Source organism: Panthera onca, chromosome A3, assembly GCF_046562875.1.
Source record: "Panthera onca isolate mPanOnc1 chromosome A3, mPanOnc1 haplotype 2, whole genome shotgun sequence".
In the NCBI taxonomy this organism is placed as follows: Eukaryota; Metazoa; Chordata; class Mammalia; order Carnivora; family Felidae; genus Panthera; species Panthera onca.
In genome coordinates this window covers 12583935-12728113 of record NC_138341.1, presented here as the reverse complement: position 1 = coordinate 12728113, position 144179 = coordinate 12583935, and the positions used below count along the sequence as shown (strand labels likewise).

General features: G+C 44.5%; 1 protein-coding gene across 6 annotated transcripts; it reads left to right on the top strand.

The window, feature by feature from the left end:
* Positions 1-31608: 31608 nt before the first annotated feature.
* On the top strand, positions 31609-136575 carry CYRIA (CYFIP related Rac1 interactor A). 6 transcript variants are annotated; one of them, XM_060648975.3, is made up of 14 exons: positions 31609-31726; positions 73423-73464; positions 75122-75269; positions 86115-86211; positions 106748-106827; positions 121818-121939; positions 123177-123282; positions 125121-125257; positions 125940-126017; positions 126199-126315; positions 126406-126485; positions 127932-128058; positions 132434-132504; positions 134780-136575. In XM_060648975.3, the coding sequence occupies exons 5-14, from the start codon at positions 106758-106760 to the stop codon at positions 134841-134843; spliced, it is 972 nt and encodes a 323-aa protein (XP_060504958.1). In that variant the 5' UTR covers positions 31609-31726; positions 73423-73464; positions 75122-75269; positions 86115-86211; positions 106748-106757; the 3' UTR covers positions 134844-136575. The 6 variants fall into 6 exon arrangements, with proteins under 6 accessions (XP_060504958.1, XP_060504949.1, XP_060504982.1 ...); XM_060648966.3 differs by having other exon boundaries at positions 75119-75269; XM_060648999.3 differs by lacking the exon at positions 86115-86211 and having other exon boundaries at positions 75119-75269.
* The last annotated feature ends 7604 nt before the right edge of the window (positions 136576-144179 follow it).

The following is a 144179-nucleotide window of genomic DNA, read 5'->3' as shown; positions in this document are numbered from 1 at the left end:
AAACAAAACATTAAAAAATAAAACAATAAAAATTGAAAACAATGGAGGAAGAGCAAAATGACACAAAAATCAAAGTGAAAAGAACGTTAAATAAACTAATACAATAGTAACAGAAAATAAGTAAACAAAATATCAGGAATGGTTTTCTCTTCAAAAGCCTAATAAAATATGAAAAACTCATCAAGCAAAAATAAAATTGAAGGCTAAAAATAATGTTCCAAAAAATAGAGACATACTTTGGATTCGGTAGAGATTTTTTTTAAGTTTATTTATTTATTTTTGATGGGGGGAAGGGGCAGAGAGAGAGAGAGAGAGAGAGGGAGACAGAGAATCCCAAATAGGCTCCACGCTGTCAGCACAGAGCCCAACACGGGGCTGGATCTCTTGAACCCTGAGATCATGACCTGAGCCAAAATGAAGTCAGATGCTTCACCAACTGAGCCCCCACATGCCCCAATTCTGTGGAGATTTTTAATTAAAGGAGAGTAGGAATAACTATGTGCCAATAAATTTGAACTAAAATAAAATGGAAAACTTTTTAAAAACTGATAGAGTCAGTAAGAATATTTCCAAGGTCACTGTCTATGTTTACATGCACTACTGATTTGGGCCTGCTAGTGTTGTATTTGGGGATTTTACACCTGTGACTTAAAAGTGAGAAAGATGTGTGGTTTCATTATTTGTATGTTAGTTTTCTTCTTGTTCTGATAGAAGAGTAGATTCTTATTTCATTTATTCCTCTTAGTAGTTAATCCCATGAATTTGTCGCACAGTACATTTTAGCAAAGACTATTCTGAAATGTACTTGTCATAAGATAATGACCTTCCATAGTTAACATTTATGAGGACCTTTCTCATAAAAACTTGCATGATTTGTTCTTGCATCATTTTCTCTCACTGGTTGGTTTATTTTAATCACTCTAGATAAGCTGATGTGCAGGTAGGTTGTAGAAACACCGCCAGCTACAGCATGATCTCTTTCCAGTCCCTTCCATGCACGCCTCCCCCAGCCCTGCCCCCACCCAACTAGAAATCTCCCAAGTTAAATCTTCCCTAGCCTAACACCATGCCTGACACATAATAGGAATTTTATGACAGTCTGTGTAACTGAGTAAAATTGAATAATTATTATCATATATTTTATTAATTACATCATACAGTATGTTTCATGTTCTACACATTTTGCCTTTTTCTAAGAGAAGAGCAGGATGATGCTGTTAAATCAAGTTTCAGGTCTGGGGTTACTCACAGACAAGTCTGATTACTAGGTTGTGTGGATATTGAATTCCACTAAGTCCCAGGCATCTTCTCATCCTTTTTAAAAGCTTTTTAGAATAAAAACTTTCCAACGTTTACAGAAGTAGATATAATATTATATTTAACTCGTGTGAACCCATTATCTGGCTGCAACAATAATCAGGTAATAGCCTATCACATTTCATCTGTTCTCCTTCTTATTCTTCTTCTCCGTAACATTCGTTATGTAAGTTTTAATTTACTTTTATTTTACCTAGCTTTACTGAGATATAATTGAGATATATCATTGGGAAAGTTTAATGTGGATCTGATATATATACACATATATATACATATGTACATATGTGATATATATACACATATACATATGTATATATGTATATATATGTGTATATATATCACAAAATGATTACCATGTAAGGTTAATTAACACATTCATAATATAATACAATTCATAACATACTAATCACTACTTTTGTGTATGTGGTGAGAACATTTAAAGTCTACTCTCTCAGCAACTTTCAAGTATATAATATAATATAGTTAACCATAGGCCCTATACTGTATGTTAGACCCTCAGAACTTACTCAGTTTATAACTGGACATTTGTACTCTTTGACCAACATCTCCCCATTATCCCCACCTCCCCCGGCTCTGGCAGCCACAATTCTGTTCTGTTTCTATGAGTTTGACATTTTCAGGTTTAACATATAAGTGAGATCATGCAGTACTTGTCTTTCTTTGTCTGACTTATTTCACTTAGCATAATTCCCTCATGGTCTATCCATATTGCTGCAAAGGGCAAGATTGCTTTTTTTTTTTTTTTTTTTTGGAAGCTGAATAATATTCCATTGTATATCTATACACCACATTTTCTTTATCCATTCATGCATCAGTGGCCACTTAGGTTATTCCCATGTCTTGACTATTGTGAATAATCTGTGATGAACATAGGAATACAGATATCTTTTTGAGATAGTTACTTCATTTCCTTTGGATAAATACCAAGAAGTGGGATTGCTGGATCCTAAAACTTTTATGGAATCACAAAAAACCCCAAATAGCCAAAACAATCCAAAAGCAAAATAATAATAATAATAATAATAATAATAATAGGCGCCTGGGTGACTCAGTTAAGCGTCTGACTTCGGCTCAGGTCATGATCTCACGGTCTGTGGGTTCGAGCCCTGCGTCAGGCTCTGTGCTGACAGCTCAGAGCCTGGAGCTTGCTTCAGATTCTGTGTCTCCCTCTCTCTCTGCCCCTCCCACGTTTGCACTCTGTCTCTGTCTCTCAATTATAAATAAATATTAAAACATTTTTTAAAAATAATAATAAGATGGATGCATCACACTTCCTAATTTCAAACTATATTACAAAGCTATAGTAATCAAAGCTGTATGGTACTGGAATAAAAACAGACACATAGACCAATGGAATAGAACTAAAAGCCTGGAAATAAATTCATGCATATCCAGTCAACTAATATTTGACAATGGAGACAAGAATACTCAATGCAGGAAAGATATTGTCCTCAATAGATGGTATTGGCAGGAGTTGATATTGAAAGAATGAATCTAGACCCCCTATCTCATTCCTCACAAAAACAAATTCATAATGGATTAAAGAATTAAATGTAAGAATTGAAACCATAAAACCCCCAGAATAAAACATAGGGAAAAAATGTCTTGACATTAGTCTTGGCAAGAATATGACGTCAGAAGCTCAAACCCACAGAACGGTTATTATTAAAAAGATTAAGAGACAAGTGTTGGTGCAGATGTGGAGAAAAAAGGAACCTTTGTGCACCATTGGTAAGAAGTAAACTGGCACAGCCACTATGGAAAATGGTAAGGAGGTTCCTCAAAAAAAGTTTTTTTTAATAATATTTTCTAATTAAAAAATGTCAGGCATCTTCAAAAGTGAGTTTGTCAAGTCCATGCAAAGTCTAGACCAAAGTGTCTACACAGTGAGTGTTTCCTTAGGAACATTTTTGCTTTCTGCAACAACAGGAAAACTCCATGTGAAAGTGACAGTAGCAGGTGGCCATCAGGAGTCCCCAAATAACCTTCCGGAAGGAAAGACCCAGTGTGAGCATTTTCTGCGCTTGATCCAGCACTGACCGGTCACAGAAACGTGAGCCCTGGTCCCTTGCTGAAATGATCACACTTGCCTCCGCTTATAGAAAAGGGAGATCCCTCAATGTGGGCCAAGTATACGCACTGAGAGACTGAATGATACTCTGGGAAGCAGTGGCTTCAGAAATTACAATCAAAACAATGTCTGAAGCAGACACTATTGGGGCTCCACCCAGATCCCCGCAGGTCCTTGTAGTGTTTAAGGTACCCGTTTCTCCCTCTTTGCTTTGTAAGGCCTCCCCTGAGACTCTTCCTTGGGCTTCTAGAGATGCTTTGCCTGAAAGCACAGGGAGCCAGAAGACCTGGGGATTTACATTCTTCCTCATCTCCCCACCACCCCTAGTCCCCGAAGCGTAGAGTATGAGACTCCGTGAGACTCAAGGGGAGACCCACTCTGAGGCATGATTTACACTCCAGAGCTCCCCTTGGAATCAGGTTGACCTGGAGCTTTGCTTGTAATTTCATCCTTCCTTGGCTTCTTCCTCCTTCCCCTTTTCTGTTCTACTTCCGTCACTCCCTTACTGGTTTAGCCTGGCAGCACGTTTTACATAAATCATTTGCACATGAATTTCCTCTCACAGTCTGCTTCTGGGAAACCGTCTAAGAAAGTATCTAACCCCCAAAGAAACTTACAACTGTACAAAAAAGGATATGAATACAACGGTGTTAACTCAATATTCAGTCATCCAGGAGTAACAGTGAAAGCCCCTGTGCGTGTGTTGTAGAAATGTAATGCTGAACCGTTCCCTCAAGGAACTTTTAGACCAGTAAAGAACACAAGACAGGAATACAAATAATTATACCATAAAGCACCGAGGACGTCCAGGGTCTTGATGGCCCATATATTTAATTCCTTCCGCATCTCCACTCCCCTTTCCAACTTTCCGCTGAAGTACATCAGCCAGGGAACAAGAGAACAACTACACAACAATACTGGAAAACAGTGAAGCTTCACACGATGTGCCTGACACAGACGAGAGTGGACAGAGCAGCCATTTAGCACCTAAAGGGTGACGCCCTCCCAGGCAGTAAGCAAATGAAGCCAATCCTACTGCCATCCCTCCTAGCTTCCGGCCAATATCATAACGTCTCCTGGACAATTGTCCAGGATGGAGAGCAAGGATGAAAGAAGAATAAAGTCACGTGTCAGAACTCATCAGAGTAAGAGTCCTCTCACATTGCTTTAAACACACATGTACAGGCAGCCAGGGACACGGGATGACTTTAGATTGACAGGATGGGCGTGAAGAAGAATCTGTTCGTAGAAGGAATTGCAAGATTCCCTCTACAGCCTCTGTGGGGGCCCATCTCAGTTATAAGTTCGGCCTCCAACCTGGGAGATGGTTAGATGGACCGGTACCACTGGGTATATGAACATTTTCAGGAGTCTACCAAAGCGAGCTCTGTGCTCAGCACTCAGAGCAAAGGGGACACAGGGAGATAGAATCTCGGGAGAAAAAGTAGAATGCACTTAAAAACTGAACAGAACAAACAAAAGCCTCCAGCGCTCTGAAGCCTCCACCTACCATCTTGCTTGGATTACAGCTGCTAATATGTACATTCTGGTCCATTCTTGACATTGATAGAGACACAGGTGTATTTTTTAATGTAAAGTAATCATGAGAAGACATGAATTAGGATTAATAACTTCCAAAGCAATACAGTTTACCAGAGGGAAAATAATAAGAAAGCAACACTAACAGAAAGCGTCAAATAACAGCAGGAATGAGGTCAGTGCATCCATTGTCTATAATAAATGGAAATGAGTTACGAAAATAAAAGATGTCGAAAGTTTAAAATAAAACAACCAACTAAAATATACCGGGAAAAAAATGCAAACACAGAATCCAACTTGCAGTGGCCACATTATAATAACGAAGTGGAATTCAAGAAAAAAAAAAAAAAAAAAAACAATACTGGGGCGCCTGGGTGGCTCAGTCGGCTAAGCCTCCGACTTCGGCTCAGGTCACGATCTCACTGTCCGTGGGTTCGAGCCCCGCGTCGGGCTCTGTGCTGACGGCTCAGAGCCTGGAGCCTGTTTCAGATTCTGTGTCTCCCTCTCTCTGACCCTCCCCTGTTCATGCTCTGTCTCTCTCTGTCTCAAAAATAAATAAACGTTAAAAAAAAAAATTAAATAAAGAAAAAAAACAATAAATGGCACATTATAGATTACTGAAACGGCTACTTCACAATGGACATAGAATACTTGGACATGAACACAAATGGACATGAATGCTTGGAAAGCTTTTTTTTTTTTTTAAATTTTTTAATTTTTAAAAATTTTTTTTAATGTTTTTTATTTATTTTTGAGACAGAGAGAGACAGAGCATGAACGGGGGAGGGGCAGAGAGAGAGGGAGACACAGAATCTGAAACAGGCTCCAGGCTCTGGGCCATCAGCCCAGAGCCCGAAGCGGGGCTCGAACTCACGGACCGCGAGATCGTGACCTGAGCTGAAGTCGGACGCTTAACGGACTGAGCCACCCAGGCACCCCTTGGAAAGCTTTTTAACAAAGCTTCCTCAGGATTTGCTATAACAAGTAGACAATAAACAATAACATGATAGGCTAAAGTATACTGTTTTTCCGAACGTACACAGAATATTGGTCATGTAAAACTCAAAAAAGAAAAAATTCCCAAAATAAAGATTTACAGGCCATATTCACTAACCACATTTCAACAACAGAGGAAATTTCTAGTAAAACAAAACAAAACAAAACAAAAACAAGATTTAAAAAAACTAAAACCACTCTTTTAAATAGCTTTTGTTTCAAAAAAAACCCCTCAAATTTGATGTCATACATTATTAATAAATTAATAACTAATTCCAACAAAAACACAGCATAGCAAGACCTATCCATTTATATATCTAAAGGAAATTCATATGTTTAAAGTTTTTTTTATTACTAAATACAAAAGACAGAGAAGCTCAGGCTCAAAAAGTTAAGTGAAAGTAAATAAAATAAACCAAGAATAATTTCCTAAAAGCATAAAAACTATAATTTATTGTGAATTAGAAAACAAAAAAAAATTAAATTTAATTTAAAAAATGGAATTGAGGGAAGAAACCAATAAAATGGTAATTCTCTAGTAAATTTTATCATGGAAAGGAAGAGATAAAGTAGAATTAAAAAGCAACAAAATGTAGGGGTGCCTAGGTGGCTCAGTCAGTTAAGCATCCAACTTCAGCTCAGCTCATGATTTCCTGGTTCACGAGTGCAAGGCCCTCGTTGGGCTCTGTGCTGACAATTCAGAGCCTGGAGCCTGTTTCAGAAGCTGTGTCTCTCTCTCTCTGTCCTTCCCCTGCCTGTGCTATGTCTCTCTATCTCTCTCAAAAATAAATAAACATTAAGAAAAAAAATTTTTTTTAACAAAAAAAAATGTGAACCTTTAGAGGAAAATTTAAAATTGTAAGAAAATTCTGTGTATAACAGAATGCTAATGAATTTGAAAACCCTTTATGAAAATACATATTCCCAAAACTAGCTCGTGAACAAAACCAAAATCTGAAGGATTAATAGCTTTGAAAGATACTTAAAACTCAGTCACTTAAAGCCAGCCCCTTAAAATGGCAGTAATGCAAAATATTTTTAAAAGTAGACATTGAAAGATTCAATAATTCTCATGTTTTTATGCTTTGAGAGCACAGAAAGAAATGGAGTGTTTCCCAATTATTTTCATAGCTGAATTCTAATACCAAAACATTACATCGACACTTAAAAAGAAAACCACAGACCTAATAACATCTGAAAAGAAAATGTATATATGTAAATACATTACGTCTTAGCGAATCACACTGTATATATCAAACGATATAAAAATAAGCCTGCTCTGTAAGGTTATTCAGGGCATGGTGGATGTCATTTAGCAATTTCAGCAAATGGAAAGAAAAGGATTCCTTTTCTATTTGTCAAAGTAATTCATCTTTAGGAAATCTATTAAAGCAGTTTAGAATATTAACAAGATGTAAAAGGAAAAACTCTGATAATATCTGTAGAGAGCAAGCTGACATTTGAGAAAACTAATATTTTTTCCGATTAAAACGAAATAAAATTTCAAATTGGAGTCAGGATACTTCTAAATGCCATCTACTTGGGAAGCACAGGTAAGAGGTCTTCAGGCAGGGGGGCCCCCAGCATGCACACTATTGCCTCCAAGAGAGTGCACAGTGATTATCTCCCAGACCCAGGGAATGAAAAGCCCCTTTGCAGAGGCACCAAGCCAGTGTCTGCAGGGGCAGGGCGCGGAGTGCAGGGGACAGGTAAGGTAAGGTGGAGAAATAAAAAATAACCAGAGTGGAAAGCTTGGGAGGGAGGAGATTTCACTCGAAACGTAAAGTTTGGACTTTTCACGTAGTATCTTGGACCTCAAATTCTACTTTCTGGATTGAGATTGTTTGGAATTTAAGTAACCATAGAACTATCTGCTGTCTGAGAATGAGGAGGAAAATCGTCTGTCTGCTGGAGTTTTCATCGAAAGACAGAGAAAAACTGCCTCCTCTGAACATATTTTAAAGGGATTTACGTTTCAATTAAATCATCAGTTCCTAGTTAGCCAATTGTATCGGTTACAATGGGTTACAATTACTTTCAATTGATTATAATTGGTTACAATTATTTTCAATTCCACATAAATATTTGAATCCCTTAAGTTTTGTTTTAGAAATCTTGTGGTCATCCAGATAGGGTTGTATTGAATCTATAAACTGACGTGTGGTGAAGTGATATTTTTATAATATTAGGTCGTTTCTATTCAGGTGTTCTTTTCACACCCTTCAATGGTTTCCTAATTCGCTTCCCAAAGGCTGTGCCTATTTTTGTTAGCCTTTCTCTGGGTATTTTTAATTCATTTTGTAGCCATAGGAAGTACAAGTTTTCCTCGCAATTTCCAAGAAGTAGTTATTATATATTGGAATCTATTCAGATTTCAGGTTCATCTTCCATCTAGCCGCCTAACAAAATTTGTTATTCTCATGTGTTCATTTTATCATTGAATAATTAAATGGTCTGCAAATACTGGTTTTGTTTCCTAGTATTTGTGCCTCTTACTCTTTGATTTCCTTGAGGGAATTGTGTAACTATAGATTCACTTTATGGGAGTGAGGATGTTTCCATTTATTGTTCACTCACTGAGGAGTGTGTGTGTGTGTGTGTGTTATCAAGAATGTCTCTGAGGGACACCTGGGTGGCTCAGTCAGTTAAGTGTCTGACTTCAGCTCAGGTCATGATCTCAGGGTTTGTGAGTTCGAGCCCTGCGTCCAGCTGTGTGCTGACAGCTCAGAGCCTGGAGCTTGCTTCAGATTCTGTGTCACCCTCTCTCTCTGCCCCTCCTCTGCTCGTCCTCTGTCTCTGTCTCTGTCTCTCAAAAATAAATAAACGTTAAAAAAAATGAAAACAAAAAAAGAATGTCTCTGATATCTATTAAGATGATTCCATGGCTCTTGTCGTTCTATCTGCTAAATAGTGAATTTTATTGTTTTTCTGATGGAGAACCATTATTACATGACAAGCGTTGGGAGAAACCTTGGATGTAATAATGCAAGAGTCTTTGAATTCCACTGCAAACCTGAATATTGTAAGTGCTTCTAGAACAGCTAATACAATACAGGAATTATCTCACTCATAAAAGCTACCTGGAGAAAATCTTTTAGAAGGCTGGATCTTGGCTACTTTCCCCCTGCACTCCCTCTGCCCCCCTTCTCTCATGTTAATAGATAGGTATATTAACCTCTATTGATTCAATTTTGCTAAATTGTATGTCACCAGAAAAATCACCCATGATTTTTAGTTCTTCAATTTTCATTAAGAAAAAGAATGCATTATTTTTATTATTTTTTATCATTTTCATTTACTATCTCTACATTTGTTCCTTTCTATTTTTTTTACTATTTTTTTCTGTTTTAGATTAATTTCTCAGAGATTTTTCTACTTTATTGATGTTTTCAAGGAATTATCACTTCATTTAACTGTTCAAGACTTTTGGCACTTTTTAAAATTTCCGTAATTTTGCTTTTCTCTTTGTCAAAAATCCTATCTTATTTTAATGCATGTTGATGTTTTTCCTACTTTTTTAAATTGTATGCTTACTTCTTTTATTCTCAATCTTTTTTTTCCCATATATGCAAGTAAGACTATGTATTTTCCTATAAAGACCTACTAAACTGACATGCTACACCTTTTAAAATGTAACTTATTTCTAAGTAGATATATTCTCTCTTAATTCAAAGCTTATTTAAAATCTTATTATAGCCTTTCTGTTGAAATATAATATACATACAGAAATGTGCAGAAAAACAGGTATCAGGCTAATGTGTAAAATTTTGTTTTTAATTTGAAATCAGTAGCTTTTTACATCCTTGTGATGTATTTTCTAATTATATTACGATATTGCCAGAGAATAAGCTCTATATGAACGTTTTGTCTTTTTTATATTTTATTAAGATTTTCTTTGAGATGCAACACAGTCAACTTTTTGTTTTATTTACACTTCTGAAAAAATATGTGTTCTTTGTCTTTATTGGTACAAAGTTTCATAGAAACTATATGCAAATACATATGATACAAATACATGTGAGCTATCATACACGTCCCATCACATCATGTTCCAGATTTCATTTAATCACCCACAGTCATTCCCATATTTGCTCAGGTCAGAGCACAGCTCACAGAAGAATTTATTTGGAGGCCACCTTCAGAAAATGAACAGAGCTGCCTGAAGCGTGAGGTACTTGGTCCAAGGCTGTGGCTGCCTCAGGTCCCATCAGGCCACTCCATGGCCACGTGGATCAGTATCTCAGCACTTGTGTGACCCATCTGCTGCCCAACACTGTGGGGAAGAGTCGAGGAGCTCAGCTTTCAATCTTTTTTCATTGTTTACTTAATCTGCTGATTTCAGAAAAATGCATATTAACATGTCACCCATGAATGTGGATTTGTCTGTTTTCCTTAGAACGTGTCAGGTTTTCTTTGCATATTTTGAAACAAGATTCTTAGAGGCCTCAAAAACCCCACGGGTCGTAGCTTAAGGCTCTAAATTGTATCAAATATTTTATCTCTCTGTTGTGTTGCTTGGAAGTCCTCACTTTCAGTTCTTTCTTGCCTAAACCGAATATTGCTGCTTGAGCATTTGTTCGACACCCGTGGGCCTGGCGTAGATAAGATAGTTGCTTTCATTGGTGCCTTTTCTGTTTCCTTTTGGTTTAGGTGTGCTACTCCACTTGTGGACAGTTCAGAGCTGGCACCCTACCTGAGGCTCTCTTTCATTCGGATTCATCGTGGTTATGTCTGTTAGACATAGTTTTGCACTGTATTTTCTATTTAGCCCACTTTCTTTCTTTTTTTTTTTTTTAAACGTTTATTTATTTTTGAGACAGAGAGAGACAGAGCATGAACAGAGGAGGGGCAGAGAGAGAGAGGGAGACACAGAATCTGAAACAGGCTCCGGGCTCTGAGCGGTCAGCACAGAGCCCGACGCGGGGCTCGAACTCACGGACCACGAGATCATGACCCGAGCCGAAGTCGGCCGCTTAACTGACTGAGCCACCCAGGCGCCCCGCCCCAGTTTAGCCCACTTTCTTGGTGTTTCTTTTGATTTCCTTGTTAGTTTCAAAATAATTTTATCTCCTAACTTTGAAAAAGCATGTTCCTTTTTTTTAGCTTCCAACATTGCCAAAGACAAGTTAAGCGATAATCTAATCTTCAAGCCTCCAACAGTCCCCTGGTTACTGTTGTATCTCTGAAAGTTTGAGAGGATTTCTCTTCTCCTTTCTTCTGAGCCTTTACCAGAAGGGGGAGGAATGTCCATCATTTGTTTGTTTGTTTGTTTGTTTGTTTGTTTGTTTTAATTCATCCCAAGCAGCACTTTCTGAGTTTTTAGATTTGAAGATTCTATCCTTTCTTTAGCTTCCGGAATGTAAGTTGTGAACTGTCTTTTCTGAAAAGAGAGATGTTCTTGCTATCAATTGCCCGAAGAGGGGGAAGTTTCTCAGGTAGGACAAGGTGCGAGTCTGCAGACCAGAAGAGTGCCTGGGGTCTCTGCTCTCCCACCGCCAGAGGCCTCATTAACCTCTCCTCACATACCCAGGCTCTGTCCCAGGCACTGGAGTATGGAGGCGTGATTCCCAAATGATGGGGCAGTTTTTATCCAAAGAGAGATTGAATCATATCTCAAGAGATGATTCGAATTTTAAGACCAGAATAAGCCTTACACCAGGTTGAAATTTGGGTCTGGATAGTATTTGTTCCGTTCCGTACGTGTTTGGCATGTGCGTGTGCTTTGTTTTATTCTGGCTCACCAATATGTAGGCATCTGGGGGCAAGTCCACTTAACTGCATGCGAATTAAAAAAAATAATAATTGCCATTTTCTCCGAAAGTCCAAGTTGTTATGAGAGTTCACTTGTGACCTCTTCCAGCAGCATCAGCCTTTTGATAAATTGTGTGGAGAAGGAAGGTGTGTAGGGAGAAGAGAAAATGAGTAAACTCATAGGAAATCACTTATTGTGACATTTCACTGACTTTATGATCTGTGCCAGCGCACCTTCAAATATATTTTCTCATTTCTTCCTTTCGTCTACCCAACCCCTTTCCAAGGATAATTTCTTCCAAAATTAGAGTCTCTCAGAAGACGTACGATAGCTTCATAACGAGAAAATTGCTCTTTTATTTGAAGCAGGGGCCTCCTCCTTCCATCTGTCCCCAGTGCCTCTCCCAAGCCGGCTTGCCTCCCTTCTGTTCTGAGTTCTTAGACTCTGAGTATCAAATGCTGAGCCTCAGTGGGCACAAAGAATGGGAACTGCAAGTGGAGAGGAGGAGAATCTGAAACACCAACCTGGCAAAGACGTGGGGTCAAATAAGAACCAGCGAGCGGAAACAAAAAGAAGGGACCCTCTACAAGTGGCACAGAAATGGCCTTTGTGTAGACCAGATGCTGCTGGGAGCTGAGGGAGGAGCCTGGTCAGGCTCTTGTCGAGAATTCCAGAACATCCTATCAGTGGCCTCCGACTTCATTTGCTTTTTAGCTTTCTTATCTGGGGGTGTCAGGCTCCAGGCTAGCATGGGCCAGGGTCTCAGCGACAGTGCCTACGAAGAGGAGGAGACACCCGGTAATAAAGCAAGTTTTACTGTGAGACTAGCTCGAGGGGAGCCTGGATGGCTCAGTCAGTTAAGCATCCGACTCTTTACTTCGGCTCAGGTCATGATCTCGAGGCTCGTGAGTTCGAGCCTCACATCGGGCTCTGTGCTGAGAGTGCGGAGCCTGCTTGGGATTCTCTCTCTCCGTCGCTCTCTGACCCTCCCCTGTTTTCTCTCTCTCTCTCCCTCTCTCTCAAAATAAATAAATAAACTAAAAAAACAAAGGCATTATCTGGAGAAACCTCCAGCGAGTGTCGGCTGCTGTGTGTCTGGCACTGTCCTAGGAGAGTCAGCTGCAAGGACCTATCATCAGAGGTCACCCAGGCCTATGGGACAGAGTGCATTTATGTGTACAGATCATAATAAATTGCCAGTGGAATGGGTGCCACTGTTAGCACAGAAAATTCCTGCCCTCCTGATGAGTTCCCACAAACCCTCTTGTGAATTATTATTAAAATAAGCCTTTCTGGGCTAATGCTGTGCTCCATCCACCCTCTTCTGCTTCCAGCCCTGTCTCTTTCCTCTGTGCTCCCCCGCCCCCCCCCAAACTGTGTTCCCCACCTCTACTGGCTCTGTGGCATTTTGTCCAGATGATTACAAGGCAATTCTTGAGATTCTTGAGAATATGAACGCGTTGGCTTTAACACTGCTACCTTGAGAACCATCAAAATTTAAGTTGTCTTCCTTAGCAAGTAATGGCGGAACATTTTCACCTCACCCTCCAGCTTCGTCTGTTCCTGATGGGCACCCACCCATCCCCGGGCCTCCGGGGAAAGTCTCAGGGTCCGCATCAGGATTGGCATGCGCGTTTTCAGGCCTCCACAAGTTCACTGCTCAGTCTGGGCCTGTCCGGTGATGGCCGTGGTTCTGGCTCTGGGCAAAAGCAGGCCGTCTCTGCCTGGAGGGCTGAGCTCTGTGCGCCTGGACGGGGCGGGCTGCCTCTGTGCCTGCGTGGTGATGCCCTGAGCAGCTCTGACAGCCTCTGCAAGGATGCATGGAATTGAATCATAAACTGGAGCTTCCATCCCACTGCCCAGCAGTGAACTTGGCAGACACAGATGCATTCGTTCATCTTCCTGGGCTCGTGTTCGCCCACAGAGTCTTTCCTTCCATTCCGGGAACAGCCCTGTCATCTTCTCCCTTTCCCTCTCTGTGTGAGTTCTCGGCCAGCTGGCTCTGTCTTTCCGTCATAGCCTCCGGAGAATCTGCCCTCCTCCACCCCTCGACCTTGCGAGCTGGGGCCGCTGCAGCCCTCTCTCGGACGCCTTTGGCCTCGTGGATCTGCAGCCTGCTGCCAACAGTGTGTTTCCAGACCTGCATTCAAGGTGACCCAACCCCTCTCCCTGACCCAGGGTCAAAGTTATCCCCTCCAGCAGCCTCGCGCATAGCCAATGACAAGGGAGTCCCTGTCACACTATATTCCTCTCTGATTTGTGCAACTCCAACAGAAAGTTCTTCCTCAAAGTCACAGCGAAGGAAAAAGGGTCTTAGAAGGTCCCTGGAGCACACATCTGTTGTAGCGCATGTGCAAAAAGGGGCCAGAAAGCTACACGACCCGCCCTGTCCCAGGGGAAGTCCGTGCGACTCTGGGCTAGGACAGCCACACTGCCTTCCTCCCTCTGAGTGGCCTCTTAGGTGTGGCTGAGCTCTGCCTCCCTGTAATGTCACCTTTACCCATACCGCTGTCCTCAGGTGTCACAGGGGACCCAGTTTCCTTCTCTCCCAGGCACCAGCCGATCTTGCACCACCGTTCTTTATGGAAATTATTTTCATGGGTTCCTGGCGCCTTCTCTTCCCCGGGCTCAGTGCTCAGTGTTGGGTCTGTAGGTTGGTAACAGTTCCACCCAGGCTTTTACTTAGGCCTTCACCCAACCTGGATTTCTTTTTTTTTTTAATGGTACATATACAGTCCTTCTTCCTAAATATGCATTTCCCGGTACCTCCCTCTGAAATCCATACCTGATAATCTACCTTTTCTGACTCGGGCTTCATTCTACAGCAGTTCAGGAACACTGGCCAGAAATTCTTCCATTATTGCCATAGTCGTGGCCATGGCACTTGGGGCTTTTTGCTTTTCTTGAATACATCGAGCTTCTTGGAGGCAGAGACTCGTGTTTTATTGACCATATGTCAAGAAACCGAGTGTGACTTTTTCATCAATAACCATTGTCTGACTTTCTAATTTTGTCCACCTTCACGTGAGGAAAGCGGGGCCCAAGGACGTTGTTGGGTGATTCCCAGCTTCCCTCAGCCAAATGCTATCAAAGCCCAGACTAACATCCAGGCCTCCCCTCTTCCATTCCAGTGCATTTTCCCAACACATCCCCTTGGCCTATAGAGAGTTTCAATACGCCAGTTCTTTATGTAATAGCCTTACCTATTCAGGTATTTGTACCCCTCTGTGTAAGATAGTCACCCCTTTAATAATGTCTGCAAGTGCCTACACCATCTCCCGTTGAACCTTGGTATATTTCCAGCCTTTATAAAGAACAAAGCACAGAAGGTCACTTAAGAAATACTTTTTCGATGACAATAGTGATTTTTACCAAAAGCCTTCGTTTAGGCTAAGCGTGCAATTCTAGGTCACAGGGCTAGAGTTCTTACCTTCCCACCTTCACTATAAGCACCTTCGAAGAGGTTCTGCAGTTGGAACACTACCACTGGACTGCAGCTGAAGCTCTCACCACTCATTTCTCTGCAACCACACTCGAATTGTCAATTCCCGAAATAGAAAATGAACTGAATAGATATTAACAAAGCAATCTCTCCACTTCTTTGAAAATTGCAAACTGGCTGAATTTTTCTCTTATGGTTGATAATAACCATGAAGAAACCAATCATAATTCTTTCTCCTCAGCCTCTGAAATCCATCATTTGGAAAAGCTTTCCTTATTGGGAAATGAAATGAGGAGAAAAATCACATTAGAGACTAATGAACTCACGTAGCATTATTTTCATTACATCGTAACCTCAGGGTGTGGATAATTTTCTGTAACTAAAATTTTTAAATGTGGACTAAGGGACACATTGCCTTAACAGCCTGAAGTCATCAAACAACAGTGGTAAGTTTTTTTTTTTTCAAGTTTATGAATTTTGAGACAGACAAAATGGTCTTTTTTACATCTTTGGGTATCTTTAAACGCAATTACATGGTCTAGCTAAAGTCACTTAGCCTAGGGATTGACCCAGACTGAGAAAAAGGGGACATCCGTTCTAAAGGCATGAATGTCTGTGACAACAACCGCAGCTGTAGCTCAGGTGCCGGTGTCCTGTTTTCCTGTAGGGATGGACAGAGGACTTCACGTGGGACCTAAGTACACACTAGAGGTGGAGGTGTCTCCCGGGGATCCAGCTGGGCACCACTCAGAGCAGACATTAGCTCTGCAGGTCCTGGAGAGTCAGGCACAGTCTTCAGGGACTTCAGAAGCCAAAGGAAGGTGTGGTGGAAGGGGTTAGCTGTGTAATGGGCAGGGCTGCCTCTTTGCCAAAGAGGTGGTTTGATTTGAGGTCAAGAATAAGCCAGCTTCAGCCCGGTGTTTCCTTTGTACCTACCGAGTGTGTGCCAGCCCACAGGGGAGTCTTTCTTCCTTTCAGAATATATGTGTCCCCTGTACTCTGAAAAGTAAGAGCTGACTTGTCTTACTCAACACAGGATAGAATTGCTGGCTTAAAAACAGAAAAACAAATCAGCTAACAATCATGAATTCATAGCCTAACTTGAGACCAAGAAGAGAAAACCCCAAATTGAAAAAAAAAAAAAATGAGAGGGAATCTCAAAAATGGGAAGTGAGAGTTAAAACTGAAAAGCGTTACAGGAGAATTGGAACCTGTTATAAGCCTTAACAGCTGGGACTAAGGATTATGCCCACACAGAAAAAGAAATTTAGCCAGCAGCCTCATGTGGGTGGGCAGCTGGAACTGAGTGGTCTGAATTTATTCTGCAGCCCCTAGCATCACGATTGGTAGGAAAATCACTGCCCACCTAATGCAAGAAAGCTATAATGGAGTTTCCTATTCACCTAGACCCATGGACAAAAATAGACACACCTGCAGGTAATCAGGACACGATGAGAGATCCAAATTTAAGCCACCTGAATAGTTCAGGACCCCAAATAAATGAACATAAACATGAGTCCAGTATGGTTAAATCCATAAAGCCCCAGCAGATGCAAATAAGAAACGGTCACCTAAAGCACGTTACATGTGTTTTTCATGGAAAATATCTTCACTGCCAACGAGATCATAGCCAAAATTATAAAGCCTATGAGAAAATGAATGACCAGGAAGACGAAGCAAGAGGAAAAACAAATAATCCTAGGGATAATAGAATCATATTTAAGAGACTGTAAAATAAGTATTTTTAAATGTTTGCAGAAATAGAAGACTAAAATAGAAATCACAACGTAAGAAATGGATAATATAAGAATAATAAATCCTCGAAACATAAGTCAACTAAAAACAAACTGAAACCTATGACACTCCAAACATGGAGACTATGCCATCTTTTCAAGAACACAAGAACCATTTCTAAAAACTAAATATGTATTAGGACACAAGTGACTGAAATGTAAGTAAAACTAAACAAGAACTTTTTTTTTTTTTAAATTCAGATGTGGAGACTTTCATTTCAACATGCCAAGAACTTGGAAAGAACGGGTGGCTCAGTCAGTTGAGTGTCCAACTCTTGATTTTGGCTCAGATCATGATCCTAGGGTTGTGGAATCAGGCCCCCTGTCAGGCTCTGCATTGAGCATGGAGCCTGCTTGAGATTCTCTCTCTCCCTCTGCCCCTCTTGCCCACTCATGCATACTATCTCTCTCTCTTTCTAAAACAAAAATAAATAAATAAGAAGAAATGAAAAAAATATATATATAAAGAACTTGGAAATTTTCGCTCCCATGCTCACAACAAGAAAAAGCTGAAAAACTGAACTGAAATTCAACAAACTTTTGTATATCAGAGAACTGAGCTCACAGAAGCAGAAGCTGCAACCGTGGGTAGATCCTGGTAAGAACACTTAAAGTTGAATTGACTAATACCTGGAAATGAAGTGAGGGCTAGTTTGAGAGATTAAAAATTTCTGGGTCCTAGCCTTAAGAGGGCCCCTTGACTTACAGGAGTAAGACTTAATCATAGGACTGTACAATTCTCCTTTCCCAACATCTTAGTACAACATCAACCAAGCTCTTCTTTAACAAGAGGTGATTAAAACCAGAAGAAATGTAAACCTTAACCCCATTTAAAAAGGGAACCACAAAGATAACAGGAGAGACAAAACAAGGACACTAGAGGACATTTCAGCCTCTGGCACCAAAACTACAGGAAACAATAACACAGCTTAACTGCTAGCCAGATAAATACAAAACCTCACACCTCAGTTTCTTTTACCTGATAGATATATCCTGTAGGCTTTCAATAACAAATTACAAAGATGTTAAAAGGCAAAATATGAAGAAGAAGAAGAAGAAGAAGAAGAAGAAGAAGAAGAAGAAGAAGAAGAAGAAAGTGGAGGAGGAAGGGGAGGAAGAGGAGAAGGGGAAGGAGGAGGAGATGGGAAGAGAAGGAGGTGGGAGGAAGAGGAGGAGAAGGAGAAGAAGAATAGGGGCCCCTGGCTGGCTCAGTTGGTTAAGCATCCAACTTTGGCTCAGGTCATGATCTTACAGTCCGTGAGTTTGAGCCCCACATCTGGCTCCATGATAAGGGCTCTGTGCTGACATCTTGGAGACTGGAGCCTGCTTCAGATTCTGTGTCTCCCCCTCTCTCTCTACCCATCCCCCACTCACGCTGTCTCTCTCTGTTTCAAAAATAAATAAACATTTAAAAAAATTAAGAAGAACAACAACAACAAAGAGGAGGAGGGGAGAAGGAAGGAAAGGCAAGGAAGGAGGAAGGGAAAAGAAGGAGGAAAAATAATTCTAAAATCACTGTATGAAGAGACAAGGCAAAACATCAAAGCCAAACTCACATATGGTATAGATTTTGGAATTATCAGACCTGGAATTGAAAGTAACTATTATTAATATGCTAAAGGTTATAATGTAAAAAGTGGACAGCATGTAAGAACACCTTGGAAACCCTGAGAAAGAATCAAAAGGAAATGCTAGAAATCAAAAACATTGCAACAGAAACAAAGAATGTCTTCCATGGTTCACCAGTAGATTGTACAGGTCTGAGGAAAGAATCAGTGAGCTTGAAGATATGTTGATAGAAACTTCCTAAACTGAAAATTTTTAAACCTAAAAAATATACTCCTAACAACTGTAAAAGAAGGCCAAATAGAAGTTATATATAGTGCTTAATAACAAAAAAAGCTTTGCACAGTATAACATTTAGGTTACTCATGTATCACAATTTCTGGGAGATAGCTAAAGTAGCAATTAGATGATAATTTGTGGTGTTAAATACATTTACTCACAAATGAAAAGGTATAGAATAAAAGTGAGTTCAGTCTTCTATTTAAGAAATTAAAAAAAGCAAAAACATAATACACCTCAAAAAGTCAAAAATAAGAGGTCATAAAGATGAGAGTTAAAATGGAATATAGGAATTATAAAGTATGATATGATTAACTCAATTCTTAATATCTGAGATAAAATAAACAAAAAAAATACAGAAATTCATTCATAATAATCACTAAAAACCAAAAGTTTACATACTAACAGTCTAACAAAATATACAAACCCCTAGCATGATTTTTTAAATGAGAGAAAATGAATAATGTCAATTATATTAAAAATAAAAGGTTCCTATGCTGAGTTCTATAATTACTAAAACAGTAAAAATATTAAAAATGCATAACAGTGTGTTGCAAAACTTTATGTTAGTAAATTTGAAATTTAGATATAGACATTTTCTTGAGAAATATGTATTACCAAATTGACTCAAGGAAAATAGAAATCCTGAACAAAACAATCTCATTCAGAAAACCGAATAGGGAATTAAAATGTGCACCTTCTTCAGGGAACATCACATTTTAAAATTTTCACAAATGAGTTATGGTTTCAAAAAACAGATAATCATTGTTTATTTTAAACACACACATACACACACACCCAACTATTTCTGAGAACAAGGAGAGCTACCTGAATGATTTTCTAAGGCTATTGTAAATTTGATACCCAAACAAACAAGGGAAGTAAAAAATAAATAAACACTTTACCAGTTTCATTTGTGAACACAAATGCAAAAATCCAAATAAAATACAATTGTTTCAACTCAGAAGTTTATAGTAGAATTTCTCATAAAATTTCAAAAATAGTTTCACAACAGAAGATCCACCAATAACATTTTATCACATTAAATACATTAAAAAGAAAACCTATATGAGCTGTAGAAAAATAATTAGATAGAATTTAGCATCATCTATGATAAAGACCCTTGTCAAATTATAACTAGAAGAAAATATTCCGAATTTTATAAAAACAGCTACCAATAACTTATTGAATTATTATAATTAATTTTAAAATTCTGAAAGTATTCTCAATAAACTCAGAAATGAGACAAGGTTGACCTATTTATGCAGCATTATTTAACCTTGCACTAAATTCTTAGCCCATGCAATAAGATAAGAAAAATAAATTAATAAATAAAGATTTGAAAGACCTAGTCATAGCTACCCTTGTCTGTAACTGATAGAATATCCCTATCAAGGGTTGACAGCTTTTATCTGTAAAGGACCAGATAATAAATACTTTGGACATTTTGGGCCATATGGTCTCTGTTGAAACTACTCAACTCAGCCATTGAAGCATAAAAACAGCTATAGAGAATACATAAACAAATGAATGTGATTGTATGTCAATAATACTTTGTCTACAAAAACTTGGGGTGGACCAGATTTAATCCATATGCTATAGTTTCCAACCCTTATCCAAGTTAACAAAAATAAGACAAATACTTAAAATTAATTAAAAAATTAATCAAGGTATATATTCTAAAGTCCATATCAAAGAGAAAATACAAAGGCAGCCAAAAAATTTCTTTAAGAATCAGGGGAAAAGTAGACACATTATCTACCAGCTACCAAGATGCACCATAAGAATAGATTAATCACAACAGTGTATTATGTATTGAGAATATAATTTTTAACTCTTACAAGTAAATAATAAAATAATAGACAAACATTATAAATGGCACAACAGAATTGCAAAGGATATGAACAGATATTTTACAGAAGAGAAAATCTGAAAAGTCAATAAATATATGAAAAAATGCTCAATCTCATTACTAAACAAGACAATGTCAAAGAAACCAATAAAATTACATTTCACAAATAAAAAAGATAGAAACTGACAATAGAAATGTTGGGAAATATACACAGAGAGGTAAGCACACATATATAGATATACTATGAGTATTAAAATAGTAAAACCATTTTGAAGAGGAATTTGTCAGTATCTGATAAAACTAAACATGTACATAATCTACATAATTATATACTTATCATGATGGATAGTCCTAAAAATCCATACTGTTAAATAAAGAAAGGTGAGAACCAGAGGCAGCTGGGTGGCTCAGTTGGCTGAGTGTCTGGCTCTTGATTTTGGCTCAGGTCATGATCTCATGGTCATGGGGTCGAGGCTCTGTGATGAGCAGGGAACTTGCTTGGGATTCTCTCCCTCCCTCTCCTTCTGCCCCTTCCCTGCCTGCACTCTCAATCTCTCTCTCTAAAAAAAAAAAAAAAAAAAAAAAAAAAAAAAAAGGTGAGAACCAGAATACCATATGATGGCCTTTATGAAGACTTTAAGGCCATACACTATAATAGCATATATTAAGTGTACATAATTTATTTAGGAAACTTTTAGAAAATATAAATGGAAATATTCCCAATGACTTCATAATAGTGGTTGTCTCTGGGTAAAGATTGGGATTGGGGCTGGAAGATGTGTCAGTTGGGTTAGATAAGGTTATGCTGTCGTTACAAACAACTCCAAAATCTCAGTCTCAGTGGCTTAAACGATAGGATGTACTTATGTCTTACGCTAAATGCTCATCATGCATTTGTGGTAGAGGTGGGGTAGCTTCTAAATGTGATCCTTTCTCCAAGCCCTAGGATGATAAACATTGCATTTTGCAACAGGAGGGATAAAAGTTTTTGTTGTCTCACATTGGCAGTTGGCTGTCCCAACCCAGAAGGGACTTACTTACACCTGCCCACAAACCATTGGCCAGAACTAGTGACAAGATCCTGCAAAGAAGACAGGAAAGTGTAGTCTCCCGAGCAACCAGAAGGAGAGCAGAACCAGAATTGATTTAGCATTAGAAGTTTCTATCACCTACGGGAACATTTAATCATTAATCATGAACCTCCCATTGTTAATCATTAATGTCCTATTATGAAACATTCATATCCTATTATTTAATAGAAAAAAAATGAAGCACAAATTACAAGATGTTAGTCTAGGTGATGGGAACATGGTTATTTGTTACGTTATCCTTTGTATGCATATTCCCCAGCAAAGATAGGAAAGATAGGAAAAAGATAGGAAAAAAGATAGGAAATGAATGCATGCTGAAATTAAACTTGAGCTACTGAAGATTCCCACTCACTTTCAACTAATGTTAGCTTCTGAGGGTATCAGAAAGTCCCTCTGTAATAAACACTGTCTAAATCTATTCTCTCTTCAGTCATATCTGTTTAACCAAAGAATTCATAATGTTCCAGGTAAATCAACATTGCAGTTCATCTGTCGTTATTTCTAACTTTTCCTTTTTCTCCCCCTACACCAGTCCTTCTCAGCCTGTCACAACTTTTCCTGGAAACACTTTTCACAACTAGGTCGAATTCCTGTCCCAAAATTCCTTAAAATGCTTCTCATATTCTGATTTCTAATATATTTTCCTGTCTATTTCCCACCTGGGCAGTGAATTCACGAGAGCATCCTTCCTTATGTCCCTAGCACCTATCAGAGTGTCCGGCATACAGTAAATACTAAGTAAATTCTTAAATATGCTAAAATCTGAAATGTGTCCCAAACTTCAGTGATGTCTGGTAGGAGAAAAGTAAGGGCCAAGGAAAACCTGATCACCTGCAGGAAATTAGCATCACACTACCATGCCTGCCATTTTGGCAATAAACAAAAGCAAAATAGGCTGCTGTGTTTCTGCTGCTACATGAAATAATGATTTTCTTTTTGTTTGGCTTTTCACATCTGTCATTTTATTTGATACTCCCAACACTTCTCTAGGGAAGGTAGGGCAGGTATTTATTATCCACGGTGAACAAATAAAAGCATTGAAACAAGGTAAGTTTACTGACCTGCCGTAAATCATAGAACAAATCAAGCAGATTTGTTCCTAGAACCCAGGATTAAGGACAAGTTCTACCCCCCACCCCCCAAGATCACGATGCCTGTTTAGAATGGCTGTTTCCAGTTCTTGTCTCCAGAACTGGCCTGGGACTTTCACTACCTAGGCTCATCCCTCTCAGGGACAAGACGCAATACTGTCCAGTAAAATAGTTTGGGGATTTATAAGAAATTGTGGGGGTAACTTGAGAATTTATGTGCAGAAGATTAGTATCCTAAATATGCAACAAGCTGAAATCTTTAGGGCTCAAATCAGAAGGGGGTGGTGGTGAAGATTTGTTCAGCATCAGGGAGAGAAAAAAACACTAGCCTGGAACCACCACACCATGTTTTCAATCCCAGCTCTTCCATTTACTTACCATATGACCTTGGGAAATCACCTTCTCGTTCTGGACCTCAGTTTTTCTATCTGTCAAATGAACAAATTGAATTAGATTATTTCTAAAGCCCCTTCTGCTCTGAGATTCTTTTAAGACCTTGAAATGCCTAAATGTGTGTAATAAAAGATAATGTTCTTTTTATTTCTAAAAAAAGCCCCATATTAAATAGATTCATGAAAGCCTTGGGTATACAGGAAATGTGGAAATCAGAAAACCAATTGCATTTATGGACAACAACATAAAAATCATCTTTTTTCTGAAATCTCCCATTTCCTCCCCATTAACAGATGGGAAGCAGTTTGATGGAGTTTATTGGATGAAGGAGCTGCCATCTGAGCAATCACGCCACATGAGTGATGCTAATGAGATGGGTGAAATATTCAAGAGCCCAAGACTGTCCCCAAGAAACCACTGCAGCCCTTCCAAGGCTGTGCTGGGCATGCTCATGGATTATTCTTCAGCTCCAAGAATAGACTCTGTAAATAGTATTTCTTATAATGATGATGATTATTATTTATAGCTTGCCCCAGCCTCCCAGGCAAATGTCCCAGCAAGAACAAAAAGACGCTTAGTATAATTAAAACAAAGAAAATGTAGAGGTGTTGGCATATGAGGAGAGGAAGCGTTTCAACATCAGAAGCCGAGAACTATTTGTTGGATTTGGTTAATAATCACTAATGTGGATTTTATTTTAAGATCACACAGCTAGAAAAGCACATTGTAGAATTTTTGTTTTATTTTTCAAAAAAAAAGCACTTTAAAAAAGCATTCTTCTGTTAAAAAGATCCAATGTTGCTCTTTCAAGCTTGGTTATACTTTACTTTTCCAGAGCTAACTTGAAAGGACAGGTTTTCTAATCTCTGGATCTTGAGGGATTCAGTTGAACTCAGATCAACCAGATGGATATTTATCAAGTGGACATTAGATGTCAAGCACTGAGAACACAGATGTTATACATATATATTTATATGTATATATGTATAAAATATGTATATATGTATGCCAGTGGGGTATATTTATATTTTTACATGTTTATATGCATATATGTATATGCATGCATACATATGAGATATATACATATATGTATGTACATGTACATATGCATACATTTTCTAAATTTCAGGAGCCAAAGAAGTGATGCACAGAAATAAAATACCATGAGATAAGGTGCGTGTAAGTCAGTTGGCTGGGCAGGCTGAAGGTCAAGATTCAGAAAAGATTTTATTAAAAGGTATTGTTCTCTCACCTGCAAGGATAACTTGGAGATTGTCTATTTGACAACAGACATGGGGCATTCCAAGGAGAGGAAATAACAGGCATGGAGAGAAGAGTGATCTAATATTCTGAGTTAAAGAGTGGAAAGAAATGCATCATGAAGAACAAGCTAAAGGGAGACTATAAACAGCCATGTGAGTTCTGCCAAGATGTATGACCGTGTCCTGGGGCTGCCACCATCACGTACGTCTCCCAGAGAGGATGCTGGAGCTTCAGATGGACAGTGGACGGGGGGGACTGAATATGAAGGCACAGGACCAAGCAGAAAGTTGTCCAAGTAACTCAAGCCAGAGCTGATAAGGGGTTGAGCTGAGCAGTGGCTCAAGGGAGAATAAAAAAAAAATTATGAGTTCTAAACATATCAAGTGTCACTACTTTAAGGCACTTTTCAAGTGATTAAGGAGTCAAAACACAAATACAATGGAGTGAAAATCATTACCACGGCTATTTATGGGAATGTCACATGTAGTACTCACGTGCATATAAACATGAAACATTCGTACATTATTAGCAGGGCTATCAAAGCAGTTCAGTGCTGTAAACTATTCTGTTTGCTGAGAATTTTAACATCATCTTAGTACCCGGTTCTGTTTTCAGCTCCCCAAATTGGACACAATTTCTGAGACCGAGAGAGAGAATCCAGGCTTACGTCCAAATTAACCTGTCTGCTTGCTCGTTGATAAGCTTCCTGAAAAGCCAAGAAACTATTTGTAAGGAAAAGGAAGACGATCTGGTTGTCCAAGGAATTCAATGCTCGGTTCTAAATTTCGAACCATGACACCCGTGTTTTATTTTCTTAGTTTGTGGCTAGGACTCAACTGACAACTTGAATGAGTTACATCAAGCCTTAGTTTCCCTGGTTATAAAATGGGTATAGTCAGAAGTGAACCCCACTTACCTGTTTGCGATGCTGCATAAATGACTAGGCAATGCCTATAAAATGCTCTCAGCCTTCACTCAAAGGTCCCCATGTATGTGTCATTACTTTGTTGATGGTGATTTTGGAGTTGGTGTGAGCTTTGTGGGTGGTGAGGCAGAGTCCCCTAGAGGGTCTGACTCACTTTTGTCAAAGCTGCCAAAAATTGATGCAATCAGCAATTTCTGGATTTACCTGGCTAGCCGAATATTGAGATCAACTGACTACAAAAAACTGTGAGACGGGTTGGACTCAGAAGAGACTAGACGTCTGACATTGAAACCTTGCAAATTAGAGAAAGAAGGAGAGAGAAGAGAGAGAGAATGGAAGCAGAAATACCTTAGTGGTAGAACTAATAAAAATCACTTTTTAAATTTGGTAGCTGAGTGAGGCGCCTGGGTGGCTCAGTCAGGTACGCGGCCGATGTCAGCTCAGGTCATGATCTTGTGGTCTGTGAGCTCGAGCCCGGCGTCAGGCTCTGTGCTGGCAGCTCAGAGCCTGGAGCCTGCTTCCAGTTGCGTGTCTCCCTCTCTCTCTGCCCTCCCCTGCTTGCTCTCTGTCTGTCTGTCTGTCTCTCTCAAAAAAAATAAAATAAAATAAACATTAAAAAAATTTAAATTTGGTAGCTAAGTTACATCAAGCACTGTGTTGGGTACTAATTAATTATCTGCATATTTGTTACCTCGTTCACATTTCTGTCTGGTGCACAGTGGCATCGATAAATGTCAGCTGCATAAACAACCTTGTGTGGTTATATAAGTCCTATCCCCCTGCTTCATATGTATGTGATTACCAAGGAAGCAAGAAGTTGAGAAACCCGCCCAGAGTCACGCTGCTCTAAGCGGGGGAGGGGAGCCCAGACTGAAATCTTTTCTTTTTTTATTTATTTATTTATTTATTTTTTTTTTTTTTGCCCAGACTGAAATCTTGACCTCTCTGCAAAACTCCTGCATGGTTCCCATGACTTTCCTGCTTCCAGTCATCTACTTTCCTTTCTTCTCACCACTCCATATTTTACTGCCAGTGTTCCCTTTCAGTTCCTGGGCTTTGTAATCTTTCTCCGTTGTTGGCCATCATGTGACTCTGGTTTTCCAGATCCTAGGAATTCATTGCTCCTTCTTCTCTTTGGGGAGGGGAATATGAGTGGATGTTGCCGTTTATCATGTTTTTACCCACCTTGGAAGATTTTTCACATGAGAAGGATCTTCCATATATAAGGCTCCTTGCTCTCAAAGGTAGGGCTCTTCTTGAATAGCCACAAGGAACCAAACATGGGAGAAAGCCCAGAGACATTTTGCCGCTTTATTAATGTAAATTTATAAATTGTTGGAAAAAGTGCTAAAGAAATGCAAGACAGGATTGAATGGCTCACTCATCAGATGTCATTAATGGAGTGCCAGGTTTGTATCTTCAAGGTGCTGGAAAGGTACACAGGGAGATAAAAGTCAGATACTGGCTGCAAGGAGTTCACAGTCTAGGCAGGAGGCACATAGAGTCTATGCTCATTATTTGCAGATTTTGTGTTTGTGAATTTGCCCACTCACTGAAGTGGATTTGTAACCTCAAAATCAATACTCTTGGTGCTTTTCCAATGTGTCATTTTCCAATGTGCACCAAGCACTGAGAAACCCAAGTCGCCAACACACGTTTCTAGCTGAGGTTGACTGAGGCGAAATTCTGTCTTCTAGTTTCAGCTGTAAACAAGTGCCCTTTCCATGGTCTACTTGGTGCCATGTTTTCATGTTTGTGTGCTTTATGTTGGAGATTTCACTGTTTCAGATGGCCCCCAAGCCTCGTGCTGAAGTGCTGTCTGTGCTGCAAAGTGTGCAAAGGCTGTGGTGTGTCTTACGAGAAAACACATGTTAGACAAGCTCCGTTCAAGCGTGCGTTACAGTGTTATTGGCTGTGAGTTCAATGGTAATGAATGAAACCACATAAGGTACACATTAAATAAGGTGTTTTAAACAGAAACACATGTAAGACACAGCCTGGTGAATGCTACGGTAAAGGTGTGAATGCCACACTGTGGGCACACGCAGGAAGGAACAATGGACTCCACCCAGGAGAGCCGCAGGAAGCATTATAGAGGGGTTGCTTATGAGCTGGGATTAAAAACAAAAAACAAACAAACAAACAAAACAACTAAGTAAAAAACGCAATGAATGGACCAGGATGGAAGGTCGTTCAAGGCAGATCGGAACCACGTGCAAAGGAAGGGAGATCTGAAAGAGCCTGACACGCTCAGTGATTTAAAAAGTGATTAAAGTCAGATATTTTAAGTCACAAGCTCCAATTCATCCACATGCAGAATTTTCAGCCTTTACCAAGTTTCTCTACATAGTTTGGACTGTGATTTTTTTGCAACAAGGAAGTGTGTGGTATGTCAGCTGTGAAAATTGGCTCAATATTCATAATCAGATCTATTATGCTCCCTCTGAAGCCTGGGCCATGTTTCCGTAGAAACCCCTAGTTACATAAAGGAACCCCGGTCTGTAATTGGCAAGAACATCCACCACCTTTGGAAGCCATTATAGTAACGCCAGAGGGAAAGCAAGTGCCGTGTAATTCCTGCTGGAGAAAAGTAAACGAGGAGGGCAAAGAGAAAGAGTCCTTTCCCGAAGAGAAAGAGTCTTCCCGCAAGCAGAGAGCACTGTAGCGCTTCAGAACACGGGATCATTCAGCCTCTGCTTCCCATCCTCATCTATGAATCAACCCAGTAACCAGCTCATCTGCAGTGAACATTTACTGTATGCCCAGCATTATTCAAGGGACAAGGAAGCAACATACACACACACGTGCGCGTGCACACACACACACACACACAATTGTTCTTTCCTTCACTGCTACAAAGCAGTTTACATTAGCCTTTACATCAACCTTCTGAGGTAGGTTTTATTACTTCCATTTTATAGAAGAGAAAACCAAAACTCCAAAGGCTTCAGTAACTTAAGTTCATACAGCCAGTGAGTGGCAGGATCGGGACTTATGCTCACCTTTGATTTCAAATCAAGTGGAGGTTTTATCCGTGTCTCGGAAAACGTCCTTGTCCTCAAGACACTTGTGTATGTGATGAATCAGAAGTGGCTCAGGTTGTTAGTTTCAGAGGAATTCAGAATAAAGAAGCATGGACACAACAGTGCCACCACCGCCCTCCAGACATCATGAGCATCAGAACATGCAGTCTTTGGTAACCGGCGATGGAGAGGAAGTCACCCGAGGTATACAGAGAAGCAAAGGTTTGGAAGCAGAAGTCTTTTGGGTGAATGAGGGGAGAAAGCAAGACAGAATTTGTCCAGGGATTAGAGGGAATGTTCTACCAGCCCTAGAATGGATGGATCTCGGTGGATGGTGAGGAGCTCTAAGTGGGATCAGCCCTTGTGACTTTGCCTCCAGAGAGGATGTCCATCTTCCATGACCCTGCCATTCATTCAGTAAATATGAGCAGGCACTGAGTTTGTGCCAAGCATTGTTCTCAGCAGTGAGGATTTTTTAGAGAATGTGTTTTCAAATGTGAGAGAGCAGAACCTGGTCCGTGGGGGTCAGCCTCACAGGCCCCCAGTGAGGATGGAAGATCTCAGTGACCATTCTCACTGCGGCCTCTTCTTTCTCTGCCCCAGTCCCCAAGCAACTTCACCTGTCCTCAGCCTCTTTATTTGACACTCCAGTCAAGGCCACCCAGTTCCCTGGAGCTCCCAGGGTCAAAGGCAGCCTTCTTAGGCTCATGTTCTGGTTCTTCACTCTCAGCCCACTTTGTGCTGTTCCTCAGGTACTGCAGCCACACTGAACCCCTTCCCACCAGGGCGTCCCTTTGGTTCCTCTCCTTGGAGAGTCCTTGACCCCATTTCCTGTCTACTGAAGACTAACTCATCCCTCAGGGTTCAGCTCAAAAGAATCTGCTTCTGGAGTGTCTGGGTGGTTCAGCTGGTTAAATTTCTGACTTCGGCTCAGGTCATGATCTCACGGTTTGTCAGTTCGAGCCCCTCATCAGGCTCTGTGCTGACAGCTCAGAGCCTGGAGCCTGCTTCAGATTCTGTGTCTCCCTCTGTCTCTGCCCCTCCCCTGCTCATGCTCATGCTCTCTCTCTCTCTCTCTCTCTGAAATAAACATTAAAAAAAAAAAAAAAAAAAAAAAAAAAAGAATCTGCTTCCAATTTCCCCCAATCTCATTGAATTCCTTCTTGTCTTGGGCCCATACAGCAAATACCTCTATTCTAGTCTGCTTTCTATTCTGCCTTGTCATAAACCAGGCTGAGCACTCTTTAGGGCCGGGGACGTGCACCTTTATGCCATCATTTAGCACAGTACCTAGCCCTTTGTCAAAGCTTGAGAAATCTCTTTTAAGAAATAAATACACGAAGAGGATGCCCCTGAAACTAGAACAGTTCGGTTTAAAGTTAATTTAATTAAGACATTATGGTTCATTTTAGCAAACTTATATTGTGAATGAAAACCGTCTGAAATTTAATCTTAACCTAGCTGCCCCTTCAATGACAGTTTAATTTCACTATAATCTTTATTATAGTAACTTCTAAACCTGTTATTAGTATTACTAATGAAGTTGAAAGACCATTTCATCTGATTATTGTGTCTTAGGAAACATTTAATTATTAAATTCCACACTGATAATTAGAAACCCTATTATTTCATAATGGGCTAGGCAATACCATACAGGTATCCCTCAATTACTGAAACAGAAGCTGTCTTTTAAGTGTGTGGAAGTGAAATCTCATACATCAAATAGTCTCTTCTCACCAACCTAAGCTATATTATTAGGGACAGACAGGTGTAAAGTAAGGAGTATCCCCATGCCCTGAAATGGTAGCATTTTATGGGGTGAATGGCATCTGTGGGTGGGTCGTCCTTGTCCTTCCCAGGTCCAAGATGGAGAGAATAAGCCAGAAGTTTCGGTGTGTGTATGTATGGGGGTGGAGTAAGAAGGCTCTTCGAATAGAGCTACCCAAAGAGGAAATGGGTTATCTTTGCAGGGATTGACAACAGGGGTTGGGCCAGGCATGCAGGCATGGGGGGGGGGGGGGGGCGGGGTTGGCCACCAAAAGAAGGGGAACATGTTCATTCTAAGGACACTTCCAAGTGGGATACTATTTTATTCTAACTAGATTGTGCTCTCCTGGGCCTTGTCTGAATTCTTACCAAAATTCAGAGTGGGTGGCATGCTAGGCAGCTCAAGGAAGCTTCCTGGAGTCTGAAAGAGGCTGGGACGGCATCACGTTCCTTGTGGAGACACTGGAACTCAGAAAAAAGACAGGTTGACCAAAGTCTCCGGAAGCTCCCCACGCTCTGGGATCTGGGCTCCTTGTGCTCCCAGACTGCCCCCCCAGCACCCCTCCCCCCTCCCTGGGGAAACCGACATGGCTGCAAGCACATGGCTAGGCCCATTGAAGGGGGTTAATAAATGTTTCATGATGCTCTGGCTGACTGACTGGGAAAGGAAGCAGGAGAAGCCTGCCCTCCCACCCCCAAGAGGAGCTCTGACTCACAACCTGTTTGGCACTGTGCACCTCTCTGGTTTCCTGAACCTCTCTCTCTAATGCATAAAGCCTCCGTGGCAGATGTTTTAAAACAATGATCATGACAATGACACTGTAATCCCTTACATTCCCTTTGCATCATAGAAATTTTCAGAGTGTTTTTGCAGGCTTACTCTTTAGGGTAGTTACGTTATTTGGACTGAGAATCTGCAAGACTTTTTTGGTGGTCCCATCAGATAACCGCAGCCCCCAGGGCTGGGAATCTGTTCATAGTATGAGCAAGGAGGGACAGGGAGGAAGGCTGGTTCAGAACCCAAAGTAATTTGAGAGTGTGGGTAGAGGTTAGGGTGGTCTGGTGGGGGGGCGTGGGCACTAAATTGAGGGTGGGCGTGCCCATCTATCTAGGGATTGATTGCAGGGCCTTTTTTTTTTTTTTTTTTTTTTTTTTTTTGGTTTTCTTGGAAGGAATAATGGGTATGGAGGAATTCAGTGTGTAGAAGCAATAAGGGCTGGTCCGGGCTTCCTCCTGGGGGGCAAAGCCAAACGGCCAAGGCCGAAAGAAGGGCAGGGGCTGCCTTGTGTGGAGAGGGCCGGCACCGGCCCCAGGACGTGGAAGGGGTGGCCGCGCTAGCGTGGGGCGAGGCGGGTGCCGGCAGGGGTGGGGAGCCCCGGGGGCCGGGGCGGGGCGGGGCGGCCGCGGCGGGCCGGGCTGGGGGCGGGCCGGGGCGGGGCTCCGGGGCCGTCTCGCAGGCTGCGGCGGCCGCGGGAGAGGCGTCCACAGCGGCGGCGGCTGGGGCAGCGGCGGACGCGCGGCCAAGCAGGGCGGCGGCGAGCCCGGGTGAGCGCGGCGGGGACGCGGCGGGGACGCGGCGGGGAGCACGGGTGGGGGTCGGCGGGGAAGGGGGTTCGGGAGGCGCCGGGAGAACCCTGCCATCCTTCCCCGGCCCCCGATGCCCCTGCAGCCTTCAGGGGAGGGAGGGAGGGAGGGAGAGCCGAGAACCCAGTCCTTCAGCCCTTCTCCTGCGATCGCCGTCCAGATGTCCGTCTGTGCGCCCGTTGCCCTGCTCTCCGGGACTGCCTCCTGCTTGTGTTCTAGATCACCCCCCTCACCCCTCAACCGCTCAATCCCCGGCCCCCAGCCAGGTATCATCAGCTCCAGAGCCATTCTTCCAGGAGACCCCATCCTTCTGCTTCCCTCTTCCCACCACCAGAGGCCCGGGCTCCCCATCTTTCTCTACAGCCTGAGAGGCAAGGATGACCGCTTCCCCAGTGCCTGCATACCTGGACTTTTCTGCTGCCACCTGGCCCAGATGTTCTTAGCCAGCCAGCACACTGCTGTGCCTAGGACCCAGGCCTCCTCTCTAGATCACTTCCTTCTCCTCAGAATCCCAGGCTGGCAAGAGGGACTTTACAGATCCTGAGCTTTGAGAACAATTTGACCCACTTCCCAAAAGGCTGGTCCCAGGCCAGCCATGCTGTTCGGTGGAGACACCTGTCTTGCTTGCCAGCTGAAGGACCAAGAAGCCTCTGTCAAAATGTGCCAGTGGGTTCCTAGGTCCTTCTCCAAGCTGTTCTGACTTGCTGGCCAGTGTCCCCAGAGACCAGAACCAAGACCTTTGTCATTTAAGACCTCTAGAGGTATTTGCTGACCCCACCCCCAGATCCTCCAAATTCCCCCAGCTGCTGACAGGCCACTGTTCTGGGCTTGGCCTCTTCACCCATGTGCTGGCTTCCCTGCTTGCTCCCCAAGGACTTGGGGCAGAGTAATGGGGCAAGTGTTTGGGGCCTTAGTAGCCCCCACAGCTCTGTGGGCCTCCTGCCTTACTCTGTTGGAAACTTTTCCTCCGGTCTTTCCCCATCACCATCCCTCTGGATAGGGCCTGTGCCATCTGCATATCATTGAGTCCCCAGGGCACAGCAAGCTGGGCTGGGACTGTGAAGGGCTGGGACCCCGTACTGCACGAGGGCCAGCAGGAGGAGGGTGGCAGCCAGCCAGGTCAGGCCGGGCATCTGGGCCTGGGGGCTCAGGCTTTAGGGTGGGTCCTTGGCTTTCCCTTGAGCTCCGAATGGGGTCCCAGGCTGGCTTTGCTGTGAAGAGAGGAGGCAGAACAGGGGCTGTTTTCCCTGCGTGCTTCTGACTGTCTTGTGTTGCTATGGTGACAGTTTTGCCTCTCTTCCTCCTTCTGACTCTTCTGGGAGCTGGTTTTTATTGGTCTGTTGTCCTGTCTTTTATGGCTCTAATTTCTCCTTTCTACTTGGTCTGAAATAAACAGTCATAAACATGGGCACTGGGCCCAGGCTGGGGGCTGGCAGAACTTCACCTCCTTCTGGCCCTGGGCTCCTGTGAGGGGAGAGAGGTGAGGACCCACCCGTCCACACCCCCTCCCGTCTGCATCTCTGGGAAGCGGGCAGCACACAGGGGGTGGCAGACTGCCTCGGTGCTAATACTGGGCTCCGTGTATGGTAAGGGGCTCACTGCTGCTGTTCACGACAGCCCCGTGCCGTAGGGGCTGTCCCCACTTTGCAGATGATGAAACTAAGCTCCAGTGAGCTACTGCCCTCAGGTCACACTGGTTTTAGCACTCAGGGATGGAGCTGGCATCGTGAAGCCCATCTCCCTGCCTTCCCACCCTGTGGGCTTCCTGGTCCTGCTCCCCAACCCCCAACTCCCCGGGGCAGCAGAGCAACCCAACCTCCACGTTTTAGAGGTGCTGCGGACTCCCACAGAGGCCGGCTGCCAGGGAGCTCCCTGTCAGGTCCTTTGGTGCACCCTTGACCCCAACTGTTGGAGACCCAAGTTGAGAGGGGAGAGAAGCCACTTGTGACTTCCTGTTTTTGACTCAGACCAAGAAACATTCGGTTTGCTTTTGCTCTCAGAGCCTAGTTGCAACTGGGTAAGTCAGGGGCACGGATAGCCAAGTAAACCCACGCTCCCCACCCCAGCCAGCCCTGGGTGAGGAGTTCAGAGTTCTCCAGGGCCATAGGGTCACCGACTGCCAGCTGTCAGTGACACTCTCCAGAGAAGCTGCCCTGTCTCTTCCTCTCTTCCCTTTTATTTTCCCTTCCTTTCTCACCCCCTCCCCTTCCTCCCTTCACTTTGCCTATGCTCCAGGCTTATTAATAATACTCTGAAGAAGCAAATGGTAACATGAGAAGACTAGGGAATCAGCAGCCTCGTTGTCGAAGTTGGCCCTGGGGGCGTCCGTCACTCCTATGGGCCTCAGTTTCAAGTCTTTAAAATGGGGTTTACGCGTCTATCCATGTTAGCTTGCTCTTGAAGGATGGCGTGGAGTAGCCTATAGGGGGTGCTTTGAACAGTCGATAGCCTGAAGCACCTGAATGTCCTCATCCCGTTGGGAAATCCCAGTGTTGGAGACCCCGAACTACTGCCCAGAGATTAGAACTGATCTAGAAAGAATTAAGCCGTGAAATGTCAGGGTTAGAGGCATTCCTTAAAGCCATCTTGTCTGCCCTTGATGTTGCATTCACTTAGTTCACCTACTTGACATTCATTGAGCATCTACTCGGCACCAAATATAATTGTGGGAACTGGGGATTTCAAAAAACATGCACATTATTCCTTTTTTCAAAGAATGTAGTCAGACATGGAAAGAGATCCTTAGGATACAGTCAGAGAGGTGGTGTGACAAAGTCACTGTGATGCAGGGCCCAGAGATGACAATTTGACTAGGTCACCGTTAAGGCTGAATCGGGCATCGTGTGCTTGGCTCCTATTTCATCCTGGTTAAAATCCTTTCTCAGAGGCTGCATGAATTCCCTCACAGGGCAGCGTGGTGATTGGAAAGAAGTGGATTTGGGAGTCAGCTATGAATCCAGACTCTGTAGCTGTAGGATCCTGGACTAGATAACCACACCGAGCCTCAGTTCTTATATCCGTAAAATGGCAATAACGCTACTTGCCTTCTGAGATGTAAACGATCTTAATGTCTTTATGGGGTCTGGCGTGGTGCCCACCTCGTAGTGCACTTGCCAGTATTTAGTCTGATTGATTAGGAAAGAGTTCTCCGGTACTAGGCCTCTGGGTCCTCTTAGCAGAGGTGGGGAGCTCTTTGGACTAATTCTGGCCTTTGGAGATCCACTCATTATCTGGGAAGGTTGCAAATTGCCCATGCTCGGGACCCTCAACTGCTGGTTAATCTTTGAGTTATCTCTCACCAGAGAAATGATCCTTTACCACACGGGGACTCTATGCAAACCCCCAACACTTGTTTTCTCAAGGGGGAACCTATTTGAAATGGCAAAGAACACTCTGAGTTTCAAGGATAAGCTACTATCTGTGAGAGTACTTTGATTTGATAAAGTCCCACGTGTTGATTTTTTCTTTGTTGCCTTTGATTTTGGTGTCAAATCCAAAAATTCATTGCCACGACCAGTGTCAGAGAGCTTATGGCCTGTATTTTCTAGGAGTTTTATGGATTCAGGTTTTACTTTCAAGGTTTTAATCCATTTTGCGCTTATATGTGTGTATGGTGTAAGAAAGGGGTCCAGTTTTCCCAGCACCTTTTATTGAAGAGACCATTTTTCCCTCTTGTGTTTCTTGGCTCCTTTGTCAAAGGATACTTGCAAATGAATGCTTCATGCTTTTTATTCTGGGCATGTGTAGCTTCCTTTTTTTTTTTTTTTTTTTTTTTTAAAGTTACCACATATACATTTTCTCAAATCCTCCCCAGAATTCTGTGACAGTATTATCGGCCCCTTTTCACAGTTAAGGAAACCGGGAGGGGCAAGGTAACAACACAGAGCCCATCAGCCGGAATTTAAAACTGGGTCCTGCTTGCTCGCTGTTTGTGCGTTGGTATACAGTCTTGTCATTTCGTTGGCTGGTGTGTCAGTGACCTAAAGTAATTGTGTTTGGAGAACAAGGGCAGATTTTAACGGGGAGGACCTGGTCGGTAACTTAGACTCATAGTAAGTATTTAGAGACTTTATTAGAGTTTTGCTCTCAGCGTAGCATTAATGGAGCTCTCTGCAGCTGGTCGAGGCTTCATTCTGAGAGGTGATGAATGGAGGAGGAATCTGACATGTCCAAGTTAAGAGGAAGTGTTCGATGATGCTGAAAGGAGTGTCCTCTGCACACGAACGGGTTACCGGTTTGTCACTGAAATAAATGGGACTGATTGTATAACTGTCATTAGAACCCACCTCTAGGAATAGGAAAGTATTGAGAAGCAGTTGTGGAATTACTCACCGCTAGCCTTTCTCAGGAATTCAGAAGCCCGATTTCCCTGGCCTGAGAACCCGTTGTCCCAGAGAATCAGGTGTGAAAATGGTGCCGTGTTCCCCAGCAATGTGTTTACCTGGTCCAGCTTAGCGCTGCGGACAGATGTGCTCCTATTGGCAATTATCTCAGGGCCAGAGTCTGGTGTCTGCTTATTTAATGACTTCACTTTCCAATAAAAATTCTGTATGGTGTAGATAATTAGATCTCTAAAATGAAACCAGGGAAATGGTGTGCCCCCAAAGAATTTAATTGCAGTTTTATGATGGATCAAGTGTAAAGATGAGATCACTCATTCACTTATTTAACAGATACGTACAGGGCAGGCCCTTGCCCTCTGCTGCCAGAGATGGCACGTAGTGATCAGTGTGGCATCATCCCTGCCCGCAGCTGGCTCTCACTCCGTGGGGAAGCAGAGCAGGAGACACATTGCTAAACGCAGCTTGGCATTCGTGTGCCGGAGAAAGAGGGAAATATAATTGTTTTGACTCTTGCTGCAAGGCAGTCCATTTCCATCCACATGGTATTGTTTGCGGAGCATCTGAAATACACCTGACATGTTGCAGGTTGAGAGGCTTGGGATAGGGAAGCACGGTGGCGTAGACAGCTGATGACCCGGGCGTGGCTCTCAGCTCTGCTCCTCCCTGCCCGGGTCGGTTTCTCTCTTGGTGACACGGGAAGGTTGGATTTGATGACTTAAGAGGACCCTTCCACATCTAGCTTAATGATCATAATAAGCCCCTGGGCTCCTTTTCCTGAGTGATGGGGAAGGAAGCAAGGCTGGCAGCCTTAGTCAGCAAGGCTGCCGAGGCAGAGCTGGTGTGTTTTCAAATAATCCTCTCAAGGAGCAAAGAAACCTTGCTCTCCCTCACAGAAAGGGAACCACGTTCTGATTGAGCATCAGGGAAATAAGTCAAAGCCAGTGATGACAGGGAGAGACAAAAGGGTTGCAGATACTCAGCAGAGGTGGGGAGCAGAGTCACCAGCTTCCTCCCACATTCCAGGGTCTCTGCTGACATGGGTATGGAGGGCTTGGCTTCACAGATGCCTTGGTTCCTGCAATTGTCTTAAGTTAACGTTTTTCAAAAAATAATTTGGTTCGATGATTCCCAGGCCTTAGAATAAATGAAAATGCACAATCATTTTAGGATGGTGAGGAACAGAGGGAAACACACAACTTCGTCAACGCTCCATCAAGTTCTGTCCTTCCCGCTGACCAAACATAGGCCCTTCCAGGGGCAACCATGGGGCTGGGTCCCAGTAGCCTAGAATAGGGTGGCAGCATGTTGTGGCCAGGGGGCGAACTAATAGGGAGTCAGAGAAGACCCGGGGTCTTCCACCCACACTGCCCATTCCCTAGCAGCCTAAATTCTCATCTTCTGAGTCTTGTGGTCCCTTCGGTAACACGTGGGCCGTGGCAGCTTCTGAACCATGTAGATATTGTCAGCAGGAATCATGAGCACTTATTGTCACTTTTAGTCATCTTTTGATGAGCTTTGGAAACAGATAGCCCCATTCTGGGTGGAGAAATTGAAATGGAGAGGTGCTAAGGAACTTGCAGAATGCCATTTCATTCAGGAAGGTTGCGGGCTGGCGCCTAAAGCCACATCTGTGTGCCTGCAAAGCCTGGGCTCTCTCCACCACCCGTAGGACAAATGAGAACCGTGCATGTGTGAGGAGTGTGGAATTAAAAAGATGTGTCTTGGGGAAAATCCTCATCTCAAAGAGCTAGATGGGCCTCCCTCCACACCTTGACATTGGCAAAAAAAAAAAAAAAAAAAAGAGGAAAGAAAATATAGCTGTGTTTTCAGTGCTTCCCTGTGACCGGCATCTCGGCATTGGACTGACGTCCTTGGAGGGTGTCCTTTGCTTAGCCCACTTCATCAGAGAATGCCATCCAGCAGTAATGAGCTGAGCCTCTGGTGTGTGCAGTATATGGCCTTGCTGAGCTGTGGAGCCCACCCAATTGAGGCAGGTTGTGTATAACTTATTTTTCAGACTTCTCCCTGAGACAGCTGGAGGTCATGGGAGCACAAGAAAACCGTGGACTGAGCTTGCAGAATGACAGATTCACATGTCGTCAAAACAAGAATGACACCTTTGGTCTACTTCCTCTATTTTACAAACACTGAGGTCAAGAGAAAGACATAGATAGATAGATAGATAGATAGATAGATAGGGAACCCATATCAGAGACTTTTCCAAGGCTGGGACCAGAATTCAGCCTTGTGAAAGCTACAAGCAGACTGTAACTCTCTGAGATGTCTAGGGGTGAAATATACACATGGAAGTTCTGTGCGAATATCCCTGGGGCTACAGGGCGAGTGTGCACCTGGAAACAAACAAACCTGGGTTGAAATCCTGGCTCTTCCTCTAGGCAGATTCCTTAGACTTGCTAAATTTTGTAACTTATGAACTGAAGTTAATGATATTTGTGTCTCAGGAATATTGGAAAGAAGAAATTAATTAGCCATGTGTCAGCCTCCTTTTTTTGCCTGGTCTTTGAAGAAAATTTGAAAAATTTTTTGCTCCTTCTTTTAGGCTCCTCTTTATTTGTTGTGTGGGGTAGAAAGTGACACGGGGCTTCCCTTTTCTCTGACGGACATATTCCTGAATTGCCCCTCGACAAAGCCCCCAGATCCACTCCTCTGAGCTTATATTTCTAGCTGTGAGTCTTCATATTATACTTGAATCGAACCTGGCTGTATTGTTTGCTGGAGCATTACAAGTGTTGAACTTAATCTATAATCTGTCTCCCCACCCTTAGTCTTTTTCTTATCTTGTAAGTGTGCATATGTGTGTTTTCTTTCTGAAGTGTTGAGGTTTCAAATCTGGGCCCTTGGGTACCTTCAGATGTAATGAATAAGGTTGCAAGATTGACATTCCCTTATTTGCAAGTCCCAAATCCAAAATGCTCTGAAAAGTTAAAGTGTTGTTTTTCATAACTCATTTGAAGTCAAAAGCTGGCCTGATCGTACGTGAGACTCTTCATGGGTTTCATTTATACCACTCTCGGTGAATAAGTTTTTCATTAGAAGGATGAGTGTCCGGGAGCCTGCCAGGGTATACATAACATAGTACATGCACTGTATTATTGTTCTAAAATCTGAAAGGTTCTGAATTTAGAAGTACATCTAAGGAAAGAATATCAAAGAAGGGTTTGTGGACCTCTTATTCATAAACCCAAAAGAACACGTAGCTTCCCTGGAGAGAGAGAGAGAGAGAGAACGAGCGAAGGAGGGGGAGGGACAGAGGACAGAGGATGAGAGAGAATCCCAAGCAGGCTCTTCACTGTCCCTGCAGAGCCCAATGTGGGGCTCGATCTCGTGAACCGTGAGATCATGACCCGAGCCAAAATCAAGTCAGACACTTAACTGACTGAGCCACCCAGGCGCCCCTCAAGTGTCCTGCCTTTGATACTAGATGGTTTGGTGACACGGCTCATCTGGTGCTCGTCAAAAGCCTTAATGCGTATTTTGTATGTGGCATGTATTATATACTGTATTCCTACAATACAGTAAGCTAGAGAAAGGAAAATGTTAAGAAAAATCATAAGGAAGAGAAAATAGATTTACGCTACTGTCCTGCATTTATTGAAAAAATCTGTGGGTCAGTGGACCATGTTTTTCAAGGGTCAACTGTAATAGGAAATAAATGACCATTCTTGGCACAAACACAAAACAACAGCAGCAGCAATAACAACAAAAATTTTGAAGAATAGGTTCCAGAGTTTCAATGGGACGAAGTAAGGTTTTAAAAAAATTCCATAGGACTAAAAATAAGCTGGGAATTTTTGGTCTAGTGTGGCTTCTAGGCAAGTTTCATCATTGGCCGTTGGAGGAAGGTAGAAGGGAGTTTTTAAATCTTACTCATCATTTCAGCCATATGAGAGGGAACCGGGGCCTGGCCAGGGAGCATGGGGAAGTGAAAGCGGTAACCAGAGCGTGAGAAGGTCTCGCTTCTTATCTTGGGTCTGCTTTTGACTTGTTGAGTCAGCTTGGGCATGTTGCTTCCCTTCTCTGGGCACCAGGAACTCTATTTCTAAGTAAATTAAGTCTTTCTTCCCCCGCTGTGAATGGCTAGGGTGGAGGTGGGGGCCCCCATCAGAGTGAAAAGCGCTGAGCGGCTTGCTGGCTGTGTTCTTGAAGCTTCAGTCCTCCGTAGGGCCTCCGTGCAGGCCGGGGGGAGGCAAGAGGCTTCCCTGCCCCGTGCGTCGGTTTGCTCCAGCTGTTCCTTTACTTCTCACAACTCTGATCCTCCGGTTCGGGGTGGGGGCTGGTTTGTGTGGGATCCACCTGCACTGATGCCCAGCGAGGGCTCACTCAATGCTTGAGCATGCGCGGCAGGTGACCGATGCCCTGCTGGAGGTGGCCATCCCAGCAGCTGCTCTCGTGACTGGGGTTGTAGTGAAGGTCATGGCTAGGCATTCTTGAAGCGGTGTTGGGAAGGAGAGTGAAAATTCCCTGTTGTAGAGCATGGAACCAGGGGAGGTCTACCCAAGGAACTGAAATAGTGTGCACCTTTGTGGGCTAAATATGGATTATAGAACATGGAGGTACAGGGCTTTGGGGACCAACCTTATTCTCTCTCTCCTTCTCTATTTCTTTGCCCTTTAAGTTTACAGTTGATGTATCATACCTCTGGCTTTTGCCAGGTTGAAAGTTTCGCATGTCCTCCTGGATCTCACGACGTATAAGAAATCGGTCGCTCTGCTCCTATCTGAGCACCCACCCTGATCATCCAGGAGATTCTCACTTGGCAGTATTTCATGATAGGAACCAGGGGCCTGACTGTGGACAGGGGGTTTCCACAACGGAGAAGTGACCTTGAGTTTTAGGATCCTGAGGCCCTTCAGTTTGCAGACTGTGGGAGCCACTGGGGAGTGGTGAACATGGTCAACACCGGGGCACCCTGGTCCTGAAGTTCCCCAGGGTACTTCCTGGGGTTGGCTGGTCCTTGTAAATTTGAGAGGCCTGGACTCCTGTGTGTGTGTGTGTGTGTGTGTGTGTGTGTGTGTGTGTGCAAGATGGGGAGTCCCTTCAACTTCAGGGAGGTGTTACCAAGGCCAGAGCCTTGCCAGGTGCTCTCTGAGCAAGGCTCCCCCTCAACTTGAACCCTGGTTTTTGTGTAGCTCACTAAGGAACTGACCGCTGAGGGGCTCCCATGGGGCTAGGGGGCCTTTTGTGTTTCAAGGACCGGGGACCACCACTGAGATAGGCAATTCTGACATTCCCTGGCAAGAAGCAACCAGATCACATTTTTTTAGGGAGAAATGTCTAACTCTTTTGCTTTGGAAACACAGGACCCTGTCAAATCTTACTCTGGACATATTTGAAAACACTCAAATCATTTGAGCATACTACTTTAAAAACAAAAATAAATGGAAGAAGAGCCTAATATAGGTTTGAAAAAAAATAAAGGACTAGGAAAATATTCAGTTTTATTTACTAACTGGTTGGGGGACGTAGGAAAAGGTTATGAAAGAGAAAGAGAAGAGAAGGAGAAAGAGAAACCCCGAAGAGACACTGTGGCAGCTGCCTCTGCCCAGGAAACATGGTTTTCTGGTCCCCTCGTTAAAGGAAAACAGCGTCGGGAGCCTGGAGGTGAGGGCAGAGAAAGAGCTAGGAGCTAGGAAGGGAGCTAGGAATCCTTGCTCAGTTTTGCTTCCTACGCTTCCAAGGAGCAGGGAGACCTAGTGGGATGTGGAGGGAGCACTGCCTGGGGAGTCTCTGGAGAACTGAGTTTCCCCCTGGATTCCAGTCCCTCTTTAAAGAGTGGGTTTCACTGGATGAAGTGTAAAGCGAATCCTGGGTCTGGGTCGATGAGGGAAGCCTGGCTCTGGATTCCCGGGCTCAAGGCTGCCTCTGGGAGAGGGAGAGGGTTGTGTAAGCGTGTGCCCGATGAATGGAGTGCTATGTGCACATCTCTTATTTTTTCCTCCTTTGAAACACTGTGTCAAGACTCCACCCCCTGCTTCCCTTTTACACTGTCACTGGGTAACCTGCTAGTGAGGTTGTGGCTTGTATAAATTTATCTGTTCAGCCTCAACCTCAGGAAATACTTTGAGTAGCTCATATAAACAAAAATAGCTATGGTATGTTTGATATTTCATGGTATATGCAACATGAATTATTTTTTCTGCCTAGTGATTTACAGGTTACCCAGGACCGACATGGCCCCTCATTGTTCAAAGTACACTCAAATTTTCATTTATATTAGTAGAAATTAATTATGCTTTTCAACATGCATTTTGCACCTATTAATTCTATTTTGTTCATCTGTTTATATACATTTTTCACCTTATAGACAACCTTGCAAGGTAGATATATTTATTTCTCTCTCTCTCTCTCTTTTTAAGTTTATGTGTTTATTTGGGGAGGGGGGCAGAGAGAGAGAGAGAGAGAGGGAGAGAGAGAATCCTAGGCAAAGCAGGCTCTGTGCTGTTTCCATGGGGCTTGAACTCATAAACTTCAGAGATCGTGACCTGAGCCAAAATCAAGAGTCAGACACTTAACCAACTGAGCCGCGGAGGTGCCCCTATTTCTGTTTTGAAAATAAAGACAATCAAGTCAAGAGAGGGTTTTTTTCCCTTTAACGTTTATTCATTTTTGAGAGACAGAGAGACAGAGCACAAGTGGGAGGGGGCAGAGAGAGAGGGAGACACAGGATCTGAAGCAGGCTCCAGACTCTCAGCCCAGAGCCTGAAGCGGGGCTCAAACCCATAAACCATAAACCGTGAGGTCATGACCTGAGCTGAAGCTGGACTCTTAACCAACTGAGCCACCCAGTCGCCCCAGCAAAAGAGTTTTAAAAACTCGCTTTAAGACACAGGATTGAAAATGGGGCACCAGGATTTTGGCTCAAATCTGCCTGGCTCTCAAAGTCCTACACTTTCCCACACCACATAGTTCACACTGCTTCCAGGCCACAATCTTATTTTTTTAAGAAAATACAATTTTTTCCCCTGCCATGACTCTGCTTAAGCCCCAGAAAATACACTCAGTTGGAGTTCTTTGCCTTTTTCCAGAAAGGAGTCCCATGGATCTCCCTACTTTCATGTAAACTGCATGCAAATACTGTATTTCCATACAGAAAAATTTTACTGTGCACTTTCAAAGTGGCAGACACTGTTCTAGAAACTTTTACATGTCGCTTAGTAGGAGAAGATGTGGGCTTCATTTTATGGCGAAACGAAGGCTCAGAGAGATGCAATTATTTGCATAAAGGCAAGTAGCATATGAAAAGTGATTTGCCTTTTCAATTAACAATTTAGAATATAGTTCTATAGCGTGCTGGGGGCTTTGCTTTTGGCCTAGGACCAAAGTACCCCTTGTTGAAAACAGGATCAAGTTCAGCCGACCCACCTAGCTCTCACCCTCATTGTGCCTGGCTTCTTCAGTCTCTGTCTGCTGTGGTTAGAACTTGATTTGGTGGTTGTGGAGAAAGGCATGGTTCCTCTTGTCTCTTCCCATGTTGCATTAGCCTGTGCCATCCGTAGCTCATTTTAGTTAGTCTGAACTGTTTTGGTTTCATTGCTCATCAGAGACTTGCCAATATAATGCATTAGCTTCATGTTACAGAGGAGAAAGTGGTAATATGATTTACCCAAGATCACGCATGGGCTAGGCGTTCTCTTTTCTAAATGCTTTGTATTAACCCAAAAGGTCCTTTAAGATTTAGTACCCTTTTCTGGATACATCCCCCAACTCCCCACCAAGTCCATCCATCCATCCATCCATCTATCCATCCATCCATCATCCATCCATCTATCCATTATCCATCCATCCATTATCCATCCATCCATCCCTCCATCATCCATCCATCCATCATCCATCCACCCATCCATCTATCCATCCATCTATCCATCATCCATCCATCCATCATCCACCCATCCATCTATCCATCATCCGTCCATCATCCATCCATCCATCCATCCATCCATCCATCCATCCACTTATTCAATGAACATTTATTGGGAACTCACAGGGAGTTGGTGACCTCTCCTCTGTGTCAATTTCGGGAGATGCACAGTGAAGCAGTCAAAATTTGCCCCATGAAGCTTTATTCTATTGGGGAAAGGTGGGCCATAAGCATGTCAACAAGTAAAATGATTATGTTAGATGTCATATATTCCATGAAGAGAAATGGAGTAGAGATGGTATACAGAGTGAGGAGAGAGTGGGGGAATTCAGGGGAAGAGCTGCTACTTGGACTCGGGGGGGTCAGCGAAGTCCTCACGAAGGGTGAGATGAGGGAGGGTCTGTAGGAAGTGAGAGAATGAACCACGTAGCTTTCCAGAGAAAGCATGCTCCGGGAAGAGAGTGAGCAGGGTAGTCGTGCCCAGCCCGTTGAAGGAGCCACAAGAAGACCGGGGTCTGTAGCAGAGTGACAGGTGGGCAGTGGCCGGCAGAGAGGTTGGGGAGACAGCCTGGAGCTGGCCTGTGATTTCAGTGCTCGCCTGGTGTTCCCTCTGACCGCGAGCCTTCACGGTATTTTTATGAACACCTTGTCCCCTGACCCGTCCCCACACTGGCCTGTGCACCCTGGAGGGAAGGCCGCTTATCCACAGTTTTCACGTCCCGAGCCCTCAGCACAGGCCTAGGGGAGAGGAAGAGGGCAGTGTTTATAACACTGCTCCTTTTCTTCTTTTTTTAAGGCCAAGTGTTCTAATTAAAGATTATTTGTGATCCTTTTGATTAAAAAAAAAAAAGGTTATTTTGAAGGAATGCCGCTTCTAAACTCCAATTAGGCAGTTCCTTTTTGGACAGCCATCAAACGGATGGGCTTGCTAGGGAGACAGTAAGGTGCCAGGAAAAAGCTGGAAGTGAAAGTTGCAGAGAGGAGGGGGGGTTCACTGGAGTCAGGAGGAAGAGGGCCTCACCAGAAATCCCCAGGGATTAGCAGGATGGCCCAGTTCCCTGCTAGGGACTGATGTTTACAAAAAGTGACCACCGGCTAGAACAGGAGCCTTAAGAAACCCTCAAAGCGTGTCAGTAGACCTGCCAGGACTTTCCACTCACCACTTCGCTCTCTTAGAGGATTGCTGGGGCGGGGACCGGGCAAGCCTCAACTCTGGAGACCTTTCTGGAGAGAAAAGAGCATTTTCCCCGGTAGGGAGTTTCCCCTCACAGAGTGGAACACCGGTCTCTGAGAGGCTTGGGCTGCTTCTGAGGTGGGGAAAGAACGTGTGAAGTGCCTATGGGCTAAGGGAAGAGGGCCAGGCAGAAGCACGGGGCCTCCAGTGACTGCCAGCATGAGGGGCTGCCCATGGCTGTCTGCTCCTGCCTTCAGAAACTGCTCCCGGTTGCAACCCTGCATCTTCAGGGCAAAGGAGACTTACAGCAACTTGGCCCAATCATAGCACTTGGTAAAAGTGGCCCAGTAGGGTCAGAGTAAGGGGGTCTGGGGCAGTGGGATTGAAACCGGACGTCCTAAACTCCGTGGGTAGCCATTGGGGGATGTCAACAAGGCAGTGATGAAATTGGATTTTCAACCAGATGTACGTGTGTGCCAACGTGTGTATGCCATTGACATAGCTGTGAGCTGCAGAGCGTTCATTCATGAGAGTTGGGAAGGACAGTAATTCCTTCATAGCCGGCCTGTCAGGTGGCGGGTTTGCTTAAAAACAAGAAAAGTTGGAGGAAGAATAGTTTGTCTTGCAATTGTTCGACAATGTTTTTTTGTTTGGTTTGGTTTTGGTTTTGGTTTGTTTTTGTTTTGTTTTGTTTTTGTTTTTTTGAGAAAGGACTGTGGACAAACACTGTGCTGGGTGCTTGTGTAGACAGATCAGCCTGGCCCTCATAGAGCCTGCATTCTACGGGGACTTCTAGAAGAGCTTTATTCAGGGCGTTTGAGATGAGCTCACTTGAATGTCCTGGCTTCAGATGCATGCTGCAAATGTTTAAAAGTGGGGAATGGGGCCCCTGGGTGGCCCAGCTGGTTGAGCGTTTGAATTTGGCTCAGGTCACAATCTTACAGTTCGTGGGTTCGAGCCCCACATTGGGCTTGCCTCTGTCAGCGTGGAGCCCACTTCATTCGGATCCTCTGTCCCCCTCTCTCTCTTCTGCTCCCCTGCTTGTTCACTCTCTCTCTCTCTCTCTCAAAAATAAACATTTTTTAAAAACTTAAAAAAAATAAAAGTAGGGGAATAAAAATTCACAGTACGTGACATTGAAAGAATGGGGAGTCAGTTCTGTACACACCAATGACCTGTTTAAAACAAGTCACAACCTTGCCAGGCTCTCGCCGGTGGAGTTGACCTTCTGTCCTGGTAATGCTCCCTCTTGGGGTTATTATGAACATAACACACTTTGAAAAGAAGTTAAAAAGCTCTCTACAAATTTCAAAGTGTTACTGACATGCCTGGTAAGCGACCTCCATTAGCAAGGTGGTACCCGGTGAGAGGTTTGGATGAAATCTAAAGTTCGCTCACAACTCAATCGTTAGAAGCTTTGCTTCTCCTGGTATGTCTCCGGCTGCCCGTGTGGGCTTTCTCCCAGCGTCCGGAATGGCTTTTCCTGACATTATATCAGTGTCTGGTTTCTGCAACTCAACGCAAAACTTTTTTTTAAAAACAGGCACACGTAGATGTGCACCTAAATGCTATGGGGCTGATTGTATTTTTGGTGCATATTACACTAAAGAAAAAAAAGGCCAGAATGTCGCTCAGGATATGAAAAGCCTTGGGTGCTGTATGAAAATAGCATCTGTGGGCAGAGAGCGGGGAGGGACGTGTCAGAAGTCAGCCTCGCTTGGGTCAAGGGTAGGAAACCAACAGTGTGAATGAAAAGCGACATGCAGGGTGCCAACCCTCTCAGACCCCCAAATATAGCTGTTGGAAACTGAGCTTTCTGGTGAAGAGATTAGCTGTTAAAGAATACTTTCCATATATGTCAGTACGCCGGGATGGCGCGTGTAAAGCCGGCCCGAAATGTGTCTAAATCAATAATTAGGGTGACTCACTCACTCCCGTTGAAAGGAGCTTTTTTAAAAAGTGAAAATAAGAGGGAAAGGAGAGAATAAAGCAAAGACAAAGAACAATAGGTTTGGGTTTAAAACAATAGGAACAAGAAAATTGAATTAGTCACTCCGAACAGATCCTGTGAGCCTCTGTCCTGAGTTACTACCTCCCTGACCAGGTGTTAAGGTCAGGGTGTCTTTCTGGCCCGATTTCCTGGTGAAATGACACACTGTTCCCAGTGCTGGCTTCAGGCATGTGATGGGCATCCTGGGGCTACGTGACATGTAGCTGCTGCGAGGCCACTCTGGAAGCTCACGAAGCCTTGCCGTGGCCGGAGAAGAATAGCTATTGTCCCTGAAAAGTTTCAGTGGTGCCCCTCAGCCATGGAGCAGAAGAGCTGAGGCTAGCCCCCACTCAGTTCAAGCAGATGAGAGCTCCGCCCTCGGGTTCCATATTTCTCGCACTGCCTGTCTCTTGCTCTTTAGCTAGATCATCCCCGATGCCAGGAAATGGCCCGGAGACCAGGGAAACCTGCGTGGTTTGTTGGTCTTTTAATCAACGTGTAGTTTGTGAAAGAGATTTTTACCCTAATGGTGTGTCAGCCTTGTTTTTAATCACACTGGGCTAGAATAATGCCTCTGGTTTTGTGTCCATTATTTTCCTCTCTCTGCTCTTCGATTCTCCCCCATCACTTAACCACGCTTAGGTCTTGGGGCCCTCATCCACAAAATGGACATAATTCCTTTTGCTGTCCTTAACCTAATACTGGTGAATGTGACATGATTTTATATACCATAATGTGGTGTATCAGCCAGGTTTGTGGCGGTAAGAAACAGTCCTAAAATTTCAGTGGTTGGTAGCAACAAGCGTCTCTCTTGTGCCACACGTCAGGGGCTACAGGCTGGTTCCGTGGCATCGCTCGACATTTCTCTGTCTGCCACCCGGACTGACAGGGCAGGCACTTCTGGGGATGCGTCATGGTCATCACGGGGAAGACAGTGAGCAAAAAGTGGCAGAAACTTGACATGCTTCTTGAAGCTTCTGCTTTATTCCGCTTACATTCCCTTTGCTAAACAGGGCGAGTGGCCAAGTCCTCTGTCAACTGTGCCTCCCTCCCGTGGGAGGGGACTAGTACACGCAAGTCACACGGCAACCAGAAAGGCAATATAATCTTTTTACAGTTGAGAAAATCATGCCGCCTAACCCATGCCTCGTAAACCTATTAAACAACATGGGAATGTCAGATTCTTAGGAAAATAGGATTGAGCCTCTATTTCCTGTTGATATTTTAGTGAACTGAAATACCGCGACCTAGCCAACATTCAGTTGCACCAGGAGATAGCAGCTCCAGGGTGGAAGAAATTTTGTATCGTTTACCCCCATGTGCTCGGGGTAAAGCCTCACACCTTGCCCGGAAAATAATAGGTAACCAGTACAGACCGGGTGTTCTGGATAACTGCGTGAGGTCACAGCTGCTCTAATTCTCTGGGAACTCAAAAGCCAAATATAATTAAAGTTTCCACAGTCTGTTTAAGATGAGAAGATCTGGCAAAGCACGGATTGTAACTGTGCACTAGATAAACAGGTTTATCAGTGTATTTCTTAAATGCAAGCATAATCACATCTCTGAAGCCTTTTACTCCTTTAGGTTGGAACTCATGCCATTACATCGGAGAACTCTCGGGCACACATAGCTCAGGGTCCCCAGCATTGTTGACCTACTGTCCTTGTCAGGGACAGTAATAATAGTGCTGTTGACCACTGTGGTGTCTTTGGGGCTTTCCAAAGCACATGTGATTATTCCTGTCTTTTGTTGTTGTCCTTACCCTATCTTGCCGGTAGTCTCCTAAATATAGAGAAGAAAACGAAGACCCCGAGATGTGAGGGCAGGGCAAGAGGCTGTGCAGAGGGCACGGACCACTTGCTTTATTCACCAGCTGTGTGAGCTTGGGCTGGTTACTCAACCTCTCTGTGTCTTATTGTTCACATCTGCAAAGTAAGGATAATAATAGCATCTTCCTCCTGGGGTGCTGGGCGGAGCTAGTGGGGTGATATATGTGAAGGGTTTGGAGCCATGCTTGTCAATAGTGAGTGCAGGACATTCATGATCCATTTTGATGAGTAGCTCTGTCCAGTCTCGGCCCCAAAGGGAGAGCCAAAGCAGAAACGAGGTCTTGGATTGAGGCTGGGATGTGGGACCCCATGGACGGAGGGACTGAGATGGGCGGTGAGGAAGGGAGGGTCCTGCCTCAGATGTGGCCACGCTCCTGTCTTGAACAATCTCATGACACGGTGCAGAGACTGGAAAACTCTTCAGGTCTGGGGCCTTCACCACTGTTGTACCTGAGCCTGGGCGGTCAGGGAGACCCTCTAGGCTTCCTGTTTGGGCAGGACTTCTGGTCAGTTCGGGCTGTGGGCCTCAAATCGCTGTGAGGGTGACTCGGGCCGAGAGCTTTCCGAAACAATGTTCATTTGAGGCACAAGGAACTTCCACAGGGACACTGTTCATCTTTGTCTCGGGTCTGGGTCAAGCAGTGCCTGCTTGTCGGTGGAAGGCGTGGGGCCCAGCTGGAGAAACGCTCAGAGCCCGTTTCAGGTGAGGGGGCTCCATATAAATGCAGGCAGGTGCTCCTTATCCCATTGCCCCACACAGTAGGAGCCACATCCCACACACGGGAGATTGCAAACCGTCATCATCTTTCCCCCTAAGACCTTGAGTAGACAATGTTCTTGAAATTTATTTATTTTTGATAGAGAGCGAGAGAGAGAGCACAAGTGGGGGAGGGAAGGAGACACAGAATCCGAAGCGGGCTCCAGGCTCCGAGCTGTCAGCACAGAGCCCGACACGGGGCTCGAACTCACAAACCGCGAGATCATGACCCGAGCCGAAGTCAGCCGCTTAACCGACTGAGCCACCCAGGCGCCCCTTGAGTAGACAATGTTCTAAGAGGCCAGCGTGAACTGTATTACGAAACTTGAAAAAAATGCAGTGTCATCCTGCTTTTTATTCTGTAATTGAGATCCACCTGTCTCTAACATGTTGAATTTAAACGATTTCATCCTGAGGGTCCAGAAATTTCGGAATCCGTTTCAATATGTAACCCTTTGGTCACCAGGATTCACAGGTATTAGCCAGAGAAAACAGCTCGTTTAGAAGGCTGTGTTTTAGGAGTAACGGGAAAATAGAGGCCTTAGTTACAATGCGATCATTTTTCCCTTCCGTGAGCATGAGTGGGGTAGGACATTCTACGTGCAGCTCCGATGTGTGTCGTTCAAGGGTCACGGCCCTGATTTTCAGGTTGGTTCCCCCCTACGCTGTCTCCCTTAGTCTTCACGGCAGCTGTGGAAATTATACCTTATTATTTATGCCCGTTTTATGGAAGAGGGAACTGAAGTCCAGGGGCTCGTGTGAGCAGTTGGGCTCCGGTTACAATAGCTGATGAATGGAGGGGCCACGACTTCTGGCCAGATCCCGGAAGCCGATCTGATCTGGAGTGTGTGCCCTCGGCCCCGCGGGGGGGTAGCCGTCGACTGCGTGAGGATCACCTCAAGCTTTCTGCGGGCACTTCGGCCCTAGCTGCTTGGGCCAAAGTGAGCGAGGATTTGTGTTTATAAAAACCTTTACGGTGTGGCTTAAAGCATGTATGTGAGGGTGGTTTTGGCGATTAGGAGAGGCGGTCACCTGTGCAGAGGGCCTTCTCTGCAACGCTGCGGTGGTGGGGGAGGGAGAAGAACTCAGGGTGGTCGAGCCTGGTGGGTGAGCTCTTCCCATGAGCACCCTGTCCTCAGCCTCTCCCCGAGACTGGATGTTTTCCCTTTGTACTTCTGCTCGCGTGCATTGGCAACGGGACCGTGCTGACCGAGCCAGGTTCGTTCATTCATTTATTCCCTAATTCCGTCGGAAATATTTACCGAGCACCTATTAACTCCCTGCCGCTGAAGACAATGAAACCCCAGGTTTTGTCTATTACGCACGCACACACCCACACCCCGACACACGCGCACTCTGGTAGGCTGTGGTGAGCGCTACGGGAAGAAATGGAGCTGGGTGGTCGGTGGGGGGGGGGGGGGGCAGAGTGAATGAGGTTGGCTTCTATATGCGTGATTCGGAGAAGGCGGTCTGATGAGCAGGCTCCCGAAAGGAGGGGGAGATGAGCCTTGTCAGCGTTTGCAGGGAGAGGTGGACTGGACCAGGCAGAAGGAAAAGACAGCGAGAGGATATTTTACCGATTCAGAGACAGGAGGAGAAGGCGGGCAGGATGTGGGGGGACTAAATGAAGCAGGAGTGGTCGAGGGGGGAGGTGGAAGTCGCGCAGGACCTGTAGGGCCTTGTGGAATGGGTTTGTAACAGGGAGAACGGAAACCAACATTTACTGAGCACCCGTTGTGCACTCAGCTCTGAGCCGGGTCTAATTTTATTACAAAGATTATTGTAATAACTCTGCAAGAGAAGCTGAGAAAGCTGAGGTGCTGGTCTGCAGTCAGGTCGCTCATAAGTCCTTTGGATTTCAAAATTTATTTAAAAAATAAATTAAAAAAAAAATTTTTTTAATGTGTTCTTCGTTTTGGAGAGACAGCATGAGCAGGAGGAGGGCAGAGAGAGAGGGGGACAGAGGACCCGAAGCGGGCTCTGAGCTGCCAGCAGCGAGCCGGATGCAGGGCTCAGACTCACAAACCAGGAGATCGTGAGCTGAGCCGAAGTCTGACGCTCAACCCACTGAGCCACCCAGGCGCCCCCGGCTCGCTTCAAAGTTAGACATCTCTTAATTAAAATTGACCCTTAAACAAAGTGGGAGTTAGAAGCCCCCACCCCCTGAGGAGTTTGTGTCCCTGTATAACTTTAGACTCCCCCAAAACTTAACTACAAATAGCTTACCATTGACTGGAAGCCCTACCAATAACACAAGCAGTCAACGCCTATTTTGTATGTTATGCTTTATATATCATATTCTTCCAACAGGGTGAGCTAGAAAAAAAAAGATGCTATTGAGAAAATACACGTACAGTACGGTGCTGTAACAAAATCCACATATACGTGGGTTTGCCCAGTTCAGACCCATGTTGTCCCATTGACTGTATTTAAGTGTTTCTGCTTCATATCAACCCTGATGATACAGGAAGGCTCAATTTCTCCTCTCTAACTTGCATGAACTGAGTTAATGGCTGTAATGCATCTTTTGGAAGGGAGATTATATCAGATGTGGTTTCATAGCTTGAGCAAATTAACACCTCCCCTGTCACCTGGTATGGATTAGTGTGTTTCCAGAGAAACAGGACCAACAGAAGGTACACATGCATACCCAAGGAGTCCAAGGTCTGCACTGGGCAAGCTGGAAACCCCGCAGAGCTGATGGTGTGGTTCTAGTCCAAGTACAAAGACCTGAGAACCAGGAGAGATGATGGAGCTTCTGGAAAGCAGGAGACCAATGTGCTAGCTCAAAGACCGTTGGAGAGTACAAGTTCTATCTTACCCTGCCCTGTGTTCTATTCAGGCCTTTAAGGGGTTGGATGAGGCCCACCCACATTTGCTTTGCTCAGCTGACCGATTCACATGTTCGTCTCATGCAGAGACGTCCTCAAAGATACACTCAGAATAATGTTTAACCAGGTATTTGGGCACCCCATGTCCCGCCAAGTTGACACATGGTACCAGCCATCACAGAGGCCATTTTGATAAATATAAATACAAATAAAGAAACTTGAAAGCTGCAGTGAGGAGGCTTCAGTAGTGGATGTGCCTTCTTTGGTCTTGCAGGGAGGCCTGGCCTCACTTGCCGGGGCCAGGCCCCCCTTGCACGGATCAGTTTCTCTCGATTCCTAAGACTGCTTTTAGCCACTTCCGGGGTCCTGCATTTTTGGGAAAATTTTCAAGCTCCGCTTGCTAGGTTGATCAGACAGTCAAGATTCTGTGAGATCATCTGGAATAAGGATTTTCTAAAATGGTCCATGTCATGGTCACACGGAAAATCGTACCATTTGTACAGCACACAGAGGAAATGGATGAAGCTGCTTGTGGCCACAGGAGAGTGGCCTGGGGTGGGGGGCGCTGGCCACCTGGAGCTCACCAGCTGTCTCCCACGGCTGTGGGCATACATTAGCCCATCTTTGCCACATGGTTGAGAAAAGTCTGATTTAGACCAAGCCGTCTATTTTACAGATGGGGATACTGATGCCCAGAGAGGGGAAAAGCCAGAGTTAGCTGGTTACTCCTTGAGACCTCCCTACACACTGCTGCTTGCACTGCATGGCCTCAAACTTCTGAACTGTTCCTAATCATTTGTCACAAATTGTCAGAGACAAAGGACTTGTGTATGTGTGTGCACATGTGTACACACACATGACCTCTTCCCGACTAGGTTATAAACGACCTAGGGACAAGGTCTTTGTCATGTTCTCTTTCTTCTCCTATCCCCTCCAAACTAGCAAGTGGAATGGCTTGGACTTTTCTGTGTCTTAAAGTATCAATGAATAATCATCCATAACCTTTAAAATAAACCGTGGCATGTGGCTGCATCAAGTGTCTGTTCTTCCAGGAAGCGTTCTCTGATGTCCCTGGCTGTAAACAACATCTGCTTTGTTTGACCTTCCAGAGCAGTCTTTCTGTGACATCTTAGAGCTCTAACTAGTCTCTACCTTATATTGGAGTCAGAGGTGAATGGATTCCATCTTCCTTTCCAATCATACAGACACTTGGAGAGGAGAGGATTCATGTAACAGCGTGGCATTCGATTCAGAGTCAGTGTATTTTGAGGAGGGCCTATTACCTATCAGACACTGCACAAAGTCTCATCACAGGTGCTCATTTCGACTTCGGCAGGCCTGTGGGGTGGACGCGGCAATTTTTTATGCTTCATTGTATGAGACAAGGAAACTGACGCTTAAAGAGCAGAGGTGCCCATTCAAGACGGTTTTAGTTGAGGTCAAAACCTCTGACCCAAGTCCCATACCCTTTGCACCGGCCCAGGATACATCCTTCAGACCTTAGCTTTTTGTCAAATAAATATACAAGCCAAGAAGAAGTGAGCTAATGAACTTAGAGGCTGATAGATGCTGAACATAAGTCGTGTGATTTTTGCTACTGGTCATAAAGGTGCCCTGGTACTGGCGACAAACGAAAAGAATGTTTGTTCTCATGGGTATGTTCTCCTTATTTCCCCGTGTCCCCGGGGAACGTCTGCAAGTTCTATTGAAATGTGACTTTTGGATGCAAGAATGCCTTGCCCCCCTGATTTCTACCACAGTGAAAACTGGAATTTATACCATTTCATTTTGATGTTAATTGATTTCCTTGATAAGTCCTGCATTTATGAGAGAAATCCAATCGGCTGCTGGTCTCTGGGAGGCCTGGTGGCTGCAGCTTGCATGTGTGTGTGTGCACGTGTGTGTGCAGGTGGCAGGGCAGTGAATGTCCTGCTTTGGGTTTCTGCTCTACTTTCTTATTTTCCATAGAACTAATCGCCCCCTTCCATGGTAAAGACCCCCCACAAGTAGAACAGAGCATGTGCAGCAATGTGGGATCCATCTTATGTGTGATTATCTAAGTGTGGCCTCCAAGGAACTTGCTTCTCCAGCCCGATTCATTCCTGACTCTAATCAGACCCCAAAGCCCCTAATCATGCTTCTGAGTTTGGAAATGGCAAGTCTCTTCACAAACGTCTGCTTGGGGAAGAAAACATGCTTATAGGAAGCTTTTCACAGAGAGCAGTGGTTAAGCCACAGCACCCGCTTGACAGATGCCTCTCGAATAGCGTGATAAGCTACATCTCACTGGGGGATGTGGCAGGCAGCTCCCATAGAAGAAATGGTCATCCGAGGTCAAATCAGTGAGATCAACCTTCAAAGGGTCTTGCAAATCCTCACCACAGCCTGTGAAGATGTCCTTTCTCTAGATGTTTGCATCACTGAGACCTCTGTGACTCACCCCGTCCACTATAGCGGCTGGTCCTAGCGCAGGGCCTTTCTGGTTCCCATCACCGCTCTGCGGAGCAGGTGCACAGGCAGCCAGGTCCAGTGTTCCACTTTGCCCTGTGCCCGCTCACTACCCTGGGTCAGATCACAGCAGCAGAGCAGAGAGCGCTGAGGTGCTGGCACACAGACTCAGCAAGAGGGACCTATGACAGTGCCCTTCACCACTTCCTGTCCTGCAGGCAGGTGAACTTGACTTTTAGGCATCACGTCCGTCAAATGTCTACTGGGAGCTGGCCACGGTGTTAGGCGCTGAGGGCAAGTGAGGGCTAATGCATTTTCTGCCTTGAGGACAAGTCTGGTGGAGAGTTGTTTCTCAGAATATATTCTTTTTAAAAAATTTTTTTCAACTTTTTTTTTATTTATTTATTTTTGGGACAGAGAGAGACAGAGCATGAACGGGGGAGGGGCAGAGAGAGAGGGAGACACAGAATCGGAAACAGGCTCCAGGCTCCGAGCCATCAGCCCAGAGCCTGACGCGGGGCTCGAACTCACGGACCGCGAGATCGTGACCTGGCTGAAGTCGGACGCTTAACCGACTGCGCCACCCAGGCGCCCCTCTCAGAATATATTCTTATATTGTGGAACTGGTCCGGGCAGGAGACAGTCAGAAGGCATTTATTCATGTCTTCGTTAATCGAACAAGTACGTTGAAAACACTATTCCTGGTGGGCACTGAGGGAATGACAGGGAGCAAGACTGACATGGGCCTGGTCCTGAAAACATATTTATAGGACATCGAATTGTGGGCAAATACAGAAGAGCCAAGAACACTATCTTTGTCATATCTTGGGGGGGGGGGGGGATATATAAAAAATGTATAATCTAAATAAAATTGCAGAGGGATGTTTATGCACAATTATTTACCAACTTCGGTGTGTTTCATTTCAGTTTGACTATATATATATATATATATATATATATATATATATATATATATTTATTTGTTTATTTTGAGAGAGAGAGAGAGAGAGAGAGAGAGAGAGAGAGAGCAGAATGAGAGGAAAAGAGGGAGAATCCCAAGCAGGCCCTGCACCATTAACACAGAGCCTAATACGGGTTCAAACTTACAAACTGTGAGATCATGACCTGAGCTGAAATCAACATCAGACGCTTAACCAACTGAGCCCCCCAGGTGCCCCAACTGTATATATATTTTACAAAAAAGCATAATTATCCATTGAAGTCCCTTGAGCCTTTCCTTGGCTGGCCTGGACTATTCACGTCTGCTCCTTCTGTGGTTTTGTATCATTCAGGCAGGCTTTAGGGACACTGCTATGTCTTAAAACATTGAAGAAAGTTGTATCTGTCGGCCCTTGCTGCTTGCATTTCCCCTGCCTACAGATGACTTTCTCTGTGGCTAAATGCTGTTTATTTTTTAAGCTACAGTTCAGAGACCATCGGCTAAAGTCATTCATTCAAGCATTGGACAAACATTTGTTGAATGGCTACTTTGTGCCAGGCATAGTTCTAAACTCTGAGGATATGCTACATCTGTGAGGGAAAAGGTAGCTAAGTGGGGCGCCTGGGTGGCTCAATAGGTTGGGCGTCCGACTTTAGCTCAGGTCGTGATCTCACGGTCTGTGAGTTGGAGCCCCATGTTGAGCTCTGTGCTGACAGCTCAGAACCGGGAGCCTGCTTTGGATTCTGTGTCTCCCTCTCTCTGCCCCTCCCCTGCTCATGCCTCTGTCCCTGTCTCTGTCTGTCTCTCTCAAAAGTAAATAAACATTAAAATATTTTTAAGAAAAGGTAGATAATAAAGTAATAATCATAATAAATCAGGGAAAGGTAATCAAGTGATATTTATTACCTTCTAGTACATTAGAAGGTCAAAAAAGTGATGGAAAAAAGGAGCAGAGTAAAGGGAATACATTTTGATCTATGCCAGATAGATTTTAAAGGTAAAGCCAGAAGGATTTTCGGAAGGATTGCATGTGGGGCATGAAATAAGAGAGGAGGCTAGAATGACTCAATATTTTGTCCTCAGAGACTGGACTGATGGAATTGTCATTAGCTGAAATGAGAAAGACTGGGAGAGGGGGCGGCATTAGGGGAGGAGACAGGGAGTTCAGTTTGGGGCCTCGAGAAGTTTGAGGTTGGTGTCCAAGTGTAGATATTGAGTAGGCTGTGGTTATTGCAAGTAAGGGAGAGGTCAAGCTGGAAATACGGATTTGAGGTTTATCAAAATACAGCTGACATTTAAAGCCATGATGCTGGGGAAGGTCACCGAAGGTGTGAATCCTGATAGAGAACAGAGAGACTGAAGACCTGAGTCCCAAAGAATGCCAACATAAAGAGTTTTTGAAGAAAGACAAGGACTGAGCCAAAAAGACTAAGAAGGAGCGGCATTAGCAAGGAGGGGCAATAAGAGACTGCGATCTAGGGGTCACTAGGGGTCAAGGAAACAAGACTTTCTGGAAGGGACGATGACTCGGCGGTGTCACAGTTAGTTGATGATGGGCTAGTAAATGTGAAGGCTGAGAACTGACCATTGGATTTAGCATCCTGGAGGTCATGGGCCTGGTCCACTGTGACCCCGCCCACCCAGTGTGCCTCCTCTGCATGCCGTGTGCTCCTTTAGTGATGCTGTACGTGGCCCCCATGTGATCTGTTCAAAGCCGTGCTCCCACGAAGTAGCTTACGACGGCAATCTTGGAGCCATCCTCACTAATTTACTTAGGTGATATTGGTGAACACCAATCATGCATCAGGACGCATCTAGATAGAACAGATGTGTTAAAGTCACCTGGGCCCTCCTCTGCCCTCAGATATCTTACAGTCTAGGGAGAAAAACAAGGTGTCTGGGCCCTGTTACAGCAAAAGGGAGTGATTGAGGTATGATAAAATTATGGAAGTTGAGAGGACAGAGAAATTTTCCCTGGGGGGGTCAAGGTTGAGTCCACGGCTGAAGTGGCCTTTGAATGTGGTCTTGAAGGATGAGCGGGATTTGGAAATAAGGTAAAGTGAAGAGGAAAGCTCTGTCGGACACAGGGAACTAGAGGAGAAGGGTGGCAGGGAGGCAGAGGGAGTGGGGGCACGGAGCTGCAGGGCAGGGTGTGGGAAGGAGAGAGAGAAGTGGGAGATGAGGGCTAGCATTCTGGCCAGGACCTGGTGAAGAGAGTCTTAGAAATTAGAGGCTGGGCTGTGTCTCTTTGTCAGTGGGGAAATCATTAAAGGCTTTTGAGCCATGGAATGACGCAATAGCCGTGCTGCTTCAGGAAGAGTCATCTGGCTGCGTGTGCAAAACTGTCCAGGAGAAAGATAAGAAGGACCTAAATTAGGGCACTGGCGGTGGGAGGTGGGGGTAGGGGTGCTGTGAGCCTTAGCAGAGGAAGAACCCGCAGGACATAGCACTGAAGAGTGCGGGGTGCACGGCATGCAGCTGCGGCTCTAGGCCTTCCCTAAAAACCACGTGGGCCTTTGGGGGAGCGTGGGTGGCTCCGTCGGTTAAGCCTCCGACTCTTGACTTCGGCTCAGGTCATGATCTCACGGTTTGTGAGTTCAAGTCCCACGGAGACAACGCATAGCCTGCTTGCGATTCTCCCTTCCCCTCTCTCTGCCCCTCCCCTGCTCTCTAGGTCTCTCTCAAAATAAATAAATAAACTTAGAAAGAAAATACACGTGAGCCTTCTGAAGGGCAGTGGCCTAGGCAGTCCCTGGTCGCTTGTACTTGTCACCTCCACCCCCATCCTCGTCTGAACCGTGAGTGCTTGAGCTTCACCTCATTAATGGCATGGAGCTTGGAACTCTGTGATTAACGCTGGTTCTGCGTTTAAGAAACAAAGGAACTCTGCATTCCAGGACTCTGGAATGGGAGGAGAAGAATGGATTGGGAGGAGGTGATTTTGGAGCTGAGACATGAGTGCTGGCAAGCGCCCATCCAGGCCACCTCCGGCCTTCCGTCTCTGATCTTCTGCTGCGTCTGGTCTGATCAGTGGCACACGGCGTTTCCCACATTGTCGGGCAAAGCAGTTCTCAGAGCCCAGAGAGGGCAATACACGGTGTCACCCCAACCTGCAGTGTCATAGGAAATGCCAAGTGACCCAGATGGGGCCCAGGCAGCCTGCCTGCTCATTTTCCCTACTACCGGAGGACAGAAAGTCTCCCGCTGTTCTGCGATTCTCCCAGCATCAGCTCGAGTGGGCTCAGACGGGGCAGGTAATGGCACCCGGGGGGATCATCGCTGATTTCGGGGAGGTTGGAACCCCAGGCTGTGGGGGAAGGGGCTGGCCCGCAGCCAGCCCCAGCATCCCGATTCATGTGGCAGCGTAGGGGGAAGAGCCTTTGTGGCAAGCCTGGCTTCCTCCTGAATCTGCCCATAAAAGGATAAAAGTGCTGCTATCTGGTCGGCATTGGGTAGGATTGCTGATGATAAATTTTTTAAAAGTGTGGATTTTTCCCCCTTTCTGCAAGCGGTGGGGAGAGAGAGAAAGAGAGAGGGAGAGGGAGAGAGAGAGAGAGAAAGCGAGCTTTCACACAGTTTCCAGCCTGTATGTGCTAACAGATGGATTCAGACTCATCTTTTATCTAGTGTTACAGAAGATAAAACTGAAACTGGATGATATGCTGCTTCTTCAATTTACAAGAGGAAAAAAAAAATTAAAGCTTTAAAGGGAAGCCCTTATGGTAGAAAAGAATGGTCCAAAATATTGTCTGGCTTTACTCAAAAGGCAAAGTATAGCAGAACCATTTAAAAGTGATTTTCTTCCTCCCCCTCCCTGACTTCTCCAAAATATATGATCTCTGTGTCAGAAGTAGGCCAAGCTTTAAGGCTATCATGAATTATATATCAAGAGACATCATTACCCAGGAGTCTTGAACAAATGCCCCATGGTTTAAATTTTACAGACATTTTTTTTTCCCCCTCGGTGGCAGCAATTTCTGTCTCTGCCTTCTTCCTGAGAAGGAAAAGGAAAGTATTTTACGAAATGCATGAAGAGACGTTATGCTAATAAAGGTAATTGTGCAATGATTGGAAACTGCTCTGTTTTCCCTTGGAAGGAAGCTTTTGTCCCCCCAACACCGATCCTGCACTCCAGGTGCTTAAGCGGGCAGCTTGCTCTGGCTTTGTCCTGCCTGATTTCGGCAGGAGTCAGACACCCACAGAGCCAGGGCTGAATGAGCGAGGACGTGAACTGGGCATTTCTGCATCCGCCCTTTATGACAAAGACCTTGCCGACGTCTGCCTATCTGATATGCTTTACCCATCTGTGTATCTTCTAATATTCAAGGAGGGCTTTATGGACATAACTCTATCTGAAATTGGAGACATTAACTGGGTAAATAGGAAAGGCGGGTGCTTGGTGTTTGCTCTCTAGCCTCCTTACAGCCCTTAAAGGGAGGAGAACGTTAGCTCGGAATATAGTCACCGAGAACACAACGCACCCCCAGGCACAGTACTGGCTGAGGTGTCCAGATAAGAACTCCTGTGGCTGCAGAAATGGTCTTCTCTGCCCTGGAGCCCATAATCTCCCTCCCAATCCATTCTTCTGGGTGGACATTTTACCGTGCTGAGCTCTCCTGTAGTGAGAGAAGCCAGGTACAATTCTTTACACAGACTTCTCATCGTTTTTTAATCTTTAATAATCCTTTTATTAACTATCTCCCTTTGTCCTTATTATGCTTTGGGATGTGGTGGGCATACCATGTTTTTAGCATCTTGGAAGGTGAAATAATCGAAAGCTAGAGTGGAGATGTAATTGAGTAGAGTCTGTGTCACTGGAGCCATGAAATATACATGCATCTCAACACACATGTGTATGATATAAAATACAAACCCGGTGGTTATTACTCTGCCACTGCCGAATAATAGAAAGTGAACTCTATGATCGGCTCCCATTTGGAGGGTAGATTCCTTTATGAGGCTTCGCGGGCCCACTGTCCTCCAGCTCAGCCCCTGCCTCAAGTTTCCATCCGGGCTTCCTTCCCGCTGCGCTACCTCGTGTTCTTACATCCCAGCCATACATAACCACATGGCGTTCCTTACTTCACAAGCTCCATCATCTCTGTCCATATGTATTGCCTCATCGTGAACGTGTGCCCAAGCACCCTCCCCGTTGTCCTTCTCATGCTCCTCATTTCTGTGACTAAGACCTGCATGGATCCAGGCTCCGTTCAGGCCCTTCTATGAAGCCTTAATTTATCCCCCAGATTCCCACCGTGTGGGTTAGGCACCCATTACTGGCACTCCCATATCAGCCCACGCTCCCCGTTGTGGCAGTTGCCATACTGTATTTTTAAATTTTTTTTAATGTTTATTTATATTTAAGCGAGGGAGAGAGAGAGAGCGCGCCAATGGGGGCAGAGAGAGAGGGAGACAGAGAATCCCAAGCAGACTTCGAACTGTCAGCACAAAGCCCGATGCGAGGCTCAAATTCACAAACCATGAGAGATCATGACCTGAGCCAAAATGGAGAGTCGGACGCTTAACCGACTGAGCCCAGGTGCCCCTGCCACACTATATTCTTAATTGTTCTTTCATGTATTTATCTTTTCTGGTAGCTCGGGAGCTCCTGGCAAACGTGAGTGAGGCACCACACTTTTGTTCTCAGAAGCTTCACCCCCAGAGTGGAAGAGATACGGGAAGGCCCCAGTAGGCTGCAGGGCGGGCCTTGGTGGGATCCTTCCTCCCTATTACGGTCCCTCTGGATGAATCCTAAACAGGGAGTCAGCCTCCCAGGCAGGGTTTGGTGACTGTCCTGTGTACCATTCAGGTGCGTGGCTGCTTTCAGACCCCAAGATGAGGTCACCACTGCTGCCCTCATTTATTACCTCCACTGACCCAGGCCTTTGGTGCTATGCCCAGCTAACACACTTTACAAGGTTGGTCTCCAGCATTTCTGGTGTCTGACTCAGCACTGAGTCAATAAAGTCACTAGGGTAGGAGCAGGCCGTTAGGATACAAGGAACACAGGGTTCAGGCAGACCTGCATGAGAATCCCATTTCTGCCACTAACGGGTAATCCGCATGACCTCAGGAAGTTGACCTAAATGCTCTGAGCCTTTGTGTCTGTCTCAGTAAAATGAGGGAGAGATGTTGTTTGAGGCTATCTTTTAATAACAAAGATTGTTTTGTAAAGTACTTGGTACCTAAAGGATATTCATAAAATTGAGCATCAGTAGTATGAAAAAAGTCCGGCTTCCAATCCAATAAATCAGATTATTAAAAATATAGCAAAATGGAGGGTGCCTGGGTGGCTCAGAGCTTGAGCATCTGACTCTGGTTTCAGCTCAGGTCATAATCCCAGGGTTGTGGGATCGAGTCCTGCATCGGGCTCTGTGCTAAGCATGGATCCTCCTTAAGATTCTCTCTCTGCCTCTCTCTCTCTCTCTCTCTCTCGTCTCTATCTCTCTCCCCCTCTTCCCCACTTGCACAAATGCTCTCTCTCTCAAAAAAAAAGATACATATATCAAAATGATTTTACCATTACGGAAGAAGTAAGTCGTCATATTTTTGCTTTAGATATTACGACTTTAAATTAAAAAAAAAGGAGATAATTTGTTCAAGGCACAAACATCAGAATAAAAAAAATCACTAGCTCTTTGGCCTTTGGCGCCTTTCCTTATTTCTCTTAGCCTGGGTTCCCTTATCTCCATTATGGGCATAATGAGACCCATGTTGCCAGGGTGTGGATGTGAGAAATGAATGAGAGGCGAGGAGTGGAAAAGGCCATGCTCCGCCAAGGGCAGAGTTGGTTCTCAGTAAGTGGTTTTGAAATTTCTTTCCCTGAAGCTGCTCTACTCCCATCCTATGAATTCTGCCTGGATTGTAACCAGCTTGTTCCTGAGCTCCAAGTAGCCTTGGAGTCTAGCATAGAGACCTGAACAAAAGCGTTTTCTGGGCGCTCGAAAAGCTGCATTTGACTGAGAGTCAGTAAGAAACTCAACAGCAGGCCTGGGGCAGGCCGCCACCTCCCCTGGGCCACCAGCTCCTCGTGCAGGGGGTGCAGGGGGAGGGCAGACAGTTGCCCAGGTGGCTTCCAGCTCTGGCATTCTGGGAGTCTAATTTATGGTTGAGTGAGTTGTCATTCACAGACCAGGAAGGGCCAAATTACCCTCATTATTCTGCTCGCAGCTCTGGTGCCTGAGAAGCCACTGGGTCCTGCCACATCTAGAATTATCTCTGGACCCTTGGGCTTTTAATTAAAGGGCTTTGTGAGTCAGATGGTTTATGGTCAGATTCGGATCTTCAGGGAGACACGGAGGGAGGTCCTCTGTCCTGTCATCTACTCCTTGAGAAATCCGCCATCTCTCCCAGTGCAGGGACAGCAAGTTGGGAGTGTCGAGGGGGACTTCCAAGAGAGGCTGTGGCTAATCCTTACCCCACAGCCCCGCTGACTCCAGGCCCCAGAGGCCTTTGCACCGTTGACACCGCACGTCATCGCTTTTTTCCCTGTGAGTGTCTGAGCTGTGCCCGCCTGCTCTGATTCGCTTTTGGCTCCCCACGGTTGCCGCGACGCCTGGATTATTTCTTACCCAACACGGTTTCCGCTTCGGGCGGCTTGTGCTAAATGCATTTTCAGTCCCATGTGGTACAAGGGATAAAAGGATTGTCTTAAAAAAGTGGTTTCTGAATGTGTGGAAAGCAAGGCTGCCTGCTGCGTGTTTTTAACAATTGCTTCCCCCACAGGAGGGTTGAAAACCTCACCTTTCAAGATGTTTCAACTCCTATTAGAAAGTGACTTAAATAAAGTTGCTCTTCTGACCACTGCTGCTCTGATCGCCAGACTGGTGATGATTTGTCTAACCTGAGTCTCCAGGGCTGGCACTCGACACCATTTCCCTCCCAGAGGAGATGAAATTGTGCTGGTCACTTTCTTCCTTCTGGTGTCCACCTTGGGAGGGGTGTGTTTCTGAGAGGACTGGAGGGTGGGCTTTCTCGAGAGAGCACCCCGTGGTTTCAGACCCATTTCTTCCTCCTACAAGCCATTAATGGGCATGTACTTTGTGTCCAGCAGTGTGTCCTCTTCCTGTCTTCTCTCCCTGTCGCCTACATCTCAATGCTCTGCACCCATCCGCCGTCTAGGGTTCCTGTGAACTGACCCAAGTCCCCTTAATTTTTCTCCTGGATGCTGTTGTGTTTATGGAACTTGAATGGGCCACTGTGTTGGCATATCTTTAGTTTGGGTTTTTCATCCTGGGCGCCCCTGACAGTTTGGGCAAAGGAAGTCTTTGGTGTGGGAGGCTCTCAGGTTCTCTGGAGCATCCCTGGCCTCTACCCTGGATGCCAGTGGCAGCCCACACACTCCAGCTGTGACAGCCACAAATGTCTACCGACATCGCCAAATACGTCCTCAGACTTTTGCATTTACCGAAACACCCTCATGTCTGTTGTCTTAGTTGATATAGTTACGCATAAGGATTTTTGTTCCCCCTTTATGACTAAAGGAATTGAGGGTCAGAAACGGAAGAAACTTGCCTATCCAACAGTAGGTCAGGGAAAGAGCCGAAGTTAACAATTTAAATCTCCCGTCTTCCCAACCCAGTGTCTTTCTTATGGATCCATTTAATGGTGTGCCCGCAAGTGTTTAGTAACTGATTCTCTGGGAAAAACAAAAACAGAACAAACCTGATTAGGAGAGGTTGCCAATTTCATGGCACAAGTACTCCCACCGTGGCTGGTTCCTTCTCAAAAGACGTCATGGAACGTGAAGTTGGGAAGAGACACGTGTCTACAGGGCTATTGGAGATACCATTCTGGAGGGTAAGGAGTAGGATCTTGGCTAGTGTTTTAATCCAGGTGTGAACTTTGACATCCGTAAGGCTCAGTTTCCACACCTGTGAAAGGAGAGCCAGCTTATGTCTGAGCTTCAGGCGTGTACTCACCCACTCGGTTACTTGAAGGATTGGCTGGTCGTCATAATTAGTATAAGCTCCTCAGGCCTAAGGACTCAGCTGGTCTTGGCTTTTTCATCTTGGCCATGGTTCAGTGCCAAATGCTTTTCTCTGGTCCAGCCTTAGACCTGAACTTGAGCTGGGACTGTGGGAAGAACCCTTAGCTGGTTATCAGAAGACCTGGGTTCTTGTCCCAACTGTGGTACCGCCCCGTTACATAACCCTGGGAAGTACTTCATGGTGACAGGAATGTGGGTATCCCCATGGGAGGGGTGGGAGCATGATGTGGCATTTGGATTTTATCCTGAAGGCGGTGGAAAGTGCTTGAAGAGAAGACACATCATCAAATGTGTGCTTTAGAACGTTCTTTCTGCAGAGCACAGGGTCAGAGTCCAGGCAGGATGAAACCAGTTAGGGAGTGGTTCAGCAGCCCGGTCAAAAAGTGATGAGGCGTCCCATGCGCACTAGCTGAGTGGCACAGACAGAAAATGCTGTGAGAGTTCGGAGATGGGAGAGGTCAGAAGAGTGTCCGAGAAGACTTCACGGAGGAGGCGAGGCCACTGCTGACTTGGAAGGATGGAGGCATATGGAGGTGTAAGTCTAGGCTGCAGAACTGGGCAAAAACCCGCAACACTGCAGTAAATCACGTTGGGCTTAAACTGAGAATTTATGTAAAGGGTGGTTATGTAAATGGCCCTTTGATGGAGCGACTTCGACCCTAAGATTAAGAAAGTGGCTTCTGTTAGAAGGTGGTGGTCCTCACAGGGAACGCACATTTTCATGCAGTCAGTTTCTGCGCAGCTCTTATCCCGGGCCTTTTCCTGTCTGCAGCTGCCACTTGCTTTTTTCCCTTGGTGAGGTGTAGGGTGCCTGGGGCCCTGAATAGCCGGTGCACGCACTCACCCCCTGCAGCCCCCTGCTGTTGAGGAAGCACAGTGCCTCTGACTCTTGAGGATGAATACAGCACTGAATGCTGATGTGTGGCTTCTGACTTGCCTCACAGCAGGGGGCCCAGGAAGGGAGCAGCTGTGCTATTGTCTGAGCGTGTCCCCAGTATTTGTCTGCCTAGGCCAGGGTGACCGTTGTCCCTCGCGATAAGCCGTCTCGCAGCTGCCGCAGGTACGATCTCAATCATTCCTCCCCCTGTTGGCTCTGACTCTCTCCCCTTACTGAGAATGAAGGAAATGCCCCATTTTCTCACATGCCAGTTTCGTGAACGTGTGTCTGTCCCTGTCCACAAGGCGAAGGATGGCCAGTCTCACAGCGTCCCAGTTAAATGCGCTCTGGGTTTCCCCGTGACGTGTTAGAAAAATGGATTTGGCTGGGAAATGATACGAGCTAGATAGCATCACCTCTGAGGCTCACGTGAGTTAACAGGCTCAGAAGGGAAAACGACTCACCCAGCGTTGCACCATCGGGAGCTGGTAGGGCGAGGACAGAAAGCAGACACCCTCTGGACTTCAGCGTACCCCTGTTGGATTTAGAGTCCCGTTTGTACGGCATTTCAGCAGAGGTCGGCCTTGTAAGAAAGTTGCGTTCTCAAACGGCAGTATATGTCCTAGGTTAGGTTTTTTCCGGAAATGCTCCCTTGATGGGCTGTTGTAGACATCAGGAGTCCCAAGTCCCAAGCACCTCTTCATTATACAGAAGGCAGCGAGTGGCTTGCCCGATGTCTTAGAGATTCAGGGTCAAAGCAGAGACCGCAGCCCAGAACACCAGCTTCTCCACCCACAGTGCTTTGCCTCCCTCCGGCCTCACGGCAATGGTGCTCTCGCTAGAAAACACCCAGCATAAGCCACCTGAAAAGTGCCTTTTGTTGTTGTAGGCCAGGGGCTGGTGGGGAGTTCACAGCTGGCGTTGGACGTGTGACATTCTTGTGTCTTGGGGAGGACGAGTGCCGCGGATGTTTGCACAGTATGCTGGAGCCCGCCGCGGTCGTCAGGAATTTGGACGGCCAATGACTCCAGCCAGATTGGCTTTCGGATCGTGCTCAGTGCAGTCTGGCCATGGCACCATTTCTTAGTTTCCTACTCCTGGGCAGCCCGGGCGTTGAACTTCCATAGCAATCGTTTACTCTCCTAGTCCAGGTCCGCTTTGCCCCCTCATTCAGGAGCGGGCGTATTTGCTAAAGCTGACGTAGGGGCCGAGTACCGCATTGGTCACATTTAACGTTGGGAGCCCTAACAACCCTGAGATGGACAGACAGGGGGGCCAAGATGCAAAGAAGTTACGGCTCACAGCTGTTGGACTCAAGACCCCAGGCTCTTTCCGTAGCCCCATCTCCCTGCTGACACAATATCTGATGTGCTGATTCACTGCTGGCATCACGGGAAGCGCCAATGTAGGTAAAGCCCATTACAGCCTGATGCCAGCCTCATTTCCTACTGTCTCTGCTACCTCCTTCCTTCTTCCCCAGCCACTCTGAGCCATCCATGGCCTTCAAGGAAGCCACAATTTACAGATTCGACCATCAGCCCTTGGCATTTGTGCAGGACGCTGGGCTGGTTGCAGTAGGTGTGACTACCCTGTAAAGATAAGGAAGACGTGCCCCCCCTCTTTAGGGGCTCCCCATCCCGTGGCAGAAAGAAAACGTGAACACAAGTAGCTTTCATACTTCAGAAGAGAAAGCTCATTTGATCTTCAAAGTGGCCCAGAGAGGCTGCTGGTGTATGTTGCTGAAAGATCTGCGTTTAATAGAATTTCTACCTCAAGATCAGACCAAGTTAAGGTCACACGGCCCAGCCAAGGCCAGGTTGGGAGCAGACCCGGTTTTCCTTGCGGCCCTATATAGCGTTCCTGCCGCATCAAGGCATCGTCCCGCCTTGCATCACCAGTGTTGGTTAAGGACAGCCTCTGTAGTCTGGACTGTTTGTGTCTGTCTTACTGCTGCCTGCCTGATGGAGACAAGTCAGCTGTCAGCTGCTGACGCCTCAAACCTGTTAAGTTGTGCCCCTTTTCTTCTGGAAAGGTGACATTCCTATGGGTGCAGCCTGGAAAGGGAGGAGAAACGATGAAGATGCCCCTGTTGTCTAGGACACTCAGGGGTGTCAGGGAGAGGGGCCTGGTCACATTCAGTTTTTTTTTTTAAGTTTATTTATTGTGAGGGGGACGGAGGGGCAGAGAGAGGGAGAGAGAGAATCCCAAGCAGGCTGTACACTGTGTGCGCAGAGCCCGACGTGGGGCTCGATCCCGTGAACCCTGAGATCATGATCTGAGCTGAGATCAAGAGTCAGATGCTTAAACGACTGAGCCACCCAGGCACCGCTGGTCGTATTCAGTTTCAAAAGTGTGTCCTGCCCCCACCCCCACCCCCACCCCAGAGGAGGACCTCTGGTTGGCGTGACCAACCCTGTGAAATACCTTCTCGGAGAGCAGCAATCCATGGTGGCAGTTGTGTTCAGAGAGTGAGATTTGAACTTCTGGAAAGACTGGGCAGAGTTTTCCGATGGGTTCCGGCCAGAGAAGGTGGTCTCCTTCTGCCATCCTCGTGGGGGAGTGACCTTTTCGCTGTCACAGACGGGGAAGCCACGACCCTGGGAAATGGAACAGGTGTGAGCTCGGGAGTAGAGACCTGGGCTCTTGTCCGGGTTCTGTTACCGCCTGCCACTGGCAATGGCCCTCGCTCACAGCGTCAGATCTGGCAGCTGTGGACGTTAGAGATTGAACTTGGGTTCAGAGGTGTGCTCCACCCCCCGCCCACCATCAACCTTGGCTGCTCGCTCGGCCTCTCTCGGAGCTGCTCTCCCAGTCCTTATGTGCATGATGAGGTTAAGGGAGGGCACAGCCATGTGCAGTAAGATTGATACGAGGGCCACGTGATGTGCAGCACAGCACCCGGCACATAGTCAGTGCACAGTGCAAAAGAGTGACTTGAGTTTATCCCACCGCCATCACCCACTGGTTGACCTCTGATTGTCGGTCTAGGGTTGCCAGAGCCCTGGCACCCTGGGCAGTCACCATCTGGCCTCTGGGCTGCTCTCGGGTTGGGTTCCCAGCATAAGAAGCTACATGCCAAGACGGAAGAAACCAGAATCAGTTGGGAGAGCTGCGTCTAGTCATGGCTTTTCTGCCTACCAGCAGCAGGGTGGCATTGGATAAGTCCATCCCGTTCTCTAGAACTCAGGGACCCCCTGAATCACATGAATAATCATATTAGGAGTAGTAATGATAATACCAATAGCAGTAGTGGGTTTATTGGTGGCCCCCCAAAAAGTCCATGCCCTCACCCCTACCACCTATAAATATGACCTAATTTAGAAAGAAGGGTATTGGGGCGCCTGGGTGGCTCAGTTGGTTAGGCGACATACTTCAGCTCAGGTTATGATCTGGCGGTGTGCCAGTTCAAGCCCCATGCTCTGTGCTGACAGCTCAGAGCCTGGAGCCTGCTTTCGATTCTGTGTCTCCCTCTCTCTCTGCCCCTCCCCACTCATGCTCTGTCTCTCTCTGTCTCTGTCTCTGTCTCTGTCTCTCTCTCAAAAATAAAGAACCATTAAATTTTTTTTTTTTTTTATAACAGAAAGAAGGGTCTCACCTATTTATCAAATCTCATCACTCTCAGAAGCTCCTACCAAAGCAGATGGCAGGCGTTGCCCTTTGTGTTCCAGCGGGATGAGGCCAGTGCCTCCCCGAGCCTCTTCGGGCGTCGCTAAGCCTCTTCAGGCCAGCAAGCTTCTCTAGAGCTGTCAGAAGTCGCTGGCCTACTGGTGCTGTGATGTTCCTTGATTAAATGAATGCCACAACATCTCTTCAGAGAACCAACTGAGGCTCATTGCCCTTCATTAACATTTCACTTTACCTGTGTTGATGTATGAGTCTGATTCAAGACTGATTTCCTGGTTTCAAAACAATGGCAGATTCTTTTTCCTCTTGGCCTGGTTCTTAAGCAGGCAGATTCTTGGGGGAAGGAATAAAATAGAAGCAGGCTATGAGTGCTGCGTCCTTCTCCCCTCCACCAGACCGGACTCCCCGCCCTCCAGATCCCAGCTCTGCCCTCTCCAGGCCGGGTCCGTGCTTGCTGACCCTGAGGAAGCGGGTCTTGGGGCTGTCGGTGCATTTGATTTCTCCTGTGGGGCTGGACAGCTGCTCACATGCCAGTCGCCTGTCTGGCTGCCGTAGACTGCCGCAAAGAGCCACTGAGCCCTCACATTTGGGGGACTGGCTGGTTATCCGAATAGCTTCACGTTCAGGTTCTGGGTGTGAGGGCACAAGGAACCCAGCAGTCCTTTTAAAAGATACTGCTGAAACTAGTCCCTCCTTGCTTCTTGAATCATAGCACGACGGCTTCCTAATCAAGTTACGTCAGCCTGTTTTATATGTAAGGTCTACGAGCCCAATAGACTTAGAAGGCCTTCTGCTGAGCAAAGGAGAGTGAATGGTCGCAGAGGGGCATTTGCATGGCTTGGAAAGCAGGGGGTCATCCAGGAGAGTCCAACACAACTAAGCATAAGAATAACCAGCCCCATGGGGCTGTGGATTATATTAGGGTTGGCCATATGTCTTGTGTGCCTGGGACAATTCCACTTTATGCCTGTCGTCCCCTGGGCGTTATTAATATGCCCCCTTTCGCTCTTAGAAGTATCCAGGTTTGGCTGATAAATTGCATGGTCACCCTAATCGTGTGTCACTTTGTATGTGCACTTAGTAAGTTGCAGAGTAGATAATGTGTTTAGGTAAAAGCCTATACCTGTGTGCTTCAACCTCTCAGAAGTTGGTTGTAGGGGTAGCATTGTTCTACAGCTGTGGCTAAGTCACATCACCGTCTCATAGCATGTGCTGCTGAGAGGTGAGATCGTGGGCCAAAATGTCAAGTAGATAGGAGCTTAGATCCTTCTTCGTAGCTTACTAGTTTTTTGACCTTGAGGAAATTACTTAGCTTATCTCGACTGTAAATTGGGAATAATCATACAGACCTCAGCAGTTGGTGCTGTTATGAAATCACCCATGTCAAGCATCTCGCTTATTTCTTGACACGTGATAAGCTGCCAACAAATGGCATTGCCGCTATTATTTTTATTATGATGATGATGATTTTATGATTTTATGACTAGTATTATTTTGGCCTTAGTCTTTCCATCTGTGACATGGTGAAGGATGATCCCTGTCCTGCCCTGCTCCCCAGGTCGTTGTGAGGCTGAAAGCAGGTAGTATCCTCAACACCTAGGGTTGCTGGGAGCATGTGCACCGTTTAAGGTGAGGACTTTTCGGCAGAGTCTCGCTTGCCCACCTGCCCAATGGATCCGTCCCTCTGGGTGACATGGAAAATAGGTTCCCAAGACATCATCCCTCTACCCGCCCTGAGGACTCTCCTGTCGCTGGCCCTCCTCGGCCCAGCCTACTTCCTCCTCCCATGAGCAGTACTGTGTAAACACCAAGGCCAGAATGTCATTTACTGGTGCCGGCTGACTCGGGGGCTGCCACCCGAGTGTGGGAAGGGTCCAGATTTCTGGCTGGGCCGGCGAGGCACCTCTCAATGTTCCCTGGCTGGGGAGTTTCCTCCCTTCCTCTGCCTTTTGAATGTAAGTGTCATCTGTTCCCGGTGTCCTTGCTTTATTCCCTGTCTCTTTCCACTAATTTGCCTTCCTGTAAGCCTCCCTTTTCTTTCCTTGTTTTTTTTTTTTCTTTTTTGTTTTTTTTTCCTTTTTCTTTTGACGTGACTGCCCTATTAGGGAAGTTCACGGTAGTGGTTGAAAGCGGAAATTCCATCCGGATTGCCTGAATGGAAATCTTGGCTCTACCTACCGCTCAAAAGCTGAGTCCCTTGGACGACCACGTCAGTGTCCTTATCTATGAAAAAGGGGCAAGAATAATGCCTACCTAGTGTGGTTGCTGGGAGGTTTCAGGAGTTAAGAGGTACCCTGCTTAACAACGCCTGATGTACGTACAGTAGGTACTTGCAGAAGGGGAACTATTTTCATTATCTAAAAACCTGCCCGTTCATATTTCTTCATGTTGGCTGGTGCTCTTGGTAGGAAGGAGGCTGCAGCAAGGTCTGTTGACTCCGAGTCTAGGCTGGGACTCTGATGGACCATGCTCGCACCGGGGGCTTTCGAGTGAGTCCTTACCTGCTCAGACTGGATGGTGGGAACAGGTCCTCCATGCTTGGTCTTCTCCCTATCCATCTGCCTTCTCTTTGGTTTGTCCCTGCCCTGTCCTTCTACTTCCAGAGACATTCTAAAGTGGAAGACATGCAGCTGTTCTAAGCTCTGAGTCCCTCCACTGAATGGGGCAGGGGCACATGATACAGTGACAATGTGACAGGTCACTGGACTGGAGGGCAAGAGATGCCTGTTGTAGTCCTGCTTCTGCTGTATGACCCTGGATAAGCCATTTCATGTCTCTGGATTGCAGCTTCTCCCTTTTCAAAATGGCGGTCATTATCCCCTCTGCTCTATACCTCTCTGAAAATGACCAAACATGAGATTTTGAGAAGTGTTCTCCTGGCTGCCACGTGCTATAGAAGCGAGGACTCCCGCTGGTCTCGGATGGAGCAGAGGGTTTGTGGCAACAGCTGTGGCCACAGTCCACGCTGCTGACAAGAGGAGCAAATCAGTGTTGGCATTTGCTGTGTGAGGCTGTGCTCGTGGGGACCTGAGATGGGAGTTGTCAGTGTCCTTCCCTGCTTGACCTCTGTTCTCTCTGATGGACATCTGGCCCATGGGTGACTCAGTCAGGAAACTACCAGCCATCGCTTCGAAAAGCTTGGACTCCTCTCAAGGATATGCTTACTTTGTGTTGTCCTGTGTTTGTTTGGATGGTGGGGGGAATCATTTACAGAATCAAGGGCAGATCCTGGGGGAATAATTTACAGAATCAAGGGCAGATCCTCAGAGTGAGCCCCTCCTCCCTGGTAGGGCCTCTGTGACCAAATCAATAAGATGGAAGGAGTTGGGGCATGCTGAGGGCTGGATTAGGATCACAAGTTACCCAAATGCTGGTCCATGGACAGAGCCAGGTTGGTGACATCAAAACTCTCCAGAAGCTTTGGCCACTACGCCAGGCCAGAATTGTACTTTTTGTTAGCTTCTCCAGAGCACAATGAGTTTGGGAACTGCTAGAGTGGGTGGGACTGGACTTGCCTGTCAGGAAGCTCCGCATTCCCTGACCCCTCCTTGTCCCCATCAAAAGACTGGAAAGAGTTAATAGTATTAGCTTTGATGTATGATTAGGTTATGATTAGGGTTATTTGTGTTCTTGTGCAACTTAACCAGGTGACTGTATCCTTAAAGATGCACGTTGGGAGTTGGGGTACTCTTGTGAGCGTCTGTAAATGAGTAGAGGGGTCAACATGGGTGGGAGAACATTCCGGAAGTACCTGAGAGCCATAGTCTGGGAGAGGCTCAGCATTCTACTGGCCTGACCCTCTTAGTTTTCTGGTGGAAGAAAGTGGGATTCTTGCTGGGCCCCAGTGGGAGAATGAAGTCTCTATCATATACACTGAAAACGTATTATAATTCCGAGGGTGTTTGACAAAGAAAGTGGTGGGGAGGGAGGCTCCTCCAATACTGAATCACTTCAACACCTTCCCTCTTGTTTCCAGGTCCTTTTGTGGCACATCTGGCCTCTCAGCCACAGCCAAGAGGTGAGAGACACGGTCTTACCCCGGGATCCTTCTTCAGAAATTCACATTCTTCATCGTCTACACCCAAGCACATAGAAAACAGCCCCTGTGTCAGGGCACCCTTTTCCTCTGGCTGTGCTCTGTGGTGGGAATTGACGAACACAACCCCAAATCCAGAGGAAACAAACCTCCTTCCTCCTCTACCTCCGTGACCTGCTTTCCCAAAATGCAGGGCCATCCCCACATGATGTCAGTTCAGAAATCACTTTCTCATCAGGCCAAGGACTTTTCAAAGTTGCTGTGTTTTCCCTATCGTTTCCTTCCTTCCTCCTCCCCCCCCCTTCACTTCCTGTTTTTTTCTTCCTCTTTCTCCACCCCCCTAGCCCTGCTCTCCAGCCTTGTCCCTTGTTGTCTGAGAACAGGAACAAAGCGCCAAGCGTAGATAATCATGATTTCCTGATGGGCCCTCTCAGTGCCAGGGCCCAGGCGCAGCTTCTCTGGGACACAGGAGCCTCTGCTGGGAGCACAGCAGGAAGCAGGGCCTTGGAGCCTCCCGGCTGAAAGAGAATCTAACAAGAATAATCTTTCATGTCCTTACAACAATTTATAGTTTCCAAAGAACTTTCTCCCACATTCAAGCTAAAACACTGGAAAAATAAGTAAGACAAGTCCTAGTGTTTTGGCCTAATAACTGAGGTCTACAGTAGATGGGCAAAACATAGATGTGGGAGTTAGACATGCATTTATTTCTGGTTCTGTGCCTTTTTCCCATTATGACTCTACGGATCATTGTAGTTCTCTGAAACTCGGTTCTCTCACCTCTTGAGAAAATGGACTTCAGGGTACCTTGTGGGGAATTTTTGAGGACAAATCAGGAAAATGTACTGTAAGATTCACTTGGTATGCCTGGTAGATATTATTTACTTAATAAACGTGAGATCGCTTGTTGGGTTTTGGTTTTCTGCAAACAGGAGGGGCGGTTCAAATCCAAAGTAGCCAGAAAAGCCACATAATAAATGACACCCATGGGAGGAGGGACTGTATCTGTTACTGTGTTTTCCTGAAACATGGAGAGAGAGAGAAAGACAGAGAGACAGAGAGACCTACTGACTGGGCACAAATCACTGAAAAACAAAGCCCACCCACTACTGTGCTCCTGACGCTTCTATTCCATAACAATATTTTTCTAATGGGAAACAGAACAATCCCAACCACATGCCTGAGGTAGACTGTTTCACTAATTTAGCTCCCAGGGGCAAAACTACAAAAACAGCGATCTGGAAAAAGTCCACCTCCCTTTTTGAATACCTGTTTAAAAAATAAAATAAAATAACATAAAATAAAATAAAAAAAACAAACCCTTCCCATTCAGGGTCAATTGAGAAGTCAGCCGGACCATGAAGCTGCTCTTTAAAAAAATTCTGAGAGAGTCAGAGACATGTTCTAATCTGAATTCTCCAAGTTGCTGAATCCTTGAATGACACTGTTTTCTCTGAGCCTCCGTTTCCCCAGCTACAAAATGAAAACATTAGAGAAGGCTATATTGCATTGATTTCTTCCAGCCCTGGTAATCTGTGATTCTGATATTCTCTCTGTTCTCCTTAAAAGATGTCTTATTTCTAGAGGAGAACAGGAAATGGCCTCTCAAAATAACATGACTTGCATTCCCTCTTAGCAGATTGTCACTCACGTAAGGACAGAGAAGCCACGGGACTCCAGCGGGCACGGCCCTGACTTGGGAGCCAGACTTGCCGCGGCCATCTTGTTCAGTGGGTTTGTCCCATCAGCCTGGATCGGTGAGCCTGAATCACAAGACACAGTGCTGGGTAAGAAACAAGTGACTTTGGCCATGGCAGACAGCACAACGGTAACTTTCCTGTTTAGTGGAAAGGATGCGCGCTGTGTGTGCTTATAGAATACTGGAAAGTATTAAGGTGGTCATTTCACCAGATTTGTCATCTTTGATTAGAAGTCATGCCTCCTGACACCATATACACATAAAAGGAAAAAAAAAACACCCCAAGGTTATAGTTTTGACACGGTTAAAGGGAGGGTGCCTGGGAGTCTCAGTCAGTGGAGTGTCCGACTCTGGATTTCGGCTCGGGTCATGACCTCACAGTCTGTGGGATCGAGTCCTGCGTCAGGCTCTGTGCTAACAGTGCGGATCCTGCTTGGGATTCCCTTGCTGCTTCCCTCTTTGCTTCTCCCCTGCTTGTGTGCTCTCTCCCTGTCTCTCAAAAGAAATAAATAAACATACATGCATACATACATAAAGTGGTTAAAGGTCCCTGGGTTCTACCAGTACATTCTGAGTGGGAGCTGTAGCTGTCCTGAGCTGTGAGTGTTTAGGCATGAGGTAGAGTAGCTTAGAACTGCATACAGGAGAGAGCAGGTTAGAACTGTACCTCCAGGTGACTTGTCCTTGCAGAATTCGTTTCCTCTGAAGCACAGTCTGGGTTCCTTCCTTGCCCATTCTTGCCGTGCAGACTCAGGTGAGCAGGAAAGTCCTTAAGTAGCAAACCCAGGATGGAATTCGGGTCTCGTGCCCGAGGTCTGGTTTGCCTCGCACTGGCTGTAACATTTTTTGAGACATTTTTAGTTTGCGAAGTTCTCATCCAGGAGCATTGCCACGCACCAGCTGCAGGTTGCCAGGCACATGGGTTCTTTGTTGTTACTGCTTTCCTCCTCTGTCACCTCCTCCTGATCCATTATGGATCTGCAAGGACTGGGCCACATCTGCCTGAACTTCTTCGTTGAACTCGGACGTGACATGAACCGACACCCCTCCCAGATGACAAAGGTTCTACTGAGGGCTCAGCAGCCTGGGTTCTGGTATTCTAACACATCTCCATAAGCTGGCCCAGGACGCCCACCAGGACAAGACCAGGAGTCACGAAGGAGATGCCAATACACTGAGAAGGCCATGCACCTGTTCATCTTTCTCCACTTGCTGGTGTTACCTTCTGCTGCCCTCTGTCTAAAAGCTCTTCTTCTTCATCTAGATGTCTTGAGTTCCCTTAAAACTAAAAGCAGAAACATTTCATACAGCTGAGTGTAGCACAGAAAGCAAGACCAGGTGATCTCTAAGGTGTTTTCCGGTTTCATCCTAGACTTGTTGCTTATACCAAATTCTCATTCTTTGAGGGAATAGGATTGTCTTGTGCTCCCTTCCTTTTTCTTCCTCTTATGGTTTCTTCCCCTAGAGTGGCCGCCAGGCTACAGCATAATTTAGAGGAAGGAGGAGAGCTTTTAGAATTAGACCCGATTTCAAATCTCAGTTCTGCTTCTTTAGTTGAGTGATTTTGCTGAGATCATTTCAAATTCCTGAGGTTCTGTTTCCCCATCGGTAAGATGGGGACAATATGCCCTATGTTGTCCACTTGTGGTCAAGATCAAAGGATATAGTTGAAATGCATTAACATAGTTTCTTCCTCAACAGATGTTAGCTCCTTTTCCTCCCCAGTCTTATCTAGAGCTACTTAAGTGTAGCTTTGATCCCCCATTGGGTTCTTTCGTAACCTTGTGCCTTGTGTGTCCGTTAGCTCCGAAGAAGGTGCCATCTTGGTGTTAGGCCTACAGCACCAATTGTGGGATCATCAACAAATAAACATTTGTACATTGTATCAGGCAGTGTTCAGTGTTATGGAAAAAAGTAAAACAGGAAAACCTAAATAAATAAAGCAAGCCAGAGAGATGGGATGTGGGGAGAGCAGGACTGCTGTTCTATACAGGGTCCAGGGGAAGCCTCCCTGGCTAGGTTTTACTGGAGTAGGATGTAGACGGAGGGAGTGAGCTAGAAGGAGCAGAGGCCCTGAGGCGGGAATGTGCTTAAGGAACTGCAAGCAGCCAGTAGGATTGGAGCAGAAGGAGCAGGGGACAGTGGAAGGGGGTGAGGGCAGAGAGAAGCAGTCAGATCATGTAGGGCCTCATAAGCCACTGTAAGGACGTGGGCTTTTATGTTCTGGCTGGCCTTTCCAGAGATTCTCCTACTTTTCCTCCCTCTTCCCTAGAACATCTCTAAAGGCCCCATCTCCGAAGCCTCCCTGAGTAGAGAAAGGGACGGATGCTCTTGCCCAGTAGAGTACGAGCCATCCGTTCAAAAACCTGTATTGGTAACAAGACTCTGGAGATGAATGAGACGCAGACCTGTTCTAGTGCCCATGGTCCAATGCTAGTTCAAGCTGCTTGAGAAAGTTGCATTGGTAAATGAGGTCGAAATGAGTCGTTGTTCTGATTTGGTCATTGTGGAGCCAGTTTGCTAGAGTGGCCATTTTCCACGGGCACCTCGCACAGGCCGCTCCTACCGGTTCTCTTGAAATGCATTCACATAGTGTATTACCAAGTCTTGCCTTCAGGGTAGAGACAGGATGAATTCACTCAGCAAACATCTGAGTGCCTATTCTGTGTCAGTGCTAGTGTAGACACTGGGTACAGATGACGACTAGGTTTACACCCTGCTCTCGAGGGGTTTATGGTTTTAGTGGGACACTTGCTAGTGACCCACCAACACAACTGATCTGTGGCTGTGAGGGAGCCCAAGGGGACGCTCCTGATGCAGACAGAGGGGCAGGACGGGGCAGCTCCTTGGGCATGTCGTCTCCACTCAGTCCTAGAAGTGAGGAGCAGTGAATGGCAAGGAGGGTGGGGAACATCAGGGAGGGGTGTTGGGAGTTTCCAGGCAGAGGAAGGACATAAGCAGGGGATGCCCGGTGCCTGTCACCATGCCTGACAGTCACTGGAGTGTGAGGTGAGGCAAGTCTGAGAGGCCCCTTCAGAGGGGGGAGATGGAAGGCTAACCAGGAGCCTTGAATGCCCAGCCAAGGGTGTTGAGTGCACTTGAGGACAGCCTAGAGCGGGAAGAGTTTTTTAAGCCCAGAGTGATGGCCTGAGGAGATTGGAGTTAGATGAAACTAAGGGTCTAATTTTATTGACCCTGAATTTGTTCTGATTGATCAAAAAATGCTTCATTTTTAAAGTGCTTATTTTATACCTACTCCTGGTAACATTATAAGATCATAGCTTCCTCAGATGTGAAATAGGTTCATGCAGATGGACTTCTGGAATGAATGAGATGGTCTTCTGGAGCTGATGAATTCATGGCCCTTTCTGCCGCCCGGTGCCCTAGTGAATGTTGAACATTGATGGTTTCGTGTGGGGTCTTGGCACTCAAATTACTGGAAAGCGGTGAGAACATGAGCCTTGTTTCTGACTGGAGGGAGTAGCTGGCGAAAGCCCAAGCTTTTCTAGTAGAAATGATGGAATTTAGGTCTTGATACCTTTTTTTTCTAGTCAGAAAACAAACGGGTAATATCTATCTCTTAATCCTCTCCTAGTTGAATAGGACAGTAAGAATGTTCTCTTTAGAAAGTACACATTCACTGGCCAGACAATACCTGAGTCCTAACCATGTGGCTCTGTACACTGTATGAGGACTGGAAACCATCAAGACAAATTAAGCCTGCTCATCCGTCCAAGGAGATCATGTTTGTGACGATGACAAAGGAGCCACAGACGCAGATAGTGGGTAGGAGGCCCTTGTGTGCACAAAGTACAGAAAGGGAGCATGTCCTCTGCCCTGGGAAGTCAGGAAACGTTTCCAAGAGGGGCCAAATGAGCTGGGTATTGAAGGGTGAGTAGGAGTTAGGAGCTGGGCGAGAGACACCCCTAGTACAGAATGGCACTCTATAAATAAGGGCCAGTGTTCAAACATCTGTGGTGGCGGTGGAGAGGAAGTAGCCGGAGTGATCATCGTGCACAGAAAATGCCTCAACTCTGCATTTTAGAATCCATTAGTAGCCTCCTCCTTAGCCTCCCACCTTGTTCCCAACAGTGACTAAAAATAATCAGATTGACTAATTTGAGTCGATCTCTTCTCTGACCCCATGGAGGTGTTAGTGAGTGGAATCGGATGAGAGGGACCAAGAAAAGAAGTGGAAAGAGGAGGAGGGAGCCATCGCCATCACCCAGAAACACTGACGGAACAGTATAGCTTGCACCAGGGCTCTCTGGTAGCAAAACTCAACTTTACAGACAGCCGGGTCTGCTTCTTCCCAGTGGAAACTGCAAGGGGTGTTTAGAACTGTGCTCCTCTCCCTTCCTCTTAGAAAAAAGTTATGTGGGGCGCTTGGGAGGCTCAGTCGGTTAAGCGTCCGGCTTCAGCCCAGGTCATGATCTCACAGCTTGTGGGTTCGAGCCCCACGTTGGGCTCTGTGCTGACAGCTCAGAGCCTGGCGCCTGCTTCGGATTCTGTGTCTCCCTCTCTCTCTGCCCCTCCCCAGCTCGTGCTCGCACTCTGCCTCTGTCAAAAATAAATGAACTTAAAAAAAATGAAAAGAAAAAAGTTATATGTATATGTTTGTGTGTCTGTATATACCCAGATACGTGTATGTGTGTGTATATACATACATACGCGCACAGACACGCACACATATGTAGTATGTAGAATCTATTCTAGCCTAACGCACCCTGGTGCCGACGCCCTCCAGCCACTCGTGGCGGCTGAAAGACGAACGGATGGGTTAGAATTGGCCTCGCTGACCTGCACCACTTCCTTGGGCGTGTTGGGTGTGTTGAGGTCTGTGCTCCCGGCACCAGAGGTCCACAAGCACACCAGGATGCCCGTTACAGAAGAGGAAACTGCAGCTCAGAGACATGAAGCAGCTTGCCCAAGGCCCCCCGCTCCTAGGTGGTCAGGACTCACACTCACTTGTGACTGTCTCCCCTTCCGCTCTGCATGCCATGCTATCCTTCTGATAAACCAATGAGGAGCAGTTAAGGATCATCCCTGAATGTGGCCCTCACCTAGAGCTCTGAAATGCAGCACTGGACAGAGCAGTGACATCCTGTCTTGGAGTCTTCTCCGGATCTTCCGATGCCAGCAGACTCTCCACAGCTTGCCCCAAGGGTGTCTGTTTACATGCTTCCAGGGACGGGGAGCTCACTACTTGATAACAACAGTTGGTTCTGCTTGTGGGCACTTGGGGATCCTTCCCTCCTTGAAGAGCTGTCTCTGAACTTAACCTTGTCCCATTCTGGTAGGCTTACTTCCAATTGCTGTTGTTGTTGTCTTTAAGGAATCTCTGCACCCAATGTGGGGCTCAAACTCCTGACCCTGAGATGAAGAGCAGCGGGTTCCACTGACTGAGCCAGCCAGGCTCACCCTCATTTCTAGTAGGCTTAAACATCTCAATAGCAAGCAGCTTGAGGGATGAGTGCTTTGCTCTGATTGGAGTCTCCGGTAGATATAGCCCCATGATGTACCCTCCTCTCCATTTCTCCTCTTGGAGAACCAGGAGAATCAGTCAGGGCTTCCTTGACTCTTCTCTTGGGGGGTCTGTTTGTCCTTCCTGACGGGCTAGGCAGAGGAGACGACATGGCACCTGGGTTTCTTCTCTTCTCCCTCTCAGGAAAAACCTCACCGTGAGCTTCTTCTCACCCTCTTTGCTCCAGAAGCCTGGCTGTACCAGGGCGAGTAAGCATTTCTCTTGGATGCCTTTAACTGACATAAGGTGAAGTTTGGAAAGAAGGAGCAGAGATGAGAAAGAAAAGGAAGGAAGGACAGGACGGCTGTGGTGTCGGGATTAACTTGGGTTCTGGCCCGAGCTGTGGCACGGACTTACCATTTGACCTTGGACACCCCCTTCCCCTCTCTATCGTCACTATGTGGGAGTCGGGCCTGACTGTCCAGGGCTTTCCCTTTCCGAACATGACCCCAGAGAGAGTCATGGCTGCTGAACCCGCATGTTGTCCAGCAGGACCCTGATGTGGGGTTCGCTTTTGCACCACCAGAACCAGGAAGCACCTCTGGAAGGTGAGAAACTGGACCCCCCCCCCCCCCCTTTTCATGGCAGGAAGGGCCTCCATCAGCTCTGGAGCACAGAACGGCTGATCTGGTTCTCAGAGTAAAAGGGCTCAGCCTGCACCCTGCCCCCATCCTGATGCTGTGAGCCCTGGTGCCCTTGCTCTGCCCCTTTCTTCCAGTTTTCCAGCTTCTTGAAGCTCTGTCTGTGCTTCTTCTCTGTGCTGGAAGATAGGAGAATCAGCTTAGGGTGCTTGGCTTAGCCCTGATGGCGAGCCCACCTTTCTCTGGCACTTGGAAGCTGCCAGCCTAGTGGTCGCAGGATGAGGGGACTTCATCTGACCTGCACAGCAGAGTTAGGCCCAGGCTGCAAATGGGCAGACGCGTTCTGCGGAGAGAATCGTTGCTGAGGAAATCGGGCTCCGAACGTGTCTCCTCCAAAGACCTCACTTCCCAACAGGCCACCTTGCTCTCCTGACCGTGCTGCCGGCCCAGGAAGAAGGGGAACATGGCCATCTGACAGAATTATTCAGTTGCCATTACATGGGACAAAAGGGGCCTGGCAACGTGATGACATTTGCAAAAGCGTGTGTCCCTACTTTCAGGGAATGACACGTGACAGTGTGCATCAGAGGGGACTTTAGGTGGGGTTGGTTCAGTGGTGGTCATCATGAAACACTGTGTCACATGATGGTTAGGAGGACAGACTGGACCCAGACCGCCTGGGTCACAGTCCTCCTCTCCCGCTCGCTAGCTGGTGGGTTCAGACAGCACATCCCTCCTCCAACAGTTCCCTCATCTGTAAAGTGAGAGTCGATCGCACCTTCTTCATAAGTAAGGCTGCTTTGCTCATTAAATGAGCCAGCATGTGCACCTGCTCCCGGTGGTGCTGGGCACATAGTAAGGACTCAATTAGCGTTAGCTCTTCTTATTTTGATCTAAAGCCTCGGTTGAATATTTTACTTGAAAGTAAGTTTTTGGGGGGCACCCGGGTGGCTCAAGTCGGTTAAGCGTCCGACCCTTGGTTTTGGCTCAGGTCATGATTTCATGGTTTGTGAGTTCGAGCCCCGTGTCGGGCCCTGCCGTAACAGTGCAGAGCCTGCTTGGGATTCTCTTTGTCTCCCTCTCTCTCCGCTCCTCTCCCCCACCTCAAATAAATTTAAAAACCATATTGCAAAAAGTACGTTTTCGGGATGCTCTCTGGGTTCGAGCATTTTAAAGCTATGTAGTAAGCATCTTCGGTGTGCAGAACTGGTCCTAGAAGATGGGGTTTCCAAGCCGAAGTCAGCAATGGTGATAAACAGACCAACATCAGATGTGTGACACCTCCTGTGCCATTAGAACAACTGAAGCATTTTAGGAGACCAGAGGCAGCAGGGCAGCTCACTGACCCGGGAGGCTTCTCAGAGGCAGAGGTGGCTCAGAGTAGGGGTGGTGCCCAGGAGGGTTGGAGACAGGAGACTGGGAGCAGATGACGGGTTGTGAGAAGGAGGCAGAGATCTGCAAGGGTGGTGGAGGGGTGGGGGTGCCGTTCTGAACGGGAGGTGGGAGAATGGCTAAGGAGAGAGAGATTGCTTGACAGTGGTCATGGGGGTTGGCGTGGGCGAGCCTGTGGGCACCGGGTGGAGATCCGTCCACCTTGTCCAGCTCCCCGTCAGGGGAGGGACAGGGCCCCCCATGTGCTGGTGGAGGCCCCGCCCTGCAGGCAAGACGGGAGCAGACCTCTCTGCCCCCGACGCTGAGAGAGCACAGGCCCCTCTGTGTGCGCGAAGAGCCCTGGCCGGGCCTCCTCTCCTTGAAGGGCCCCACAAAGCCTCGCTTGTTCTCCCCTGACATCAGACCTCGCCCTCAGGACTTCTCTGTTCTTCTGGGGCAAGATCTCACACAGTGATAATAGCGTGAAAGGGAAGGGAGGGAGCAAGTGAAGACTGGCTCCGGCGTTGCCATGCCAACCTGCTCCCCAGCGGGGGCAGGAAGATGGCGCCCCCGGCACGTGCGCCTGTGTCCCTTCCCGGTCACGCCCGGGACCGTGTTGAGTTGCTGAGTGCCTGGTCCGGGCCCAGGAGGAGCTGCTGGTGTCAGTCCTAAGAGAGGCTGGCTGCTTGGTCAGTAATACACAAACTAGTAGAGGGTCAAATTAAGTATTGCTACACACAATGGGTTGATTGTTTTCTGGGTTTCTTTTTTTCCCCTTAAGGAAGCAAGTGTTGCATTTAAACACCTGGGTTTTCTATTTTAACAAAGATGTGTATATAGTTTTGCCTTCCACGTTTCATAAAAGCTTACTGATCAGAGGGATCTGTGTGATCATCTGGTCTAGCTTCTGGCTGATCCTTTTTTCAGGTGAGTAAACTGAGGCTGGCTGAGTGGGGAGTAGGAGGCAATTTGAACAGGGAGAAGCGTAAAGGCTTTGTAGCCATCTAGTCCTGGGCTCCAGGAGCGGGATACCGTGTGTAAAGCACTTAGCGCAAGACCTGGGTCCACCGTGGGGCTCCGTAAATGCTATCCCTGATTATTTTCTGAACTTTCATGCGTGCCAAGTGGGGTCAATAAATGAAACACTCATAAAACAAAATGCATGTTGAATCAGTACAGGGGAGCCTCCTGATCTCCTTCGTCCTAAAATAACTGCTTCCTTTGGAGATGCAGAATAAAAAGGGGACTTCAAATCCTTAGTCTAGCGCAGCGCTTCTCAAATGTATGGCCAAGGCCACAGGCTCGGCCGCCGTGAAGGTGAGTTGCTGTCTCCACAGTCTCTCCGGTGTTGTTTCCCACACGCCGCTGGGCCCAGGTGACTTGAGGTTGTTTCATATAGCGGGCTTTCCTGCTGGTGCGAACAGCAGAGTAGCCTCAGACCTCGTGTTTGAGTAAAAATTTGCAATCTTCAAGTGGGATTAAGACGCAGCCTAAACAGTACTTGATCCGTCTGTGAGGCTGCGAGCTCCGCAGCAGATGGAGAGCAGTGCTTTCAAATTTAGTCATTGGTGGCCACGGACACCAGCCTGGGAACCCCAGCTGCAGGGTAAAGTTTAAATCGGGATAGCGTATGGTTGAGTCATCAAGAGCTGGGCTGGGCTTTAAAATAAACTTGGAGATAAACTCAATGACTTTGTTTGTTTGCTTTAATTGCGGTCTTGGTGCATCCATCCAAACAGGGAAGCCCCACGGTGACTTTGCTGCCTTCTCTGTGTATTGTGAGTTTCCTGCAGGAGCATGTCTGAAAGCAGCGTCACATGTCCGGAAGCCCATCTGTGTAGAAACAGCCTATCTGTCTATAAGCACAGGGGTGGGGGTACGACCACGAATGGAGGAGTTCCTCCTATCTTAATGTACACTTCCAGAGTGTTTTCCAGTTGTGCCAAAGTGAGCCAGAGAAACTCATTTTGATAAGCTTGGGATAGAAAGTCAGCCTTTTTTTTTCTTTCTTTTTTTTTTTTTTCCTATTTTTTTTCTTTCACTTTACACTCCCAACTGGAGTCAAGGTGATTCAGCCGCAAGCCGTGTTTCCCTTGGTGGAAAACGTGACATAAGAAATTAGCGAAAGCAGCTGGGGAGGATGACTACTTAGCCAAATGGTTGAATCTATTAATCTTTTCTCCCCACCCCAGTTGCCTTGGCCCATTGCTGGCTGACTCTTGAAGACCAGTCAGTGCCTTTGAAATGACCTTGAACGGGAATTAAGGGAGTTACTGAGTTAAGTAAGCATTGGGTACTACAGCTGTGAATTTGAACATTCTACTACTAAGAGGAATAGCGTTTAGAAAATATCCAGGTCATTGAAATCAATCCCTCTGCTTTGTCCTTTTTACAAACTTCTGCTTTTGTGCTAAGGCCCTACCCTGACCTGGTCTGGCATTTTTAATGTGAGACGATAATGCCCCTTAGTGGAGAAGACACATAACTGCAAGCTTTTGCATTTGCCCAAAGAAAAGCTGTTTTAGCGAACGACCTCTCTTTCGTAATTCTTAAAACTCAACAGGGTACCTATTTTTTGAGGGTCATCGGGAGAATCACGTGAGATCATTCGTGGGCAGCACTTAAAATAGCATTGAGCACAGGACTGACAGTGGCTGTGACCGTGGTTGTCTGACAAGGAGAATGTGGGTAAGCAGGGAATGAGTGAAGTCATCTTCAAGTCCCCAGGATTTTAGGTCAAGGTCCTCCGTGTCAGCGGTGATATGTCAGCATGTCGTCACCTGGGACAGGACGCTCTCACAGCTGGCCCACCAGCCTGGAGGCAGCGAAGCCCACTTCTGCAAGAGCACCCAGGTTTCAGCACAGGGAATTTCGATTCAAAGAGACATCTGCAAATGCGAATCCACAGCCCGGAGACATGTCATTTTGTCATGCCTGTCCCTGACCTTGAGCTTCTCCCAGCTCAGCCTCCAAATCTGATTGGCAGGGCCAAAGGCAGGGACAGTCACAGGCTTCCCTTTGTGCGAATGAGTCGCTGACCGTCTCCTCCAAGCGGGTGAAGCAGACTCTTCTCAAAGCCCCTTGCTGCCTGTCTTCAGCTCATTTGTGCATCGCTGAGGGTGTAGATTGCTTTCAGATGGCTCGAGTTTCCTTCCTTTTAATTTTCAACTATAACATGAGATCCCTGTCTGCTTCTTCATATGCCAGAAACCAGTTATAGCTTCATTAAACTCGGTGGAAAGGGGAAAAACATTTCCTTCCTTCCTTCCTTCCTTCCTTCCTTCCTTCCTTCCTTTCTTCCTCCCTGTCACATTTTTTCCGCTCTTCTGCCTGCCCATTCTTCCTTCCCTCTTTCTCTAAGCAAATGGCTGGGACTCAGACACGAGATCCTTGGATACAGATTTTGGTATTCACGCCGTCACTTCTGCACTCATTTTTTTTTTTCCCCTTTTATTAGCAAACCCGTATTCCCTGAGTGGCCTGCTGTGGATTCAAGCATAAAGTCCTAGCTCCTGTCCTGGAGGTGCTCACCTTCTAGGAAGAGAGGCAGACAGGTAAGCAGGAGTGACTGGAACATGGAAGGGTGGCACGTGAGGACTCCTGGGGCTCTGGTAAGAGGTGGACAGCAGGGGACACCGCTCCCACCCCAGGACTGGGACAGGCATCCAGGCAAGCCCCAGGCCAGCCGAGGATATCAGTCTACCTGGCAGAGAACTACGTTTAACGCAGGTGTAAAAGCGCATAGGAATACCAGTCCCGCCCCTTCATCGTAACCGGAAGACTGGGATCTGCCGAAGGATCTCCAAGTGAGCCTGTGACAGCTGTCACTCCCAAGGCCCCTCGTCTCCACCCACCCACCAAGAGTGCGTGATCTGGCCTTACCTTCCATTCAGCTCCCGAGCCTCACCGGTTGCCGGATGTTCAGTAACAAGTTTCTCCCTCCCGAGTCCACAGCCTCCTTCTGCCTGAAACCTTTCCAGCTTATTCCAGCCCAGATGAGTTACCTCTTCTCTTGCGCCCCCTTTCCAGAACGCTTTCGCTTTACCCCAATCGCAGTCCTCACTAGAACCTTCCATCCTTTACAGTGGGCTTTGAACATGGCTTCTTGCCCTCACTGGGTTGTGCTCTTATCTCAGACCACTGCAGGGATCGAGTCTTACTGAGCACTAGTCCCTAAAAAGAGCAGATGTTCATGTATTTATTCCTTAAACCATTCACCAACTTTCTATACTCTGTTAAGGACTGTGCTGGGTATTGAGGATGGAGCGATAATTAAGACCTGCCCTCAAGGAGCTCAACAGACATGTATAAGTATTTTAGTTTTGGAAGAAATACATACAGGATTTACAGGATATGTGTATGTAGATAGATAGATATTCTATCGAGTTGTCTATATACAGAAAATCTCGAGGCAGCTGGGTGGCTCAGTCAGTTAGACATCCAACTTCAGCTCAGGTCATGATCTCACAGTTTGTGAGTTCAAGCCCCATGTCAGGCTCTGTGCTGACAGCTCAGAGCCTGGAGCCTGCTTTGGATTCTGTGTCTCCTTCTCTCTCTGCCCCTCCCATGCTCATGCTCTGTCTCTTTCTGTCTCTTAATAATAAATAAATGTTTTAGAAAACTAAAAAAAAAAACCTATCTGTATCTATATCCATATCCATATCTATATCTATATCCATATCCATATCTATATATCTATTTCTATATCTATATCTATATCTATATCTATATCTATATCTATATCTATATCTATATCTATATCTATATCATCTGTGTCTATATCTACTAGGGTCATTGGAAGGAAGAGGTCATTTAATTTGGGAGCAAGTGTCAGGGTGGGGTGAGGACGAGGTATTTGATTTCATTGCCAGTGGGGGATCAGCTAAATTATATTGACTATAAATTGGTAGAGAGCCCAGCAGAGCCAGTGGAAATTTGCCCACTGAACAAAATCTTCGGGTATGGTGGTACTTTCTAGAAGTTTTGAAAAATGCTTATTACTTATTCCAACAAAATGCTGCCATTTCCTGGGCAACGTAACGAGACTCCCAAAGCCTTGGGATCTGTATTAACATCATTGTTTTGTCATCTCATGGGGTTTGTTTTTTCCAATTTGAAATTTGAAAGCCAAAGAGTAGACCTTTGGTGTTTGCAAATTATCGCCAACCTAATGCCTTAATGTTACAGTTGTACTATTATTATAATTGCAATGAGACCTGATTGAGGCTTCTAGGGCTGGGACCTGGCAGGTCCTCAATTGCTTCTTGAATTCCCAAGGAAAAAGGGTCTGCATTAGAGAATGTCATAGTAGTCCTTTGAATACACATGGAGGATTAAACTAGGCTATCCAAGCACTGCCCAGTAGAGGTACTTGGGGGAAACTTTGTTGAATGTATGAAAATTATTTATAGTTTGCATGCCTTTGCGTTTCACAACATTTACTGCCTCAAACATACACAAGGGCTTGAGAACAGTTTCCCTGTAGTAGTATAGGCATTCTACCAGATACCAGAATTACTGTTTTTTCACAGACTAACTCTGTAGCACTCCCTGATGGCAGCAGTGGGCCAATTTTGATATAGCGGGGGACATTGGAAAGTGCTGGGGTTCTGTCGTCACTCTCCTTGCCGTGTAACTTGCAATCCACACGGCTTCAAGAAACAAGATCCGGGCGGCATGTGGAAGGTGCTGTCAGTGTGAAATGGTGTTGCTGGGAGGAAAGGTGCATCCCCCTTCTAATTAGCTTAGCTCATGATTGGGCATTAGGTTGCCTGGGTACATATTTGGAAATTGTTGCCTATCCTCTCTGTATAACCCTAGGAGGTTGGAACATGGAGCAGTTCCAGATCCCTGAGCCAGGCCTGGTGGGCAACAGATGATAAGGATGAGGCTCAGAGCAGGAGAATGACCTTCCCCAAGGTCCTGTAGCACATAAGTGGCTAAAATGAGAGTAGGGCACAGAGCCCATGACTCTTTGTTCACTTGGTGGCATTACAGAGGCATTACAGTCAATGGTATCGCCTGTGTACTTCAAGCCTTGAGTTACACAATAGCCGTTTGATCCATCCAAGGTGCCAGGCTGCATTTCTGCCCAGGAATGTCCCTGCTCCCACTTTCTGGTTGCAAAGTTCGTATATAATCAGTCCTCAGTGATTCTTCTGACCTTCTCTCCTTCCCCTCCCCTCCAAGATGCACTTTCTATTTTATGGTTTCATACTGTCCCTCCTTAGGACCATGCTCACTGACCATGCATTTCCCCATCCCCTGCAATGACTAATTCTCCCTCATTCTTATCCAAAAGACACTGTCTGACCCAAATACCAGATGACCTGAGAGCCTCTCCTCCCATGGGATATGGAAGAAAAATCTTAGGTTTTGTTGACAGAGAAGCTCCATGGGGTCATGGGAGTTTTGTTTACAATGAATGACTTAATTCATTCCACATGTATGTATGTGTGGCATTCCCATTGTGTGTGAGGCAGTAGTCTAGGAGTTGAGGATACACAAGTCAATGGTAATAGAGATTTGAAAGAAGAATAAAGGCAGTGACTGGGCACGGGGTGGGGTGAGGTGGGGTGGGGTGAGGTGAGGTGAGGAGAAATACTATTTTGGGCCAGTTGGTTAGGTTGAGCTCCACTGAAAAGTAAACCTTGAACAGAGGCCCAAAGGCAAACCATGTAGATCTATGGGGGTGGGGGGGAAGCATTCTGGGCAGAAGGACTAGGAAGTGCAAAGGTCCTGTGACAGAAAGATATGTCATACATTCAAAAAAGAAAAGGTAAGGAGGCAGAGGTAGCTGAATCACCTGGTAGTGAAGGAGAAGTTGCAGGGGATGAACCACTTTGGGGTACCATCACATAGGATGCCTTGTTGACCGTGATAAGGATCTAGTACCCTACTATAAGTAAAACAGGGCCCCACTGAAACAATTTAAGTAGAGGAGTGACATAATGCAACTTTTTAAACATCAGCAAAGCTGCCAGAAAGGCAGTTGACTGGGTGGTTGGGAATGGATGAGAGCAGCACTGGGAAATCTGTGTAAAGGGTGAGTATGATACTCTGGGCAGGAGTTGATGGCTGGTGGCTTGGTCTAGGGTGCTGGTGAGGGACGGTGTGAGAAGCAATTGAATTGACATAATCTTAAAAGTACTGCTGGTGGGATTTGTTAGCTTGGTTATGGGGTAGGAGAGAAAGAGAAAAGTCAAGGATAACACCAGCTTTTGGGGACTGAGCTGCTGGAAACATGGGATTGTCATTGGCTGAGATGCGGAACACTGGAGCAGGGCAGTTCTTGAGGGGAGAAAGCGACACTTTAATTTGGGGTGAGTTAAGTTTCAGCTATTTATGAGAAGTCACGTAGTCAATTGGATACATGAGTCAGGGGTTCAGACGAGGGGGTTGGGCAACAGTTGTGAATTTGGAAGTCATTGGCATACATCTCTAAGATAATATTTAAAGCCTTCACAGATATCAATAGTTGTGTCGGAAAGAGGAGCTCTTGGTCATGGCCGGGACAACAGAACTGAGACAATAAAAATAACAAGGGTAATAGTGATGATGGCAACTACCACTTACTTATGCATCTGACTGCTTACCTATGTTGTCTCATTATTTCTAAAAGCCACCCTTGGAGAGGTTGAAGTAATCTCTGTTTTACTCGTATTGAAAGTCAGACTCGGGGAGGTTAAGTAAATGTTGTTAAATACATTGATTAAGTCCGTGTGGCTGTTGCTATGCTGGACATCAGGAAGCAGATCACGGCTCAGTTTAAGAAGTTCAAGGGCGTGGTCCTTCTGTCGTCTTTGAAGAACGCATTTCGGCCGAGAATTTCTGCCAGTTCGCCCCCCGCCTTCAAGTTACGTGTGTCCTGAAGATGGGGCACTTCAGGTGCCGGATGAAATAAAGCCTGAGGGGACACACGGTGCCACCCACACCAACACGACACACAATGTAAAGTAAGGGGGGACAATTTGAAAAAGCGTTAGAGATGAGACATGAGAAGACAGGGTCACACTTCCCCTCTAAACGCCGGCTACAGTTTAAGCAAAGACATTACCAGCAGGTGCTTGTTGATTTCCTTTCCTGGTTTCGCTGTCAGAAGACAGCGCCCATCCTCCTGGAGGCAGGTGTTCGTGCCACACTGGCCGTCCACAGGCACTCTGCCCTGCTGTCATCTCCATTAGGTCTCGTCACAGGCAAATGAGCGCTGTGGACCCCATCTGGGAGAGTAAGGTCTGAGGGGTGACGTGACTTGTCCAAGGTCTGCGGCTAGTACGGGATACTGTTGAGATGTGAACTAGGCTCTCCAGATCCCCAAGCTCATGCCTGTTGCACCGCACTGCTCCAGAAAGGACAGCAGAGAAGAGGCTGGGATCCTGACAGCACCTCGGGTGCCGGATCATCCCAGGATCCCCGGCATGCAGTCCTGGGGATGGCCAGCAGAGGGGACCACGCACCCGGGTTTCTGCAGCCGGCTGCCTGAAGCCATGTTGAATGAGCAAATGTCTGCAGCAGACTATGAGATCTAAATGTCTCCTTGGCAGGAAATCCTCGAGGAGCACTGCGGGGTTGTGCAAACAGCCTTACAATGTCCGCTTGTGTGTGTGCGCTCGGCTTCGCCTGTGTCGCCCACAATGCTCTGTTTTTTTTGGATAATGGGGCTCTGTGGACCCATACGCCTTGTCATGCAAAGGGAGGGACCTGTGTTTGTCATAAATGGGCTCTTGTATGATTAATAGCCATGAGAATGAGCTTGCAGCAGCCGTTCAGCACCCGGCTTCACCTCTTCACGGAGACGGTGGTCTGAGTAGGCTTTCTTCCCTTGCCCCAAAGCAGCAGTGCAGTATTTATTGCTGAAAGGGAAATGACTTGTTTGCACTGTGGCTGCAGTTTTTGCCACGCGTGACAGGAGGTGCAGAAGCTAGTATTTGTTGTCAGGGGCTGATTGCATGCCAGATACTACACTAGCTACGTAATCTGCATATCTTATTTACTCAATAGCAACATTGTAAAGAAGTATTATGATTTGCATTTTACAGATGAGGAAAACTCAGATTCAGAAGAGTAGAACGACTTGCCCAAGGTGTCCAGAGCTCATGCTATTCCCATTAATTGACTCCCTTTCTTCTTCAGTGTGGTCTGTTGGTCCACACACTTGAAGATGCCTTTCCTCATCCCGTTGGGCTGCTCATACACTGGAATTGGTGATTTTAAAACAGATGAGGAGTTGCCATTCCTGGGCTTTGGTGTGTTTCTAGTACCTCCTGGAATTATATGCAAAAAAAAAAAAAAAATGTGAGTCTGTGGATGTGTGCATTTTTCTGAAAAGGCTGATTTTCATCAGATTCTCAAAGTCATCTGTGACCATAAAACAACAGAGTCAAGCACCCCAAAATACTTCTATTTTGGGAAATGCTTATTTTCTCTGACCTCTTCCTGTTACCAATGACTATTTTCTCTGTTCAGTTTATTCACAACTGATATCTTACTGTTGCTATGCGGTGACTACTCATCTAACGCTTCCGATCCATTTTGGCAGACATAGATGAAGAGACATAGATGAAGTGTGCTGGACCCATGTTTGGTGCTCAGTGGGGAGGAGTCGGGGGGGATAAAGTGAAATGGGTGACATTCTGAAAACGAAGAAGACAGCCCTTGAAAAGAATTCACAGCAAAGGTGGTTCATTCAGCTTGGAAATCCAGATAGGAGGTTTCTGGGAGAAAATGCTATTTGATTTGGGTACTGAAAGACAGACAGAACATCTGGAGGCAGAGGAGAGGGGAAGGGCATTCCAGGCAAAGGGAATAACATAAGCAAAACAACAACCACAACAACAACCCAGAAGGAAGAAGGAGGCCAGAGCTGTTGGTACTGTCCAGATTCTGGTGTGACCAAAGTACAGAGTGTTCAAAGTTGCTGAAACTTGAAAGCTTTGGGTCAGATTTTATGGCCCTGAATACCATGTAAAAAAATTGTCCTCCTCTTAATTTGACAGCCAGCTTGGAAACGTTTATGCTAAACCGTGCCTTCCTTCTACCCAGCTAACCCCTGGGAAGAGCCAGGTCTCCAAGTGCTCAGCAAACCCACCCCACCGCCCCTTCCCTGTCCAGCCTGTGTTGATGGTCCTCATCACGTGCTTGGGGTTCAAGCCAGGGATTTTATTTGAGAACGTTAGTTTGATCTGCCATGAAGAATACGTTGAAAGCCAGCCGGTTGCTCACTTCAGAAACTGGAAACAAAAGCAGAACCACTCCCGCCTCCGACATTTCAAGGGAGCTTTGCAGCCCCTGCGATGTCCTCAATGCTTGAGATGAAATGGAGCGTGCCAACCTCCCTGGGCTTCAAATTCTTCAGGTTTTTAGTATGTGAAATGTTTTTTGTTGGTCTTTTTGGTACTTACATAATTTTTGACATCCCACATTCCCCCCCCCCACAGATAAATTTGACCTGGGACGTAAAACCCCTAATGTTTTGACCTGTCAATTCCAAACGTCACCTTTGGTACACAGGTGGACCCCAGTTTAGGAAAACTCAGCATCTGAAAATCTAGACCTACGAATCAAGTCAACCCACGGCCCTGGGGTGGGTGGGATTCTTCAGGGGCCTTCACTTCCCAGAAGAATTCCTTTCAATAACACCTCCCTGTGCCTCAACACACTAGGTCATATTTCACCTACCACGCGACAGTGAACTATGGAGGCAAAGAAACTTCAAGCACAAATGTGGGATACAGCTGCCCATGGAATGAAAACCAGGCAGAGACAAGGAAAAGCTTTTTTTTTTTTTTTTTTTAGTGTTATATTGTAAGATAACAGAAATGGAAGAGATTTAATTCAGCAGCATTGATTCTGCACGTGGCATTTCCTATAACATGCTGAGAGACTGGTACATGATCTCAGGTGCTTGGAGTATCTGGGGGTTGCATTCGAGGGGGTGAGAGAGGTGGAGATAGTGACTATCGGCCATACCGAAGCCAAGAGAAGGCATGGAGAGGGGTGGATCTTGGGGAGATGGGAGAGTTAAGTGGATAGAGTTTGGTGACAGAATGGATCTGTGGAGTATAGTAGATGGGGATGTCTCAGATGACACTCAGGTTTCTGGCTCATGTAATTAGTTGAATGATGATGCCTTTTATTGAACAAAGGAAGGGGGAGGATATTTGGGAAAGATATTAACCCCTCCCTCCAAATCGCTATGCTTTCAGGAAATCCATTTAGATTTACGGGCGTGGAGTTGAGGAGGGAGGTCCAGTTGGGGGCCGGAGGTTGAGAAGTCTTCAGCATATGGGCAAAAGTTGGGAGTCGGGAGGGTCCCACCTGAGAGGAGGGAGAAAGGTATGAAGAAAGACAACTGGAGGCCAACACTTAAAGGTTACATGGAGGAACTGGAAACTTGAGAAGGAATATTCAGGGAGAAGAGAGAGGAACAGAGATCTTCCAGGATCATCTCTGCAGCTCCTCCCTCTGACGAAGGGGCTGCCGGGCGCCTGTTGACCCACTTACTTAAGAAGGAATTCTGGGAAAATGGAGATTTGTAATCCAAGAGAACTGCCAGTGTTTAATCTAAAACACTGGTGGTCAGAACAGCCCAGATTTGGGGTAACTTCTTGGTGTTTTGGTGTTTCCTTTTGGTTTCTAGGCTGAACTGAGGCCAATCCAGAGAAGGGGAATAAATAACTTGCCCAGGGAAAGGCATTTCCAAGACTAGAGCTCAGTCCCTAAGCTGCTGGCTCTGCAGGGAGTCACTTTCCCTTTGAAATTAGGCAGAACTGGCCTGGGTGAGACTGTCAGCCCTCCTTGGAGCTAAGGGACAGGCTGACCAACCAGTTTGCTCATAACCGTGTTCTTGATTTCACAAGTGAAAGGGAACAAATTCACTAATGATTTCCCAGTGGTGGGCCGGTCCAGCGCAAAACCCCAGTTTGATTGTTTCCATATTCGCTACCATTTGAAACTGGGGGGCATGCTGACTGGCATCCCTAAAAAAGAATTGGATTTTGCCCTCATTTCTTGGAGGCTTTTTGCTGCTATAATATTGATGTTTACGGGGAAATTAGCTATGATGAGGTAATAGTCTATTTTAGAAAACTGAACTCAGATATCGAAAGGGCTATTTTAAACCTGCACTTAATCGTTTGGTTCCATAATGGTCTCTTGGCTTTTTTTTTTTTTTTTTTTTTTTTTGAGAATTCCCACGGATTGCCTTACAACTGGACTCTAGTAGTTTGAATTCCCTGGGGAACGCCAAGCCCTTTTGAGGGACACCATGGTATTAATGATCGATGAGAATATTCAAGGCATTTTCCCATTTGAGTGCCATTACTTGTAGTGTTAAAACGTTTTGAAAACACATTTTAGCCATTAACTCATTTTTATTGTCAGATGAAAGTGCTTTAATAGACTCACTCTACTTCAGTTTTCCTCCTTCGGCTCGGAATGAAATCATCTGTTGGATTCTTGGCAACCCATTCGGCAACACAACAGAGAACCTTATGACTTCATTACAGAAGCGGCAGATGGGGGAGCGCCTTGCAGCCCAGCCCAGCGATCTAAAATCGCTAACCTGGCTTAGCACATTTCAGCTCCCGGAATTTATAAGCTGAGCCAACATCATTCCATCGGGGCATTTTTCCCTCCAGCAAAACAGGTGCTTATTTCGTTTAGGCAGCGTACCTTGATTTTAGTTGAGAAGTTATTTTTTTAAGCCCCCTCTTTTGTATCTGATACATTACAGGCTGATGGTTAACCGGTTTTGCTTATAATTCAAAGCCGTCAAGTTGTGGAAAAGCAGTACGTGTGGGAGAGGGCTCTGTGGCTACCAGAGAAAGGGTGTGTGAGCTGTATGAATAGCAGACTCTCAGAGCTGCACTCTCCTCCTGGGACATCTCCCTGGATGCCGCTGGTGGTTCGCGGAAGGCAAGCCAAAGGGGTTGTTTGTTTTGCAGGGCGGTGTGGGGAGTCCGCAGGCCTCTGGTGTCACTGGCAGCGGCTGCCTTCCTGATTGTTGTCATGATTTCTGCAGCTCTGAACCTTGTCGATCAGGCTGGAAGTTACATCGTCTTAATAGCCCTCCTAAAGACGGACAGTCCCCGGAAACATTCCCAAAGCCAGAACTGGCCTGCTTTTCGCAGTTCTGCTTAGAGAAATCTCAGGGCACTACTGCAGTTAGGAAGTTAGACTTCTGGGAAAACTGGGAAGACTTATGGTAAGGCTGGTAGCAGGATCCAGCCGGAGGCACTGGCCTGAGGCCAGAGAGCAGGTTCCCCTTGGAGCTCTGCTTCCTCGCCTGAGCAAATAACTGATCAGGTTAGCAGCTCCTAGATTTTTGAATTTCGTCAACCAGTAAAATTTCGAAATAAACCTTGGGGACTTAGGGTGCGGCGATCACCTTGCTTTTGTAAAATGAATGAAAACGCTGCTGCGTGATAATGTTTGAATAGCTTTAGCTTTCTGCGTGGCCCAAGACGTAGACTTTAGTTTTTCTTATTTTGCCCTTGGCTCGTCGATGCCTTGGAACCACTGGGCAGAGCAGTTTTAAGGATTTCTTATGTTTTCAGGGCCACCCGCGGGCCAGGCCCTGTGCTAAGTGCTGGGGACACAGTAAGGTGTAAACACGGCCCTGCCCCAGAAGACCTTGCATCAAGAGAGATAAGGGAACGGGCGCGAGTCACAGTCCAGGCTGGAAGACACAGTGATATGGTCATCACAGCATGTTAGGTGAGCAGAGAGAGGCAGAGCTCACTCAAGTAGGTGGGTTTTCCTTTCCCTGAGGTCAGGCCAAAGGGTAGGGAGAAGTCAGGGGACTCCTGAAGGCTCTGGTTTCCAAACTCGTACTTGAAAGGGAATTCCAGGGAGGCCCTTGCCGAGGACCGGTGCTTAGCAGACGGAATTGGATGCCAGACCCCGCTCTGCTCCTTGTGGTCTTGAGCAAGTCTCTAAGTCTTTAAGATTCTTCCTTTATCTCTAAAAATTGAGACAATAACAATTCCTCCCTCATGTGTGGCTGTAAAATTTAAGATATGGTGATACATGAGAAGCTGTCATCACTATGGCCTGCAAAGCATTAAGAAATGCTGGTTGCCATTGTAATTGTAAACAGAAGGAGGAACATGTGCAAGGGCCCTGAGGCACTAAAGAGCGGGGCTCCTTTAGAGAAGGGCAGGGTGTGAGTGGAGTCAAGGGTCCCGGGATGGGGAGGAAGATAGGGGCCAGGGGCCAGGTGTCTCTGTGCCCGGGGCATGTTATCTGGGTGCGCTATTCCCTGTAGGCACTGCGGGGCAGTGGAAGCATATTAAGCAAGGAAGTAACATAATCAGATTTGTGTTTAGGAAGAGGGCTCTGCCAGTCGTATGGAGATGAATGGAAGGGTAACGAGACTGGCGTCAGGAAGATCGGTTTGGGAGCTGTTTCTGGATGCAGGTAGGCTCTGCTGAGGGTCTGAAGTAAGATGACCAAGGTAGAGACAGAAAGAAGTGCACAGTTTTATGAAGCATCTGGTGGTGTCTTTGTTAGGTAGCTGATTAGCATGTTCTGGTGAGACCTGGTCAGCCTGGAACAGAAACCCTCCAGTGGCAACAATACACTGAGCTGTACTTTTTATGTCTTAAAGAATGGATTTAGGGGTGACTGGATGACTCAGTCAGTTAGGCTTCCGACTTCAGCTCAGGTCATGATCCTGCAGTTTGTGAGTTCGAGCCCCGAATCAGGCTCTGTGCTGACAGCTTGGATCCTGGAGCCTGCTTCGGATTCTGTGTCTCCCTCTCTCTCTCTCTCTCTCTCTGCCCCTCAGTGGCTCACGCTCTCTGTCTCCATCTCTCTCTCTCTCTCTCTCAAAAACAAACATTAAAAAAATTAAAAAAAAAAAAAAGAAGAAGAATGGATTTGATGTCCCATTTACTCTTCGTTTGGGTAGACAGAGCGTGAGACTGAGAGGCAGGACATCTCCATTCTGGACCCTTCTTTGGCCCAAATGTATTGTGTGTCCTTGAGCAAGTGCTTTTTTGTTAAATAAGAGCTTTAAAAAGATGATCCCGGTTCTAATGTAGAATGTATTGTGAAGACATTTGGGATTATGGATCAGGAAGCCCAGAATCCAACTGGAAGACATTGGGAAAGATACTTTCTATACCTGACCCGTGAGTTCTGATCTGTAAAACGGGTCCAATAATACCTTTTCTACATTTAACACATGCTCATGGTGAGGAAGAATGTGGCCAGACGCATCTTTGACAAAGATGTGATGTTATATAAATATGTCACTGTTGTGTTCATGACTGGTCTGTGGATTACATGCTATGTTGCAGAAAAATATTAAGATGACTAGAACTTCTTATTCCCCCAAATACTGATTTATAAAGAATCAAAGTCTTTGATTTATTAATATCTTTGTAATATCTTTGATTTATTAATATCCCTGTCTTACCAGGGATGCTAAGTATTGTAGATTCTTGAAGGTATTGGCTCACTTAAAATGCTAACAGAACCTGTCCCTTCTGATAGAGGTATTGGGTATTTATCATCTTAGACCCTAAGGAAAAACGTTAGAAAATAAAACTCTGTAGGACTACTGTTTGATCTATTTTTTTTTTTCTCATCTTCTATTCTTTATTGATCAAGGTGGTCTTGGCTTAGGAATTCTCTTTTCAGATAGTCCTAGCTACTCAAGAAATCTTCCAAGTGCCTATTCATGAAGATTGGTATTGAAGTTCTGCTGTATGCAGGGAACAGTCAGCATTCACACTAATGCTTGCACCCTGTGCTCGAGTCCTTTGTTATGTCTTATAATAAACAAATTAATTTCCTCACAAACTACGACCACGTTTTTTAAAAGCAAGCTCAGATTGGTTTTATTTGGTTTTACACTCCGGGAATACAGCTAATACTATTATTCAATATTTTTTCTTCCAAATGAAAACAGAGTTCCAAATTAAAAAAAAAAAAAAATACACGTGTGTGTGTGTGTGTGTGTGTGTGTGTGTGTGTGTGTGTTAGCAGAGAACTGTTTTTCCAGACGGTCATTGTTTTCCACTGAGCAGGCTTAGAGCTAAGTCCCGTGGAAGTGGTTTTGTGCTCAGAGCCAAGAAAGTAGTCGTAGAAAACACCATGTGCACATCCCAAATTGTCACCCTTGGGAGATGAGAGCCTCCCTTGGCAGGAACGTGAGGGCCGTCTCTACAGGCACTGTTAACACACCTAGAGTGACTGGAGAAACACCCTCCTCCTTCGAGACTATTTGGGGAAAAAGTATGAAAGCACCCACTTCAAAATTATACACCAGTAACAGAACCTTGAGGAATCAGACTTCGGTACTGGGAAGACTTGCTGAGTCACCATCCAGCTTGTGACTTTTGTTCTCCTCTCCTCTCTAAACCCCCTTCCCCTCACCCTGCCCCACACACCCCCAGCTGGAGAGCTTCTCTGGGCCAGTCCAGATCCGAAGGATTGCCCTTGGGGCAGCTCACTTCTTTTGTGCCAGCTTCTCAGGGAGACTCCACCCCCTGAGGTGTTCAGTTCCCTCCCTGTCTACACCAGTGAGTGGTGCTAGTGTGGAACAGGCCACTTTGGAATGGAAGGGAACAGGAGCAGTAGACCCTCTTCCAAAAAAAGAAAGTGCATGTGTACAATAACAGCCCATCCTGCGTGCACTTTCCACAGATCGTGGCCTCCCAGGGTCCCCAGACGGAGACCTCCTGGGGGTCTGAAGTTCCAGGTCTTCTGCTATGGGGAAAAGAGCATAGACTTCAGGGTCCCAGACTCTCTCTCTGATTCTCCTGTAGTCCTCAGGAAGATGCTTTAACCGCCCGAGCCTCTTTTTCTTCCAATAAACGTACAGATAATGACAGCCAGCCGAAGGGTTGCTGGGAGGTTTGAGTGAACTAAAGTGTGCGAAAGCTCAAACATAGTGCCAGGCACACAGTGGGCACTCAACGAAACGTGGATTTCTTGGGGTGTCTAGGTGGCTCAGTCCGTTAAGCGTCCGACTTCAGCTCCGGCCGGTCATGATCTTGCGGTTTGTGAGTTGGAGCCCCAAGTCAGGCTCTGTGCTGACAGCTCAGAGCCTGGAGCCTCTTCAGATTCTGTGACTTCCTCTTCCTCTGCTCCCTCCCTTCCTCGCAGTCTGTCACGCGTGCTGTCTCTCTCTCTCTTTCAAAAATAAATATTAAAAAAAATTGTTTTTAAACTGTGGATGCTCTTGTCCCTCTTAGGTATAATAATGTAATAAAAAGCTATAGTGTCTCTGATTGGTTCTTAAGATGTACCAAGTACATACTGTGACTTTCACATTCAGTTAACATTTCTGAGCACCTACCACTTATCAGAAATTTGTTATATGCTTCCTGGGTAGATCACATTCTTTTTTTAAAAATTTTTTTTTTTTTTTAACGTTTTTTTTTTTTTTTTTTTTATTTTTTGAGACAGAGACAGAGCATGAATGGGGGAGGGTCAGAGAGAGGGAGACACAGAATCTGAAACAGGCTCCAGGCTCTGAGCTGTCAGCACAGAGCCCGACGCGGGGCTTGAACCCACTGACCATGAGATCATGACCTGAGCCGAAGTCGGCCGCTCAACCGACTGAGCCACCCAGGCGCCCCTTCCTGGGTAGATCACATTCTTAAGTCGGTTACGGTCTCCCTGCCCAATAGAATGGGCATCCCCTGAGTACTGAGGCCATGCCTTCCATTATTGCATACCTCACCCCCATGTGTCCTGTGTATTGAGGGCGTTTAACAAGTCATTGACCGTTTCCCTCAGGTCATTATTAAAGGTGGCTTTTTTTATTTTAAAAAACAAAGGGGGAAAAAGAAACTTCCCCCGGAACTGCTGTCAGAGTCCCTTGTCTTGGAATAGGAGTTCGCCTTTTCCTTCTTTTTCGATAGGTCACTATCATAGAATCAGTGTTGAGGAAGGCTAACACTGGAGGGAACCAAGCCTCCTGGGACTGAGTGGGCAGTAATCCTAACGTCCTCTCCTTTAAATTGCTGGCAAATCTGCGTGTCACCCCTTTGTCCTTTGGCATTCCATTTCTTGTCCGTGGAGGTGTTTCGTAAGCCACTTTGGTGTGTCGTTAGATGTTCATGTTTTCCTTAAACTTCCTGCTATATTTATGAAATGGGACACAGTCATAGACATAACCATTTGGCTAACATTTGCAATTTTCAAGGATTTTTCTAGCATTTACTAAAAGAGTGTCCTACTTATTCCTATTTTCAAAAGCATTTATGTATGCTTGGAATTCTTGTGATGGAAATAGGTAATGATCTATAGAGTTATCGGAAGACTCCAGCCTCAAATTATTACAGACTTACATAAATATTGGTTTTCTGAGAATTTTGGGGTTTTTAATAAGTATTTATATATTTTTTAATCAGTTTCTATATTTAATCTGAATACTCCTAAATTTTCTACTTCTAGAAAATATATCTTCCTCCTATGTATATTTTGAAGATGAAATAAGAAGAATCTATCTAAAATACAAAGTTCGGCATGTAGAAAGGTATCTTAAAGTGCTAGCTTTTAATGCCTTTCCATCTCGGTCTGGTGATAGTGAAAGCTTTTTGCATGAAGAAACATGGATTGGGGCACCTGGGTGGCTCAGTCGGTTAAGTCTCTGACTCTGGATTTCAGCTCAGGTCATGATCTCACAGTTTGTGAGTTTGAGCCTCACAGAGACAGCAGCCTGGAGCCTGCTTGGGATTCTCTCTCTCCCTGTCTCTCTGTCCCTCTCTCACTCAGGCTCTCTTTCTCTCTCAAAAGAAATAAATAAACTTAAGAAAGAAAGAAAGAAACAATTAATCTTCCAAGACCAAACATGAAGGATGAAGAAAAATGCACCTTATTTGAGTCAGAGGACATTGCATTTCTTTGATTCTCTGCATATCTTAAGCCATAACATGAGTTGTAATGCTGAATAATGGTAACTAATATTTGCATGGCATTTTACAGTTATATGCAATGTTTTCACACCCATTTTATTTAGTCCTTGCAAGAACGTTGCACAGAAGATATTATTATAGGACTGTCGTGCAGATGAGGACCCCAGGTCTCACAGCCAAAATGACTTGCTCCGGAAAAATGGGAGAATTGGATGGTTATTTATGTTTGTGCAGCTTTTTCAACTTTTTCTGTGTCATCTCCTTCATCTACTCCTTACACTATATATCTTTTGAGAGCATCCGTTGGCCATGTTGTTCTTTTGACTTACTCTGCTTCAGATTCTCAATACTATGTCTTACTCTTTGTCAGTAAATCTCAGCTTGCAATGCCATGGGAAAATAGGTCCAGCCAATAGCTAAGGCCAACATGCCAAGGACCCAGTGAAGCAGATACCCACACATCTTTGCTTTGGTAGGGAAGGGACAGTCCTAGAAAATCCAGCCGTGGAAGAAGACTCATGTCTCTAAGAGCAAAAGGCCATCCAGAGTGGAAACTGATGGAAAGAGAACCACCTTCCGATGGTATTCTCCAAAAGCAGGAGACATCCCAAGTAAAAGAGTCAGAGAACGTATTTGCAGGACCCACCCCTTCATAAGTACTTATCCAACTGGTATGTCCTTTTCCTTTCTCTTCATCTGATAGCCAAGACCTTGGACTCTTCCCTTGCTGCCCCCCTGCCAGACTCTCCTTGCAGAAATGAATTCAGATCTCACAACACTCAGGTGCACACTGTGGCTATAGCAAGTCCCAGGAGGACTTTACTTTAAGATGATCTTTGAAGATGTTAAAGGAATTGTGTGTGTGTGTGTGTGTGTGTGTGTGTGTGTGTGTGTGTGTGTTTAAAGTAAGTCTAAACCTCACAATACAGACACATTCTATTTTCAGTAATAAAAACGCTCTAGACCTTGTTGCTTCATCTCTTTTATGCCTGGAATCCCTCGTACCATCCTCCTTTGTGACTTCAGTTTCTATTATTTTAGTACTTTAGCATCTGTGTTTTTTGATATACTTCTCTCCTTCAAACTAGGTTCTCCTCCCCCTCTTATATTACTGGGGAGACCTTTCCTATCCCTTGAACTTACATAAACAGCATAGAAACCACCAAGAATCATCATCAGAATCATCATCCTTGTTTTAAGGGACTCGGGTTATGGCTCTCCTACAAGACTCAGAGCACCTGCTGGGTTTCTCTCTTCTCTCTGGCATATGTCCCCACGCTGTAGGGGAGAATGACAAGTAGCTGGCATCCCTTGGACAGACCCAGCAGCAGGACACATTAGAACTGTAGCCATGGAGTTAACCAAATACAACGTGGAAACCAGAGTTCGCGCTTTCTCATCAGCCCCGTACTGCCCACCAAGCTTCCCTGCCTGCCACCCATTTGGCCGCAAAACCTCTTCTGTACCCACGGGAGCCCTGAGACTTGGCTTCTCCCCAGACATGACTTCCTCTGTCTACTCTTAGCCATAGGAAACTTCTCTTTGTCTCAACTGTCTCTTAGCTATGATCAAGTTTTCCTTTTTTCTTTTTAATAATAAAAAAAAAAAAAAAACAGTAGAACAAGAAGCTCTACTTCTTTAGCCTAACCCATTTGTTTTTATTTTCCGGACACCAAATCTTGAAAGAGAACATTTTTCTCCTTTGCTTTGGCCGGCCCGCAGAAGCTCAGGTCCAAATTGAACACTTGTCTCCGGTAAACATGAAGATTTTATGGCCCAGATGAACTATAATTCACATACTACTTTCTCTTTATCTTCCTGTTCCACTTTTCTTTCTTTCTTCTCCCCACTTGTGCTATGTAAGTATTTGCAGTTTCTAATAGTGTGTAATAACTTATCTTATGTTCTTTTATGGAGCAAGATGAAATATTAAAAATAATCATCGTATTAATGAATTAAACCATCTCATTAGTAACGCGCTGCATAGCAATGGATTTTGTGTGCATGGAGGAGCTCTTTGCAAAGAGCAGTCACTGCCATGAAGGTCATGACTGGGGCTGTGGTGCAAGCCCCATGGGTGAGGATCCCTTCCAAGTGGAACCTGGGGTCTCTTCTCAGTGACTGTCTGTGTGATGTTAACTCACTTTGTAGACCTTAAGCCAGCATACACTTCTGTGGGTTCTTGTTGACCTTGAAGAGGAATAGAAATCCTCAAATCGTTCTGTACTTATTCAAAGAGTGTGTATTGAAATGCAGCTTTCATAAGACTGCGCTTGACCCCTAATACTACATAATGTTCCACAGTCATTGTTGTAGACATTTCCTGTTTGGGGTATGAAACATCTAGCATATTGGGAGTTCCTTAATTGACCCCAGTTGATGTTAGAATCATGTTCCAAAATGTTTGACTATATGAGCCAACCAGCTTAAATAACATCTTTTATTCTTTTGAACATCTAGAATTCTGTAGCCAAGTGATATTTGATTGTATCTCCACGTGTATTCCTTTCAGGCTGTTGCTAATTTCCAAGGATTGACATATTTCCCACCCAGGTAGTCTGACAGTAGAATCATACACAAGACAGAGTTTTAGGAGGCAGCTAAATCCATTCAGGTCTCTTGCGACACATTAATAGCACAAAACCAGGAAAATCAAGAATATTTAACTTCCATTAGGGCATTTTATGTGGAAGCTGGGATTGCTATTAAACTGTAGAATCATCTTACTACCAGAAGTGTCTCCAGGTCTGAAGTGGAACTGTTCATTAAGCTGGAAACAGATTCTTTCCAAGAGACCCCAGGAGGGTTTGTGAATGTTGCTCAGCAGTAGGGATGGACCATACCAGTTCTGAGCTTCTGAATTTGGCAGGATCTACCTCATACAGGGCTTTTGCTCAAAGGTATCTTAAAAAGAAATGTGCATGGGAGGAAGAGAAAAATGACAGGAAGAATAAGGAAGATTCTTTTTGGAAGAGCAAAGCATGGTGTTTGCTTCCCAGTGTGTGCATACACGTGTATGTATGTGTGTGCACCCACGTGTATGTGCATGCCCAGATATTCAGATACCACGAGATGGGAAAAGTCTAAGAAGTATCTTGTCCAACCTTCTGCCCAACACATAATTCATTTTTGCAATATTTTTGCAGGCTGGTAGAACACATTTCTACTTAAACACCACCAGTTACAGGAACTTCACTATTTCACAAGGCACAGCCCTCAATACTCAGACAACTCTAATGTTTTGTTTTTCATGACTCTGAATGAAGATCTTCTTCAATTATTTCTTCAGTGACCCAGCTCTCTTCCCTAGAGCTGCATGCAACCTATTAATCCACCTTCCATAGGATAATCCTAAATAAGTATTTGAAGGCTGTTATAATCATCATAATGATTATGGTGGTATCATCATCATCATTATTAACACTGGTAGTACATAACGTTTCTTGAGCACTTCCTGTACATGATGTGCTAAGCATTTTATATTTCTATCTCATTAATCCTCAAGACTCAATGAAATAGATAACATTTCACTTATTTTATTTTATTTTGAGAGAGAGACAGACAGAGAGAGAGAGAGAGAGAGAGAGAATGAGTGGGGGAGGGACAGAGAGAGAGGGAGAGAGAGAATCCCAAGCAGGCTCCATACTCAATGGTAAGCCCTATGTGGGGTCTCATGACTCTGAGATCATGACCTGAGTCGAGATCAAGAGTTGGAGGCTTAACCAACTGAGCCACCTAAGTGCCCTGAAATCGATAAATTTCAAAAACTCATTTTACGGATGAGAAAACCGAGGTTTGGAGAAGTAAGGCAGCTCGCCCTGGGTAACAGAACTAGGATGGAAATCAGGCTTCCCCAGTCTCTTTTCTGGCTCCACATTAGTGACCTATACTGTGGATGATGTGTGCAGGTGTTTTCTCATGGGAGGATTATGGGGACTAGACTACCACCTTCTGCATCCAAGGGAACTTCTGGCTGCATACTGTCTCACACAAAGCATTCTCCTCTCATCACATCTTTCTTACAGTGGTGTATTTTTAGGAATTCCTGTGTCAGCATAAACACTGTTGGAAGCCCTGTGCAGAGAAAACTGCAGCCTTGCGGTTTTCTTTTACTGGTCCAATGATTTTTCAAGTTGATCCTTTACAAACTGAGGTGTCTGAGTCGTGAGTTAGAGAAATGCCTTCCAAAGAGCACAGCATCCAGCATCAAACTGTGGCTCCATGAGTAGGTGCCGAATGATTGAATGGACCAGTGGCCTCCTGAAGAAAATAGTTTAATGTCTAGAGCTGAGAGAAGTAGAAATTTTGTGTTCTACCTCAATAATAACTATTTCCCTATTCTTTCTTTTTTTAAGTTGGGATTGCAAATATGTATCAAATTTGTATTTCTCTGCTGGTTTGATTCACCCATGCAATTATGCTATAATTTCATTGAAAATAACTTTTTGGATTAATATGAATACCTTTTCATGTTTACACTTCATGAAGTACCCAATCTTGTTACCACTGAAATGTCAAATTATGAGAGCTTCTGACTTTCCAGCTAGTTGCACCTCTGGGAAATCTGGCCTCCTCCACAGGCCATGAGGGGTCTCCGGAGCTGTAAATCTGTGTTTTCTAAACTCCTTTCTCCAGAAATTTTAAGAAACTGACCTTTCTGGAAAGACATTTTAATAATGCTCTTGTTGTGCTTGTCCATTAACATGGTATATTCTCACATCAGTGGAAAGGAAACAAAGCAATGCTGAAGTATTAACTGTAAAGATTCAAGGACTTGGTGAAGGGCAAAGGGAAACCCATAAATACACCTAAGCCCTCCCTCCTATAACTAAAGTACCTGATTCTTAGAATAGAGTGTTCTTTGGTTAATTGTCATTATTATGAATGAGACCCAAGATACAAGTGTATTCTTCAGAGACAGCTTGTGACGTTCTTCTCACTGTCATACTTTATATGTTTTACACTGGATATCCCTAACTTCTGGAAAGCCAGGACCTCACAGATGTTTATCCTACCCTGATTCAGGAAGGAGTTGCTAAGTTACTAGTCATCTGGTGTGGAGATATTTTATATCAGATGCAGCTATTGGAAGTCCAGAGTGATGTACACAAATTAGTAAAATATGTCCAACCCTTTAAAAAGTCTATTTTTTTTCTTAAAAAAAAAAGTCTATTTTTCATCCTTTTAATGGTATTTGGTTTTGTATTGCCTCTCCTAGGTTTGCTGGGATGGGAAACCTGCTCAAAGTCCTTACCAGAGAAATTGAAAACTATCCACATTTTTTCCTGGATTTTGAAAGTAAGTTCCAAAAATCAAATGATAATGATGGGAACCTTTTACTTTCTTAATAGCTTGTTGATAGAGAAGTTATAACATAAAGATTTTATATGATACTTAAATCCAAATGTTACCGTTCGTTCTGAGTCTTCAAAGATCATTTTATTTCTTTCTTTTCCTGTTATTTTTTTAAGAAACCTAATAGGAAAAATTTTTAATGTATGTAGGGTTTTCTTGGATTTTACAACCAGTCAGCTTTCATCAGCTAGCATCAGTCATCATCATGTATTTTTCTTAATAATTTTTATGAAATGCTATGTCATATTCTAAAGAAAAATAGTATGTATACTAATTTATATAGATTAATATAACAAATATCACTAGACACAAAAAAATTTATAAAACTAGAAAATAGGCTTACAGATTATTTTTGAGTCATCTCTGTTTTTTATGTTATTTGATTGCACAAAACTATTTCAAAATTTTGAGATACCCCCCTTTAATTTGGAGGTTATGTTTCTCTTATGAAAAATTTATTTTTTTTCTAAAGTAAAGTGGCTTGTGCATTATGACTGAATAAACATGGAGGCTATTATTCTTATCTTGTTTATTTTCTTGGTTGAATATATTTTCAAATGAGTGACACATTCATGTTTTATCAACTAAGCTTATGGTTCCACCTTCACTCCTGTATTCCCCCTTTTCTAAATTACAATTCTACAATAGCAAGAACATTAAATGTTCCTATTCCCAGTGTTCACTGTTGCAAACTTTAATCTGCTTTAAACTTTAAGTTTTCAAGTATCTACTTAGATCAAAAAATAAGTCAGAATTTCATGGCATATATTTTAAACTTGCTAACAGAGATTTTCTAAGTAAATGTTAGGAGACCCTTTCAAGATACAGTAAAGCAAAAGATGACTGCTCCCTAGATATGCCTTTTCCGAATCTTTCGTGAGTCTAAAATAGCTACTTGGAAAGGAAAAGTACTCCCAAAACTCATGGGTCCTAAAAAAAGTGTTGAATCTAGATTATATTCCATGAGGATATCTCACTTCTGATTTAACTCATTTTGCTGGTATCGTTGCTTGGACGGTTTGGTTGGTTTTGATTGGGTTGGGCTGGGTTCGGTTGGACTGGTTGAGTTGGGTTGAGTTGGGTTGGTTTGTGCTTGGCTAGGTTTGGTGAGGTGGCATAGGTGGCCAGGGGTGTAGGTGGGAACTCAACAATAGAGTGATTTGACACATTGAAAGGAATGGGCTTTTTTACTGGTGTAACTTTCGCAACTCCCGCATACATATCTTTGTTGTTGTTACTATTGTTGTTAAAATGAAAATTTGTTAGTCACTTTAAAGAATTTTACAAGATAAATCACCTCTTATCCTACCCCCTCATATTACTACTTGCATGTTTAGTTGATTCCTTCCACTTCTTGTCGCACGCGTTTTACACTGTTGCAACTAGCATGTACGAAGTCCAAAACAGACGTGAAGGTAAAATACCCCATTCACTCAAAACTTGGGGGGCATATGAACACCTAAGGTAGTCAAATGTCTGCACTTTTTTTTGAAGCTCTAAATTCTACACACATCTGCACATGCTGCTTATAATTGCCTACCAGGTTCAGTGCCCCCCATTTGTCTATTTACCTGTTTTGGGATTCTTGGCTTTCTGTGCTTTTATAAAGAGTAGTATTGAGTTCCTTGTCAAGTCTAATTTTAAAAGCCTTCCAAGTGATAAAATAAAAATCTTCAGGGATTTAAAGCATTGGTTTTCAAAGGGTGTTCTCTGGAGTACCAGAGTTCGGAGGTTATTCCTCAGGGGATCCCCAGCCCCTGGCTATAGCAGAGGGACTGCTCTCTTTCTTTCTTATGACCCAGTACTCTGGTCTGCTCAGTCTTGTAGTTTGAATAGTTCCTTAACTTTTTCTTATTTTTAAAAAGGTCATGGTGGCTAAAACAAAAACAAAAACAAAAACATTTAAACATCCTGAATTTTGATAGTGGCTTATGGTACTGAAACTCAATTTGTAGATATGTTAACAATTTCTTCAACAAGGAACATGTAGAATAGGTTCTCATGCCTTGTGGCTCATTAGGACTAGAGCAATAGTATTTAAGGAAAATATAAAACTATCAATTTATAGAAAATATATAAACTATTTATTTCCTCATCAATCCCAAGGAGAAGGTTAACATTATTTCACTGAGACTCTAAAAAGATAAATAACTGGACAGAAGTCAATAGTGAAGATGACTTCACTATGAAGATGGGAACGTGAACACAGGTTTCTGGCTTTTATCCTCCTTAAGTGCTTATCACAAGCAACCTCCATTTCTGACTAGGGAGGGACATCTTATTTCTCTGCGAACCAAGACATCTCATGGAAAAAATACTTTTTTCTTAATCCTGAAAACCCTATTTCCTAACGGTGATTTTCAAAACAGAATGATGATGGACCAGAAGGGTAGGAAAGGTCAGCTGTGGTCATGATTTTTCTTTAAGTCTGTAGATTTCAGCTCAACTCAGTAGTGGTATGTGGAATATGGGTACAAGTATCCATGTAAGGCAGGCAATGTCAGAGAGATAGAGCTAAACAAGGACAGTCATTGCCTAATGGAGTCTGAGGCTACTTTGCAGATAATATCAGCCCATAGTTCAAGACAAGGTAAACTAAGGGGCTTAAGGGCGCACCACACCCTGGGAGTAAAGAAGGAGAAAAAAGAATGCATCTGGTTTCAGGAAACGGAAGGAACTGGAGAAGTCTTCCAGCAAAAGGTGGCCTTTGGAATGGGTTTTAAAGAATGAGTGATTTTTCTATAGGCATACAGGGAGAAGAGTTTTCCAACAGTGGAAATAGGGATAGGAATGGAAAGGGCATGTTTGAAGAACAAGAAGCCCAATTTAGAGAGAATAGCACGTGCTTGCTGAAAGGAAATGCGGGCAGAAAGGGAAGGCTGGCTTGGGCTAGACCACAGCGGTTGCAGAAGCTCAGGGCTAACAGTCCGTAATCGGGTCTGTAATTGGATTTGTCCTCAAAACGCATAGCTGAGGGGAGCTGGGTTGCTCAGTCGGCTGAGCGTCTGACTTCATCTCAGGTCATGATCTCACAGCTCCTGATTTCGAGCCCTGCATCGGGCTCTGTGCTGATGGCTTGGAGCCTGGAGCCCACTTTAGATTCTGTGTCTCCCTCTATCTCTGCCCCTCCCCTGCTCATACACCGTCTCTCTCCTTCAAAATAAATAAACACTGAAATAAGATTAAAAAACAAAACCAAAAAAGAATAGCTGAACTCCCTGAGGGAAAACTAGAAAGCAGACAAGAGCACGGCAGGCAGGAATGTTAGGTGTGCTCATGCTTCAAGGGAGGTTGTTTAAGTTGGAGGACTTTCCCTGGAAAAGAGGAAAAAGAGATTACACTATTAAGGTAGGAGAACATCTCACTAAGCCGAGACTAAACTAGGCCTGGACCCTACCGCTCAGGTTTGCAACCCAGCACTTAGCCCCATGGAACACTGATCGCCAAACAAAGCCTCAGTAACAGATGCTGGCCCTGTGAAGGAAAGGAATAGAACACGTTAGATTGAGGCAGTCAGGAGATCACAGACAGTAAAGAAGGAGGGAACGTGAGTGGATTCACATGTTGCAGAGTAGTCAGGATGGATAAGGCTTGGAAAGGGAATGGCAAGTTGGGCAGTGACTACCCCACTACTAGTGGCCACAGGAAAAACAGATTCAAGAGTTACTCCTTTGAGTATAGAGGCTGGATTGCAAAGAGTTAAGGAGAAAGAAGGGGAGGGAGGAAGGAAGGCCAAACAGCATGTAGCAACAGCTTAAATGAATTTGGCACCTCTACTTTGAGTGTTGAATATTCTTTTTGAAGTCAGTGATGGAATATAATTGAACTGGGTCAAATAGATATAATTAAGCTGGGTCAAAATATAATACAAAATTAGACACATCTGTCCCAAGGTTTTCTAGTTGTGTAGATTTAATTTAAATTCTTGTCTGACCTTTGCAGTGAGTTCTATACCCTTTGCTCACATTTCTACACAATCACTTAACATCTTTTTTATTGTTTTATTTTTCAACCCACTACTTTTTTTTTTCCCTTTTCCGTCTCTACTGTCATATTTCCATTTCTTCTTTGAAGACTGGGAGACAGAGGGGGAGTAAAATGCAACCTAATCTTGCATGAGTGATGGTTTGGGAGACACTGTACAGAAGATGTATGCCTGAAGGTCTGTTGATGATTGTTCAATTGAATCCACTCGTTAATGGCACCCAAAGCGGGCAGCAGACATTAGCCTTTCAGTGAAATCGTTCCAGTGATTCCCGGACTGAAATGATCATTAGAAACATCTGGTAGATACGGTTTTTACATAGTTGTCTGAAAGTCTCCCAAAATTCTGATTCAGTGGCCTAGTTCCAGGGATCTGCTTTTGCCCACATCTCCCAGGTGGTTCTGATGATTAACCAGTTTGGGAACCACATTTAACTAATGTATCCAAATGAGGCATTAACTCACCCTAGGGTTTGGGACAGAGGATGTAACCAAGCAACCTTTCCAAGATCCAGAGCTGAGGTCTCCAGAACTGGTCACAGAAAACTCCTTTTAGTTCTCGTTGCCCTGTTTTTCCCTTGCCAATAGGCAGTAGAGAGTTAGCCGTTAATCACACCTATGACTCTAGAATGACACACTTCTTCAGTCCTTCATACAGTATCTGCCTTGGAGTGGAAGGTCTCTAAGACAGGTCAAAGTTCAAGTAGACTGAAATCTATGCAAGGTCACCTTGCTTCAAAGACACTCTGTTTCAGTAAACAACTTGATCTATCAAAATATTCCATGGGGATTGAGTCGATGTTTCTCCAAAGATAAACAAATGACAAATAAGCACAGGAAAAAAAAAAAAAACATTCACTAGCCAAGAGGGAAACGCAAATCAAAACCACGAGATAGCACTTCACCAGAGAGAGAGTAGAAAGTGTTGATGAGTGGGGCGCCTGGGTGGCTCAGTTGGGTGAGCTTCTGACTCTAGATTTCAGCTCAGGTCACGATTTCACAATTTCATGAATTAGAGCCCAGCATTGGGCTGTGAAGTTTGTTTGAGATTCTCCCTCTCTCTCTGCACCTTCCCCACTTGCACTCTCTCTGTCTCTCTCAAAATAAATAAAAGCGTTGGTGAGGCTGTGGAAAAATTGGAACCCTCATACACTGCTGGTGTGAATGGAAAATGGTACAGATGGCTTGGAAAACAGTTTAGCATTTCCTCAAACACTAAACATGAAGTTACCCTGTCACCCAATGATTCCACTCCTAGGTATATACCCAAGAGAAATGTATCCACACAGAAATTTGTACATAAATACTCATAGTAACATTATTTATAATAGCCAAAAAGTGGAAACAACCCAAGTACTCATCAAATCATGAATGGGCGGATAAAGTGTGATGTGTCCATTCACTTAAATATTCTTAAGCAATAAAAAGTAAAGTACTGGTAGATGGATATATTGAAATAATTATGCTAAGTTAAAAAAAAACAGTTACAAAAGAGCACATATTGTATAATTCCATTTATGTGGGATGTCTAGATTAGGCAAATCTACAGAGATAAAAAGTTCATTAGTGGTTGTCTGGACCTGGGGGTGTTGGGAAGAAATGGGGAATTGCTAATGGGTTCAAAGTTTCTTGAGGAATAAAGAAAATGTTTTAAAATTAATGATGTCGGTGGTCGTACAACAATGGCAATATACTAAACATCACTGAAATGTATACTTGGGATGAGTAAATTATATCACGATAAAGCTGTTACAATAATAATAACAATAATAACAAGCATCTTTTGGAAAATCTGATTTCTTGCTTCTGGTTAATTCTGAAGCCATTCCATCTGCTCAGAATAGATAACTTCTTCTTCTTTGCCCGACTGTTCCACTTTTTAACATTTATTTTTATTGAGGCATAATTTATATGCACTGAAATGCACAAGTCTTAAGTGTATATTTCAGTCAATTTTGACAAATACCACACTCTGTCAAGACAGGATGTTTCACTCCAGAGAGTTCCAGTATGCCTCTTCTCTGGCAATCCCCTGCCCCTGACAAACACCCAGAAACAACTACCGGTCAGATCTGATTTCTATCTCGAAGATTAATTTACCTAATCTATAAGGTCTTGAACTTCATATAAATGGAATTATACAATCTATGCTTTTTTGTATCTTCTTCTCCTTCAACATAATATTTTTGCTATCCAACCATGTTATTACGTGATGCTAATTTGTTCCCCCTTTTTGCTAAATACTCTTGTTGTAGGAGAGTCTGTGTGTTCATTCCCTGTTGATGAACACCTAGACTGCTTCCAGATTTGGGCTACTATGACTAAACATGCTGTGAACGTTCTTGTAGAATCTTCGTGGGCATCATTTCTCTTGTATTACCATACCTAAGAGTAGATTTGCCGGGTCAGTTCTATGCAACTTTTCAAGACAATGTCAGATAGTTTTCCGAATGGGATGTACTCATTTCCATTCTTGCCAGCAGCTTAGTCTTCGGACGTTCCACACCTTCCCCAACACTTAGTATCCTCAACCTTTTCCTTTTAGCTAGTCTAGTGGTTGTGGGATGTTTTCTCACTTGTGGTTCTGATTTGCATTTCCATGGTAACTGATAATGTTGAACCTTTTTCGCGTGCTTAGGGAATATTTGCTTAGCGTTTTTAGACCATATTGACCACTTAGGTCTTCTTCCCATTTTTAATGAGTTTCTTTTTCTTTGTATCCATAAACTGTAGGATTTCTTTACATCTGGATACCTGTCATCTGGGAGTTAATAGCTTGCAAATGTTTTCACTCATTCAGGGCCTCGTTTCTTTATTTTCTTGACTGTGTGTGAACAGAAGTTTTAAATTTTGATGAAGTGTGATTGAAGATTGTATTCTTTTGTATGAAGGACACGCTATATCCTTTTTAAGAAATCATGGCCTACCCGACGGGCCTAAAGATATTCTACTGCTTCCTTCTGGAAGTTCTAGAAATTTAAGCTTTAAATTAGGTCAGTTGCCAGTCTTGAACTAATTTGTGTGTATTTTGTGAGAGAGGTTTATTTTTTTTCGTGTGTTATCAGCTTTTTCTAGCACAAGTAGATTGCTTGAATGCCCTTATCAGAAATCAGTTAACTGTAATGTTTGGACCTTCTCTTCTCTCTTATTGCTTTACTGATCTTTTTCACTACCCAAATATAACAAATAATAAGTCTCAAAGTCAAGAAGACTAAGTCCCTCAGGTTTGTTGTTCTTTTTCAAGATTGCCTTGACTACTCTAGCTCCTTTACTTTTCTAAATAAATTTTAAATTAAGTTTTCAATTCTTACAAAATAATCTTGCTGAGATACTGATTATAATGATATTAATTTTTTTAATGTTTATTTACTTTTGAGAGCGAGAGAGAGAGACAGAGCATGAGCATGAGCAGAGGAGGGGCAGAGAGAGAGAGGGAGACACAGAATCCAAAGCAGGCTCCAGGCTCTGAGCTGTCAGCACAGAGCTGGACACGGGGCTCGAACTCACGAACCAAGAGATAATGACCCGAGCCATGTGGGATGCTTGGTCAGCGTGGGACGCTGAGCTACCCAGGCGCCCCTGACTATTATGGTATTAAATCCATAGATCAATTTGAGGTGAATTGACATCTAGATGATATTGATTCTCTTACCTAGGAGTATGGTATGTCTTTCCATTTGTTTAGATAATCTTTAATTTCACTCAGCAGTATTTTATAGTTACTAGAGCTCTTGTATATCTTTTGTTAAGTGTATCTTCAAGCATTTTATATTTTGACCGTAACGGCTTTTTTATGCTTATGGTCCGTATGGCATATGTTTCCCCATCTGATCTGTGCCTTCACCTTCACAGTGTGCTTCTTGTCAACAACAAAAGCTAGTTGGCTCTAGCTGTCCATCCATGCTGATAATATCTACCTTTTCATTGGGGTCAGCAGCCCATTTACATTTAATTAATGTTTGTACTTGAGCCTATCTTGATGTTGATTTCTATTTGTTGTATTTGCTCTTTGTTTTTCTCGGAATCTTTTCAAACGTGATTGATTAAATAGAATAATTTCGGTACTCTCATTTATCTTTTCTGTTGGCTTTTTAGTTCTGCCTCTTAGGGCTTATTGTAGAGATTATAATATACATCTTTAAGTTACTGCAATCTGTCTTCAAAATGTCTTCTTCATTTCATAAAGAATTCAATAATCTTGTCACAGCATATCCGATCACCCTCCCTCCACCCTTGTGCCTTTTATGTTTTGCTTCGACATCTGCTACGCACTCCCCATTTGCCATGTGTGGTGGTGGTGTTTTTCCTTATATTTTAAACTCTCAATAGTCTGTGTGTGTGTGTGTGTGTGTGTGCGCGCGTGCACATATGTGTGTGCACGCACGCGTGTGTGCGTAATTTAAATAGATCTTTTGTATTTACTGACATATTTACTTGTTCCTGCGCCCTCCAATTCCTTCTTACATAACTAGGTGTCTTTGCTATCATTTCACTTCAGCATGAAGAACTTCCCTGCAGAGAAGATTTGGATGGTATCTTATGCTTCTATCACTGCATATCCGGTGTCCAGCAGAGAGCTGGGCCTGAAGTCTAAGCTTAGGAACTTTGATTTTTTTTTTTTTATTGATGCTAATTCAGTAATTATATGCGGAGCATCTCCTGCATTGTAGCGTCAGGCAGGAACAACAGGAGTGGCCTTAGGAGGCAGAGAGGCGTGGAGGGATGACACAGGGCATATAAATACAGGAACATTGGGAGAACATGCCCGCTTCTTCAAAAACTATTATAATTTTCCTGAGGAGAGAAGATGCAGACGCACTGGATAGACAGTCATAGTACAGGTCATACAGAAGCCTACCTGGAAGAATGGAGAGCAGGTGATGGGCCAGCCAAAAGAGAAAATACAGGAAGTCTAGGGCTGAGCTGAAGAAATGTTTCTTGGCAGGCGGTAACTGAGAAATGATTTCCTTAGAAGACAAACCCACCTTTAAGAGCATACCGAGAACAGTAACAGTGGTCATGGGGTGGGGGTGGGGGTGGGAGTAGTTGGGAAGGCAATTCTAAAGCCTCCAAACCATTATACTCTCAGAAAGGCTCTGAATATTTTGCTCTATTGGGACTATGGTCTCCTACTTTTCAAAATGAGGAGGGATGTCAGATTAGCTGCTCATCTGTGACGATTTTGCTGATGCAGGCTACCCCCTGACACTACTGAGCTCTTGTTTCACACCTCCATCTCTGGTACCCTCACTTCTGCTAAGGCTGTTCAGAAGAGGCTAGATAATTTGGGGAGAAGAAAGGGGGGAAGATAGGAGATGTTCCCGGTCACTTTACAAGCGAAGCAAACAAACAAAAACCAACAGAGCAGACCTGGAAAGAAATTTACTTATGCCAACATAGAAATTCGGTCATTAAATTCATGAAATCCCTAGCACTTTTGCTTTTTAAATGTTTTATATCTTTGTCAACATCCTTCTGCGGGTCTACAGGTCATAATCCCAACAAGACCAGTTAGAGAGGGGACAGGGCTCTTGTCAATGTCCTTCCTTTTACCAAGAAGTAACCTGAGAACCAGAAAGATGAACTGATTGGCCCTGAGGTCTCATATGCAGTGAGTGGCGAAAGTGACAGTAGGAACTAAGCCTCAAAAATCTCTGTCCTCTGAGTTCCCTCCTCCTGTGACATCACAGGGGTCCCACTGCATGGAGCTGAAGTAGATGAGCCTTCAAGCTTCAACCCTTCCTGCTTTATACAGGACCTCATCGGAAATTCCATAGGAGAGGGCTCTGGGCTCTGGTGCAGGACGACTAATGTTCCTCTACAAATAAATATGTCAGCCCAGTTACACACATTTTCCAATGGATCTTTGCAATTTTATGGGGTTTCTGTAAGCAGTTAGCATTCTGCTATAAATCATGACTGCTTTATATCCCCAAATGTTAATCATAGATAATTAGCTGTGTATCTTCGTTTATCCTGAAGGGGCGAGGGGCAGAGAAGTAAGGACGTGGTGGAAAAGAAGAGCTATGGATTTAATCTATGGTTTTGGCAAATCTTTGTGCTGTACCTTTCTTCACTGTTTATACAACAGCTGGCGAGGTGCAGAGATAGCGATATATCCTATTGATGAAAAGCCAGAGCTTCCTTCAAAGCCAAAGACATCTCCAAATAAATTGTGTCTTCTACTCACATTATCTTCAGTTGATTTGTTTGATTCTCTGTCAGATTTTCCATACAGTCCTGAATAGGTTGTTAAGAGAAGGTATGTGTGTTCCCGATGCTTGTGAAGACAAGAGTGTGTTGTTGGCTGATTTACAAAGATAAGAACACTTTGATTTGACAGCCTGGTTTGTGCCCTGGGGTATGTTCACCAAAGATGTTCCTTCCTGACAAGCATAGCACTCAGCCACCTTCCTCTCCATCCACACGGTGGAATGTTAGGCATTCTGCTCTCAGTAAACATCACAGTCCTCCATGGCAAGGCCTCCACCTGACCCCAGTGACACCAGAATCCTGGCAGTTAATATCCATAATTACTAGCAAATTGAGCCCGAGGAGGAGAAATAGATCCCCTGTAAACAAAATGAATACTGCTTCACTGTCTTCATTGATAGAGGGTATTTTTCCATTAAAAATTCTAGGCACTTGGAATTCAGCGATTTCTTGACAATGTATTCAAGGTCACAGTGCACATGATACGTTTTCATACCTTCCACAATAGCAAGTCCAGAACAGGGGTTTAAATCATTCCCTGGGGAATGGCCTGGATAGGCTTGTTCCAGGGCCCCTCAAAGTATTGGTTTGTGAAATTGCCTGTGTAAATCACAGGGTTTTTTTTAACAGCTTTATTGTTAGACTAGAGCAGTCCAGCCTGATGTAACTATTCTTCTCAATGGCAATGAAATAATTGACAATGATTAGAATTTTAGAATGTGATTCTCAGAAGAAACATCACCGAGAGATTCACCGGCTACCACTGACAATAAGGACTCATTTCCATCAATAATGTTATTGGTGGGCATATGCACGTGTGTGTACCTTTGACAAAAGGTCAATCTTTGTGTTAAAAATAGAAAAAACCCATAATTCAGAGTCCCTGTTCACTCAGCAAGTGCTTTAGGAGGTGGCTGGTAGGTTGAATATCAGCAGACCTTTTCAATCACCAATTTGGCAAGATGTTTCTCTTTGACATCTGAAGACACCATACATTTTTAAAACATGGGTACCAACTGAACCTGAATATGGAGACCCCAAAGCCTCTTAAAGGGATATTCTGGAAAACAAGTGCTAACAGCCTTAAACTTGGGATGGTCAACTTCAGTGCAGTTTTTCACTCAACAAATATCCGAATAGTGTGTTAACCACCCTGAAGAGACATTGAGGCTGTAGCTAAATGATGGATGATTTAAAAACACAAGTGTTAATGAAAGTACGAATAGCCAATTTGATTGTAGGTAGATGGATATAGAGAGAGACAGAGATAGAGATAGAGGTATAGAGATAGAGATATATACTGGTCAACGTCCTCATTTATTTATTGAGTCATGACATACGCATTGAGTGTCTCCAATGGGTAGGACATATGGAGGCACCGAGAATAAGAATATAGACTCTGTCTCCAAAGATCTCCAAATACAAAGACAAGCAGAAAAATCGTCATAAGACATAGTGTGAGTGATAAATCATTCATTCAGTTCTTTGAATCAGCAAATCTTTCTCGAGCACACATTATGTACCAGGCATTGCACTAGGTCCTGGAGGTTTGATGAAAGAAATAAGGCCAGAGTCCCGCAGCCTAATGGATCAGATTCTCGTTCATTAGTCCTGGCTGTCGAATCACTTAGCTGGGGGATCAAAGTAGAACGAATCCTGAACTTCCATAGGTTATATGAGCCGATGCCGAATGTCACTTAGGGTTACACCATCCTCTTTCTATTTGAAAAAGCAAAATACACAGATTAGAGCTTCTCCCAGTCCGTACTCTCCACCCTGGAAGTTGACCCCACTTGTGATTCGAGTCCCCAGAAGGTAGGGACCATGCTGCCAGCATCAAGGGCCTCATTGTTAGCTGAAAGAGGGGACTTCGGTTCCATGACAGGGGAAGGAGAAAAAAAAGAGGGCATCCGATAAGACTAACAAATTACGGAAGAAAATGAGCCAACACATTTCTAAGTCAGGATGAAGAAGGACTGATGGATTGGATTTCTCCCATCCCACCCCACCCCTGCTAAATGGGGCCATATGAGAAACGTTTTTTATGAAGACACCAGGACATCTGCCAAAAGAAACATCTCCCCAGAGAGGGAGGCTGTGACCGGGGGTCCTGTTTCATAGGTCACTGCGGTGCCGGGAGAGGGTTACTGTATGATGGAACCTGCTTCACTGAAGCCCCAAATCTGCTGCCTCTGAGAGAGAGGTGACACCGCCCCAAGTTGTTCGTCCAGCTCTTTATGGTCACATCAGGGTCAGTGTTGAGTTGGATCAGCAAGAATCCCTTCCCGTGGGAGCGAGAGTGAAGCTTGCCCGTCTGCAGCCAGGACCCCTTTGGGGCCGCGCTATTAGAAACAGTCTTTTTGAAGCGCCTAAGAAAGGCTTCTGTTTTCAAAACCTGACTGAAAATTTTCTCCTTTTGTGTTAATCACCAGAAGAATGGGTTTTTGTGTTTGTCCGGCTGTCTTCTTCCAGCCACTTCACTTTAATTCGGTTTTGTCTAAAACTTACCGAGGGGTGATTTGCTGAGATGGAGTCACCGTGACAGCCAAGTTCAGAAGGCTTCCTTTTCTGGTCTCCAAGTGCCTTCTTTACATACTGCTTTCTAATTACATTCAAAGAGACTCACCCCTCAGAATCTTGGTCACAGCCTATTTTTCTTTTCTTCCTCTTCGAATATCTCTCTCTCTCTTTCTAGGAAATTGCCTTTTTGGCTGATGATTTTTCAGTTTATTCATCCAAAGGAGGAGAGGGTTGGAGGGAATGAGCTTTTGTTTTTCCTTGTTTTCTGGGACCTCTGTGCTGCATTTTTGTCACATGGTTCTCTTCCCTGACTTTCTTCTTATTCAGATATTGCCCTGGAATTCTGTTCACTGAAATGCTGTCTTCAGGGACAGGCTTCCTAGCTCATGAGGTTTTAATGGTTTCTATTTAGGACATCCTTTGAGAAAAGTTTGGGAAAGCAGGAAAGGATAGCCTACAAAGTGATTAATAACGTGCATATCATCGCACCAAAGAATTTTATGGAAACAGTGGAAGGGCAGAAAAAGATAAAGGAATAACACGTTTCCTCTTGCCCCTCTGCCTCCCAGGCTAGGATCTGTACCATAACCTGCCAGATCTCTGTCATGTTCTTCAGGTCGCACTCCCTTCGGCCTTCCAGCCAGCCAGCCAGCTCAAGCCCATCCTTTATATTGAGTGATTGTCTCTCCTCCCACACCACACTTGTCTCTTCCTTCTCTGAATCCTGGTGCACGTGCACTTCAGTCCTTACCCCTTCTCTCACTGAAATCCATCTCCTTCCTAAAAGGCAGAGTTTGCAAAATATCCGAATAGTCTATAGGGACCTGGGATTTTTCTTTCTAAAGAGAACTCTCATACTCTGATGAGTTTCACCCTTCATTTCCCAGGTAACTCTACCAATCTCTTAGGTCTTAGCAAGACATGGTAAGGAAAATGATCTAAAAATGGGCATCTTTTCTCAAAGCTCTGGCCTCAGATTAGCGTAGGTCCAGCAGGTGGCGGCCAAAGCAGAAGCAGCCTCATCTGTCCCAACCCTTACTCTGATAGCCCTCCTGTAAGCCCCATCAGCTTGGTCAGCACCTTACTTCAATGTCACCTAGCTCAGGAATTCCGTCTCTTATACTCCCAGAGTAACACCTGTGAATTATTACCTTTCTCAGGATCAACCCTTGGTGCTCCCACCAAGACTTGTCAAAACTGGGATTTGATCTGGGGAATGTTATAACAGATATAACTCTAACTTACCCTTTCATGAGTGGGGTCTCCTGAGAGAATTCACTACCTTAGGACTGGGATTTTTGAAAACAAATTTTTAAGAGGTGACATCTATCCCCCTTCGATTAGCAATGCCTTTGTTTGGGATGGAGGCTACTTTCCTCACTAGCCCAGGCACGCAACCTATTTTATAGGTATTGTGAGATTTACCACCAAAATCCACCCACCAACCCCTGCAAAATACTCAAAGGGACAAGAACATGTATTACCTGCAGGAATGTAATCAAGTGGGAATTTAGAGTTAAGGGAAATGCTTCTGTGGTTATCAGAATATGCTCTTCATTTATGTAAGCCTGAATGTGTCACTTATTCTTATGAATAGCATTTACAGTCAAGACCAAAGATGAACAGTACAGGTCTCTTTAAAAAAAATCTCCCGTACTTCTTGAGTTCATGTTCAATGGGAAGTCTCAATGCTTTCTCTGTGTCATTGTGTTCCAGAAAGATACATCTCCGTCATGGCTCTGAAGGATTATCTAATATTTTAAGCTTATTTTTTATATGGAAATGTAAGGGGGACTGCTTTTCCCGTCTGTACTCAGATTCACAGGCTTTTAGTCAGAACAGAAATATTCAGTAGCTTCTCCTATTAAATGTGGACCCCAAAAAGCAATATTTATTTCTTCTGTCACCCAGTTAACCGCTTGGCACATGATAATCGGTGTGCAAAAAGCATGTTCTACACAAACAAATACAGTACCCGCAGTGATTCCAACATGCTTGGTTTGACGTGCGCAGAGAGACCGATGACTGTTTCGAACTAAGTAACATACAGAAATTGTGTTAGTTTCCTTTCCTAGCAGCTTATTATGTCAACGAGTAAAGACCAAACCTGTAGGAATCAAATAGGACTGTCTATCAGGTAGACTGAATGCTAATCTTCTTCCCAAGCTGTCTGTAAACACAAGCCGTCTGTGTCTTTTGGTTTCCCTTCTGCTCAGATGCCCAGCCCACGGAAGGAGAGAGGGAAATATGGAACCAGATCAGCGCCGTCCTCCAGGATTCTGAAAGCATCCTCGCAGACCTGCAAGCTTACAAGGGCGCGGGGCCAGAGATCCGAGATGTATGCCAATGATAACACTGAGCTGACAGCACCCTCGGAGGAGAAGGGAAACCCACACACGCACACACACCCAGCAAGATTAAGTAATAGCCCTAGTATTTCCTAGTGTACTAGGAAGAACAAGGAGGGTAATGTGTTTTCTAAAAAAGTATGAATGGCCCCTTTTATTCTAGTACATTAATCTGAACACACGGTGCGGTAGACCGTGTAAAATATTAGCCATTCTTTTCTCCGTCATACATTTGTTATCACAGGACTGACGTTTAAACAACGATAGATCGGCATATTACTTCATTTAAGGGAAACGTCCATACAAAGCCTATGGACAACAGTTGAAGCATAAGTCGTGAGGTCTGGGTTTGCACAGACTTCCAGCATTTTGTAATAGTTTTGGCAGGTTCCACAGTATCAGAAACAACAGCCATGAGCTGCCTTGCTTTAAGTAGCCTGGGGGTCTATCATCTTGCAATGACTTGAGATTAAAAAAAAAAATAAATACCTGAAAAACAACAACCAAAACAAAAGACAAAATTGCCAACATGGCTCTTAAGGCTGCCTAATGCCTTAAAGGCAAGAAAGTTGATACTCCTTTTATGTGAAATAATTAACTTGGTGGCAGCATCAACACATACACAAATGTGCACACAGGCTCACTTAACACACACAGTTTATGGCCACTGCCGCCATCCTTCTGGAAAAAACACCACTAACACTCTAGTCCTTAAGCTGCTGCAACCCAGACAAAACAGCATTTCTGAGAAAGTGACAGCTTCTCAAAGGTGGTTATTCTACGTCGTGGTCCCCAGTAATTTAGGTAATTTAGGTAACATCACAGAACGGAAGGAACGTAATACGTATCGTAGAGAAAGAAAGACATCTTCAGGACCTGCACTTTCTAATAAGCACTGGCTTGACTTTAGTAGAATCAAAACGTGATGGAGGAAGGCTGAATTGCTTTCAATCAGATTCGCATTTTTTTTTTTTTTTTTTGCATTTAAAGTAAGAGAAACAAGTAAGATGATATAGGATCTGATTGTAGGGTCATTTGCATTAAGGTCAAGTGCTAAAATCTCATTGTAACTGAGCATGTTGGAGGACAGTCCCGTGAACCGATGTCTAGCAAAATAGATCAGGACTTGTGTTTTCTTCCACTACCATACACTCTCAGTCTTGAGGCATTTTGATGTGGAGGCTATTGCTTCTTTTTTAAACAGACAATTCTGTCGCGTTTTTGTAGGCGATTCAAAATCCCAACGACATCCAGCTTCAAGAAAAAGCTTGGAATGCAGTGTGTCCTCTGGTTGTGAGGCTAAAGAGATTTTATGAATTTTCCATAAGGCTAGGTGAGTACGTACGTGTAGTTTTTATCCTGTGTGTGACGGAGTTGTGTTATGTTACAGAGTTTGAGAAAGAAGCAGGAAGAGCTAGCTCAGTGACCTGAGAGATGTCCCACATCCATCTGCAATGTCTTAGGAGAGGCCACTCATGGACAACAACACGTGTGGTTTTCATTCCCTTAAATTCATCTCAGAGTTTCTTCCTCTGAGGTTCTCGGCACATTGGGGGTGTCTCTGCTCCTGGGTGTCCCTCTAGTCTTGTTCTCAGTTAAGTCTCACTCGTCACAGTTTTGTTGTGGTCTGACCACATTTCTAAATGACAGGGGAGTTGAAACAAACAGATCACCGGCTAATCCAAAAAAGAACTTGATCGGTTAGAGTCATGTGATAAATTTAATATAGTAAAACACGGGAAAAACAAACAACATTCTGCTCTTTAGCCTGAAAAGCAACCTGTACAGGTTCAGAATGGCTTTGCAGAAGCAAGAGTAAAGTCAAGTCTGGTTGACAGGAAGCTTGATACGTCCACCTATGTGATATAACCACTCCCCCCAGGATACAGCTCTCTGAGGTTCCATCAGTTAATGTAATATATCTAGAAAGAAGAAAGGGGTAGTCATGTTCTACTTTACTTTTTCTGTAAGTGAATGCCATATTTTAAGAGTTAAACAGAGAAATAAAAAAAATTGGGGGAGAATGATAGCCATGGTGTCGAGAGAACTTGAAGCTAAGACCCAAAGGAAGTGGTTGAATGAGCGAAAACAGTTTTGTAAGAACAGAGAGCCTCTGAAGACTCTCAGATAGCTTCTTCTCTGTTTCCTTTTTCTGTTTCTTCAAAGTGTGTATCTACACCCCATGAACTGAAATCTTAATGAGCCAGATTTTTAACAGAAGGCAAAAGATACCACCAAGGTAGAACTGGCTGACTCAGAAGGCCAGGCATTCCCATAAACGGAAACGGCAAGAGATGTCCTTGTAAAGATGCTGTAAAAGACCATTAAAAACCGTAGATCAGGTGCCCGCAAACCTTACTGTAAAGAGCAGATGATAAATCTTTTAGGCTCCTGGGCCCTCCTATCTTTGTTGCACCTGCTCAACTCTGCCATCGTAGGACATTAGTAGCCATGGTCCACACATTAAGGAACAGAAACAAAGTGTGACTGTGTTTTAATAAAACTTTATTTGCAAAAGTGGACAGTGGGCCAGATTTGGCCTGTGTGCCATAGTTTGGTTCCAACCCTTGCTGTCAAGTCTTGGTTAAACGACTTGGCATTGTTAGATATACGTTGAAGGAAAAACTGGAGGGAATGTTTGGAAATGGACAAGAGGATTTAATGAGACTGTTTCGGGGACAATAATGGAGGTCAGTATCACAATGGGTTTGCAAGAAAGCTCCCCTGGATCAGGTTGGAGTATAGGGGCAGAGACGAGCTGGAAAGGGACCCCAAGTCTTTCCCTGCAGTGCAGGTTATCTAGGCATGTTTTCTGGGCCACCTCATCTCCTCCCCTGTCATGAAAGGCTCTCTCCTACACATGATCCAAAAACACGCATCTGTGGTTTCTGAACAGTGGCAGGAGTTAGCACTGTGCGCACTGGAGAGTTCAGCCGAGCTTTGAGAGACTCGGATGAATCTGTGTGGCCCTGGGGGTCGCAGGGGAGGCAGTCTGCTCAGGCATGATGGGCCCCCTCTTCTTATCCACACACATCACCCTGCACAGAGTAATGGCAAAAGGCATGGAGAAGAAAGGTTATCTCTGAGAATGTCTGCAAGACCTAAGAACTATGCTTTTTGAAGAATCTCCGTGGGCCACCTCAACTGTGTATTACTCACTTTGACTTTCAGAAAAAGCTCTTCAGAGTTTATTAGAATCTCTGACCTGTCCGCCCTACACACCGACCCAACACCTGGAGAGGGAGCAGGCCCTGGCGAAGGAGTTTGCGGAAATTCTTCATTTTACCCTTCGATTTGATGAGCTCAAGGTTAGACCGCACACGCTCAGACAATTTAACAAACTTGTCCTGAGTACCTACCGTGTACAGGCACTCTGCTAATGCCGTGGGGTGGGGAATCGGTGAGTAAGAGGTGTCTCCTTCCCTACAGAGACATGTAAGCTGAGAATTTGCCTTCCTTACAGTAAAAGTGATGTAGGTCGGTGGTTTGTAAACAGAAATTCAAAATCTGCCAAATTCAATAAGAGGAATCCTTTTCAAGTGGAGAAGGACTCCATCTTGATGGAGAACAAGGATTCTTTCCCTGAAATCTAGCGTGTAGCCATACGATAAAATAATAAGGCTCTGAGGATCTTAAAAAATTGTCTTAAATGTATATTTTTTCGTGAGAGACAGTGTGTGAGCAGGGGAGGGACAGAGAGGGAGACACAGAATCCGAAGCAGGCTCCAGGCTCTGAGCTGTCAGCACAGAGCCTGATGCGGGGCTCGAACCCACGAGCTGTGAGATCATGACCTGAGCTGAAGTTGGTCGCCCAACTGACTGAGCCACCCAGGCACCCCTCTGAGTATGTATTTTTAACCAGAAGTTGCTTTGACTGTTGCAACCAAGAGACGTCCTATTACGTTTATATAGTCTGGTGTCTGGGCTCCTAATGCGCATCCCCCATCTGATGTGGAGAGATGACCTTCTTTCCCTTCTTCTGAATTTCAGATGAGGAACCCAGCCATTCAGAATGACTTCAGCTACTACAGAAGGACGATAAGTCGCAACCGCATCAACAACATGCATGTGAGCCCCTGGGTCCCCTGGTCTGTGTGTGCCCATTCCCCATGTCTTCCTCTGATTTCTGCATCAGGCAGGGCACAGGGAGAAGCCAGCCCTCTTCTGTGATTCCGTTTACAGCAGACATCGTGTCAGGATTTTTGACCATCTGTTTATCAATTGCATATTCTCTTCTTACTTTCATCAGCTAGACATTGAGAATGAAGTCAATAATGAGATGGCCAATCGAATGTCCCTCTTCTACGCAGAAGCCACGCCAATGCTGAAAACCCTCAGCAACGCCACCATGCACTTTGTCTCCGAAGTGAGTGAAACTACGCACCGAGGTCCTTTTTTCTGAATTACACGTAAAAGCTGCTAGCAGGACTAACCTACTTCTGTGTCTCCCTCTTAGAACAAAACCCTGCCAATAGAGAACACCACAGACTGCCTCAGTACGATGACAAGTGTTTGTAAAGTCATGCTGGAAACACCGTAAGTTCCATCGGTGGTGGATTCATGGTCAGGGTTCACCTAGAGAGGGCCTGTTCATATGTTGACGGTTATGATGGTGACGACGATGGTAACATTTGGGTCAACACGTTAACATGGACATGTATATGATCTGAATCCATTTCACAAAGAACGCTGGATGCTAAGTGTAAGTCGCCCCAATTTGTAGTTGAAGAAGCTGAGGTCCAAATTGGTTCACTGACTTCCCAAATGCTGCATAGCTTGTTAGATGGCAGAACTGTGACTCAAATCAAAGATGCTGTGGAAGATGTGGAAGGGCCACGTGGAGGGTTGGCCTAAATGACTGGGTATTATTATGAGTATGTGGGAGAAAAGATTTGACAGAAGATTTAGAACAAAGGGTAGGAGCGGTAGGACTGCGGCAAGGGTGATAATGGAGATTTCTCTCCATCTATCCTTCTCATTCTGTCCCTTCCCTTCCCTCTCTGTCTCTGTCTGTCTCTCTTAGTTTCTTTGTGCTTAAACTAGTTGCTAGATTTTAGAAATGGCCGAGGTCGTTAATGGTGAGGCAGCACAGTAATGAGGAAATACACACCCACAAGTCAGGGCTCCAGCTATCTCTTTAGCTACTTCTGTGTGCCGGCAGACCAGCGAAATGGCCTGTGTGGACCTCGGTTTCCTCCTCCGATGAAGTTCCCATAATGTCATCTGTGCTGTAGAGGGCTTGGGAGGGCCAAAGACATCAAAAGCACCTTATAAAATGTGATGCTCTGTTCAGATGTAAGATGGTGTTAATTTCAAATATTTCACTTATACCAAAGTTAAGACTTGTTCCAAGACAGAAATAGTAATCATCTTCATTGCGGGCCTAATTCATAATGAGAGAGATGTTAAGAAAGCCTCTAAAATTATCTTGAATTATCTGAATCATCAGGGACCCTGTCAAGGTAAGTGAACAAAATTCACACTCCACAAGTACTCCCGGCCCAGTGAATGGTACATAATTTCTTTTACGCATCTTTGCCAATCCAATTCAATCTGCAGCCTGTGTCTTAACAAAGGAAGTTACTCTGACTGGAGACATGATCGCTGCTCTGTAGCAATGAGCCTGATTCTTTCTCTCCATAATGAAGCCATTATTCTCTATAATCTTGGACAGCCAGAGGGACCTGCTATAAAATATTCAAGATTGATGGGTGGGGGGAGTGATGTACGTGATGAGCTGGCCCGCTGAAGGGCAGAAGAGAAGAGAATTTACTGCCCTCTAATTTACCTTATTTTCACACTGAATTGCTGATTGGATAGATTCAAGGAGAATGATCATCATGGGTTTCTTTAAGAGCGTATTAACCTGGTTGTTGCAGGTATGGGATTGCTCTCAAGAGATGATTGGAGGAGTCTAAAGTAGCCAGAAATGAACGTGCTCTGGCAAGAAGAAACACAGCTGCCATTTCTTCTCTCTTACAGGGAGTACAGGAGTAGGTTTACAAGCGAAGAAACGCTGATGTTCTGCATGAGGGTGATGGTGGGAGTAATCATCCTCTATGACCACGTCCATCCCGTGGGAGCTTTCTGCAAGACATCCAAGATCGATGTAAGAATAGTTATGAACTCTGCTTTCTAAATAAGGGCTCGAGAGTGTTGCACAACAGACCTTGCTTCTCTCTCTCTCTCCTCCGTTCCCCGTTGAGAGGGATCTCTCCCCAGGGGCAAGCCCCCTCGTGGCAGCCGTCCTCATAGCAAGAAGCCCAATCTTTTTCATGTGCTTACAGCCAGACATCCGATCAAAAAGCACAGCAGGAGCACAGAGACACTAATCCCCTCAGCTGGTAGAGGAGCTGAGCAGATGAATAGTCACTTAGCTGCAAACTTCCCCTTCAACGTATCCGATGTGCCATATGAATATATTTTTATATGTTATAGGCATCTTAAAGTTAGTGGCATTGGGAGATACTGCATTGCAAGACATGGCAAGATATGGTCACATTTCAAACAGTATTCCAACTTCCTGTCCTGCCTCCCCCAACTGGTGGCTTCACCCAAATGCCATGCCTTTTCTTGTCATCGGGATATACTTGAGCCCTTTGCCCTGCCCAGAGTCCCGTCCCTTCTTTCTGATGTGGGGATTCTTTTAAGACACTCCATGAATGTCACCTCATCCAGGAGCACATCTCTTGTGCCCTGCATGCTCAGAACCTCCCTTCTCCTCTGGCCCCAGAGCACTTAGCATTCTGGATTTTCTGTCTGCAGCATCAACCCAATAGTGTATCTCATGTGTTCATATAAAGCCTTTTGGGGGCACCTGGGAGGCTCAGTCGGTTAAGCATCCAACTCTTGATTTCAGCTCAGGTCACGATCACATGTTCGTGAGTTTGAGCTCCACATCGAGCTCTGTGCTGACAGCACAGAGTCTGCTTGGGATTCTCTCTCCCTCTCTCTTTCTATCTCTCTTTCTCTCTCTCTTTACTTCCCTCCCCCCACCAAATAAACAAACCAAAAAATACATATAAAGCCTTTTAAGGTCAGAATGGGACCTCTTGGTACTAACTTATTCTGACAATGCTAAGTTTGGGCAGCACACTCTGTTTTTACTCATCTGCACAGAGCAGCATCTCTGATGCTTTAGTGCTGTGCCAACAGAAAGTCTTCATGCCCAGAGGGACCATGAGTCAGAAGGATGTAAGGAAATTTATCAGTTAGAAATGCAACTTGGGTTACTCATTTTGCAGTTCTCGCCTCCTAGCACAGCTAGTCATGGGTCTTCATGGAGTATTATTTTTAGGGCAGTGATTTGTGTTTGCCAAGAAAAAAAAGTGTTTAGTATAAAAAATAGGAAAATCTAGGAAATCAAAATACAGAATGTTAAATGTATCTGTAGTAACCTTACCACTGACCATTGTCGATATGGCAGCATATCTTCGTCCCTTCTTTTTATATGGATGTTTGTGTAGATGCATGTGTGTACCTAACAAATTAGCACCCTGCTATAAATGCTCTTTTAAAACATTTATTTGCATAACAGTATAGCATGTTTTTTTTTCATACCAATAAATATTTTTACTGTATTCTTTGTGAGGCTTTAACATTTTTTATACTATGGACTGAGTATAAATAACTCTTAATAACTCCATGAATATCATTTGAATGTGGATGGAGTTTATTACGTGGTAACTCACGGGACATTCTCATTTACCAGTGCCATTTGGTAACTTGTCACAGAGTCAAAAAATAAAAATATACTAGGTACAATTATGTCTTGTAACCCTAACCTTTAAATAGCTTGTCCTTGCTTGTCATTTACTGAGTCTGGTGAGGTCGTAAATATGATATAATGTTAAATCTAACCACACATAGTCTTCATGAAATGTATTTGTTCTTCGATCTCACTAAGAAAGCTTTGTTCCTACTGAAGTCTGCATGTTTCTCCGAGAAAGTTTCAGATTTACCTAACGCAACATGTGTTCAACATGGGCCATTTTCTTTGATGACATAAAGGAGCTCCTTCAGATGCCAGTCTGCTGCTAAGCCAGCAGCTACATGCACTGGGTTTATAAATCCTTAGGATATCATCAACTGTGAAAAGACAAGCATTTATTTGTGAAACCCTGAGATGCATATTGTTATATGCACTTACGAAGAAAATGCCCTGGAAACCCAGACGAGGGAGAAGCTGATTCCGCTTAGAGGAGAGACAGAGGGTGATGTTTGAGGTGGATCTTGGGAAAGGGGTAGAATTTTCCCAAGTAGAAAGAGGGAAGGAAGAGTACTTCTGGAGGAATGAATCATCAGAGAAAAGTCACCGAGGCCCAGAGGGGTTGGGTCATTGAGAGAACAGATGCTATCCTTGGGTTCCAGGAAGCCAGGCTGAAGTGAGGTGGTGTTTTCTGCTGATTTCCTTAGACTTCTGTAATAATCTGATAAGGAATCACTCCTTAACCCCAGTCTCCAGCCCAAAGCTCACCAAGAATTCCAGACCCAACCTCCTCTGGACACCTGAAACATGGCCGGCACCAAATCAAAGACAATCCTTTCCCTTACAAACCTGCTTTTCTCCTGGGTTCCTGCCTCAGGTGTTTCATCATCTTCTGACCCGACATCTAAGCTGGAAACCAGGAATTGTCCCTTGGAGCCTGGAATTATTTTCTTTCCTCTTCTTTGCCCCCATATCTTATCAGTCACCGGGTCCCGTGGACTGGACGGACCTCGGATCCATACTCCTGCCTCCCCATGATTCTCCATGTCACTGCTGCTCTCACGCTCGACAGCCTCAGGGGCTCTCACTGACCCTTCCATCCTTAGACTTGCATCCTTCTGATCCCTTCCTATATTGATGACATTGCTAGATTGTTTAACACCTGCCAGGGGTGTTTTCCACAGGCAAAGGCCTGCCAACTCCTTAACATGCTATTAAACTCTCACTGGATCTGGGCCCGACTACATCCCTGGTTGGGTCGTATTCACACCCAAGGCTTTATAATCAGGCTGAGACAGAACTAGAAATTCCCAAAGAGCAGCTACTGCTCTTCTCCCCTTTTCAAGTCATCATTACTCTTCAGGCATGTTTTACAAGAACACTTTTCACACTGCTGATGAGCTATTTCTCTCCCTTCTTCCACTAGACCATGAACTCCACTGGGAGAGGGACCAAATCTGTGCATCCCTGAGCTTGATTCCATCCTTGCAAGTGACACATACCGGGCGTGTTTGTAGCCTACCCCCACCCTGCACCTGTGACAGACATCTCTGATTGCCCATGGCATTTCTTTCCTGATGAGCCTATATGTGACTCCCAAATGATTCTCAACCCTGTGCTTCTGGCTACCTCCATCAAGCTATCAGGGTCCATTAGGCCATAAGATAAAGCTTCCTACATACCAGAAGCATACCCACAGAAAATATTTATAAGAAACCATTATAAAAGAGCTCCTTAGTCTCCCCAAATTTAATACAGAGTGTGAACATCTAAGTTGAAGATGAGTGATTGTATTTTTTGCAGGGAGATACTTCCTTTGTCAAAAAAAAATTTTAGGCTATGCATAATGGAATGTGATCTCTATATATGTATCTTTCTTATACTTCCAAAATTATGAATAAATTATATTCCAAGGGCACACAAAAAACCAAAAACTTGTGTAGGTCCACGCAGGTACTAAATACGCAAGAATGGAGGAACCCCAAGGAGCCTGCCTCCAAGCACGCACATTCTTAACCTGTGGCCTTCACCAGTCCTCCCCTGATCTAGTGAGGGAGGCAGATTGATCTGGGTGCTTCAGTCTCCAAGGCTCCCTGATAAATGCCAGCCTACTATTAGGAACACAAAGAGGTGGTGGTTACTTCTACCTGGTGAAGGTCGTGAGGTGAGATGAGGCCTCCTGGTGTTGGTCTTTAGCTGTGTCCTTTAAAAAAAAGAGAAAAAGAAAGCAAAAAAAAAAAAAAAAATTAAGTGTTTGCCAGTCCATCAGCTAAAGGAGGAAAAGCACCGTGGAAAGTGTGATGGCAGAAAAATCATCAGGTTTGTCCTTCAGGCAGTCAGTCTGCACCGAGCAACCACTGAGAGGAGTGCCCTGCATGTGGCTCTGGAGTGCAAGCCAGGATCACGGCCTCAATGCCAAGATCACGGCCTCAATGCCAGGATCACGGCCTCAATGCCAAGATCACAGCCTCAATGCCAGGATCACGGCCTCAATGCCAAGATCACAGCCTCAATGCCAGGGTCACAGCCTCAATGCCACACACGTGAAACGTTCAATGGCAGTAGAGTGTGAGAAGGGATACACAACTTCTAGAAGTGCCCAGAGGTGACCTCTCGCTAACGTGAGGGATTAGGAAGGTCTGCTGGTCGTTTCTGTGTGTGATTTCTCCAGGCAGAAGTAATGTGATCTGATTATGCACACATGGTTGTTTGAACAGATACTGTCATGGACGCAATTGCTGTAGTATTAACAAAATGCGGTGCTTTCTCCTCCTAGATGAAAGGCTGCATAAAGGTTTTGAAGGAACAGGCCCCGGACAGTGTGGAGGGGCTGCTGAATGCCCTCAGGTGAGCCTCAACCCTGCGCCCCTTCCGAGAGACTGTGAATCTAGATGCTGTTAGGGACCCAGCACTGGAGCACCAGGCAGAACCTCGTGCATGTCTTCACACGTTTAATCTTTCCAACAACCGGCTGAAGTCAGCATCGTTTGTATCATAGCCTTTCTACAGAGGGAAGAAACTGAGATGTAGGGAAATCAGATAACTTGCCAAAAGTCACCCGGCCGAACACCAAGCTAGAACCTAACCCTGGGTCTGTGTGACCCCACGGGTCATGGGCCTAACTGTGGGCCGCCGCGCTGCCTTATGGTAAGTGGGGACTCACCGGAAGAAGCTTCCCGAGTCTCACTCTCCCCTTCACCTGGCTGCGCATGAGAACTGTGGTGGACTTTTGCAAACACTGAGGCAGAGTTTCCAACCCAGACCGAATGAATTCGAGTCTTCGGGGTGGGGACTCGGGCATCCACTCTGTGTTTGTTCTAAAGCTCCCTAGGAGCCTTGCATACACAGCTGTGAATGAAAACCCTGCTCTACCCTATCTTAATACCCAGTTTTTGGCAGCGGTGGCCCCTTTCAGCTTCTCCCTGCCAACCACTAATGCCCAAGCAGTCTCTCTCCCAAGGATACGTGTGCTTATTAATACACTCTAGAGAAGGGATGCTTATTTTTTAGCTATGACACATCTACAGGAATCTGTGCAATCACACTACTGTGTAAATCATTCCTGTGCCGGATTGCAATCTGGAAGGTTTATGGTCCTTGCTGCCTTATTCATCTTTGATTTTCCCGAGTTCCACTCAGTGTTGTGCATGCAGTAAATGTTCAATAAGTATAAGTGGGATGGATCAATAATCTTCTACCTACATACAACACTTACGTCTTATTCTCCACTCCCGAGCACGTTCATCATCACAACTCAGAGGGAAGGTGATCTATTATCCCCATTTAATAAATGAAGAAACAGCCACACGTGAAATGAATGAAACTGAGGTTGATGTTATTTGGTGGAGTTGCTAGGTCATCATTCTTCAGAGCAGATGCAACATTACCACGGGAGCCTTCCAGATTCTGTGCGTGAACCAAGCGTTTCTCCACTGGTGCCCACTTCACAGCAGGAGGGCTTCCCATACACAGTGAGACTCTCACGTCTGATTTTTAAAAAATTTTTTTTAATGTTTATATTTATTTTTGAGACACAGAGAGACAGAGCATGAGTGGGGGAGGGGCGGAGAGAGAGGGAGACACAGAATGAGAAGCAGGCTCCAGGCTCTGAGCCGTCAGCACAGAGCCCGACGTGGAGCTCGAACCCACGAACCGCGAGATCATGACCCGAGCCGAAGTCAGACACTCGACCGTCTGAGCCACCCAGGCGCCTCTGATGTTTTCTTATTTTTTTTAGCTTTCCAGCTTCATTGAATCAAGCAGGGTTTTGTGAAAAGCAGGGCAGTCGCCTCTGAGTGTTGGCATTTGTGGCTTCTGTAGATAGTGCAGTGAAGGAAAGGAGCACAGGCTTTTGGGGCAGACTCATTTGGGTCCAAATCAGAAACCACGGATGGTTCACAAATCACATGTTGTCAGATCTGGGGTCTGAAATGGGTCATTTAAACCTCTCTGAATCTCAGTTTTCTCGTCGGTAAAGTGGAGGCAGTAACCTCTCCTGCAAAGTTAGTGAGTGAAATGAAAACTGACATGAAATGTCTAGGACATGGTCAAGGTTTGATTCCAATTTAATTCCCTTTTCTTCCCTTTTCATAAACCATTCCTATACCAGCTTAATGTGAGGGTGCAGATGTGCTGCCTGGTTTTGTTTGTTGACCTGCGTTTGTGCCCTCTTGTGGTGGCAGTGAGCATAGGAGTCCCCAGGAAAGTAGAAAACCATAGACGTTGGAGTTTTGGGTAATGTTGCTAGCCGATCCATATGCTGAAATTTGTAACTCAGCAGGGTTAGCCTAGATGGTTGAGATCCTGCACTCATTCACGTGGCATCTACCTCCCCGGAAAATGGAATAGCTTATATCTCCCCCGTGTAATTCTTTGATTAGACAAAAGTCTACTTGTTGAATAAACCACAATACCAAATTCCTTTGGAAAGAAGAATCAAATATTAAGTCTGTCTGAGAATACTCTGGGCATTGAAGTGTGGTTGGTTGTCTAAGGCACAAGCCCCGGGTTGATTTATAAATATCAGTTGTGTCTCTCAAGGTCAAGATGGGCTGAGAGTCATCCCTGGCACTCTGGCAGGTGCTGTTTACACACTGACCCCCAGTGTTTTCTCTCCATCCAGGTTCACTACAAAGCACTTGAATGATGAATCGACTTCCAAACAGATTCGAGCAATGCTTCAGTAGAGCTCTGCTCAAAGAAGAGGATCTATGTACTGACCTCAGAAGATGTATATGTTTACATAATTTAATACAGATTGATGTTAATACTTGTGTATTTACATAACCGTTTCCTCCTTGTCACTGAAATACACGGACCTTAATTTGTATCCTGACTGACTCGACCCAGCAGAGCATAAATTGACTTGAGAGCCTTACCTTTGATGTCTAAAACAAAACCCCCTTCTCCAAAGTCAAAATGTGGAGATTTCGATCTTTACTACTGGAGTCCTTTAACTACACCTGTAACAATCTGAAATTCCTAATAGTTTGTGGTAGTGTTTTAAATCTAGATGTGTAATCTCTCTGGGAAGTATACTTATAGAAACACGAAGTATTTGATTTCCTGTGTCAGCTTGACTACAAGAAACACAACTGTTATCCTGACAGAGGGAGAGAGGAATCCGAGAAAAGAAAAATGCATGTGAAGACACAGATTCAAGTGTTTCGAATTCAGCACGCCCCCTCTCTCTCCTCAGACTGCAGGCCACATGTGCAGCTTTTTTGTTTGCACGTATTTATTCTGGATTTATATTCCTCTAACGTTCCCTTTTGATCCTTCAAGAGGAAAATCACCTGTGCTTGAATCAGTTTGTGAGAGAGAAGTGAGAATAGACAGATGTGCTGTCATAGCTGAGCTGTGAAAGTGGTTGTCTGGGAAGTGGGGGACGGGTTGGGAGGAAGGACACACAGGCAACAGGACAGTCACCTCTCCGCTTCAACCCTTTGGCTGTGAAACTGTAGTAATTTTGATGACATTCCAGTTGTCTGTGGGGTGCCGGGTACACAGTCCCTCCTAAAATGAGCCCTGTCCTCTGGGGACCATCCATATGGCAACAGAGGCCTAGGGTACTTCACTGATTACCAGGAGACTGGGGAATTCAGAGAGGGGAATCCCTGCATTTTCCAGTTCCCTAATATTTAAAAGGCAGCTCCTCCCTGACCACACTGCTGGCTGGTTGGAATGTTTAAACCTTTGGTCTGAGTACCTGGGTTGAGTCCTAGCCTTACTGATCCATGGTGTGAGCTTTGAAAATACACTTAAGCTCTGTGTCTCACTTTTCTCATCTATGAAATGGGCAATTAAAACAATCTCCAAGAGCCCTACAAGGCCATGAGCCAATAAAATGGCTGACTCTTACATGCTTCCTTAGTAAACAGAGGCCAGGAAGCATCACCCCATCTTGTCTTGATGATTGAATATATTTGAATATATGGCAAGGCCTAGAGTCATCCTTTCTGCAGATCAGAGCTTGGAATGGAATCTTAGAAATCTCCCGTCTCAACCTCCGGTACAGAAATGAGACAAGGCTGAAGTCAAAGAGGATCAACTCCATGTAGGACTAGAACCCAGGATACCTCACTCCTGAATCTTCCCCTGTTCACCATGTGGCCTATGCATACATACTATAAGATGAGACTGGACACTTTTAAATCAGCCTTAAGTCTGGTTTATATTATTATTTGCCTATTTCTGATAGAAGGAGAGAGTTGCCCAGTGATTGATAATCCCAGAAATTGGGCCTGGGTACATCAGGGTTTCATTCACCATGTTCCAAGGAATAACTTGTAGACACAATTGATTTCCAGACTTTAGTGTCCAGATGGCATTCTCTTGAGTCTTCCAAAAAAAAAAAAAAAAAAAGGGAAACATACTTTTTTTAATTTTATTTTATTTTTAACAATAACAACAAACCCAGTCAAGCGGCAGAAAAGATTCTCTGGTTTATATCTACATATCAGTCAACAGAGAGAGAAAAGACCTTTTTCCTTGGAGCTTTTCAAGCTGAACAAGTACAGCTGCCTAGATGGGGGGATTCTCTCATCAGAACAGAAATGCACTTAGATGGCCTTCACGACCTTTTCAAGCCTAGGGATTTTAATACCTTAGAGGAAGCCAGAAAATGGGGTAACAATGGATGAACAAATTCATTGATTATTCAGCTTAAGAAATCTTCTATTTGGCAGCCACGTGTTATCTTTGGGCAACAACTGTCAAGAATTATAGAGGCGCTCAATGTTTATCATCATGGAGTCCATTTTTTTTCCTTTATCGGGTGAGGAGCTTAAGTCTTGGAGAGAGGAAAGGACTTGCAGAGTAAATAGTTGAGCATATTTATAATTTTTAATTAGACTTTTTATCAAGTGGGACCAAACATATGGGAGGGGCTGCTGGCCTGCCCCAGTTTAGCCAGGCTGCCTTGTTTCAAAGCTAAGATTCACCCGTACATGGATTCTCAAAAGTCCAGGGCCTGAACTATTGCCTATGATTATCAGGAGGACAAGTTAATTGAATGTCTGTGATCACTAAGAGGTGATGGATCTCCGGTCCACTCCAGAGCTACTGTGGGAGACAAATTCTTTTAACAGACTGTCCTCCAGGCATTAGGAGTCCTTAAACAATCATGATTTTTTTTGTGTGCTGCATGCACATGTGTTCAAGATCCATGGGGTGGTTTAGGGGAAAGTGCTAGCCCCAGTATCCATGTCAATGTTCATTCTATTTCATATTTGATGTTTCATAGTTTTCAAGTAAACAGTGTTTGCCATTACTCAGATATTTATTTTTGGGCAGGCAACAGGTGAAAATTACATTTCTCGGATGCACTGCTGCTTTGGCATCATGACTATGTTCGCAGAAATTTTTCATCCATCACTAACAACTACTAATAGAAAGCAAGTGGCAGTGAGTGTTTTGAATTGTGGTAGCCCATTAGGGCTGCAGTACTGATTAACAACCAGAAAGAAAGTCTTGGATACTATCTCTTAACTGTTAGTTAATATCATGCTTCATCATTTGCTTCTACTCATCATCATTATATCAAGACATTAATGGTAAACTGAGGTTTTTATACATCATCACATTTAGGTTAAAAAAAAAAATCATGCTTCCTCAAAAGAAAAAAGAAGCCTACCCAATCTTGGAATCCAACTGTGCAGCAGAATTCAGAGAATTCTTATTCAATCTTGTACCCAAACGGCAACAAACTTTTTAAAAAAATATTAACGATAAAGAGTGGAATTTTATCCTAAAGAGACAAAAATTTTGGAACCCAATTTCCCCATTACATCTATCAAGGCTGTTGCATACACAAAGCTGTTTTAAAATTGTCATATGTTGTTTGCTAAAGTCATTGTGATTTTTTTTCGCCTGCTTTGCCTCTTTTTGTACAGAAGTTTTGAGTGTGAAATGAAAATTAAAGTTTGGTACATATATTTAAAAATATACCTCTATTTTTATGATGTTCAAGTTTGAGTGGGTAATAAGCACATGATCATAGATATTTGCTGAACATCTGTACTTGCTAAATACCTGCTTTGGGTACCAGCAAATCACACCATCTGCCTTTCGCCTTCATCATATACAACATAAAATACTTACAATGTTCTGCTCTTGGTACCAGCTATATTTATTCATTTCAGCAAAGATCATTCATTATAAAAAAGACATACAATAAACAGAGACACGATTGATATCTAGAGATGCATGAGACCTGTTTGTTCAAGGATGCTAAGAATCCCTAATAAATACCCATGTATTCTATTTTTTTAGTGCAGTAACACTTTATGGATTCAGCAAAGTCAGCCATTAACTTATTCTATATAAGTACAATTTTCAGGCAACTTAAGCCCTAATGCAATTCTTTTAAAAATTGAATATGGAAATTTTTAGGACATCCCTGCACCTTTTAAGCTTTTCACCTGAGACCTAATTGTGTGTGCTATCAATAGGTCAGAAAAAGACCTTCCATGGTGCCCTATACAAAGACAAAGGCACAATAATTAGGATGATTTGGAGCTCAAAGGGAAATGAGTAGAAATGGGAAATTTTCTGTAAATAGAAACATTGACAGATTATAAATGGACAAAAGCCAGAAGGAGAAAGAAGGAAAGGGACCAAAGGTGAGAGAGAGAGAGAGAGAGAGAGAGACCCTAATTAAATGAGTGTTGAGAGTCAAGAGAAATGAAAAAATGAGTGTGTGTGATTGTCCAGAGGAATATAGCTAGTGAGGAATACCCTTCATGATAGTCAAGAAGTTGGCTGTTAATTGGGGTTCTCTTGGAAGAATGGAGATGAAGAGTTTAGCTGGCCACATTCATGAAACCTGGTGACACGTGAGTACAGTGCAATCTGTATTCACACTAACTTCTTGCTTTGGGGTAACATTGAGTAGATAGATTTTACAGGCAGACATTGCTGTTGGAAATGTCTATACTATATGCAGTTATCACAATTTAAGTGATTAAGTAATGCTAAATAATATTGATCAATTTACTTAAAGTATTCATGTTCATTAAGTACATTGTTCCATCCAATGCCAAAATCTTGGTGTAGTGGTAAAACAAACAAACAAAAACTTGCTGATTACAACCACACACTCGTCTTATAAATAGAGGTCTTGAGTCTTCTATCTCTTTAGCTCAAAGTCAAACTCCAAAGAAGGGAGTTTTTCTGCCCTGGTCACATCAGGTTCCAAGTTCTATCAAAGTACTTTTTGAAATCGTGGTAAGAAAGATTCTATATAAGACTCAGAATTTTGTTTAGACTCATGTAGGCTGGAAGATCTTGTAAACTCACTTAAGAATGTCTTTTCCCTATGAATTCTTCCAGTTTTCCCTACAAGTTGCATATTCCTAGATTCTTCCTTTTCTCTGCCTGCACTTACTGTTCATTTTTAAATTGTCCTTGTTTGCACCATGACAGCTTTGTTTCAAACCAGGGGCTACATTTTATTAGCCATTCCTACTCTTCCTAAGAGCTAGAGTCTTCACTCTTGTGACTTGAGGACCAGGAGTTTTAAAAGGTTCCTTACACATTGAAGAAGCATGTCACTAGGAAATATCAAAAGCACTTGAAGGAAATTATAGAATTATTTTCTTCCAAATGTCAATATATATGGTTTTTCTTCCTTTTGTGTAAGAGAAATAATGCCATCACTATGGGGAGAGATACAAAGAAAGGGGATAGTGTTATACGTGAATGTGGGTTGAGAAGATAAAAGTAGAGGGAGCTCTAGGTTGAACCAGTTGAGTATTCACTACCTTCATGTGCCATGGGCATTTCCACCCCTGTGATATTGTACCCCCTTTTCTTCACTGCCTATCTAAAATTTACCTGTACATCAAGGCTTGTGTTTTACTCCTCCTCTTCCAGAAGCTTTCCCCAACTACTGCAATCCATGCTAATTCTCTCTGTCTTGATCTCTAATGCATTTGATTTATTCGATGCTAAATATAGGCCACTGAACAGTACTTTATATATTTGTTTTTTATACTAGATGTTAAGTGCCTAAAGGAGGAGAATGTGTCCCTTATAGGGTCAAGTTCAACATAGGCAGACAGCCAACAGAAGCTGCCTGTAAAGGGAAAACTTCAGGATTCTGACACCTGAATGTGCTGAAATGAAACCCTGAGAATTTCTATAGCTCACAACCATCCACACTAACAAATTACTTGCTCCATTGGCTGGTCAATTTTATTCCTGGAGAAAATATTTACCTACCTGCCAGGATATTTTTAATGTCTGTGGACATAGAGCTTGCAGCTTGCAGCTGATATGCCAGGAGTCCAACTGAGAAATCAAGCTGTTGCCTCAATCAAAAGTCAGAGTCAGTTAGTCTTGCTCAGGGCAGGCATGCTATCAGATGAAGTCTAGCTTGGTCTGAGACAAGGCTGATACTCCATCAGAGAACTAAGCTTGAGGGCAACAGCAGTAGTTTCCAGTAACTAGACAAATCAGTTCAGCACCTTGGATAGCAATCTAGGAATGTCCAACAGTCAGTCCATAGCCATTTATCCTGGAACCTGTAAGTCCTATTACTTGGTTCATCTTTGTCTCTAGAACTCTGGTTATAAAAGATAATATGTTCATTTAAAAAATTACGTTGCTAGGTAGCTGAAAAGCATTTTTATTTGTCCTTGGACTTCTGAATATCACATAAGATGGGCAGAAAATAGTTTTGGAAATGGCCAGGTATCATCTTGAGTTTTCATATTTATAGTGGTTTTAGATTCAAGCCAAACTCATAGGAATGACCTTCCTTATCCCTTACCCTAATTCCTTCAGCTCATCGTTAAGTCCTAACAATTATCCTTTCTAAGGAGCTCTCAAAATCAATTTCTCCCCCGTTCATTTTTCTTTATTTCCTCCAACTTTCATCATCTTTTCCCTAGAAGATCATCCACCCTTTACTTTCCCTCTAAACGATTCTCTAAACAGCCAACGTTCTTCTTTCCATGACATATATCTGACCATGTTTATATAATACTATTACCTTTAGCACATGTTCTAAAATATGTTCTCAGAGATGTTAATTGATGTTGCATCAAAAAAAGTTTTCAATTTTCAAGTACTTATGAAACACGGTTAAACGTATTTTACTTACCTATTTTTTACTACCAGATTTTTTTATTCATTGTAAATCTCCACAGGAGGGTACAGCATATTCTGCATAGGAATCAGCTTGTTGATTGCTACACACACAAAATAACTTGTTGGGATCTCATGGAGATTTCTTTGAATCTACACATCAATTTGGAAGAATGGACATATTAAAATAGGGAGTCTTCTGATCTGTGAATATAGTAAATTTCCCCGTAAGGTCTTCTTTGATTTCATAAGATGTTTAACATAAACTGTGAATAAAGATAGCTTTACTTTTTCTTTCTCAACATGAATCCTTTTTGTATATTCTCCTTGCCCTACAACACTAATTAACCTCTAGCACAATGTTGAACAAAAGCTGTGAGAATGGATATTCCTCTCTAGTTCCTGATCCTAAGAGGAAACATCTAATCTTTCAACATTAAGAGTGCTGTTAGTTGTAGGTTATATGTACATGCCCTTAGTCAGATTGAGAATTTCTTTTCATTGCTGAAAAACTTTATTAAGAATACATATTGGACAAAGACACTAATTCAAAGGGATACATGCACCCCTATGTTTATAGCAGCATCATTTACAATATCCAAATTATGGAAACAGCCCAGGTATCTACTTATTGATGAATGAATAAAGGTGTGGTATATATATATACAATGAAATAATATTCAGTCATAAAAAAGAATTAAATCTTACCATTTGCAATGACATGGATGGAATGGAACTAGAGAGTATTATGCTAAGCAAAATAAGTCGAGAAAGACAAATATCATATGGTTTCTCTCATATGTGGAATTTAAGAAATAAGGCAAGCAAGCAAAGGAGAAAGAGAGACAAACCAAGAAACACACTCTTAACTAGAATGAACAAATTGATGGCTACCAGAGGGGTGGGGGTGGGGGGGCGGGATGGGTGAAATAGAAGATAAGGATAAACGAATGCATTTGTCATGATGAGCACTGGGTGATGTGTGCAACTGTTCAATCACTATATTGTACACCTGAAACGTATATAACACTATACGTTAACTATACTGAAATTTAAAAAGATAGATAAATAGATAGATAGATAATGTATAAATAAAATGAAATAAAACACACACACACACACACACACACACACACACACACACAAATTCACCACACTAGTTTCTCAAAAATATAGCATATACAATGTACAACATTCAGTAAATTTAGTTGATGTGCAGAGAATCAAGGAAAATTTGTCAGTACAATAGAAATATATCCATAAATGGCAAAGATGGTAAAATTAGCACACAAAAACTTTTTAAAAGCTACTAATAATATGTTTAAGGGGTTAAAAGAAGAGTACTGTTGGATTTTGGAAAATACTTTCTCTGAATCTATTGAGAAAATCACATCTTTGCTTTTCTTTTTGGTCTATTAATACGGTGAACTATATTGATTGGTTTTTGAATGTTAAACCAACTTTGCATTGCTGAGGTAAACTCCATTTATTCATGATTTTTTGTCCTTTTACACATCTTTATTTTTGATTTTTTTAAAAACTTGTGGAGGGGTGCCTGGTTGGCTTAGTGGGTTAAGTGTTCAACTTCGGCTCAGGTCATGATCTCACAGTTTGTGAGTTGGAGCCCTGCGTCAGGCTCTGTGCTGACAGCTCAGAGCCTGGAGCCTCCTTTGGATTCTGTGTCTCCCTCTCTCTCTGCCCCTCACCTGCTTGCACTCTCTCTCTCTCTCTCTCCCAAAAATAAATGAAACATTAACAAAATTTGAAAAAAAAAAAAAACCTGTTCAAAATTTGTGCATCTATGGTCATAAGGGATATTGGCTTTTAGTTTACTTTTCTTGTAATGATTTTGCCTGACTTTAATATCAGAATAATTCTGGCTTCATAAAATGTGTCAGGAAGTCTTCCATCCTCTGCAATTTTTGGAGGAATTTGGACAGAATTCACCCCTCCTTAAACTCCTTGACCTACTTAATTCCTTCCCAGTCTTCTTATATTAGCTTAAGGATCACTTTCTTTTCAGAGCCCTATCTAAATCCTTAGATTTTTGCATCTTTCCTAGGTATATGTAGCATAATCCACTGTATTTACTCTTTCATAGCATGCATTATGTTTATACTTGCTTTATTACCATTAATTTTTGGCCAGATGTAAGCTTCATGCAGTCAGAGTTTTTCTCCAGCTTGCTCACAATTCTATCACAATCGCCTAATAATACTGTGTAGCTCGTGGTGGACTTGAACAACTTCCTTGGTAAGTACATTAATTTTTTAAACACATGCCCTATTAAGGATCTAGTAAGAAGATTGTATTTTTTTCCTGTGAGATAAAATGGTGTCAGGAATAATATTGACAAATTTCTTACATCCTTACATCCTGGGCTAAACTCTACATAGTCATACTGTATACTTTTTTATAGTGTAGTATCGTCTATAGCTGCCTTCTCTTCGGTTTAGTTTTATTTAGCATTTTTCTCAATATTAATAGTGATACTGGTCTGTTATGTGTGGGTATGTGTACAAGTATGCAGGTACACAATCCGTATATAGAGTTTCTTCTAGGATCTTTAAAAAGATCAGAGAGATTTGTTTATTTTTTGCTATTAATTCTAGAACTGAAAAAAAAAAAAAAAGGAAAGACTTATGTGTTGTTTGACGACCTGAAACAAATTACTCAAGAAACTATCTCAACTGACGTTTTTAGGGAGGCATTCGCACTCAGTATTACTGATTTCTTCCATATGTGTGAGCCTTGTTCACGTACTATGTACATTTCTTTTGATTTTTAGTTTACGTTTTTGTAGAAAGTGATATGTTTTGTCTGTATTTGAAAACATTTTGCAAAAATTTTTATTAATTATACATTGTTTCACTGTTTTCTCTTTATCTGTAGTTACAGACACTTCCGTGGAAGTAATGTTTTTGAGTTTGTGT

Coding starts and splice junctions, on each gene's coding strand:
- CYRIA (XM_060648975.3), top strand. CDS start 106,758: ATGGGAAACCTGCTCAAAGTCCTTACCAGAGAAATTGAAAACTATCCA. Junction 126,316..126,405: donor CCATGCACTTTGTCTCCGAA/GTGAGTGAAACT, acceptor TCTCCCTCTTAG/AACAAAACCCTGCCAATAGA. Junction 126,486..127,931: donor AAAGTCATGCTGGAAACACC/GTAAGTTCCATC, acceptor TCTCTCTTACAG/GGAGTACAGGAGTAGGTTTA.